The 123851-nt window shown below is 36.1% G+C and overlaps 1 protein-coding gene across 1 annotated transcript; it reads left to right on the top strand.

Moving 5' to 3' along the window:
* The first annotated feature begins 9668 nt into the window (after positions 1–9668).
* On the top strand, positions 9669–117518 carry fam135b (family with sequence similarity 135 member B). The gene is made up of 20 exons (XM_030147328.1): positions 9669–10003; positions 28037–28133; positions 41514–41593; positions 57028–57167; positions 64843–64913; positions 66794–66967; positions 67243–67369; positions 82903–83062; positions 85492–85541; positions 86474–86629; positions 91736–91809; positions 93572–93726; positions 94395–96342; positions 106086–106252; positions 106544–106635; positions 106770–106867; positions 113856–114007; positions 114133–114243; positions 114812–114925; positions 116804–117518. Exons 2-20 carry the CDS (start codon positions 28057–28059, stop codon positions 117007–117009), a joined length of 4152 nt encoding a protein of 1383 aa, XP_030003188.1. The 5' UTR covers positions 9669–10003; positions 28037–28056; the 3' UTR covers positions 117010–117518.
* Positions 117519–123851: the final 6333 nt, after the last annotated feature.

Here is a 123851-nt window from a genome sequence, read left to right as displayed (position 1 = left end):
ATGGAAATAATGAAAAGAAAAATGCATAAAAGAGAGATGCAAACACTGTGAACAGACAGAGGATTCACCTCTTATAATGCAAACGGGTTTAAACACCTGATTTTCTTCATTACTGTCATTCATAAATGTGCAAAATTTTACAAGATTCTGTATTATTCAGTTAACCCTTTCATGTATGATGTCTACATTTGGACACATAGTTGAAGCTCACTTTCCAAAGGTTTCTAAAGGCAATATTCTCCAAACCACATGGGGGCAGTCTCTATAGACTCTAAGCAATGCAATGAACAAGAGGATCGTCTTAGTATTAGAATTTGGACTGCTCTGTGATCTCATAAAGGTAACCTCCTCAGACCCAGCTATGGGTTTTCTGTTCATATTTGTAGACAAGAGTTTCACAGCTTTATTAACCCTTTCACACATAGTGGTCACTCCAGTGGACAGTTGTTCTCCAGCTGTTCTCTTGTATATTCATGAATTTTGTTCTTTTAGTTCCATATCAGCCAACACAGTGGATTGTTATGCATCATCCCATACACTGTAATTCAGACCATTACTGTAACTTTGCTGTTCTTGATAAACCTGATCTGCTCTAACATGTTTGAGTGGAAATCAATTTCTAATTGTTATGAGACTGTAATTAACCGTTTTCTAAAACAAAAAGTTTTTGGGTTTTTTTTGGGTTTTTTTTTTTGCATATCCTCCTGAGACTAAGCAATGCAATGTGTCCTCTATAGGGGACAAAAGTTTGACAGTTTAACTAAAATGCTGTCCATTGCAAACGACATTCCATTAAATAAATAAATAAATAAATAAACACAAATTATTTAAAAAATGTATCTGAAAAAACTTGCATTATGCAGTTTCCAATCAAGACAATTTTTTAGTGTAAAAAAGCTAAAATTTTCAATTTCCTGAGTCTCAGAGGATATTATCTCCATGAAATGAGTAATAACTAGTAATTGGAATAGGATAAAATGTGAGAAAACATCAGATTAGCGGCATTAAAAATGTTTTTATTTCATAGTTTTCACACAGTAGATCACTTTCTGATGATGAGTTTTAAATACATGTTTCTTTGCTTCAAAAATTAAACACATGGTGTCCAGCTGAGTGAACATTTTTGTAACTCCACGAAAAATAGGTTCATTAACCCTCTCATGCATAGTGGTCACTACAGTGGACAGCTATTCTACAGCTGTTCTCTTGAATATTCATGGATTTTATTGTTCTTTTCATTGTTTTTTTGTTTTTGTTTTGTTTTTTTACACATATCTTTATTAAAGTTTTAAGACATTACATATCTTTTCTGACTTGAATTGGTAACATTATGTAGATCTCTCCTGAGGATAAACCCCCAGAATCACAAGCCTTACCCACAGTTTTCACACAATTTATCAGTAAATACATGTTTCTGTTCGTCAAAAATTAAACATGTGGTGTCCAGCTGAGTGGATATTTTTGCAACTTCATGAAAAATAGGTTCATAAGAATTTTATTGTCATTATTACTTTTTTTTAAATGTATTTTTAATTTTTAATTTTTTTTTTTTTTTTTTTCAGAAGAAAATTTTCTATCGCATTGTTTTTTTCATGCCTAAAGAGGAATAAAAACACTCAGGAAAAAATTTTGATTAAGGTTCTCATAATTCGTGCATGAAAGGGTTAAAAACAAAAAAAATTCAATTGCATTGTTTTATTCATGCCTAAAGACAAACAAAAACACTCAAGAAAAAAATATTGACTAAGGTTCTCATAATTCATGCATGAAAGGGTTAAAAAAAAAAAAAAAAAATCCACCGCAAAGGACATTCCATTAAAAAAAATAAATAAATAATGCATCTGAAAAAACTGTTGCACCATGATGTTTCTGATATAGGCAATTGTTTAATAAAAAAAAAAAAAAAAAAAGCCAAAACTTGTACTTTCCTGGGTCTCAGGAGGTTAAATATCTTCTTAATAAAACCATATTAAAGAAAAAAAATTCAAAATCCATTTCAACTTCACCCTAATTTTGAGAAAAAAAATCAATCTTAAAAAAAAATGTTGATACTTTTTTTTTCATAATTCATTCATAAAAGGGTTAATAGAGGTTCGGAAAATGAAAATTCCGCTTAAGTTTCATAATAACTTGATAATGTATAAGAGACATCCTCACACAAATGGAGACAAAACGGATGAAAATACTCTGGAAAGAAAGAAAGAAAGAAAGAAAGAAAGAAAGAAAGAAAGAAAGAAAGAAAGAAAGAAAGAAAGAAAGAAAGAAAGAAAGAAAGAAAGAAAGAAAGAAAGAAAGAAAGAAAGAAAGAAAGAAAGAAAGAAAGAAAGAAAACTGTTTTTAGTTTAGTAAAACTAATCCTGCACTACTCAGAATTGGATATTATAGATATTTCCATGTACAAATGACTATATGTAATTAAATTGTTCAAAGTGATTAATCTTTAGAGGAACAGTCCCGTCTAAACTCGGCAGCTCCTCTCAGTTCTCTAAAGCCTTCATTTCATCTGCACTTTCAGTCACAAAATGAACTGGTGAAATTTCCCTCAAGAACAAAGTTGAAAAGGAAAGTGAATTTTCACTTTCTTGCTAATATTAATTGGATCCAAATTTAGCCATATGTTTCTGGTATGCTGCGTCTTTTAGAAACGAGTTCAGTCCTTTTACTCGTCTTCAAAGCTTCACATTTTATGTCCCATCAACAATCCTCAGATCTTTCAGTGCCTTTAAGATCCAGAACTGTCCCAGAAGAAGAGTCCTCAGAGGCTGCGCTCTGTTTCTGTGACCTTAAACTGTGGAACTTCATCCCTTTGGATCTCAGAAAAAAAAAAAAATCCCTTTGAAATTTCCAATAAGTAATTACTGCCCTGTCGTTTCACTGTGGCTCTTAATTTGGGTTATCTGTGGAGCATCATGTTATGTGTTACTGCTGATTGATTGTATTTTGTTTAACACTTTGGATTGCATTATAGCGTGGAATCTGCTTTGCATACCATTAATAGAATTATATTTGTTGCTGTTAACCCTTTAACTCCTCAGACATTATTCCAGGTAAACATGCTGCTGTGAATTTGAGTCTGTTTCAGGTTCGTAAAAGCTGCTGTGAGTATGTGTTTGTGTTCCTTTTCTTTAGTGGTTTTGTTTTACTGTGTGTTTTAGGGTCAAAACAGGTGGAATAACAGAAAAAGACAAAGAGAGGAATTGGAATTTAAAGGTGCTGGAGACTTTCGCTGACCAATTTTTCATCAAATCTGTAAAACCTCAGTCATATCCTAAGTCATATCTAAAACAAAAGATATGATTATTGATTTTAGGAAAAAACAGGACAGGCACAGAGTCACTTTAATTAAAGGTCAGACTATAGAGCAAGTGCAATCATACAAATACCTTGGGATGATAATTGATGAAAAACTGAGTTTTAATGAAAACTGCAGATCTGTGTGTAAAAAGGGCCATCAGCGCCTCCACTGCCTTAGAAAACTGGCACACTTCCACATTGACCGAACCATTTTAACTTTGTTTTATCGTTCCTTTATTGAGTCTGTTTTATCTTTTTGCATGGTGGCGTGGTTCGGTCAGACCTCACTTGCAGAGAAACTCACTGAATCAAATAGTGAGATGGTCCAGTCGCCTGATCGGTGAGTCCCAGTCTTGTCCCGCCTCCCTGTACACTAAACAGGTCCAGAGGATGGCTTTGTCAGTTCTTAACAATGACTCCCATCCTTTATGAGGTGAATTTCAACTCCTTTCCTGTGGACGGAGGTTCTTAGTCCCAAGGTGCAGGACACAGTGTTATAAAAACAGCTTTGATCATGTCGCCGTCACTGAGCTCAATAAGAAATAGTGACATTGCACTTTACTGACTTATTTAGTTATTTACTCCATTTCTTTGCTCTATTTATTATTATTGTGACTCCAAATTTTTAAATCTTTAATTTTTTTAATTTTATGTTCTTATCCTGGTTTTTATCCCAGATTGTTTTTATTTTAACTTTTCTGGCTTTTATTGTGTTTTATTGCATCCTGTTTTTATTTATTTGATCTTCTTTATTTTATTCTTTTACTTATCCATGCTGCTGTACCGATGAATGGTGGAACACTGAGCACTTTTTGTCCTGTCTGTAAGCATGATCAAGTGCCTGTCTTGCATGTTCAATGTAAGTGTTGTTGTAATGCCAAGGCAATCACCTAGACTGCAAAACAAATCTACCTACGGGTATAAATAAAGTAACCTTGACCTTGACCTTGACCTAAGTATCACAAATCTATAAGTCTTTCTGTGATTACTCACCTGAATCTCTTGCATTACGGTGAACAATTTCGAAGTTTCATCCACTATAAAGAAAACCCATGTGTTTACATTCAGACCATGAAGTCACTCGAGCATCTTCGGAATTTTTTGTCATGACGTGCATCGTGGGAAACGGAGGCTCGTGCTGCCGCTGCTGCTGTAGGCGGCTGAGAGGTTGGCGCAGGTCAATGAAAGTCTCCAGCACCTTTAACAGGTTTTTACTAAATAAGGCACCCAGGTAAATCAATTTGGGCCCACTAGTTTTTGTTTTGCTCAGTCAGTTCAGCTGCTTTTTGACACATGGTTGAACTCTGAAAAGCAGTTACATGGTCAAAATTTGGTAAAAACACAGTAAAAAATTAAGAAAAACCACCACAACACTGTAAACAATAGTAAAAACACAAAGAAAACGGTGTTTAAAAAAAAAAAAAAAGCACAAATCATCCATTTTTATGAGTTGGTTTCACTTACTGCTCTGTGATTAACCCCCCCTATTCCACAGGCGTGTACTGAGCATGCTCAGATGTCTATGGAAAGAACAAGGTCTACACTGTAAGCCCGGAATTTGTATTTACTAAAATGCTTTAATTACAATGCACTTAAATGATTTAAGTTTTATGATGTTACTATAAAATGTTAAGTATATTCTACTAATTTGTAGACATAGTTGAAAGTATGAAAAAGTTTAAGTTGAATGGAATTAAATCACTAAGTTTTAGTCATGACCACGCCTTTTTATCTTCGCATTGCATTGTGGGTATTGGGCATGTTGTTGAAAATGTGTTATTTTTCTGTGCAGGGGTTCAGCAGGGTTGTGGTGTTAGTGTTAATTTGGATTTAATGTGTGTATGGCAGTGTTTATTGGCCTTTTTGTGTTTGTCTTTGTATTTTTGTACAGCTGCACCATGAGTCAAAGCCAGAGGAAGAACAATGACTTTCCTGTTCATCCATGACTGTAATTGTACAATGGAAATCTTACTGTTTTATGAAATTAAAAGCACTTCCTCCACTGGCAAATGATATGTAGTTAACTTCCATTCACACTGCAATGTACCAAGTTGACTAATTTTGTAACTATTTTAATCAGGAAAAGGATTTTGAGTTTGAGTCACTTAAAAATAGTTGTTTAATCAATGACAAATTAATCTGGCTGCAAATGAGAAAATTAGTCAGTGTAGCCTAAAATGCTGAGTTGAATGGTTGGATAGTGGGGTTGATTTTACAACAGATTTAAAGTACAAATAACTTGTCTTTTAGTGTTTTCTACTTAATAGTTTAAGTTCAATACTTTTAGCATTAAAGTTGAACCTACTTAAACCAACTGATTAGTCGATCATTACTCAAATCATTTAAGTGCAATCACTTGCCTCAAATTTTTTGAGTAAACTCTACTTATCCGGGCTTACAGTGTATTCTATAGATATTTTATTATATATCTGGAAAAGTTTTAAAAACACACAAGTCCTGTGAATTCTTTATTAACTGACAGTTGTTTGTGATTTGGCTGTAGTCATGTTGGATTTTTGGAGCCAGAAATGACCATATTTGGACAAAGAGGGAGGAGTTATAAGAGGATAAGGGTCATGTGCGAGCTATCATACGGCCTTGTAAATTCTCTCTATTCTCTATTAAGCAAACAGTTGATTTTTTTATGAATATACAAAATGAATCATACATTCAGAATGTTCACCACAGACACATCAGGAGTCAAAGGGTTTAAGTGTACAAACATTAAACTGTACTCATACGCTAAACAAAGTAGTTCTATGACTGTTGAATCCCTTAATATACAATCCTCACCAGTGTAAAACATGAGCATATAACATGTATTTCTTTTTTCATTTTTAAGTTATATTGAAGCCTGTGTTTGGATTAGTCTGTGGTTTAGTTGCTTTTTTTATGGCAAGTATTTGCATAAGCCATTTTTGCCTTCTAACCCTTTTTTTTTTTTAAATCATCTTTTGTTTATGCAGTGTGCAAGTAAAGTAAATTAAGCTAAACTAAACCAAGTAACTACTCCCAGAGGCTACTATGTCAGTGTTTTGCTCATTGCGCTGCATCAGCTGATAGTAATGCACGTTACATATTGTCATTTAAAATTAGTACAAACTTGTTGACACACATAGGCCTGAAGCTTTCGGGGCCTCTGGCGGTGCCTCAGGGCAGCCTGTAGTACTCAGCTGATCAGCCCGCCTTCATACTGACTGGTGTTTTGTATCCTGCTTTAGCTCTAAACGTCATTGGTATGAATTATTATAGGAATATTTTGGAGCTGTATAGAGTCTCAACTTATATTTACAATATGAGTAATACTGCAGCCCAAACCAAAAAATACAATGTGCATTACAGATTTATTATTATGGAGTTGAAACAGAATAAGGGGAGGAATGAGATGTTATGAGAATAAAGTCACCATTTTATCTTAAATATATTTTAACAACATTTTCTAGTCATCAAGAAATAATATTAGACCAAATAATGTAATGAATAGTAAATCTGTTACAGTATAACAATAAAAGCATAGTATTAAAAAAAAAAAAAAAAGATAAAAAGACATCAGAAAACGGCAAGATTAATGTTGTAACAAAATCACTGTTTTGAGAATAAAATCAGAATAAAGTCACAGTTTTATATTGATGAAAATTTCTTAATAGCTGGTCAAAACGATAGCATTTGTAGAATATTGAAATACTGTATTAATCTTAGACCAAATAGTTTTCAGGATAAATAAGTAACTAAGTAAATAAGTAACTGCCCCTCCCTGTGCACACTGAAGGTAAGTGGAATTGTGCAAGAAAGTTTTTTGAAATGTCTTAATAGAAATGACAAAATCATGTAGCATATAATAAAGTGATGAAACAAAAAACCATTTGGCTCAAGAAGCAAAACTATTTATTAGATATAAACAGCAGCCACTGGGCTCAGACTGCTGCCTTTGGATCAGATGGGGATTTTAATTAATCTTGCAATATTACATCTACAGAAAAAATACTTTTACATAAGGCCTTTTTCTCAAAATATTGATTTTTTTTTTTTTTTTTTACATATTACATTTTTGCTCTGCCAACCTTAATACGTCATTCTATCTTTGTATCCAAGATTAGTAAAAACATGACTATTAAACAGTTCATATACTTTATTTAGCTGTTTCTGGTGCTGTTTTGCTTTATTCTGAACTAACAACAGACATTTGTCTTCCTTTCTGTATAAAAAATTCCCTAATGAGACTATTCACAACCCATATATTCTATATAAAAGAGAAATACAAATCTGTGTAAGTTAATTGTGCAGTATATTCAGATTATCTTCCATGTTTTATTCAGTAGAAATTCTGCTGTGTCCGTCTCTTAAATGTGTCCCTAAGGAACAGGTAAAACACTGACAATGAAATTACACTAATGATGATACTACTACTACTACTACTACTACTACAAATAATAATTATAAAAACAGAAGAAGAAATTGTAGTAAATGTGAACACACAGCCTCCACTGCTGTTGAAATGACTTTTACCACGTGTATGTCGGACTTAAATGGATAAATTCAGTGCATATTTATATTTCTGCAGTTCAAGAACTCTTGTATCACCACTTGAATAATACTTATAGCTAATTTTTAATGCAATAAGTACATATACCATTAATGTATATGCAAACATTTTCCAGATGAACTTCACCTAAGTCTGCAAGTCACCTGACATCCGCCTATTCATTATGGGCCAGTTTGTGTAGTTTCCATAATACTCCTTTATTTCTTTGCACGGTCATTTCCAACTTTTTAATTCATTTTTTTAATGTTTATTGAAAATATATATGCATGCAAAACATTGAAATTTTGAACAAACATTAAGATGTCAAAAAGAAAAACCATCCAAACAAATAAATTAACATAATGCAAGGGCTTACAGACATAAAAAAAAAAATAAATGAATTAACTTAAAATAAATAAAGAAAAGAAAATACAGCAGAGAGTAAATTCATTGTATTTTAAAGAGTTGTTTATAAATTGTCAGAGTGTATGACCTTTTTTTTTAATATGATTTTTTTTATTATTGTTAAAGACAAATTCTAGAAAGTGGATATATTTTTTGAATTCTATCATAAAAACTTGAAAATTTGGGAGTGTTTCGGCATATTTACTTTTGTATATTTGGAAATTACCAAATAAAATTATCAGATTAACAATAAACTCAAGATTACACATCATATTCAAAATATTGAAGTACATTATGAGATGTTATAACTATAACTATAACTATAACTATATATATATATACACACACACACACACACACACACACACACACATATATATATATATATATATATATATATATATATATATATATATATATATATATACATACATACATACATACATATATATTAGGGATGTAACGATTACCGGTATAACAATAAACCTCGGTAAAATTGCAGACGGTTAGTTCTAAGTAATTCTAAGTATCATGATAACTGTGTTTGATTACCGCACTTTTTAGGGAAAAAACCCAATGTAAAGATATGCTTTCATGTCATATTTGAGAATAGTTTTAATTTATTACAATTCGGATTGTATATACCTAAGATTTGGAACCAATATTCACTATTAAAGTCTTTGAAAAGGTTCGTTAAGTATCTTTGTGTTATTAATACATTTAAAATGAATTCTATCCATTTTTCAAATCGTATTTTATTTTTTTTGTGTGTTTTCTGGTCTTTCATGTTTTCATAGTAGGTTAAAGTGAAAGAAATAATAGTCAGATGATATAGATGAAGTTGTGCTGAAAAAAAAAAAAGATTCCAAACATGGGTATAGTAAACATTTGTTTATACAGTATATAAAGGTAAAATCAAAAGTACTGAAAAATGGATAAAATAGGCTTAGATCCCTAAGGGTTAATATTTGAATGTTTCTTGCCAACAGAAGGTACATTGTGCCATTTTTTTAATCAAAATACCACTTGGTTAAATTATTTCAGTGTGTGTATTAGTACTTTTTGAACGTTTTGAGCACAATTTCAACAATACCGTGATAATAATGATAACTGTGATAATTTTGGTCACAATAACCATGATATGAAATTTTCATATCGTTACATCCCTAATATAATAATAATAATAATAATTATTATTATTATTATTATTATTATTATTATTATTATTATTATTATTATTATTATTATTATTATTACATTTAGATACAAGAAGGTCATTTCCGACTTGGAGATATCAGGGGGGCAGGCTGTGACGTCACCTCGCTGGACGCACAGTATAATGCAGCAGGACACACTGTGACTGGGTGCTCACTATTAATATTCCCCTAATGAAACTGTTCACAGTCTAAATATAGAAGGCAAAAAAAAAAAAAAAAAAAAAAACACGGGGGCGTACCGGGAGGATAAACACACAGGCAGATTCCGGGACTGACAGACAGACAGACGGCTGCCGCACTTTCCCAAATTGAAATTCCCGTAAAGAAGAGAGAGACATAGAGAGAGAATACACACAGAGAGAGAGGAGAGAGAGAGAGCGAGAGAGAGAGGGGGGGGACTGCAGAACAGAACATACAGGGTCTGGATGAATAACCATGGCAACAGCAGCAGCAGCAGGACAAGCGGTGATATAAACATTACTAAACCGCGCATCCATCCGCAAACAGCGATTCACTGAGCAAAAGGCTGGATCGTCCGCGGATATTAGACTGCATTTCTTCTAAGGTGAGCCCCCCCTCTCTTTCTTTCTCTCTTTCTTTCTTTCTCTCTCTCTCCTCTGCATGTGACAGCCTCCTGCCTCAGTTGGATGCTTGTTGTCTGTGTGTGCATGTGTGGGAAAACATGAGCAGCCCGTTGTTTCAGCATTGCTCCAAATATACCATAGACTCACCTCAGCTTCAATGAGGATGGGTTTTATAGGTGATGAGTGCAGAAGGGAGTAGCACAAGGGTGTATGTCTGCTGTGGTGGAGCCTATGTGGGGGTAACTTTGTGTCCTTACCAGCAAGTCAGCAAAGCAGGTGGTGATGTGAAGTCCTATCGGTGTTAATCCCATGCAAAATAAAGCAATGTGGAATCAATTGGATAAATAAAATAAAAAGCGGCCAAACTGCAAGTGATGCTGCACATGTAACAGGAACAAAGCAAAGCGTCCACTTCAAAGTGAAACAATGCAGTCGCCTGTTTGTTGTCACAGCAGGCGACGGAATGATATAAATAGAAGTAAACTGATGCTGTTTTATGTAACATGTGGGATATACAGTACTGTCACATTTCCAAGCTGGGGTTAAATCAGGAGACTTGCAGGTCATCTGGTTTTTCACCTCCGGGGTCTTTTGCATTATTCTTTTTGGTGACTCCTGACAGACATTCAGAGTCCAAAAATGATCTGTAAATGTGTTCGGCGACACACTCCAGACTTCATAAGGTTTTTGTAGTTACTTTCGCAGCCTTTTGTGCAGAAAGGCCTTTTGATCCTCGGTGAATCTCATTTAGAGATAGCAGGGATTGGCAGTCACATCCTCTCAAAGTCATAGACCAACTTATTCTACTACCGTAAATTTTCTTTTTTTGGCCTTGACTCAGATTTATTTGTCCTTAATAGCAAATCACCAAATAGAGGCATGGTGGGGGATGGACTAGGGAGTGGTGGTGGTGGTGGTTAGTAAATGCTAGATTATACCATCACATGACTGCTTGCTCAGTGCTTTGCTGTAAAGAACTCTGTGTATAATCAGTTTGGTTCCACTCATTTCCTTGTTAAACAAATGTTCTGTAGCCCATGGGTCTCTTGTAGAGGTCGACTGCTGATGCACTGTACTGATATCTGGACTATTTATAGAGAAAAAAGAATGGTAAACAATACTTAGAACTGATACGGACCTGAGTGAAAATGGAAATGTTAGGATTAGAATTTAAAGAAACATCAACTCTAACAGAGTTTTGATGTAAAGTCTTAATAATAACAAAAAAGGAGGAAACAGCTGATTTCAGAATAAACAACCTGTTGTCATGGATTTGTCCTGTTTACAAGATCTTCTGGCATTTCAATAAGGCAATGCAATCTTTACCTGTATACAGTGTATATAAAAAAAAAACTATACTTTTGAAAAATTACCCCCAGTTCTGCATTTTCTTTTATGGACGTTGGTAGGTAGGGGATTGTTGGATATTTGTCCAAATTTACAGACCCAGGTTTTCATGCATGAGTGAGCAGGGGCAAATTACGTAATCCAAGTTAAAACTGGTTTGCACAAAGTAGTGGTGGGATTCAAATCCAATCAAAGGTCATGGGAGGGGACAATGGGCATCCATCTTGTTTTCCTCAAAATTGTTAACCCTAACCCTAACCCTAACTTGGCCTGTCCTCAGTGACATTTTCAGGCCTAAACAAGTTGAATTAACTTTGAAAGGCAGGAACAGCTGCCATGGGTAAAGAAGTGAAATGGACATGGCGGCCAAATGCCGCGTTTCCACTACGTGGAACCAGCTCAACTCGACTCAGCTCGGCTCGACTCGGTATTCCTGGAGACTGTTTCCATTACAGGATACTACTGATTTTATAGTACCTGGACGTCATAGCGATGTTATTTTCGTGTCATCTGCTCAGAGAGTTGCTGAAAACTCGCTCGTTGCATGTTGTCTTGTCTGAATTTTTACGTCGGCCACCAAAGACTGAATCTCCTCAACCGACCATGGTGTAGTTTTGGGCTGTTATCATGTGGATTAATGTACCGCTATATTTACTGTCCACTTCTGCATCTGTTTTTTGTAAAACGGCGGGTCACAGAGAAAACTGTCTGACCAATCAGTGGTCTGCAGTGTTATACGTCACGGTTTAGTATCGCTTGGAACCCAAAAAACTAGTACTGGGTACCAGATTCCAGGTCCTTTTTCGTAATGGAAACGCAAAAAGGCCAAGTTGAGTCAAGTCGAGTCGAGCCAATACCACGCAGTGGAAACACGGCAAAAGTGTTAATGCTGTAACCTGGCAATTTTGTGGAAAACAAGATGGATGCCCATTGTCCCCTCCCATGTCCTTTGATTGGATTTAAATCCCACTTCTACTTCACGCAAACCAGTTTTAACATGGATTGCGTAATTTGCCCCTGCTCACTCATGCATGAAAACCTGGGTCTGTAAATTTGGACAAATATCCACCAATCTCCTACCTACCGACGTCCATCAAAGAAAATTCCAAAAATTATCAAATGCGGAACTGGGGGTAATTTTTCAAAATGTATAGTTTTTTTTTATACACACTGTATAAGATTTTTGTATTTATTAACAGCTGCTAATGTCAGTTAATGAGGTAATCGCAGTTCAGTCAGTGATACCGAGGTGAGGTAATGCAGTCATAAACTTAAAGGATTTATCTCCTTACAAATGAAATTCGTGGCTGCAGCCCCTGAAGTGACTTCCTGCACATACCAATGAATCAGATAATTAGTTATTCCGTTTAAGTAATATAGAAAATGTTGCTAATCCTCTCTGTAATTAGTAACATACACAGCCTAGCAAAAAGGTTAAAGGTTAACTCGCTTTATTATCCCTGTAGGGAAATTCAGTCTTGGCATTTTACCCATGACACACACAGTACCTAACAAAATCCAATATGGACTTCACTTCTAATAACTCAGTGATTAATGTTTCAGCAGCTTTAACCTGTTTACTGATTCTGTCGCTTCTCATTTATTAAACAACGATCGGTTTAATACAAAGCATAAAGATTAGACTATAGCCACTTTTTCACAGAAATCCTGGAAAAAAGGTAAGATGGTGATCCCACCTTTTTTCCACCACTGACTGATTTCCACAGCCAAGACAAAGGAGTAACAGAGGTGAGACAGGCTGGACTTTTACACAGTGGACCTGCATTCCGGAATCAAAAGGGCGGTGACGCAGCACAGTGTATAGTGTGACGTACAACTTGCATTTCGGAAATCACCTGAGCAGAGTCGGCCTGTCTTTCACCATTCCACAAATGTTAGCGTGGATAGAGTCTTCCACTCGAAGTAACAACAACTCGCGGATCTCGGCGTTGCTCCAGTTCGACATCTTTCTGGTTGCGTTATGTTTGTTTACTGCACATGGCCCATGGGTCGCACATGCATATGTCATCAAAACTAATTAATGACATTCTTGTGGTTCAAACACATTCTGTACATGAATTCAACTCGTATTACAAAAATATCGTCATTAAAATTAGGTTACGTTAGTTTTACCCTACTGATGATGTGTTGTTGCAATAGAATTAATGACATTCTTGTGGTTCAAACACGTTCTATACATGAAATCACCTGGTATTACAAAAATGTCGTCTTTAAAATTAAGTTACAATTAAATTGTCACTTTGGCAATATTGTCATCTTGGTTGCGGAACGAGAGGTGTTCCTTTTTCATAGCGTTCCGGAATCATGCTTCCACCTTTATCATGATTCTGTTACTACCTCCAGAGGCATTACAGAGCTGCGATAAAGGTGGGACCAAATGATCCCATCATTTCGTTTACACAGACATCGTTCCGGAATAAAGGGGAAATATTCCCGGAACAGAAGTGTCGTGTAAAAGGAGCTTGTATTTCAATGGATAAAGTTCATGTGGTCTGATGAGTCCAGATTAACCCTGTTCCAGAGTGATTATCCGTAATGCCTAGTGCCTGTGGGGGCAGTGTTATGATGGGGTTGCTTCTGTTGGTCAGGTCTAGGTTCAGCAACATTATATGTCCAAGAATAATGACAGAAATAAATATATTGAAACGATGCCAAAATCCAAGCCGAAGATTAAAATGTTGGGTGCATGGGACTACTTTTTGGACAGACCGCATATTTTCCATCAGCCTCTCTACTGAGGAGATTAGTTTGCCTGCTAGCGTAATTTGTGTTTTGTATAGTTGGCAATACTGCTATTAGCTAGTAGCTCAGTACAGTCAAAGTACATGAAATTTCATAGTAAAGTAAGTGTTTAATCAAATCAGGTAGGCTAGTTAGAGTAATGGGTGCATCAGAATAAGAAGAGAGGTGGATAAGTGATTACCCATCATGCCTAGTGCCTACAGTAAAACCATGTGGGGGCAGTGTTATGATCTGGGGTTGCTACTGTTGGTCAGGTCTAGGTGCAACAACATTAAATGACAGAAATAAATGTATTGAAGTGATGCCGAAACCCAAGTTAAAGGTTAAAATGTTGGGTGTATGGGACTATTTTTTTGGCCAGACCATGTATTTTCCATCAGCCTCTCTACTAGCAAGATTAGTTTGCCTGCTAGCTTAATTCGCCCGCTAGCTTTTTTGTTTTAGAGTCTGGTTTCGACTGGCTCGATATGTAAAGTGTAATGGGATAACTTTTGTTATGATTTGGTGCTATATCAATAAAATTTGGTTTTAGTTGATTTATTTTTTGTGTAGTTGGCAATACTGCTATTAGCAAGTACAGTGGTCCTTTGTTTATCATGGGGGTTACGTTCTAAAAATAACCCGCAATAGGCGAAATCCACAAAGTAGTCAGCTTTATTTTTTACAATTATTATATATGTTTTAAGGCTGTAAAACCCCTCACCACACACTTTATTCCGTAAGGGCGCCCTACAGCCGCATAACTTCTACCTTCCTTTAGCATGTCCAGAAGTTCAACTTTTTGTGCGATGGTTAGCATCTTCCTCTGCCTTTTGGGTGCGACCGCAGGTGCCTTTGTCAGTGCAGAACATTTCGTCGACATTGTGGGGTTTGTCGGGGAGAAAACTTACAAACATACAGCACTTCAGAGTCACACTGCTAGCGAGCGAACACTTATGTAAATTTGGCAAGCCGAACGCATTCTGTACTGTACAGGAGACACAGCACGGAGGAGATTGATTGACAATGGTCTACAGTCCCTTAGCCAATCAGAACGCAGAACACAATGCATGTTCATATGCTGTAAAAAAAAAAAAAAAAAAAAAAAAAAAAAAAAAAAAAAAAAAAGCATACAAAATTGCACTAAAAAAAAATCTGCGAAACAGCGAAAGGTGAACTGCGTTATAGTGAGGGACAACTGTAGCTCATTACAGTTAATGTACATGAAATTTCAGAGTAAAGTAAGTATTTAACCAAATCAGGTGATCACAGTAATGGGCGCATCATATAAAGAAGAAAGGTGGATGAAGTGATTACCCATCATGCCTAGTGCCTACAGTACAAGCATGTGGGGGCAGTGTTTTCTGTTATCTGGGGTTGCTTCCACTGGTTAGGTCTAGATTAAAAAATTCTTAAATACATGTTGTGACATCGCAGAAGCTCACTGACATGAATCAAAGCTAAAGGCGGTCAAATAAAACATTACAGTGCACGAGTGTGTTTTTGGCCTGGCTGTGTATTTTAGACATTCTTCACAATTATGTATTCATTTAATAAGAATAATCAGATGACTAGATGTAGCCACATTTTCACAAATGTGTAGAACACATCAGGATTCACAGTGGGTTCAGTTCAGGTACTGACACTTGACAGGTACTTGACAGGATGTGGATAGGGAATTGCTTATTACTTAAATGTTTTGGAAAAAAAAACCTGCAGATAATAACAGAAAGTTATCAGATGTAATAGTTCCCACATAATATACAGTGTTACATCATCATATTTGGTGAAAGTTCTTTTGTCTGCGTCCTCCTGAGGCAGTCGCATGTTAATGAATGGAATAATGCCTCAGATTAATTTCCGTCTCTTTGAGCTCTTGTGGCAGCCTCCAGTCATGGCACACGCACAGCCCTCTCTGAGTTACAGTACAATGACACCTCCGTAGTCGGCAAAATCTGCTCATTCCGCATTTCAGTCACAATGAACATGTTCCCTCTTCATCCTGCCAAATTGAGATTGGACATGTCAGTCAACACTCCCGGCCGAGCTGACACCGACGGGAGCTGCTGGAAGGGAAGGACGGCAGCGTGAAGCCAGGCAGGACTTCTACCTGAAGGTGGAGGAATCACTGGAGCTGCAAAAAAACACTGAGAAGGCCGATGTGTGTGTGTGTGTGTGTTTGTGTGTGTGTGGTGTGTGCGTGTGTGTGTGTGTGTGGTCTGCATTAAATAGTAATCAGACAGCAGATGGCTCTTTTGTAATGATTAGTATTTAATGATTCACAGCAAGTAGAAATTCAGAAAGTGATAGCGTTTAAGTGCACAAACAGCAAATTGTAAGCATTAGGATACAAGATGTAGGATACAGATCTGTGTAGGAGCTGATATTACACATCTGCTCCATGTAAAACAGTCTGGCTCTAATGGGGGTGTGTGTACCCCCAGGGGTATGTGGAAGACGCTCAGGGGGTACTTGAAATTTTTAGAGAAAAATAGATTAAATAAGTCATCCTGTACTGAATACAAAAGAAATAATAAGAATTAATGCTGAAATATAAAACACAATAAATACATTCATATAATAATTTTGACACTCCTGGCCTTATTTCATTTAATATTTTTTAAAACTCAGAGCCCCCCCCCCCCCCGAGCTGTGGTAACATTTGAAGAACAATTCTGTCTCGTATTATTCAAGATGAGTTTATTTGAGTAATCAAGCAATTAGTTTCGTTGATGAAAGGTTTATTTATTCTTTAAGGACCAATTCATTTATATTTTAGTCCAATGGCCCGAACTTCTGATGGACTGTTGGTATCAGTTGTCGTCCGTCTGTCTGTAAACAATTTGAGTTGAAGATATTGATGCATTTGCTATTGGTAATACATAGGAAGTCACATACAGGCTTTCATTTGGTGCCATGACCTTTGACCTTGAGTGACCTTGAAAGATCAAACCCAAGGTCATCTGTGTCCAGATTTCTAGAAACGTCTTCTCCAAAACCATCATCCAGAATCAATTTAAATTCATAGCAGAGGTTCCTTGGAATAAGGTCTACCAAGTGTGTTACGAATTTTATGTTATGAATTTTGGAAATTTAAAAAATCCCTATTGTTTTATTACAGGACAAATTTCAAAGTTCTATAACTTCAAAACAGTTGACAATATTAATATAATTACTATTGGCAATACATAGGAAGTCACATATGGACTTTCATTTGGTGCCATGACCTTTGACCTTGAGTTACCTTGAAAGGTCAAATGAGTGTCAATTAATATCTTTAAATATGCTATTGGACTACAGGACCCTTGGTCCTATTTTCTTATCAATGAAAGAGGGCACCAATCAGTTAATATTTTGCACACAAAATTTACTTATTTAAAGATTTGTTGTTTGTTTACAAAGTCTTGAAAATATAAATAGACACCTTTGGTACAGGAACATATTTTGCCAATTTTTTTTCAATCAAAAATACTGAAGCGAGAGTTGGGGGTACTTGGCTGAAATATATATTTCAGGGGGTACTCCACTGTAAAAAGTTTGAGAACCACTGTTATAAAAGACAACATACTGAGGTTGAGTTGGAGAGTTGGTGAAATAAAATAAAGTATGGTTGTTGAAGCCTGTGCCAGGTTAGTGTGTCAACAGCCACATTTTCTGTATTTTTATCTGTTGCCGCCTGATTAGTTCTTCATGGTAAATGCAGCCTTTTAAAAGTAGATCAGAAGCTAATCTAATTATGGCTATTATTTTTTTTCAAAGATGGAAAAAGACACTAGCAGCCTCTGGTTGTACTCTATGTCCCACATGATTCACTCCCAAGTGCACGGCTTGAAATATTCCCAACCAGCCAATACAGTGACAGATTTGAGAATAATCTGCATCTTAAATGTAGTCTGGTTGTGTTAACTTTGTTCAACATTTGCTAAATATGACATGGCATAGCTGTTTTTTTTAGAAATCAAGTCAGAGTTACTCAAAAAAGTGCTTAAATTGCAGTGAGTTATACCAAAGCTCCACATAGTGTTGTCTTCTTAATGAGACATATTTCTGAACAGGGGTGTCAAATTCATTTTAACTCAGAGGCCACATTCATATCAATTAGATTTCAAGCAGACTGGACTGAAAAAGTAACTGCATAACAACCTATGAATAACAACTCCAGATTTACCTCTTTGTTTTGGTGCAAAAAAGTAAAAGTGCAATTTTAACAATTTTATGCCTCAGCTTCTCGTTTACACATTTACAACTCAGAGATCACAGTGGATCTACAAAGACACAAAATGTTTAGTAACAGGCATAATATTGTCAAAATTCCTTTTTTTCCCCCTTTGAAATTTCAGGATGGTAAACATTTTCATTATGTAATTTTACTTTTCCTGCACTAAAACAAAAAAAAAGAGATAAATGTGTCATCATTTATAGGTTACTATGCTATTATTTTACTTGTCTGACCCACTTGAGATAGAATTGGTCCCTTAACTGGAATGAGGTTGACCCCCTTGCCTTCACTGTAAGTTTACTGTATGTAGGATTGGACTCTTTGGTGGACCGGTTTTGACCTCATCTTTGACAGCCCTGTCTTAGAATGATGAGGTCCAGTTAAAGTGGTGTTAACGTTGGAGTCTTAGTTTCTTGGGCCAGTCCTTGTAATAAATCACTTATTCATAGGATGTTATGTTTATCTGTATATATTAACATCCAATTTAGTGCTGCTGGTTTTTAGGGCCAGTCCAGAAATTAGCATGTCTCCAGTTCCGACAGGATTTTTCCATGACCTCATCTAGGTATTGCATAAAATAATAAACACAACAAGGCCATATACGTAACAAGAGCATTAAGGTGTTTGTTGTGATAATAGTGCCCCTGATAATGTGTTGTCTATTCAGCCTCTTGATAGCAACAACTTCATTTTTAAAAGTCAAACTTTCAGAATAAGAGGGATACTTATATCACAAAAATAAGCCTCTGTTTTCTTTAAATATTATGAATAAGTTATACTTTTAATCTATCTTTTATTTGAACTGAAAATAAAGCTTGATTCAAGAATACACTTTCTTAAACTATATACAGTTTATGAATGGAGGAATATTTGCACAATTAATATATTTCATGAGGCAAATGGGTTGCATTTTCAATTTGTGTTGAATAAGAAAGCTCTAGACGACATGATTAAATAAATTAATTTGATATATTTCCCAGTCCTATTTGCATATGTATTTTATACTGTGGGAAAAACGTGGAGATCTTACAAGCTTTGTTTTCTTTCTTTTTTTTCTTTTTTTATGAATTGAACCAAAACCTAAAGGATGATTTAACTTCAAAATGGCAGAACCCTCAAAATACTAACTTGTATCTGGGTTTTAAGTCTTATTTCTGCAGCACGGTCATATCCAAACTGGGTATCAGTTGTTCCTTATTACCCCATGTGTCATATATACAGTATTTCTTTATTGTATCATTTGTCACATTTTTTACATCTCGCCCCTTCAGAGTGAAAAGGTGATGAATATGACAGTACAAGGTCAAAACATGTTTAAAAATACACAAAAAAATCAAAAATCAATAATAAGATAAGATAAGGTGAGATAAGATATGCCTTTATTAGTCCCACAAGGGCAAGTTCCAGGTTTACAGCAGCAAAGTCCACAAGCACACAAGAGCAAAAAGAAGTGCAAATCAAGATAAACACAAATCAAGAAATCTATATACACTATTTACAGCTGTGAACGTGCTGATTATGCCACAGGTTTATTGCACGGTTATTGCACAGAATTTTTGGAGCGATTTTTGTTGTGGAGCCTGACTGCTGCAGGAAGGAAAGACCTGCAATACCTAATGGTTTGATAATTAATGGTTTGTAGCCTTATGTAGCTAACTGGATAAAAAAAAAACAAAGACGTACAAATAGCCCCAAATTGCATATAGACATTCAGAAAATAAAATATATGCTTGTGTGACGTAGGCTGGCTGTTTAACGGTTGGAGGTAAGTGAAACGAGGAAGGAGATGGTGTGGTCCACAATTTAAAAAAAAAAAAATATTTTCAATATTACCTATTTCAAACAAAGTGCAAGTGCTGAAAAAGTGCAAGTGCATATGGCGGTCAGAGCAGCAGTGTCTTCTCCAGCAGCAGAACCACAACTGATTTAAAAAAAAAAAAAAAAATGGGCGCCTTTTATAGTGTTCAGCCAACTGGATAAAACCACTACAACTCCACATGGGATTTACAAATCTACATACATTATTAAAACTAACCTAAAACCTCCATAACTAAAACCCACAACCATAACCTATCTAAAACCCAAGCTATATACCTAAAAACTGTAAACCCAAACACCACAGATAAATAAAAACCTATAAACCAATAAAATACACCTCCTGGCTCCCCCACACATTTCCCTGCCTTGGTCCAGGCCGGAACCTTCTTAAGGACTATTGTTCATGCAGGGAATCTTTTCGCTGACGGACCTGGACACAAGGACAGGGTAAGTACAAACACACTCAACACCATTCACTAAACACTTTAAAATCCACTAACACAGGCACTAAACAAAGTTAAACTTAAATATTGCACATTTCCGTTGCACTCCATCTGTTTGCGATCTAATTTATGTCTCCCTTTTTCTCCAGGGCCAAGTAATCATCATTTAAAATACAAGTACCACTGGATATAAAAACTGAAAAGGAAAGACAATAAAATCAATAAACTACTTTTAAAACCAATCATGTGCAATTATTTTGTTTGTGCAAATATGTTTAAAGTGCTGTGCTGTCAAACTACATGTGCAAGTTAAAGTGCTTAAGTGAAAAAAAGGTGCCTGTATTCATACTTAACAGTGACAAACAGCCTTTTGTCACAGCTTGTTATATGAAAAAGCTTTAGCCTTTAGCCCTATCGGCCCGCTGGTGTGCCTAAAAAAATTATATTAATATTCATCTACTATAAAAATATAATAAATCAGGACAATGGATGTTTTTTTCAACTTGTGCTCAAAGTTTAGACCCTAATGTTAATAAAAGTACATCAAAAGTGTATTTTAGTGCCAACTTTAATGTTCAAACATGATTTTTAATCTTTGCGGGGTGAAATATACGCTATTAAAAAATCTCCGACACAAACAATTAATTTATGCATATCATCGTCAATCCAGCCGAAAAAAACACAGGCGAGGATAAAAAATTCGATTGTCTCTTTTAGTTTGTTACAGTTTACTCAGGCATAGTAATAGATACAATATTTTAGACAATGGGAATAGATTCTGTGAGGTCTGTAAATGTCCATAGACACCAAGAACATCCATATGAATCTTATTATTGTGAAGTAATTCTTCATTTACTTTGGGTATGTCTTTTTAGGCGTTTTTCCCCTGAAAATATGGTCAGGGTTAAACAGGTTAACATAATCATCATAAGTTATACAGGGTGGGGAAGCAAAACGTACAATAACTTGAGGCAGGGATTGAAAGACGGTGTATGACCAATTAGTTTATTGAAAGTCATGAGAATTTATTTGCCACAAGAAAATTGACATAATAGAAAATGTTTTTATTCTATGTGTCCTTCTTTCTCAATAACTGCCTTCACACGCTTCCTGAAACTTGCGCAAGTGTTCCTCAAATATTCGGGTGACAACTTCTCCCATTCTTCTTTAATAGTATCTTCCAGACTTTCTCGTAAACAGTCTTTATGGACACTCCAACTATTTTTCAAATCTCCTTTGGTGTGACGAGTGCATTCAGCAAATCACACACTCTTTAACGTTTGCTTTCTTGATTACTCATATGGGCAAAAGTTTCTGAAAAGGTATGGATAATAGTGTTAGGTATGATTATGACATCAATATATGTTTGGTTTCAAAACAATTGACGTAGTGCCTGCTGAGAAAAAACAACTAAATATTCATTGTAAATTTTGCTTCCCCACCCCGTATATTGAAAAAAAAAAAAGCATGTTCAGAAGCAGTTATTTCTTTTTCAGACCAAATCCTGACCTCTGAAACTAAAATGGCTTTAACATTTTATTCGGATATAGCTGGAGATTACACAAAACCTTGAATAATTGCTTTTGACCCTGTGGTAAAACCTCTGATTGACTGGACTTTTGGCCATTTTTGGGAGGGATTTTAAAGATTCACATAATCAGAATGAAGGATGGAAGAGATCAAATGCTGATCCATGCAACTGTTGTGTATGGATTTGTACAACGCCGGCGTCGTCCTTTATAGATACCATCTCGTGCTGCAAGTCTTCTTCTTCTTCTTCTGATCAGCTGATGCGTTTCATCATCATTGTCAGTATCATTAAAAGATCCACAGCGTATCCCACTTAAACGACATCTGTATGGCTTTGAAGTTCTCAGCGTGGGTGTGTTGGGTTGGTTTGTGCGTGGCTTATTTGATTAGGTTATTGATAAATTTCCAGAAGCAGATAAATCAGTGGATGTGGTGCTTCTGCTGCTGGGGAGTTCCACGTAGAGACTGCATTTAAAGTACACACTGTTCACTCGACTCCTCGCTGCCTATATCGAGCAGCGTCTGAATGTGTGAGACAGCAGTTAACAGATAACTAGGACGCTGCCTTGAAACTCACTACATTAGGAAAGCAATGAAGCGGCTTCAGCTGGCTTTATCAACGCCGGCAGAATCACACTGTACATATTTCTTTTTTTTTTTCCTCACACTCTCCAAACGGCAATAATTGACTCGTGACATTATGACGACTGCAGCTATGTGAGGTCAGCGCACAAATGCCTCACTGTTATTCTGGAACTGAAAGTGTGGCAACGACGAAAACAGGCGGAATCAGCAAGAACAGGCAGATTTGTTGTGTCATAGGGAAAGTGCAGCAGCGCGAGGCTGCTAATGCATTACAGGGAAAAAAGATTTCTCAGCTGAGTGTGTTTTAACATGGGCACAGTCACCTTTTGCCGTCATCTAGACTGTTCTTTTATTGAAGTTTTAGTTTGTTTGTTTGTTTCTCTGTGCCTGGCAACATTTTGACCCTATCTGCATATAACTAAATAATTCAGGTGCTTCACTTTAAAAAACCAACAAGAAGTAGATTTTTCTTGTAAAATTAAACAGTAAACATGTGACATTCGGGCATGCTCATGTACATATATGAAGGTTGTGTTGAAATATGTTTTTTGTTGGAAGCAGTTTACATATTTCTGTTTTAATTTTGTCTTAGATAGATACGTGTACACAGATAAACTGAGAGCAGCAATTCCATGCATGTATCATAGTGTGGGTAGTGAATGCTAATGTGCCATATTTGTCCCTAGAGGGGCTTTTACAGTCTCAAAAATGTAAAATATCAAGTATGACCTTGGTCTGGTTTGAAAGGAGTATTGCAAAATAATGTTATGCTCCTTAAAAGTGATTACAGCAGCAAAACAAGAATACATACTAACTTAATTTTTAAGCTAATGAGCAGAGAGCAACACTAGCTACTATTAGCTTAGCGGTGAAGCAGCTAATGCCGTATAGCTAGCAACATTTTGTAGCCTCTGAAAAGAAGAAAAGGCGTGTTAACAAAGCGAAGGAAGCAGATGTATTTTTATTAGTTTAAAAAAAAAAACGGGGGACGGGGGGGTGTTATATTTCTTCCCACTCCTTTTCGAGTGCAGAAAAATTTTGTTTGACCATGTTGTATGGTTCTTTGTTATCTGATGATTCTATGTGCTCAAAATAAAACTACACTACTACTACTACTACTACTTACCACAATATCAACAACGGAGATTATTCAAGACCTGTTATTGAGTTCTTTCAAATAACTGTTTCGGCTTGAGACTTAAAAACAGTGTTTTCAGTCCTGGAGCCCACATTAGCTTAAGAAGCTAGCTAATGAAAACTGACACAGCTAGCTAGCAGTTAGCATAAAGAAGAGGCATTGTGACAACATTTGTGGCCATATCAGCCTGATCTAACACCTTGTGAAATGTAATATAGAAGATATCCAGTGGGAGTTACATTTTTTTTAAAGAATTTTTCATTGTCCAAGCTGGCATACTGTAAACAATTATTACTACACATAGGGGTTATCAAAGGGAAAGTGGCACGAGGTCAGTGGTGGAGCCTTTGCACACAGATGAGGTAAGAGGTGTCCAAAATGTCTTTTTTTGAGATGTGAAATTCAAAAGATGTAGTCAAAGGGCAACAGATCTGTCTCCACAGTTAGCATCCAGTGCTGTAAATTGGCTTGACACCCTCCATTGTTGTTCCTGAATAGAGGTTATCTGTTTGGCTAGTTCTTGAATAATTGTATTTAGGTTGGAAGCGATGTTGTTTTGGTGGAACACACATGCATGGAGAAGCCTGTTCTGCTGTTAAAATTACTAAATCCATTTGAATGTTAATGTGTTTTTAGCACAAGTTGCCATTTTTACAGTATAGTTACGTGGAGATTGTTTATTCATCGGCTAAAATTTACTTAGGGGGTCAAATGAGTGGCCATTTTTGTCAAAAAAAAAAAAAAAAGCTGTAAGAAATGCCTAGAATTGTGTTGAAATAATGCTAATACATCTGTGCACAGACTACTGATATTATTTGACAGTGGAAGCTCTATTTTCAGAAATATTGGATTTTTGAATAGCACGTGTATGTGAAAACTTTTGCTGGTGGACAGACGTGACATTACCCATGATACTCTGGTCAGTACCAGTACTTTATTAGTAATAAACTTATAGACTTACTATTGCTAATTCTCCTCTTATTCATAAATGTTAGTATTGTGGATGTAAAACAATAACAGCTGACACAAAAACACAAAATGTGGCAGTGGACGGATGTGACATGGTTGTTACAGATCCCATCATACTGATGCTCGGCAGCCATGTCACCGTTTACACTAATGATCCCTGTGCAAAAACTAGGATCAGAATTATTTATTGTATAGTTTATCATCATACTAAAGAGTAAATAACAATATAGAATTGTTATTTCTTTATAAAAACGCTTATTATTAGAAAATTGTTGATTTAAAAAGTGACGTGTGACATTCTTCATGTATGTATTGGTGTAACATAAGCAGGATGGATCAGCACCATACTCCATATTACAACCTGTAAAAATAAAACATGTGATATGTAGTATATAATCTTGTAAGAAAAACTGGGGAATCTAAAAGAATTGAATATTTGTTTTTCAGGTAAAATCAGGTAAAATATAACTTGGCCATTTGTGACATAAAAATATAGCATTAATTGTGATGAAATTGGACATTTTTGAGCTGAAAACATAGTTCATATGACCATTAACATGTTGTAACAGAACTGAAATCCTGTAAATTTGCATAACTTGCATTTACCAACACAAAGTTCCTTTAGGGATTCACTTATATTGATTTCTTATGCACAAAGACATAAATAAGACCTCTAAGCAAGTTTTAGCCGTCATGTAAAGGGGAAATAAAACATAGATAGCGAAAGGACATAGAATAACAATCCTACCACTTCAAGGCAGAAGTATTCACTCTTACTCTGGCAGAGTTCTTCCACTGGAATTACAGTTACAGCCAGCAAATATTTGTGTACAGCTTTGTCTACAGCTGTGTGAAATCATTCACCAGTTGTAAGACAGAGCGATTCCTCCATTTTTATTATCATAATTAGCCGATATTATTGTGTGCTGTTTGTAATGTGTGAGAGTTTGATGGGTGGTGTTGGACGGGCTTAACAAAATATCAATAAATATAATTTTTGTAAGTAATAATTAAAATATAAGTTGACAAGATAGCCACAAACTGGAACAAACTGCAATTAGCTGTAACTTTTTGTGCTTTACTTGCAGCTAACAATACCCCAGTGTCTAAGAATGGCACAATAAAACCAAACTTTCGAAATAAATCTCCTTAATATGGAATGAAACAGTAATATGCTTTTAGGCCAGTTAAGCTGCGGCCTGATCACAATGCATAAGTGAAACTGCATATCTGAAAATGTATTTCATAGCAGTTTCTGTTAGTGTGATGATAGTTGTGTGCATTTTCCACTCTGGTCGTGTCTCGCCATATCAACTTCTACCACACTTACAGGAATATTATTACTGAAAACGGCACATGCAAGGATTGTGTTACAGAGCATTCAATGAGGGGTCATTTGATACACTTTACCGTAAACACTGTCTGTGTTTTAGCTCCTTTTGATCGGTAGCAGCTCAGTTTTACAGTGTTTCAGGTTTCAGAACCCTTTCTACACTTGATTTGATGCATTTTGCCATGACTTTATCAATGTCTCACTGAGTGTATGGAATAAAAGGAAGGCTGCATGTGTACATCAGCCTGTTATTGTTATCTGTAAGACCCTGAAGATAATACTCAAGGCCAGATGACATGGTAATTGTGCGCTGTCGAGATACAGGCGTTTCCTCAACATAGGGTAGAGGCATCTTTAACAAGTGACTCATACTTCTTTTTGTGGCATTAGAAAGAAAACAGTCACTTTTTCAGGGTCTGGATAAACTTTAATGTTATATTTTGAGTAAACAAGACAAGAGGACAATCATTTTGCCAGACATTTTTACTGCAACAAAAGAAAACCATAGGGCATAAACGTCTCCAGTGCAACATCGCTGAAGGTTCAATTGTGCATGCATATGTACCAATGGGCAGCTTGTGTCGAGTTGTACTTCTAAGCTCATGGTATTGTGTTTTATTACAGATATAAAGGAATAGAAGAGAGGTACTGAAGAACTTAGTGTAAAGATTATTGTGGAAAATATAACATAAGTCCTCTGCATTGAAAACTCTGCTTAGACTATTATCATTATCGTAGCAGTTAGCTAAAGGCAGCTAATGCCAAAAAACAAGTGGCTTTGAGTACAAGAGAGATTTCATCAGAAACTTAAACCAAGTAAACAAGCATGGATAAATCTTGCATTTAGAATTTTAAGAAATTAAATTGGAATTCATTATGAAATTTACAATGAATATAACTGTCAGTTTCAGGTTGTGCTTGCGCTTCTTACTGCAAAATTTGTTGATGTTTCTTTTCCTCCACAGGCTAAAAAAAAATCACATTATGTATTTAAATCAGTTGCATGTATTACAGACTGCATGTAAGCTTTTTCACTTCTCCCTGCATTTATGCTATGCTAATCACAAAATACACAAAGATTTGCTTCTGAAAATGTTCAACTATTCCGTAAAAGTGGAGAATTTACATATGCTTTTGCAAAATTTGTGTTGGATTCTGTTTCATTCTTGGAGTCAGTCATCCCTTTTTCTAAGCTAATAGTAGCAAACATTGCTCAGTTTCCACATCAAAGAAGCAGAAGAAGAGGCATTGAAGTAACATTAAATGAACAAAATGAGATTTGTAGAAAACAAAAACAACCTGAATCCTATGTATGGAAATCAAAGTAAAGGCTGTTATTATGGATGTAGGCAACTGAAACGAGGTGTTAGCTTAGTAATGGTGTTAGCAGATTTTAACAGTCTTGTCTTTGCACACAACATCACATATTTTCAGGATGTTTTCATGGAAAACAGTTGTTAATTTAGAAATTGAGCTAGCAACCATCAGCTAGCAACCAGCTTCCAGCACAAAACACTCTAAAATCTTACAAATTGAACCTTTAAGGTGGATAACTATAGTGATTACAGGTCCAACTCTTGTAATTATATGACAAAAAGATCCCTTAATAAGACTGAGAATCAAAGAGCCTCCTCTACACATGAGTGTTCTCAGTTTCAGATAATTATACCACAGGTTGGGGTTAAGTTTTCAAGTTTTGATGTGGACATGGATAAATTCATAGCTTCCTGGGTTTTACACTGAGTCATATGACCGTTGCAAACATGGGGAAATAATATGAGCTTGCTTCAGAAATGTGACCATTTCCCTTTTCTTTCACTATGTCATTTTTCTTTTGTTTTTCTTTTTCTCGGACATGTCACACTGATTAAATGTCTTCACTTTTGACAGGTGATGAGTGGGATTATATCATGTCTGAAGTACAGGGAACACTGGAGTTTTCTGTAGAGCTGCACAAGTTTCACAATGTGGATCTGTTTCAAAGGGGGTAAGTGAAGTCTGTCTGCACAAATCCCATTATAGGAGTACATTATTTGTTTTATTTTCTGACCTTAAAACTGGCAACTCAGCAAACGAGTACACATACAGACTATGCATATTGTGCTGACAAAGGCTCCAGCATATTTGAATATTAAGGCTTTGACAAGGCCACCTCAATGTAAATGTAGATGTTTTGAGCAGCTATAGGAAAACCTGGTGCAGTGACTCCGTGGTTTCAATCTGATTTATTGTCTTTAATTATATAAACCATTACGTCTCAGCAGGGTTACAAACTGTGACCAATCTATAGCTGTACATTTGAATGACAAAAGCAGGCAAAACCATTTGCAGTTATTTTACCAAAGTAATATCTATATTGCACAGATCATTTGTGTTTCTGCTTGCTAACATAGACCCCAAACACTGAATACATAAAAATAATTTTGAATATACTTTATATTTATACCCAACAGGTTAAAGAGAGAATTAATTCGCATAAAACAGTACACACCAATCAGCAGGCAAAGTGGTATTTATGTTGATTATCTCATTCCAGTGGGACCAGTCAGTGGGTGGGATACATTAGGCAGTAAGAGAACATTTAGCCCTTGAAGTTGATGTATTAGAAACAGCAAAATGGGCAAGAGTAGGGATCTGAGCAACTTTGATAAGGGAGAAATTGTGAAGGTCAAATCACTGGGTCAGAGCATCTCCAGATCTTGTTGTTGATCGTGTAGTTGTTCAGTCTTAAGTGGTTAGTACCGACCAAAAGTCTAAAGAACAACTGGATCTCAGCCAATCGAGCATCTATGGCAGTGTTTTTCAACCTTTGGGTCGGGACCCCACGTGGAGTTGCCTGGAATTCAAATGGGGTCGCCTGAAATATCTAGTAATTGGTAAAAAATAATTTAAAAAAAACCATACTAATAAAAAATATATGGTGAGTTGAGAGAGACAATCACAATACATAAAAGACATGATAAACTGAAGCTGAAACTGAAGCATTGTGGTACTTTTTATCTGTCAAATGTTCATTGTGGTCAGTTTCAGATGCTGCAGCTCTTTCATAATTCATAGTTTGAGTTCTTGTTTGTTCAGTATTAATTGTCAGCCTTGTGAATCCAAGCTGGACTGACTGTACATATCCTGACCAAGGAAAATAAAATTCTCACTTTATGCAGTAACCTACACCTGGCTTTTCTGCCTCCGTCCATAATAATATATATTATATAGTTTAAATGTTGTCTAAAATTAATGTTTATTTGCAACATAGTACAGCAAACTATTATATGATCAAAAACAAATTGATTTTAGCAAAAAAAAAAAAAAAAAGGGTCCGTTTTGAATGTCTGGGGTTGGCAGAAATTTGTGATGTTAAAATGGGGTCACGAGCCAAAAAAAGGTTGGAAACCACTGATCTATGGGATCAGAACATTATCACCACCTGTCTAATAATATTGTGTAGGTTCCCCTTTTTCCACAAAAAAAGCTCTGACTCGAGGCTTAGACTCCATCAGACCTCTGAAGTCATTCTGTGGTATCTGGACCAAGATGTTATCAGTAGATCCCTGAAGCCCTGGAGGTGCAGAGGTGGACCTACATGGATCACATTTATTTATCCAACACCTCCCACAGATGATCAGTTGTCCTTCGATTGCGATGTCCTTCCTTAGTCCATATTTGGTCAGTACTAACCACTGCAGACCAGGAACACCCAACAAGCCCTGCAGTTATGGAGAAGCTGTGACCCAGTCATCACTGTTACAATATGGACGTGGTCAAAGTGACTCAGGTCCTTATGTTGCTCATTTTGCTGCTTCCAACACATCATCTTCAAGGGCTAAATGTTCACTTGCTGTCTAATATATCCAACACAGTGAAAGGTCCCATTGTAATGAAATAATCTATATTATTACCACTTCTCCTGTCAATGGACAGAATGTTATGGAGGATTGGTGTAACTTTGTATTAGTCTGACTTCCTGTGCTTTATAAACTTAACAAAACATCTGTTATATTCTACATAAATATATCTGAAGAACAACTGAAATAGGATACATATAAATTAAGTGCATCATGTCCGCAGAAGAGTGAGTTCCTGCTTCTGTTGTGTGTAAATTAAGTGATCATGTTATTACTCTATTATTGTCAATGTATTATCATTTTTAATCCAAAAATGGCACATATATGTTATTGATTTACTGTTAGCAGGTCATCATGTTACCATCAAAATATGATCATACTGTTACTTTTTGCATTATCTTTAAATGTGTTCCATCTGCTATTGGCTCTGGTATTATTACCAGATTAGTAGAAACTATTACTGTGTTAATACAGACCCGTAATGTAAAGTACTAAACAAAAATACAGAATCAGACGAGATACTGGGTCCTTCATTACCAGACAGCGTTACCCACAGAAGAAATAATGATATATACAATGAAATTTGCAACGACCATGAATGTGTACATGCATTTTGAGCCCATAATGAACACGTAGCACAGCTGTTCAGATAGAATCTGTATAAATTTGATACTTGGTAGTATGGTCAGAGTGCTCTGACTTCAATGCCTAATAAAGATAAAGACTTGGCTCTTCTGCAAATGTACTGTGAAAGTGATGAAGAATGGGTGAATACTAATGAAGATATGAGTCATGCTGCACTGATGGAGGTGCAATGTAATGTACTCTGTAAATCAAAGTCACATACTCTTCCACCTGTTTCGGTTTTTTCACTGTTAGACAGACTCGCTGCACTGAAAAAAAAAAAAAAAATCTAATTTGTTAAGCAATTTTTAGATGAGCAGGATTTTGTCAGGCGTGCTTGGGAAAGTACCCATAATCCCCAGGAATGGCATCCTAGAACATTGTGTAGTCCAGTCAAATGATGGTTTACAACTACAGCATGACTTCAATCCAACTGCAATCAACAGTGAACACATGCTTTTCTTTATTTAAACTCCTTCAGCAGCTAACATAATCTTTTTGGATTCACTTTTTTTAAATATATACAGGATATATAAATTCCGTGACATAAAAAATGAGCCACGTTTATCCTGCCATGATGCGTCTGCAGGAAGATTATCTGCTCCTCATCTGCTTGGCCTCTGGCTCGCTGAAATGCCGGCTTTGTTAAAATGATTTTCTCTTTCCAAATGGGACGGACTAAAGCTTTATCATGGTAATCCCTTCAGTCGAGTGCACTAATATGTTTGTTTTGACAGGTTGCTATGTTGCTTCAGAAGGACAGGACAGTAATGCATACATGAAACTCTTTAAGGATAGTTTAACCACCAGGACCTACACATCTAACCACACTGAAATGTAACTGCTGAAATCAGTGCTAATCCTCATACTGGACTAAAGAACCATGCAGCTGGACACTTTGAGCTGCACTCTGATTGCATTTAAATCACTGATTATGTCTGTATTTAATTTGTAATGAAGGCAGATGCAGTATAAAAGCACTTTAAGGCTAATCTAGAAAATTGGACAGATTTTTTTTCCAAATACACAAATTACAAATCCAGCTGCATTTTCTACAGTCGTTTCTTAATTTGGTGAACATCAAAATGCAAAACACTGCCAGAGTTGACAAAAGTACATACTTTTACTGCAGTAAAAGTGAACAAACGCAGGCTCTGACATGTACTCTAACTATAAAAACTGCCTTTTGAACCATATTTCTTTCAGGGATAATTATGTGCAAAGCTGGCTGAACCTCCTGTTATATTAGTTTAGTTAGATTAGTGGTTTGGCTTGTGACCCCATTTTAACATCACAAATTTCTGCCAACCCCAGACATTCAAAACAGACTTTTTTTTTTCTTGCTAAAATCAATTTGGTTTTGATAATGTAATAGTTTGCTATACTATGTTGCAAATAAACATTAATTTTAGATGACATTTAGTCTATATAATGTATATTATTATGGACAGAGACAGAAAGTCAGGTGTAGATTACTGCACAAAATGAGACTTTTATTTTCCTTGGTCAGGATATGTACAGTCAGGCCAGCTTGGATTTGCAAGGCTGACAATTAATACTGAACAAACAATAACTCAAACTATGAGCACGCGGTCACATGATCGGGTCAGTCAAGATATGTCCTCTCAGATATTATTTCCTGCATTTTATTTGAATTTGATTTTTATTAGGAAGAGTGTGTGGTGTTTTAATTATAATAAAATACAGTATATATAGAATCATTAAAAAATATTTGTATTAGTAATTTTATTTTTTTTTATCAATTACTAGAAATTTCAAGTGACTCCATTTGGATTCCAGGTGACCCCAGGGTTGAAAAACACCGTTTTAACCCCTTAATGTCGACTACTGCAAATTTGCATCAAACCATTTCCATTACAGAATCAGTTGAGATAGTGTATGTATTTCCCAATACCAGTTGAGGCATATTCGATATGTGCATAGTCATGACAACGAAAATAATTTTGTGACATCAATAATACCAGCTCCTGAGGACGGAAAATCTGCTTTACTTTTCATTACTGTTGACCATTATGCCTGTTGTCACAAATTTGCACCATACCCAGTGATGCAAATATCCATTTTTTTTTATCTGTTTTATGTGCTATAGTCAAGTTAAAACTTAACTTAGCATCTGCTTGAAAGCAAAAAAGCAAAAACACAAATAATTTATTTTTAACCCATAAAGACCCAGTGCTAGTTTTGTCACAGTTCCCAAATGATATTTTTCTCCACATTTAACCTTTCTTAAGTAATGTATCACCATTTATCATAATATCATCCTCTCTATTTTGCAGTTTTTCAGTAAAAATCTGGTATTTTCTGACATTTAATTCACCGATCATGTACTTTAATCATCATGCTGAGATGACATTTGAGGGTTATTATACCAAAAACAGAGAAAACTGAAGAAAAAAAAAAGATATTTTCAACAAATATATCAATAACTGAGCAAAAAACAAGTGTCTCCATCCGCTGTCATTGATCCAACTAAATGGGTTTTACTGGTGAATCAATGTTGTAGAAGATGACGATGTTTCTACGTTCACTACGGAGCCTCTGAACGTCCAAATGGGTCATATCTGATGACCATAAAAAGATGACAAACTGCATTTTACGTCAGTTATTTACATGGATTGATAAAATTAGTGGATCAACAGGTATTGAACAGTTTAGATCAGTAGATGTTTTTGGATGCTGGTGGTTAGTTGGGTCTTTATGGGTTAAAATACTTATATATAAATTCAGGCGTTAAGGGGATAATACAAAAAAAAACAACAAAAAAAACAAACAAACCTGAAAGTAAAACCTCATGACACCATTTCTCCAGTGCCCAGTCTCCACATCTTGTCTGTTTTTATGTATTTTTTGAGTCTTGTTCTGATCCGTCACAGTGCTTTGTCTTGTGTCTTTCATGTCATGTTCATTTTGCTCCATCATTTACGTCGTCGTGTAGTATATACACCAGTGGATGCATCAAAGGATCACCTGTTTTTGTGTGTCACCATCTCATCTTTTCAAGTTAAACTCAGTCTCAGTGTTGGTACTCGACGATGCAAAAGGAAGATAATTGAAGTAGAAAGCTGGTTTTCAAAATGTAAGGAGTCGAAAATACAGATATTTGCAGTAATATTTGGATAAGTGAAAGGAACGAATACCTGAAAATGTCTATGTGCACTGCACCAAGAATGGATTAACATATTTGCTCCCCACTGAAGATGAGTGCAGTGCAGAGACTCAAACACGTTCAGTTCACAAGTCTGTAACTCTATTTTAAGAGATTGTTTTCACCATTTATTTATTAACTGACCATCAAAATCTTTCAGGGCTCTTGTCTGTCAAGCCTCTCTCTTTCGAAGCGCTGATGTGATGAGTGTGTTCTCAGTCTTCGGTTTCTCAGACTGCCATCGCCCTCCCCTCGAGAGCCGAAAAATGCTTTTATTCAGAGCTTGAACTGTCAAAGTGACCTTTTCAAAGACATCTTTTCCATTGCTGTCCATGACTATAGTCTGCAATGTCATGTAAATCAATGTTCAGTCTTTTGTCATTGTTTTTTTATTTCATGTAAAATCTCATATTGCTGATATTACACTGCCTTTGAATCCAATTACTTATGAAGCTGCATTAACCCCCTTTTCCCCCCCATCAGCGACTGGTTCATTTAAGTCTTTAGTTTCAGTGAATTTTACTCCAGTGGTTTAATTTGTGCAGTAGAACTCAAGTGAAACATTGGCATTATTACGTCGTCTTCATTATTAATAAGAGTTTTACCATTTATTCTTTAATAATTCAGTCACATTTGTACAATCCATGGCTGATTCTGTTTCACATGACGTTGTTAACTTCTCGTGCATGTGAGGAAGGACATGTTTTCATATTCCTCAACTAGGGATGTAACGATATGAAAATTTCATATCACGGTTATTGTGACCAAAATTATCACGATTATCATTATTATCGCGGTGTTGTTGAAATTGTGCTCAAAATGTTCAAAAAGTACTTATACACGCATTGAAATAATTTAACCAAGTTGTATTTTGGAAAAAAAAAAATGGCATAATGTACTTTCTGTTGGCAAAAACATTCAAATATTAACCCTTAGTGGTCTGAGCCTATTTTGTCTGTTTTTCAGTACTTTTGATTTTGCCTTTATATACTATATAAACAAATGTTTACTATAACCATGTTTGGTATCTGTTTTTTCAGCACAACTTCATCAATATCATCTGTCTATTATTTTTTCACTTTAACCTACTATAAAAATATAAAAGGATTGAAAACGAACAAAAAAATATAAAATCCAATTTGAAAAATGAATATACTTTTTTGCATAAATAACATAAAGATGCTTAACAAACCTTTTCAAAGACTTTAAAAGTGAATATTGTTTCCAAATATTAGGTATATACAATGAAATTGTAATAAATTAAAACTATACTCAAATATTTGACATAAAAACAGATCTTTACATAGGCGTTTTCTCTGGAAAAGTGCAGTAATCAAACACGGTTATTATGATAATTAGAATTTAAACGGTAATACTAACAGTCTGCAATTTTACCGTGGTTTATCGTTATACCGGAAATCGTTACATCCCTATCCTCAACATTCCATGTAGACAGGCTTTACATCAGCGTTTGCAAAAGGGTGTCATTGTCAATATATGCCTTGTCACATGGTTCCTACACAAGTATGGAAAGTATGGAAAAGTATGGAATTTGATTTTTTAAATTTCCAGGTCTGGAAAAGTATGGAAATTGGAAACAAATGTCCAGAAAAATATTCATGTTTCCAAGACTGTTACCACTGTTCTATTTTCTAAAACATAAAATTGTGATTATCTAAAAAAAAGAAATGGATCAATCTGTTTTTTTAGGGCTCTTGCTAGTGCAGCAAAAATGTTTGTGTCAGAGCACATGCAGTAGGCTACGCGTCCCAGAAAAAATTTGGCCAGATTGACAAGTTGAATGCCCATTCTTCTGCTCTTATCCTCCTCCAACCCATTTTAAAGCCCACCCAGGTGTCGTCAAGTTTCACTGCTGCTTTGACGGACAGGTGATGTCCACACACTGTTCATGAGCGAGCTGTTCAGTGTGCCTTGTATGATCGTTGGCAGAACTCACAATGGGTAGATGTAAATTCTCTGACGACTGGCTCATAAATCCCAAATATTAAGACATCTGGAAATTAGGGTCTGGAAAAAGTATGGAATTTTGACATTTCAAATGTGTAGGAATCCTGTTGTCAATAATGTGAAAAACCAAAATACTGTATTTCCCTTTCATCCAGTGTTGCATCTTTAGGTAGGAGTACATAATTTAGCCAGAGGGTGATGAAATGTTTTTTTTATTCACATAACCTTGTTTCTGACACTGAGGAAACACATTAGTAAGCTGAAACTCAGACTCAGCTTCATTGTCATTCGATCAATGCTACATAACAGAACGAAATACAGTTACCCAGGTTTTGCTTTTGTAGCACAGATGATAAAAAGGATAAAATATGAAATAAAATATATAAAAGGTAAATAGGGTAGAATAAAAGCTACCATCAAATGTGCAAACAAAATAAAGATAATAAAATAACTTCTTAATACGTACAAACTTTCACAGTATGCAGCATGAGCGACAATGAAATGATGTGGTTTTGTGACTTAGCGGCATCGTGACGCTGTTAAGGTGTGTAGTGGACAGGCTATTGGGGGGGCATCCTTTTGGTGGTGTAAATAAACCATACAAATGAACTGGATACTTAGCATTTTATAGGCCACTAAAAACAGCAGCAGTTTACTTTTAACTCAGATGTACATCTTCATTGGTAATTGGGTACTAGCTAACTACCTGCTAACTAGGGATGCGTATTGGCAAGAATCTGGCAATACGAAACAAATCACAATACTAAGATCACGATACGATATATCATGATACTGTTAAAAAGGCAATTTTTTGTTTGTTTCTTTTCTTAAATGGTTATTTCCTTGAAGAATTGAATTACACCAGAATTATACACAAATACTAAACACATTTTCATTTGATCACAACAGGATCTGATGCTATATCCCAAAATTTTCCTGTGTTAAAACTTAAATTATGTTTTACAGACATTACAGTTTAAGATCCTGTTCAAATGTTCATGTTTTATTACTTCATAACTATCATCATAACATTATTTTTGTGCAGTCCCAACAAAGGAACTAACATCATTTAATACAAGAGTGTTAAATAATAATAAATAAAATATAAACAAAAGAGAAAAACAAAAAATAAAAATGAACCTCCACAATATCTGCATTTGAATAAATGCCTAAAAATATCAATACAATACTTTTTAATATCGATACAGTATTGTGAAATTAAATATTGCGATATATTGCAGAACCAATATTTTCTTACACCCGTACTGCTAACTAAACTGGACACACCTACAACTGCTGAAGGGTTGGGTATTCCTCTGTTTGCTACCAGTTTTGGCATGTTTTCTAGCATCCAAAAAAGAGATTTATAGCAGAATAGCAGGATGATATGATAGCAGTGTATAGACCCACTGATCTGAGTGAGAAGGCGTGAGTGTGATATGCTAATTTGCATGTACAGTGGTGCTAATTTGCATGTGCAATGTGCCACATGTCATGGATGCAACACAGACGCCAATTTTTACCCCTCAGCCAACTTCGGGCCAAAGGGGTATTGTAATCATTTTGTCGTCTGTCGGTCCGTCTATCTGTCTATTTAACAACCAAATCACATTATCTGAAGAATGCATTGTGATATCTGCACCAAATTTATACTGTGGATGTATCTTGGCATGGAGCCAGGGCTTGTGACTGCGACTGAATTACGGTCGCATGCGCCTGAGAATTTCGGTAGTGCGACTGTTTTTGAGATTACGATCGCACGGTGCGCCAATAAAAAAATGAGCGAAAATTAATACGTGCGCCTAGAATAATGGCTGCAGAAGTAACTCGTCAGCTGAAAATAAACAAGCTCCACGCCCCGCTGACTGAAGCGGAAAATCTAGTCCCCGCCCCCTCGCGTGCGCAGGCGGCATAAACAAAGGGATCAAATAACTCCACCGACGTTTGAAACAATCTCCTGACTTCAGGCGTGGTGTAGACCACAGTGACTAGGGTACGTTTACACGGCAACACTCCGCAAAGATTTCTCCTTTGCGTTATAAAATCATTCCGTGTTAAGACGAAGCCGCTATGATAACGATCTGCGTTAACATGAGTCCGCGAGGACGGCTGAATACGCTGTAGTGACCATGCCAGACCAGTAGCTGGCGATGTAGAGCTGTAGTGAAACAGTGGTGGTAAAACAGGCGCCTGCGCACAAACAATTTCCGGTTTAGACAGCCTTTAAATGAGGAGAAGAAGAAGAAGAAGAGGAGGAGGCGGACAACACTATTTACAAACAACAATGGCGAGTGGTCGTACAAAGACGCAGGACTTCTTTGTCTGGACAGACGAGCTGAGCACAGTTAGCAGCACGTATGTTGTTCTGAAACCGGCCATTGTCGTTGTGGTTGTTCCTTCTTTTTCTGCAGCTTTATTGTGTCATAGAGGCTGGCAAACCAGCTTGGAGGCGCATTACCGCCACCAACTGGCCCGGAGTGGGTTAACTGGCGGTTCTTGGCTGCGCGCGCATGCGGTGACGTCATATTTTACCCCGGAACGCTCCGACTCGCGTTAACACGGAGCTGGAATGCGGAGCGTATCGATAACGTTCCACCCTGGACCCTGGTATCAAAAGTTTCCGGATTCAGGCACTCTAGGCACCGTTTCCATGTTAACAGAAGGCTAATCCGCGATGAAATCTTCCCGGAGTCGACTGAAGCCGACGCCGTTTAAACGGCCCCTAAGGGCCTTTAGGCCATGAAATAAAAAAGTTGGTTGTTGCAAATAATGGTGTGATTCGTCTTTCTTCTCCAAGAACCAACTAAAGTATATACCACACATTGACAATTGTTTTGCACCTGTGTCAATGTAAGCTTTTTCTTTCATACTCTATTCAAATACTTTACTCTAGGTTGTTAACATTGCTTAAATACATATAGGAATATTACTTGGTATGGCCAAGAGTTTTGCTTGTTCTCCAAATTTTTTATGTAATAGTGGTGCGCCTAGATTTTAGCCTGTGCTCCTAACTTTTTAGGGTTAGGAGCACAGTGCTCCTAGGTCAGAAAGTTAATTTTGAGCCCTGGGAGCAGAAGCTTCTTTTTCAAGGTTAAATGGCAACATGTCCTTTCAACAAAGTAATCGCACTATCTGAAGAATGCATTGAGATATCTGCACCATATTTACACAAAGACAATGTAATCTAAATTATAGAGCAGCAACTTTCAACAAGAATCTTACACTATATTTGGCCGAGGGGTAATAAAAGTGCGCAAAATGTTATGTTAGTAAAAAGCTACATCTTTACTCTAGTATTTAAGTTAATGCTAATATTGTTACCCCTCGGCCAACTTCAGGTAACTGTTTTGTTTCTTCTTTGTCCTTACATGCCAGTGAGGAACTTTACATTGCAAATCGTGGCCAGTTGAGTTTTAACAATATATATTTATATAATTAACCAAGCTGCGTGTATGCAAAGAGTAAATACTGGTTTTAAAGCTGCAGGGGATAAAAAGCAGAAGTTGAAAATGCATACTTGTCGCCTGCATTTTGTTGTTTGTTCTTTTTCCAAATCCAAAAACTAAAGTGAAGTAAAGTAGGGTAAACTTTGTTATCCCTGGGGGGAAAATAGTCTTGAGCACAGTGCTAGAGTCTGTTTCATTATACAAAACAAACTGGACACCGATATTTGACAGCATAGGTATCAGAATAGCAGTCAACACAAGAACAGTCTTAAAAAACAGGTGTTATATAGAGCAAGTGTCTCAGTGGTTGTGTATAAATCACAAAGTGCTTCTACAAACCAAAGTTGCTGAGTTACACAGTTACGTGGAATAGAGGCTGGAACAAAATAAACATAAATAAGGTTGAATTGATGTTATTTTCTTGCCATTATGTAGAAGCAAAGTTACTTTTCCAAGCTATAGTAGTCACGTCTGATTGAATCTGACCAGCGATAGGTAATCACAGCTGTTAATCTTCCTACCTGTCTGAAAACACCTGTGATTAGACAAAAACCTGCATCATAAAGTAGATTTTCTACAACCTGAAGTGAGTCTAGAGAAGGGGGTTGACATCTTGTTTTCTCTCAGACCGCACACTACAATACACTGAAACGTAAGGGATATTGATGTTATTTTTTTTTTTTGCCTGGTGATGCTTAAAAACTGTAGTTTTCAGCAGAATCAGAAAATCTAAATGAGGATTCTGGGGGAAAAAAAATAATACTCTCCCACATTTGTATTTAATTTGATAATCAATGTACCTTGCTGGGCCTGATTAAAATTATGGTGGTGAGTCTGTCATGGTGGAAAGTGTCCTCCCACTTCTTGTTACTCCAATGCATCAAAATGAAAAGGGAAATGTCATCGAAACAGCAGGAAGAATGGAAAATATTTATCTTAGTTCTATTACATTAGAGAAGACTGGGTGGTTGACACTAGGGCAGGGCTATTCAACAGGCGGCCCGTGACCAAGACAAATCCAGTTGTCAAATTTTCCATTTTCAACATTTTTATTTAACTGTTAACCTGTTGTGTTAAATTTTGACATAACATACCATCACAGTCACAGTAAATGCTGGCTTTTAGTGCAAGTAAAAACATAAACATAACATTTATAACCATTTATGACCATCAATATTACTTTGTTCTCTGACCACAACAAATCAAATTACCAAATTTTTCATTTTCACTCTCAACTTTGCATCTCTTCTCAAATCGAAGACCCCATATTTCATATCAAAGGCGGTCTCTCAGGACTTATATAAACAGTTAGTTTTGATTTATGGCAGCCCATAAATCAACAATTAATACACACAAATAATAAATAAATAGTTTAACAGCCGCTAAACTGTACATACGGCTGTTTGAGAGACTTTACACCATTTTGCATCACTTCGCATCATTTTGCTGCACTTCCACTGTTTACGTAAGTCCAGAGAGACCACCTTCAATATGAAATATGGCGTCTTTGATGGAGAAGAGATGCAAAGTTGACAGTGAAAATGGAAAATTTGACAATTTGATTTGTCTTGGTCAATGAACAACACAATATTGATCGTCGTAAATGTGGTTATAAATGTTATGTTTATGTTTTTATTCGCACTAAAAGCAAAAAAAGGTACTGTGACTGTGATGGTGTTTTATGTTAAAATTCAACACAACAGGTTAATAGTTAAATAAAAATGTTGAAAATGTGATGGCGATATGTATCACTTGTACATCCAATATTAGAGTGATACTACAGGGGTTCGGCCCATGGTCCATAGCGTTACGACAATTTGGCTCATGGGAAAATATAGTTGAACTAGAAAAGCACTCAGAGAGCGCAGATCTCCGCTAAGGCAGATCAGTCCCCCCCAATCACCACCAAAATCTAATCACTTTTTGTTCCTTGTTCCAGCATCAACATTTCCTGAAACTTTCATCAAAATCCTTCCATAACTTTTTAATTTATCTTGCTAACACACAGACAAACAAACAAACCCCCGTTCCCGTCCCCAATCACCACCAAAATTTAATAATTTGTTCCTTGTGCCAGTATCAACATTTCCTGAAAATTTCATCCAAATCTGTCCATAACTTTTTGAGTTATCTTGCTAACACACAAACAAACAAACAGACAAACCCCGATGAAAACATAACCTCCGTTCCTTGGTGGAGGTAATAACCCTGCACTAGGCTAATTGTCATCACTCACTATGTTTCTAAAAACTGCTAATCCATTTGGAGATATTGTGGTACAGTATGTACATATACATTTGTATTCGTGTTGTCTCTTTCAGGTTCTACCAGGTACGAGCAGGGTTGAAGGTCTCACCTCGAGTGCCACACAGGTTAATAGCGACAACACAAGACAATGCAGGTAAGGCCGACCGATGCTTCCTTCTCACACCCATGCACACACATAATATTTTTAGAAATGGCATACTAGACAGACTTTATGATGACTCACTTGTCTGGGGATAAGCTCCCAATTTGTTATATTGGTTCTCTGTAATTGTTATCAGCTCTTGCACTTTGGACAAATGAACCTCAGTCGTACAGCAAACATCTAGTGGGTGGGTGAAAATCTGTCTGGGGGGCGGGGGGAAGACTTTTTACAGGCCATAATGCATATTCAGTCAGTTGAATACTAACTGAGAGTGAGCCGAGCAGGAATAATCCACACATCTGTTTGGCTATAAAATGTTACAATACCCTGCTGCCGTTTCAGGTTCAACACCCCCATATATTGAACCACAAATACAAAACATAAATGCAGTACAAGCTTTAAAAGATTACATTTTATAATAGTACAAATGGACTTAGAAATTGGCATGTTAAAAGATCAGTTTGACTCTGTTGTCTCTAGTTTAGATCATGTTTGAACAAGATGAGTCAGTGTGCTCCATGTCCGAGGGGAACGAGTGTGAGAAAACCTCACCAGACACAGGAAATCATTTCATGACTACATGACTACTTCTGGGTCTGAATTACACACATTGTTTTGGACATGGTTGTCTTTGAAGTGTGTGTGAAAATAGTAATCTTACGCAGTGTCCTGTGTTAAAGTGTGTGGCGGTGCTAAGAGTAGCCCATTCTGTACCTTTTCAAGAACAAATGAGTGTAGTTCACACGTGGATGTGGAATTTGTTGTACAGCGGTGTGTTGTGATTTCACGTATTCCCACCTTTATGTCTTTGTGTTTGTCATACCATGGGAAAAGCCTTAATTAGAGCCACAAACTGTACTCCCATCATAAAACAGAAGAATTCCTATTCTTAATTACAGAAAAAGGTGGCTGGTATGACTTGAGTTTTCTGCTTTTTCCTGTGTTTGCATAAATGTTTACTTTCTAAAGGATCTAAATCTGAATGTGACATGATAGGTGTACTGTTGGATGGGTTTTTCAGGACAACAGTGTATCAGTTCATCTGAAAATGTTTCAATAATAAGCACAAATAATGGATTTTGGTTAAGAGTTTGTGTAAGATTTGCAGGCACATGTGCATACATGAAGTTTGTGTTGGAATCTGTTTTGTGCTGGTAACCAGTCATTTGCTGATGTTAGTTAACAATAAATAGGCAGCTGTAATGGCTTTATTTTACTTAGATAATTTAGTTTTAAATGGTCATATTGAATGTTACTTACACATATTTTAAAGTGCTACATGTAATAATGTTAAGAACAGAGAATCACTTTTTTGTATCCAATGTATGCATGTTCATTACATACCTTTTCCATGAAAATCCAAACAGTGACATTAATGATTGAACCACGGACTGTATTTGATTAGTGGATGGAAAGGTGACAACACTGCGCCGTGGTACAGTTAGCACTTCCACCTAAGAGCAAGAAGATTCCTGATTCAATTCTGAAGATGTGGAATTGTTCCCAAATGAGGGCTCAGTGCTCCTCATGTGTGCCACGTGCTAATGCTAATCGCTAATGCTGGGTAATGTGTGTGTAATAGGATGGGTAAAATGGGGCAACCAAATTTCCCTAGGGGTATAATAACCTTAACCCTGTAACACCGAACGTATCACATTGGATACATGAGTTTTGAAGCCCTCTACATGATCAGTGTGATATTTTTCTTCTTGAAAAACCTGATGTATACAATTAGATACATGCAATACATGGATAATCCACCAGGGGGGAGGAATTCATTCACCAGAGGCCTTTCCAGTGACAATGAGGAAGGAGGAAGAACTTTGACAATTTTGAAAAGGAATTACCAATTTGTTAGTCATGTTTGTGTTATATTATGTTTTTGTTTGTTCAAAAATAGCTAATAATATTTGAGCATTGAGACCCGATGTAGCAAATATGATACAAAAATGAAACTCATACATGGAAATTGATATTTGAAAAAATTTTTTTTTTTTTGGTTGTTCAGAAGGACCAATAAAGGCTCCAATTTCAAAGAACTGGAATTTTCTGTCAATGCTTTAATGGTTCAGGCTTTACAGGGTTAACCTTAGCACCAGTTAGTGTTTGAACGGAATATTTTGAAGCCACGTGTTTAATTTGACTGTTATCATGTTGGCTGAAGAGACCAAGGAGTCACACAAGGGGCCGTGGGTGAGCTAATGCTAGCGGGACTTATTAACCGTAAGTATAGGTAATATAGTTAGGTGTCTCTAAGGAGTCAAAAAAGGTTTTAATCAATAGTGTGTAGTGTCAGATCAGTGTAGGTCTGTGGGAGCCTGGATGTTCTGGTGTGGACATCTACTAGATATTTATACACTGCCTTTATTTTGGAACACAAGTCCCTTCTCCGTGAAAAAGTCATCACCTAACTTTGTTAAATAGTTTATTGGATTATTTTGTATTGTTAGACCTTCAGACAAGCATTACAGGGCCACTGAAAAATATGGGAGAAGTTAAAAAAAAACCAAAACTATTCTTTACATTTTTTACATCAGGGCACAGGCTGTTACAGATTTAGGTAACTGAGAGAGTTAACAGAACTAGCTAATTTAAATGAAAAGTGTGAACAAATCTTACACAGGGCACCTTACATATAATGAAACAAAAACAGTTCATAAAAGTAGCCTTTTACTTTCATTTTCCCCCAGTTTTATACCCATTATGTTACGTACAATCACACGCAGGAGGTTCTTCCCATGTTGCGTCCTTCATTATATTGTGTTCATATGTTGAGATACACTTTGTGAACCCAGGCATTAAAATCTGTTTCTCTAGCAATTCAGGAAGCTGGTTCACGGGTAATACAGATTTGCAGTAATAACAGCTATTTTTAGCCTGTCATGACTGCCGCACCATGTGCATGTGTGTGCCACTCTAATTTAGATGTACTTGTGGGGACCGCTTACCAACACTGCCCCACTGTTCGTGTGAGGATGAGGTGATCGGCTGGTTGTGATTTCAGGACTATATTAGGAATAAAGTCTTGGGTGTTAGGCATGTAGCTGCAAGGTTTGGTCATAATGTGTCAGTGTCTATGTTCTCACAGCTATAGCACCACCACTGTGTGTGTGTGTGTGTGTGTGTGTGTGTGAGTGTGTGTGAGTGTGTGTGGACATGGCTGCCAGCGAACCGTTGTCACTCTGAGATGTGACAGTGATTCATATCATTTTGTATGTTTTTTTTTTTTCCTCCAGAAGCAGAAATAGGGAAGTCTGTTTGTTCATATGCAGTAATTAGTTCATGGACAGAGAGAAATCCTAAGTAGCAAAGCAATGGGAGTGATAAAAATAGTAATTTGGGAGTCTTATGTTCTACAGTCTAATTTTAGGATTCTTAATCTTGGTAGAGCAGTTTTACATGATGTCAGGTGAGGAAAAGGAAGTGGAGCAATGGCCATCTGCAGGAGGAGACAGGGACATGGTTTTAATTCTTACTGTACATGGTCTCAGCCCAGGCCTGCACTGTAAAAAATAACTGTAGAATTAACACCAAAAAGTAGTAAAATTGCAACACAAAAAAAAAACTGTAAGGGACAATACAATGCAAAGTTGTTTATTTGAAAAGATTTTTGTGTTAACGATTGAATCAAATATAGCTGTAGTTTTTACAGGAAGAGTATGTGAACAAAACCAGATTTGTATGTAGAAATGATGTATTTCTATTGTTTTATTGGTGAAATAATGGCATATTTGCTTTTTTTTTTTTTTTTTTTTAATAAAAAAGTTAGAAAAAAGTAAACATTTAACAATGTAACATTTTAAATTTGTAAATTAATGGGTTGGGAGAGTTGGTAGAGCGGCTCATCCAATAACCAAAGGGTTGGTGGTTCCAATCCTGGCTCTGACTGTCCATATGTCCAAGTGTCCATAGAAGATACTGAACTTTAAATTGTTCCCAGTTGGACCTGGTAGTTTTGGAAAGTGCTTTGGACACCATGAAAGTGGAGGAAAAAGTGCTAAATAAGTGCAGTCCATTTACCATTTAAATCCAGTGTTAAATCTACATGTTTAAACTGTTAAATATACATGTTTAAAATATTAAATCTACATGTTTAAACTGTTAAATATACATGTTTAAAATATTAAATCTACATGTTTAAACTGTTAAATATACATGTTTAAAATGTTAAATCTACATGTTACTCTGTAAGTATGGTTACAGTTGGATGTGTTTTTTACAGTATTGTTCTGGTAACCACAGCTGCCAGTTTTTTTTCCGTAAAAATAACAGGATTTTTTTTTACAGTGTGTTTGACTGTTACTGCTGCATTAGCCTCAGTGGACTTACAGTCTGTGGTGTTTCACACATTCATATCTGCTGTCGACTGTCCTCTGCACTTTATTACACATTGCATTGTTTGTCATATCTGCTGCTGTTTTGTTCTCTTAAGCACCACCTCACCAAGGTTATAATAATTTTGGATTTTTCATTATAGTTTAGTTGTCTTTAGTTTTGACTTTTTTTCTCTAATTCAGTTAGTTTTAATTAGTTTTTAGAGCAGGTTTGCTAGTTTTTATTATTTTTTGTTTTTTCTAAATGCTTAGTTTTAGGTTTTTCATATCTTTTATCTTTCTCACTGTTATATTCAAATAAAGCCCATACAGGACCGTGCTGCTTTCTCCCAACTTTAGTTTCCATGTTTCCAGGTAGAGTTAGGACGAGAAGACGACACTAAATGACAAGTGACGAGAAGTGTCGGACTGTGAAGTGTCGTATGGTGCCACCAGCTTAAATTGCTCGAGCAAAATAAATAGATTTCATATCAATCCGACATTGACAAAGACGAAAACGAAGGGAATTTTATCCATAATTTTATACGTTTTAGTTAGTTTTGTAAGCACACAATACAGTTTCAGTTAGTTACCATTTTTCTTTTAATTATAGTTTTTATTCATTTCAGTTAATGAAAATGTTTTTTCAATTCTAGTTTTCATCATTTTGTTAGTTTTAGTTAACGATGATAACCTTGCACCTCACCTCATAACCGTTACTGTATTGCACTATTATTTGATTTATATCTTTTATATTCTATTATACTTCACATTTCATTCCACTTATTTTGTTGTTACCTCATTTTTTAAGTGCATTCCATTCAAGTAGCAAGGTGAGAGAGAAACAGTATCTCAATTTTCTGTTTAACCTGTGGATCTAGTGAATTGACAATAAAATATCTTTGAGTCTTAGAATCTAATCTGCCTCAGTTCACCTCTCAGAAAAAAAAGACCTAATATGAAGAGGCATTCTATATTATAAAAGGGAAGTGGACTCTGTTTGTGTGTCTCGGGCATCACACAAAATCCGGAAAGAGCAGTTTGGCATACTTATGTATTTTTTGGTTAAGGAAGAGACTGGTGGTAGGACCAATATTTTGGGAGATATTAGTAATTTTGGAATACAACGGCCTTCCAATGGCCAATCATGTCGCTATGCCCAGAATCATAGAATGTTGTATATAGAGCTATTTTTTAATGGAACGCTCTTCCTTTAAATATTAGAAACATTACAAGTAAGAAAGCATTTAAAAACATGTAAAGGCTTGAGAGTTACTAGTCTTTTTATATTAGTTTTTTTTTTTTTTTCCCTTTCTCTTTTCTTTTCTTCTTCTCCTTTCTTTTTACTGTATCTAGATCGCTGTATGTATTGTAACTGGATCTGTGTAATGTGATTTTGCACCCTGAACCTTTTTTTTTTGTTTTTTAATTATTATAATAGGAAGACTAGCCTGGCGTTTGTGCGTCAGCTAATGGAGATCCTCAATAAAGAATAAACAAGAATAAAGAGTAGAATCATGATTGAAGTGGGTTACCTAGCAACAGATAAACAATAGGGCCACGATGCCATGGCGTCAAATTTCATGTGCAGAAACAGACATGCCAGCTGAGAGGTTATTCAACTGAAAATGCCAGTGGAATTTACCAAGAAAGTAAAGGAATGAACTGGATCAGAGGATCTAGAACCTGTTGTTCCACACAGGTCAATGCTCTAGTGTTTGTTATATTTCTTCAAACACATAAATATTGAAAAAATAAATCAACACTAATCTTGTGACCAGATGCTACAAGTGACTATGCCTTACAGATCTGGAATCACAGGAAAAAAAAAAAGTGAGGTCACACATTTCTGAGTGTAAAGTTGCTGTTTGAACCAGAATGTGCCGTCAGGTGTTGATATTGTTTCTATTGTAGGAGTTAAACTGCAAGGATAATGCATTTAGTGATCCACAAATATTTAAAGTATAGAGAAACAGCTGTAATATAAAACATAAGGGTGGTGTGGTTGTTGGTCTGACTCCAGTGTTTTGACCTTAGTTTCTTGCTAGATCTGGTGACTTTTAAGGCTGTTTTAGCTACTATGCACCTTGTGACAAATGCAGCTCCTCTCCCCTAAAAAGTGCTGTGCTTGGTAGTTTTTTAGCATCACTGGGAAAAAGTTTCATAATGACCTGTCAGCAAATTGTAATTTAAATGATCTGAGACAACATGGTACGTGTAGATGTACTCTTTATCTGTGTTTTCAGGATATGGAAAGTCTTCCCTCATATATCTTTATATTTGGTCTTTTCATTTGGACAGAGAGGAGAGAGCTGCTAAATGAAGGGGTGTGTTTTCATGTTCTGTTGCAGCATCACAGAGAATAACAAAATCTTTCTGAGTCCACAGAGTGCTGCAGGGGTACATTTTTGTAGGCCAACCTGAACGCTAGCATCACAAGACATGGCCATAGGCTTTTTCTGCAGAAAACAAACTGTGACAAACAAAGTGGATGATATTTACAGTTTTTCTTCAGCAAATGAAACCCACTTGAATCATTTTTGATGCGTAAATGTAAGTCCTTGGTTTTAACCCTTAACTCTTTCGGTGCCAGACAGTTAAGGGGCTAATAAGCCTTAAAAGCCTTAAAAGTGCCACAGAATTTTTCAGTATTTCACGTCGTTTTTATAATATTTGAAGAATCCTGCAGGAAACCGCTCGTTAACATCCGGCGTGTTCTCCAAAGCCGATCTGATCGGCCCGCTGCACTTCAAAGGTCGTATTCGTAAAGCCGATTTAATCGGCCCATGGCACTGAAAGAGTTAAAGACCCAAACAGCCACCGGCGACACAAACCATCTATAAACTGTTAAATACCCGCTGATCCACTAATCCTATCAATCCGTGTAAATAATTGTAAAATGCAGTTTATCATCTTCTCATGGTCATCAGATATGACCATTTGGATATTGAGAGGCTCTGTAGTTACCGTGGAAACACCGTCATCTTCTACAACGCTGATTCACTAGTAAAACCCATGGAGTTGGATCAATGACAGTGGACAGTGGAGACACTTGTTTTTACATTGAGTTACCAATATCTTTACTGAAAAAGTCACTTTTAAAATATTTTTTTCTATTTTGATAGAATTAACTTTGAATTTACTCTGAGTTTTCATGAACATCGACATGATCTGCGAATTAAATATAAGAAAATACATGATTTACACCCAAAAAAGCAAAATACAGGGGATAATATTATTTTAAAACTTGGTGATAAATTAGTTATGAAAGGTTAAAAATAAAGAAAAAAATATTTGGGAACTGCCACAGAAGTACCAGTGGGTCTTTATGGGTTAAAGGGGTCAAAATGATTCACGTGTACTTGTGTATTTATGTGTTGTTTCCAGTTAGCTTACCTAGTTACTAAGTTAATGACTTTCTGTTGTAATAACAGCTACAATATTGTGGTTTCTGTAGATGACTCAGCTGCAACAATGTGCAACAATAGCTACCATTAGCTTAAATATACAGTCGTGGAAAAAATTATTAGACCATCAAAAGTCATCAAAAACAATGATTATGTAATCAAGTACTACCTCCTGTGTGTATCATGTGACTAAAACAGACAGAAAAGAAAACATGGAATGCCTAAAAAGCACTGTTTTTGTCAGTACAATGCCATAGATATTGATGTAACAACTGAAGTGATTTTGGTTATTATCAAGAAAACATGGGAAATGGATAGATATCAGCTCTGAAATTAAACTACTATGAGCTATTTTTGTTGTTATCATTATATTCGTCCAAACAAATAGACCTTCAGTTGTACCAGGCATTAAAATGAACAAGAAACTGAAGAAAACAGGGGTGGTCTAATAATTTTTTCTGCGACTGTAGAGTGACTTAGCATTAGTAATAACTAGCTTCCATCGCAAGTACATCATGGACGTAGGCTACGCCAGCATCTACAGTTTTTCCATATTACACCTTTAACACATAAAATGCTGTTTTTGCATTTGCTGAATTCTGTCCTTCTAGTCTGCAGTCTTGGTGATGTTGTATTAGATTTCAGTAGATGTAACTACTGCAAGGAAAGTATGAAATACATAATGAAAGGCATTTTTTTAATCAAATGTTGAGCTACTTTTGCAATTAGTCAAAAATGTGATCTAAATTTTTATACTTATTATTTACCTTAGTATCTTACATAGTGTTTTACAGTCACAAAATGACAGGTATTTTCATTATGTTGCCTTTTATAGCTTATGGCTTTTATAGACATTAGACAAAATAACTACCAGTTCATATTTGACCCCATGTGTCTGATGCATTCTAACAGTAAAATAATATTTGCAACACTTAATATCATTTCCGCCGTCGTCTTGTTCTTGCTGGACATAAATGATTTAATGCTCTCGCTGAGTAATTTCCTCCCTGTTCTTACTCTTCCGTATACCGCGGCTCTCACAGGTGTTGGGGAGTTATCACATCCTGCACATTAAAACCTGCTGAAATGCCCCTAAGCTTCAGCCACAGTGATTCTGTGCTGGAAATAATCTGCTTACAGCCTGTGCTACTCCACATCTGCTGCATGACTGTGTGCCAGTCACTCCCTATCAGTAAAACACACAAAACTCTGAACGCAGAACTGCTCAGTGATACTAATACATATAGATATACACTTAGTGTCATTAAAAACACACAGGTCAGAAAAATATGTATATTTGGAGATATATTAAATGAATTAGTGTGGGGTTACCGTCATATTAAAGAGGAAAGCATTGGCCATTAGAGAATGAATTCTGGACAAATTGTGATCAACTTAACATGTTTATTCAGTCACTGAATACAGGTACTCAGAAATTTAAAGTGGTCGCTTTCCCATTGGACATCTGCGCAAAACTTTACCGATATTTACTTAATGTTGAAAAAACAGAAGTGCGTAATGTCGGTTTTTCCATTAAATCACAATTTCAGTGATTTTTTTTTTTTTTTTCATTATCCAGAGATGACAGGAGAAGTCATTCCGTAAACATGATGACGAACGTTAATATGGTGTTGATTTACAGATATATTCATTATTATTATATGTTACTCCTCTATCTTGTACTAAATTTAAAAAATGATTGGGTTTCCTGGTGTGTCCATACATACTGCGACATGTTTCTTTTCTTCTTCGCTTGTTGTAACGTCCATCAACATCCGTTTTTTTTAATTCACCTGACTCTAGTTGCAAAAAAGGTCTTTCCATTACAGTTTTGTGTGATATACCATTTGCACTACGCCCGAAAAACCCCCTCTTGCCAGCGCAAAAACTTTTAATCAAAAAATGAGACTTTTGGCGAAATTGTCATTTTTCCATTAGGTAAATTTTTATGTGCAAGTTATATTTGCGTAATTTGAGGGTCAATGGAAAAGTGACTAGTGTCATCATTCAGTATCAGGTGTGTCCACCTCTGGCTTCCAAACAAGCAGTGCAGCGACGACGCATGGAACTAAGTGTCATGATTCTGTCCTGAGGGATCCAGTCACTCAGACCAAGGTTATAATAGTTTTGGATTTTTCATTATAGTTTAGTTTATTTTAGTTTTGACTTTTTTTTCTCTAATTCAGTTAGTTTTAATTAGTTTTTAGAGCAGGTTTGCTGGTTTTTATTAGTTTTCATTTTTTTTCTAAATGCTTAGTTTTAGTTTCAGTTTTAGTTTTTCTTTTCTTTTATCTTCTTCACCGTCGAATTCAAATAAATCCCAGACAGGACTCTGCTGCTTTCTCCCAAGTTTAGTCTCCATGTTTCCAGGTAGAGTGTGGATGAGAAGACGCCTAAACAAGTGACAAGAAGTGTTAAATATCATATGGTGCCAGCTGCTAAAATTGCTTGAGGGAAATAAATCAATTTTATGCCAATCTGACATTGACAAAGACAAAAACGAAGGGAATTTTATCCAGAATTTTTATACGTTTTAGTTAGTTTTGTAAACACACAATACAGTTTCAGTTATCGTTTTTTTCTTTTAATTATAGTTTTTATTTATTTCAGTGAACGAAAATGTTTTTACAATTCTAGTTTTCGTCATTTCGTTAGTTTTCGTTAACGATAATAACCTTGACGCAGACGATTGATTGTATTGCGATAACAGCGCAGACAGCAAGCGATTTTACCACAGCTCAGACCTTCTCATAAGATTCCAATGGCACGTTCTCTCTGTTGTATCATAAGTCGTGGCATTTTGAGCTGGCAAAAACATTTGGGTGTTTTCTTTGCTGCCTTTATATCAGCTGTGGACCACACCTAAAGCTACCAGTCAAGACTCTGTACAAGAGATTCGACTCAATGTCCAACATTAAAAGATTAATCCAAATGCCAACGTCGCGCACAGCTGTTGACTGTGTTACTCATCTCGTGAGCAACGTATACATAATAGACACCTGAGCAAATCATTATCTGGAAATTACACCACATGTTTAGACCATGCGTTTTTAATGGCGTTAAGTATATATACAAGAGTACCTTGGTTGAAGACACAGTTAACAGAAATGTAATTCTCCCTTTTCATATTCTACCTTCAAAATCACCATGTTATTGTGAGTGAATCACAGTCATTAAATGCTCGAGTTGAGTGTGTGTCATGATCCTTCACTTGCAATTCATTTGTCTGAAGGACACCGACAATTGAGATGTCAAGCATACACTTTCACAGCGACCACAGTTATATATATTATATCCAGGGTCTGTGCAGCGAATGTGTTTCCTCTCGTTGGCCAGAGCGCCGGTCGCTGCTGCATTTACGCTCAGGATTCAGCCTGCATGCGTGGTGTACAGGCTTAATACATGACCTTGTGAAGGGAGCTGCAAAGGGGAGGCGAAGGGCGGGCCGCAGCCTTCCAATTACGATATGGATATGATCCGTACAGTAATGCACCCCGCTGCAATTGTCCGCGTTTGCCACATATGCTCTCACTCCGGTAAAATATAGTCCTGCAGTCAGTGGATTACACATACAGTAAGATGCAGCGATTTGAACCAGCAGTGAAATACCGTTTATAGGATCGACGCACAGGAATATGCGCGGTAAACAGAAAAATACAAATCAATGCTGAACTAAGAGAGGAAGATAAATCAAACAAAGCTTCTTCCAGGTTGACACACAATTAGACACACAAAATAGTCCTCTCTGAAAACAGCAGAAGGAGAAACGTAAATTCTATCGGTTGCATTGCTGCCTTGTTTCTGTCTTCAAAACAAATTACAATAAGAATTGAACTTCCGTGCTCCAAGAACTGCTTTCACTTCTTCATAAATGATGGGTTTAGGACTGAATATAATATAACCGGCTTAAAGTTGGATGTGTTTGTGCAGAGCTCAGTGGAACTGTTAATCTCATTTCAAAGGAAGCTCTATTAATTTGTGGCATTTGAAGTTTATACATTTATACATCAGCTAACAGTGGTGTTGTGCACTGATTTCCAGGTAGAGAACTAACCCAACATATTTTCAGTACCTCACTTCTGCTTCTCTACAGTAGTAACCGTGTATAGTACTGCTGTACTGTGTCGTATTTTTGTGCTTTTGCATTTTTTGTGATGAGCATCGAGAGCAGAAGAGGCTGTAGGCTAGACTACAACTATGCCTCTCATTAATGTCAATAAACACATCATTTATCTACAGTTGATTTAGTCACATAATGTTGTTTTTAATGCTGTAATGGCATTTCATACAGATTTGACCAATTTCCTGTGAACAGTTTGTGCAGTGTTGATAAATGCAACCTCTGCCACTTTTGGACACATTTAAGTTTTACTGTTGGTGTTTATATTAAAATAATGCTACAAAACCAACCTGGCATGACTTTCCCTGCGGTGTCAACATAATAGCCTCACTCTACACTCTAGCTGTTGTTTACGCTCCTAATGCTAAATGCTACGCTATTTGTCAGTTTTGTTGCTAAGCTAGGTTGTGTTTCAACTGTAAAAAGACTCCAACACAATCTTAGTGTGAGCACACAAGCACGCACCAGTCATATACGTTAAAATTTAACTGTACAACACTTTTGATCCTGTTTGTTTGCATTTACTATACATGTAAGTGTGTTTCCCCAGTTGTTATCCAAGCTCTTATCTGAATCTTATCTCCTCTGGTCCTTGTAGCTTTCAAAAGAAAGTGCAGTGTGTGTATTAGTGTATGGTAGGAGCACGGGCAGCTTCAACAGATGCAGTTCATTGATTTGGTGACTTTGGCCACATTAAACAGCCATTAAACAGCCACAGGGCGGCTATGGCTCAGGAGAGAACGGGTCATCTGCTCTGTCCTAGTCATGTGCCGCTGTGTCCTTGGCCAAGACCCATCTTACCTCCAGTGTCAGTCCTACTGGTGTGTGAAGGCGTGTGAACGTTCGGTGGTGGTCAGAGGGGTCACACTTCTGTCACCCTGCCTCAGGGCAGCTGTTGCATCCCAGCAGGAAGGTCCTGCGTTTGATTCCAACACCAGGAAACTTTCTGTGAGGAGTTTGCATGCTCTCCTTTGTGTGGGTTATCTCCGGCTTCTTCTCACCATCCAAAGACATCCACTAGTTTGTCTCTTTATGTCTAGGTCGTTATTACCTCCACCAAGGAGGTTAGATTTTTGCCGGCGTTGGTTTGTCTGTCTATTTGTCTGTCTGTGTGCAAGATAACTCAAAAAGCTATGGATGGATTTGGATGAAAATTTCAGGAAATGTTGATACTGGCACAAGGAACAAATGATGAAATTTTGGGGGTGAACGGGGTGGGGCTGATGTACCTTGGAGGAGGTCTGCGCTCTCAGTGCTTTTCTAGTTTTAGTTTAATTTATAAGTTTATTGTATCGTGGACAATCCCAATAAATTAACTGTATCAATAACAGTAAAAAGGGGCAGTTTTAGCTAACATGGCTAATATCCTGCTGTGTTCCCCGGCCTGATGACAATAGGGACCCTAAAAAAACAGTATATTACTGATATATACTGATATATTACTGATTACTCATTGAAAATGAAAATCAGTTCTCAACTAACTTACCTGGTTGAAGAAAAAGAATAAAAAATAAAATGTAGCTTACCACCCCCAGAGTGAGAATGTGTGAGTGAATGAATAATAGATCACTAATGTAAAGTGCTTTGGGTGCCTTGAAAAGCACTATAGAAATCCATTATTATTATTATTATAACTTGTGTAAGACAGAGGCCATGGAAGCACCTGGGGAGGTTGGAAGGTCTCCTCAGGTTAAACACACATAGCAATTCCTTATGCTAATTCGTCTACACCCAATGGTCGTCTCCTTAATCCACCTGTGTATTTAAATTTCTGTTCAACCCAACAAAAAAAACAAACAAACAAAAATCCAAGTCCTATTCTCCCGACTGCAAGGCGACAGTGAGCTGCATCTTCTTCTGCAGTACAGTACATCCCCCAGAGGGATTACGCCGTCTCTGTCACACATCCACTGAGTCTTTGACAACAGTCATGCTCCCACACATCTCTCATATTGGCCGGGGCTCGGCTTGATGCTGAAAGTAGTGACAGCATTATCAGGAGAAAGCCTGCAGAGAGAGGGAGAGTCGGAACGAGACGGAAAAGAGCACAACCTCAGCGGGGGATTTCAAAGACCTCTTGCGGTTCGCAGCTGGACGAGCAGCTCTGCCCCGGCAACTGCAGGCCTGTCAGGAAATCTACCAGGAAAAACAGAGTAAACAGCCATCATATCGTAAACAAAAGCACCGAACCAGGGGAGGCATTGAAATTCAACAACACCACATGTTTGGATAGCTGGCTAAATGGCCTCCGAGCTACTGTAAAACCTAAGTTATGTAGCTCGAGCATAATTGAAACATGGATAAAAGATGTTCAATTGTCTTTTTAGTTTGACAAATATCAGGTGATGGACTGATTTTATTTCTGGTATAACTGCTCTGCATTTTATCTTAATTTAACCCTTTATCGGACAAGTTACTAGTTGTGGTAATTTCCGCGCACATTACAAAACAGTGACAGCAATAGTTTCAGTAAGGACAGTGGGTCAACAATCTCAGGTCCAATGTGGTCTACAGGGTCTGTAAGGTCCACCTCTGCATGAACAGTGAGTGTACCTGCTTTGTTAGGTACCATGAAGTAATGGTACTAATGTAAGGAATGATGTTCAAAGGGAGAATGTGGATGTGGACAGGGGTCTGGATCAGCACTTTTTTTTAAAAATTATTTTTATTCTATTGGTTTATTTAGTAGGGATCATGCATATTTATGAACATTGCATAAAAAATACACTCATGTAAATACGCCAGAATTAGTAAAAATTACTACTTTTTATCTGTGCTCCTTAGGCAGGAGACAGAACAAGACATGAAATAGCCAACACTGATACAGCATCCGTTCTCTATAAATTAAAAAATTAAAAAAAAAATACACATAATGATGACATAGACATCATCAAAACAAACAAATAAACAAAAAACAAATAGACATAGGATGATCACAGGGGCATCAGCCTGTTCATTCACCTCTATACTTACATCCAATTTAACAGAGAAAGTGTAAGGGTGATGAAATGTACGTCAATTAAAAGTGAGTACGTCTCTGGTTTTCTAGGAGCTACTGTTTTAAGGGAGTTAAAAAAAAAAAAAAGAAGGGAGTTTTAAAAGTGTCGTATGTTGGACACTCTCTTATTGGGAGGGGCAAGCTATTCCAGAGTTAACTCCTACTACTGACAGTATGTTTTGTCCAAAAGTGGTGCATCTGAATGGTATCACACAGTCCCCATTTACTTATGTTGTTGTAATCTTCTAAAAGTGATGTTCTGATGTTCTGAAATACATTTTCTTTTCACCTTACATGTGTTTTTTTTTTTTCGTTTGCATTTTTTATATATGGTTCTTGGATTATTTAATTTTTTGCCACTTATGGGTAAGGAACCAAATATGATAACTAAATTAACCTTGATTTTCTACATGACTGTCATTTTGTTTTCATTTCATAAAAGTAATAAAGTCTTCTTATGACCTCCAATAACACACTAAGATTTCAATTTTCAATTCTGAGTCCCCTATGAAGGGTTAAGACTTGTGATTCATAGTCTTTCATTGTATTTCCTTTCTGTAACAAAATCTATCTTTTTGCCACAACAGGGGAGTGCAGCTTCTCCACTGCAGGGGTTTACGACGGCGCTGTGTACAGCCGCATCTTTCAGATCCTTTACCGAAATGAGGAGATAGCTGTGAATGACTGCATGATCTTCAAGGTCCACCTTCTATTGGACGGAGAAAGAGTGAGTCATTCTGGTGACATTTTCTGCACACTCTCTGCCAAAACAAAACAATGAACAGGAGAGGATAAGCAGTGGTATTTGGCTGCCTGCGTTGAGTCGACACCTGTTACACTGCTGTAATGCACATAGTAGGTAATCACAGGAAAAACCGCTGTATATTATTTTTGTTCCATAGCTGCAGCTTGGGGCTGCGCCTTTATAGATTCATCGTAATAAAATTCCCTTGATTTATGTGTCATTGTCATGCTCTGTTTCCTCCTACACATGTCTCCACCAACATTCACAACGAAGCTTCCTTTTCATAACAGAGGCATTTAAGCTATTTAATTATAGCAGAAATCTAGCGCAACTATCTATAGAAGAAGAAAAATCATTATACTGAATAATAGAATAGTATCACGGCATCATGGATCATATGTTGTGCCCTGAAATTCTGGTGCTGTACCATTTTTCTGGTAGACTTTGTCAGTATCACTCATTACATGCAGCATTTTTTCAGTTTTACCAGAGAGCAAAGTTCCACTTGATATAAAAAAGAATCCTCAGGGCAGTGGCTCCCAACCTTTTTTTTAAAAAAAATTTTAAAAACATTTTAATGTCACAAATTTCTAGTGACCTTAGACATTCAGAACGGAGACAGTTTTCTCTCAGAGGTGTCTTTGTGGGGCGAAGAAATCTTTCCATTCTCTGTTCGGTCCAGTTTTCTGTCTGCAACCGTGTCTGGACAGGTTGAAGCGTAGTAACACATGTGGTCACATGATCGGGTCAATCAACATATACCCTCTCTGATATAATATCCTGCATTTTATTTGAACTTGGTTTCTATAGGAAAAGTGTGTGATGTTTTAACTATAATGAAATATAAATTGAATCATTAAAAATAATTTATGATTTATTTATCTGCACATAATAAAAACAGCAAAAGAAAAGCAACATTCAAACAAGTAACAAGATTGTGCAGGAGAGGTTAGAAGCCAAAAAAAAAAAGGCATATATGAATACCTCCCCCGAAATGAACAATACACAAAAAAATAATTAAAAATGCAATATAACTGAAATAAGAAACTAAAGTAAAAATAATAAAAATGTAATCCACTTTACAAATCATCAAATACAAATCAGATGATATATATAGCCTTACATTTTTTTATGAATTAAAGTCCTTTTCAGATGCTTTTTAAACAATGATAAAGTAGATGCTGATTGAAGTTCAGGTCTTAGATTATTCCACAGATTTGGTCCACAATATTTCAGAGAATACTGATAGACAGAAGTTCGGCAGTATGGAAGATAAAATTTTCTTGGATATCGTTTTTATTAGTAATTTTAAAAAAAAAAAAAAAAAGTATCAATTACAACAAATTTCAGGCAACCCCATTTGAATTCCAACCCCAAGGTTGAAAAACCCTGCCTTAGGGTATCTTCAAAGCAGAATAGTTAGCAAACCATATTATGTTGACATGTCCAATGTTTATTTAGCCTACTCTAATGGTCCCTGAGTCTTTTGGTGTTTTACCCACCTATAAAAATCAATCAGTTCTTTGCTACATTTGGAATATTTTCACCACTTTACTGTTCCTGGAGACAGCGCTGTCCAGTGTGGGATTGAATCCACGATCCTCTTTAAAGCCGCAAGATTCCTTCGATAAAAAATGTAATTTTACCTCACATAACACAGCTTGTTATAGAGCGGATAAATAAAATGACAAAAAAATGTCTTTATCTAAGACTCTTGAGACCCAGCAGTGCATATTTGTAAGAATGCTGTCCACTGCAAAGGACGTTACATAAAAAAGGTAAAAAATGTATCTGAAAGTTTCCAATCAAGACAATTATTTAATATGAAAAAGCCAAAACTTTTATTTTTCTGGGTCTCAGGAGGATATAACAGTTTCAGTTCCCTACTAGAAAGGTCTGAATATAATTTAGTCTTACTTTTTTCTGTGTTTCTTTCTTTATTATCTATCGAAAATGATGAATTTTCTACAATATCTATCTATCTATCTATCTATCTATCTATCTATCTATCTATCTATCTATCTATCTATCTATCTATCTATCTATCTATCTATCTATCTATCTATCTATCTATCTATCTATCTATCTATCTATCTATCTATCTAAGAACGTCGTACAACTGCACTCATGGACTAACCCTTTAAACTATAATGTGGAGACAATTGGACTTCTCTTTTTCAGGAAATACTTAGTCCACACTCAACAGATACGTGAATACTGAAATTTAATTCTAAGAAGAACAAGATGAGATAAAAGGATGTTAGCATGAGTATTATGCTGTTTGGAACCCAGACATTTTGGCAGGTAGTTTCTTCCTTTTAAATCCACAGCAGACCTTCCAACAGAATCACCGCTAAAGCAAATCTGTGCTACTGATTGAACCCGTACTGACAGGCCAGAGGCAAAGGCACCTTGATAGTGTCTCGGTCTTCCTACGTGCCTCTTGTTTTACAGGATAACTTCATTTTTTAACTTTTAAAGCTTTAAGCCAGTGGTTTTGGACCGCCAAAGCATACCTCTACAGTTCCCACAAGAGCTACCGCTGGCATGATGAGCAGAGATGATAAAACCTATAATCTTTCCTCTTAATTAAACTTGTATTGAACCAAGTAGACTTCAAAAGAATTCTGTCCATAGATATAAAAGTAGCCAGAGACTTATTTAGTTCGACCTCTGCTGCCTCTTGGAATGAATGTGCTTTTATTGGCAGGTGAATGTAAATTGCCTGTGCCCCGGTCGGCCCGTGCTCAGTTCAAATGATCAGGCGTGTAAACCTGCTGGACAGTTATTGATGTACTGTCCTTTATGGTTTCACAGTGGGCGTGACCCAGAAAAATCCACTCTGTTCTGTTTTTGTTGTTGGGAGTTACCAGAGCTCAAATGGATCAGTGATGACAGCATGAAGACGGACCCAGGACCCGGGGGCTAGAGATGTGGGAGAGTTAAGATGGTCCTGCCTGGAGCTAATCATCCACATGATAGCCATAGCCCAGACGATACCCTGCACCATCACTCAGCCACTCTGACATGTACTCTTAGAAGTAAGGGTTTCAAAAGGGTTCTTATAGAATGTGCTTCAGAGGATCTTTCAAGGGTTCTTTGTAAGACTACCAGTTCAGTTAAGATCCACTTTCATCCAAAGAACCTGTCATGGAAGATTTTTGTTTGAAAGGTTCTTGAAAAAATTGGTGTTGAAAGATTCACAACTCAAATTTTAACTATTTATTCTATTTTTAGATGCAGCGTCAGTCAGTTACGGTGGCCCAGAGGTGCAACAGCCCAAAAACTTATCCACTATAAGAAAAAAAAGGGAACAGGCCAAAAAATGATCCACTATAAGAAAAAAAAGAGAACAGCCTAAAAAAATTAATGTGAATAATCTGAACAACCATGTGCAACCAGAAATTTCTCAAGAAAAATAAGTGTAATTTCAACAATGTTATGTCTCCGCTTATCATTAACAGAACTCACAGGGAATCTACTAATGCACAAAACATTTAGTAACAGGCGTAATATTGTTAAAATTGTACTTATTTTACTTAAAACATTTTAAGGTTCATATTCATGTAGATTTTTTGCTTTTTATACATTATTGTGAAAGGATAGTTTGTAAATATAAACATTTTCATCATACAATTTCCCTTTTTAGTTTACCGGTCGATAGGCTGTAAGCTATTGTCGTCATGCAGCCTCCAGCATCGGCTTCAGTGTCTGTTGTCGTCATCTGTCATCATTGTCTGTTGTCGTCTGTTGTCTGTCATCTGTCATCCGTTACAAAACTTTCAATCGTCTTCTTCTCCGAAACTACAATTCTGATTGACTTCAAACTTGGTATACAGGTTCTTCATGATGATGTCAACAAAAGTTAGTGAAATTATTTTGATCCGGCTCTGATTCTGGATTTGGTGCGACTTTGAAAAATTCCCCATTATAAGAGATAGGAAGTGCCAGTAAGGTACAGGGCCATTGGTCCAATTTTTTTTTTTTTTTGTTACATTAAACCAAGAAGAAAATTTGGACTTGGATTTTTAGAATTTGCAAATTCATCCCGCAGGCAGAACTGGACCCTTTGGTGGGCCAGTTTTGGCCCAAGGGCCATATATTTGACACGAGGAACCAACATGGACTCTCCTAACCCCGACCGTGGTTCTCATCAGCACCTTTATATCTCAGAGTATAGCCCACAGCTCAGAGATCCCTGGCGTACAAAGAACATGGATATTCTGTGTCACGTGACTGTGGTGGAGTCCTAATTTTAGAAGATTCATTAAATGACATTCATGGTGAGGTGTGGCGACAGAGGAGCTTAAAGACAGATCAGATTTCAGCCGTTCGCTCTCCCGAAGGCCTCCCACTCATTAACCTTCCAGAGATTATCTGCTGCTCACAGCTACAGATAGTACCGGCCAAAAATAGCCCTTCATTTCCCATGTGTACACCTGAATGTTCGCTTAATCAATCACAGTATCAACACTGGACAGAACTGCTAAGGTCTGTGTTTACTGTATCTGTGTGTGCATGTTTTAGACCAATGTGACGAAACAAATCCTGTGTCCAACCTTTTCATTCTAATTAGAAACATTGCACTTCCATCTTCAAAGCACTCTGTTATATCCTGTTTCTGCACTTGCCTTCATAATGCGCTCCTTGTTTATTGTGTTTTCAATTGAACTGGCCTCTTTATTTCCGTGGATGGTATATTTAATGGTACTTTGAACATGAGACGCGTTCATTTGTGTTAAACCTACGTCATGGATCACAGAGAACATAAACACTCAGTTAAAGAGAACTTTGAAGTGACTAAATCAGCATTGCAAACAACCTGGGTTACAGGTTCAGTGGTTGACAGTATTAGTCATCTGCATACATAATGTAAATGGAATATACCTGCAGGTTGGTTAGTCTTGGATTAGGTTTAACCCATAAAGACCCGGTGCTTCTTTTGTTGCAGTTCCAAAGTATTTTTTTTTCTCTACATTTGACTTTTCTTAAGTGTTTTATCATCATCCATATTATAGAAGGGAAGTGGACTCTGTTTGTTTGTGTGTTTGTGTGTGTGTCTAAGGCATCACACAAAATCCAGAAAGAGCTGACTGCTGCAGTTTGGCATATTTATGTATTTTTGATTAAGGAACAGACTTGCAAAAATGGCAAGCTGATAGGACCAATATTTTGGGATATATTATTAATTTTGGAATACAGTAGCCTTATAATCACGTTGCTATGCCCTTGACGGTTGACGGGAAGCATAATTCCATGCTGCATGATGGGAAATGGAGTTAAAAACAGGAACGATCCATTTACTAACTTCAGTCCCTAGATATCGGTATTAATATATTAATTGTCGTTGAAATTTTAAGGAATGATTTGTATAGCACAATTCATACACAGCGCAATTCACTGGGCTTTACAAAAATGGAAAAGAGACAGGTTAAAAACACACAATTACAATTAAAACATAATCAATAAAACATAACTAGAAGCACTCGGAGAGCGCAGACCTCCGCCAAGGCAGATCAGTGCCCCGGATTTGGATGAAAATTTCAGGAAATGTTGATACTGGCACAAGGAACAAATGATTACGTTTTGGTGGTGATCGGGGGTGGGGGGGCACGTGGGCTCACTGATCGGCCTTGGCGGAGGTCTGTGCTCTACAAGTACTTTTCTAGAAAAGACACCGCAGACCTGAAATTTTCATCCAAATCCGTCCATATCTTTTTGAGTTATCTTGCACACTTTTAGACAAACCAACGCCGACAAAAACATAACCTCCTTGGCGGAGGTAATAATCAGTTAAAATACAGTAAAAGTGAAGAGTGCAGATAGAATCCTTTCAGTTGTTCTTTGCACACCTGAACCAAACACCAAACAATTGTCAGTACTTATAAAATATAAACCCAAAAGTCAGCTCTCCCCAGCATAAAAACTACCATATTTAGAAGCTGTTAGGAGCCACATGCTAGTTTGTTATAATATTATCCTCTGTATTTGGTGTTTTTTCAGTGTAAATCAGGTATTTTCCTATATTTAATTCACTAATCATGTAGATCAGGAGTTACCAACGCTGGTCCTCAAGAGCTACTATCCTGCATGTTTTAGATGTATCCCTCTTCCAAAACACCTGATTCAAATGATAAGCCTATCATCAAGCTCTGCAGAAGCCTGGTAATGACTGTCAGGCTTGCTGGAAGAGGGAAACATCTAAAACATGCAGGATAGTAGCTCTTGAGAACCAGGGTTGGTGACCTCTGATGTAGATGTTTATAAAAGCTCAAATTAAAGTAAGAGCTATTAAATTAAAAACAGTAGAAGTTCAAGAAATAGTGACTTTTTTAGTAAAATATATCATTAACTGAACATAAACCAAGTGTGTCCATCCACTGTCATTGTTCCAACGCCATGGGTTTTACTGGTGAATCAATATTATAGAGCACAGGTGTCAAACATGCGGCCCGGGGGCCAAAACTGGCCCACCAAAGGTTCAAATCTGGCCCACGGGATGAATTTGTAAAGTGCAAGTTAGGTCATCAAACTCAAAAATAATATCATACTAACCTATAAATAATGACAACACCAATTTTTCCCTTTGATTTAGTGCAAAAAACATTAAATTATGAAAACGTTTACATTTACAAACTATCCTTTAACAATAAAATGTGAATAACCTGAACAAATATGAACAACCTGAAATGTCTAAAGAGAATCAAGTGGAATTTTAACAATATTTTGCCTGTTAATAAATGTTTTGTGCCTTTGTAGATCTGATCTATAATGCATATGTATAATTGATAAATCAAGGCAGAATATTGATAAAATTGTACTTATATTTCTTAACAAATTGCATTTGTTTCAGGTTATTCACATCCTTTTTGTTTGGATAGTTTGTAAATGTAAATATTGGCGTAACTGAATGTTATTTTTGGCACTAAAACAATTTGGAGTTGTCATTATTTATTGGGTATCATTATTATTTGACTGGTCCAGCCCACTTCAGATTAAATTGGGCTGAATGTGGCCCCTGAAAGAAAATGAGTTTGACACCACTGTTATAGAGGATGACAGTGTTTCCATGTTCACTATGGAGCCTCTGAACGTCCAAATGGGTCATATCTGATCACCATGAAAAGATGAATAACTGCATTTTACAATTATTTACACACATTGGTAGGATTAGTGGATCAACAGGTATTAAACAGTTTACATCAGTAGATGTTTTTGGTTGTTTGGGTCTTTATGGGTTAATATACAGGCAGGTGGTAAGATATTATAAAAAAATTTAAAGAAAGAAAAATCAGCTGATAATTTATGTTTAACACCAAAATACACAGGGCATGAGTGTAATTAAGTAACACAACAAAACGCTGGAATATTTTGTGTTTTTGCAGAAAGAAAAAAAAAAATCAGCACCAGAACTGCCTCATACCTCTTAAAGAAAGGAAAAAAAAAAACAAAAAAACACAGCTGACCTTTAAATGACAAATTACACTGTGATGACATATATCTGCGGTTCACAGAAATGTAAAACACCTATATTTTATCTGGCCAACTGGTTTTAATTTTACACATGCACCTTTGTAAGACCGGTGTCCTGATTTCAACCCCTTGAGATATGCTGTTTCCCCTCACTGTGTCACCGTGTTCCTGTTCTGTTCTGCAGGTGGAGGAGGCCCTGAGCGAGGTGGACTTTCATCTGAAGCTGGATCTTCATTTCACTGACAATGAGCAGCAGTAGGTTTCCAAACACTGCGCTGATGTGTGTGTGTTTGTGTGTGTTTAAGAGAAAAGAAAGAATACTGACCTTTTTTTTTCCCCTTGTGCAGCTTTTATGCAAGAATGAGAATGCAAAGTAGGCATGAAAAAGCCCTATTATGTCTTTTGGCTCATGGCCATCTCTTTAAGCACCTGGTCACAACTTTTGTTCCAGCCATACTCGATTACTGTGATTTGCCTGTGACAAATACAAGTACAAATGGGTAGTCTGCATTCAAACATACAGCTAAAGCACTTTATTGGGCCACTTCTGCTAGGGTGTTAGTATGTTTAAGGTGGACTGTCACTGTTTTTGACATACCTGGGTGATTATAGTACTTGTCACTGCTACACAGGACTGTCTTTGGAGTTCCCTCAACATATTATTGCATGAACATGGCTCGCTTTTACTTGGAATCTGCACAGAGAGGAATGTTAACTGTCATATACTCATCATACCAACAGTGATGAAGACAACAATCATCAAATGTAGTCGCTTTTCCACTGACCCTCAAATTGCACGACTATAACTTGCGCATAAAAAGGTACCTAACGACAATTTCAGGTATAATGCAATTGGTATATCATGCAAAACTGCAATGGAAAGACCTTTTTCTGCAACTAGAGTCACGTGAATTTAAAAAAAAAAACAAACAAACAAAAAAAAAACAGAAGTTGATGGATGTTACAACAACCAAAGAAGAGTTTTAAAAGAAACATGGCATGGTATGTGTGGACACACCAGGAAACCGAATCATTTTTGAATTTAGTAAAGGATAGAGGGGTAATATATAATAATAATGAATATATCTGTAAATCAACACCATATTAACGTTTGTCGCCATGTTTATGGAGTGACTTCCCCTGTCGCGATAATAAATAAATAAATCATTGCATTTGTGATTTAATGGAAAAACCAACATTACGCACTTCTGTTTTTTCGACATTTAGTAAATATCAGTAAAGTTTTGCGCAGATGTCCAATGGAAAAGCGACTAGTGATGAAGACAACAATCATCAAAAGTGACATGATACACTAAAAATAATCTCTCACCACAGAATGTTATATGCTATCTAAGTATTGCCGTCTAAAAATGTTTCTTTTGCCTCAAATATTATTAAATTTGAGCCTTTTATAACACACTCATCCCACTCTTCTTGCATGTCTATAACAGGTCTGATATTATTCTAGTAGCTTATCCTGTACAGATGAACAGAAACAATTTATTATGATATTATGTTTGGTATTTGTGACCCTGGGATCTCTCCAGGTTAACCCTATAACGCCAAACGTATCATATTGGATACATGAGTTTTGAAGTCCTCTACATGATCAGTGTGATTTTTTTTTTCTTGAAAAACCTGATATATACAATTAGATACATGCAATACACGGATAATGCACTAGGGGGGAGGAATTCATTCACCAGAGGTCTTTCCAGTGACACTACAAGACTGTTATTAATGAGGAAGGAGGCAGAACTTTGCCAGTTTTGAAAAGGAATTACCAGTTTGTTACAGAGGTCTGTGTTATATTATGGTTTTATTTGTTCAAAAATAATAATATTTGAGCACTGAGACCTGATGTATCAAATATGATACAAAATTGAAACTCCGACATGGAAATTGATATTTGAAAAAAAAATTGGGGGGTTGTTCAGAAGGACCAATAAAGGCTCCAGTTTCAAAGAACTGGAATTTTCTGTCAATGATTTAATGGTTCAGGCTTTACAGGGTCAAGAACCACTGCTTTATATGACTGGGATCTATAATCTGTAGGATTAGGATGAAAAGGCGACACCACAGTGCATCGTTTTGCATATTTTTGTAACATTTTCTCTTTTTATTTCATTTCTCAGGCTGGCGGAGATCGCAACCGTCCCGTTGATCAGCAGTCGGACCCTCAGCCTCCACTTCCACCCACGGAGAGGCCTCCACCACCACGTCCCCGTCATGTTCGACTACTTCCACCTGTCCGTCATATCCGTGTCCGTCCACGCCTCACTGGTTGCCTTACATCAGCCGCTAATCAGGTAGACTTCAAACATTTACACTTACCGGCTCCAGTTTGTTTTGGCCTTCGCGGTTAAAAGTGTATCTGTCGCTGCTGTTTGAACGGATCCATTACCAAACACTTATCTTATGAATTCAGCTCTGTAGTCATTGTTTAGCATTGCATTACATAGATTACTGCAGCACTCTATTGATTAGAGCCGGAGCAGGTTCAGTCTCGCAGCTCATCTGTCTTCCTTCACACACACACTTATGCTCTGTCCGTCCACGTGTCCTCCCCCCGTTCTGTCTCCAGCTTTGCACGTACAGGGAAGGGCTCGTGGCTGGGGAAGGGTTCGCCGGAGAGCACGGGCGACGCGTCCACCATGTCAGTGGAGAACCTGGTGTTCGGGGCCGGCTACTGCAAGCCTGTCGCCTCTGAGGTATGTTAACCTTCAGGAGTTCAGCAGCGGTCAAAGTGAGACAGAGTCAGGGCTCCAAATCAGACACACACTGTCCTCTATGAGCTGTGTGTTGTTGTTTGAGGCATTACATTTTCAGGCTGATTCTACTGAACAATACATCAATTATTTAGCACGACAGACTCAAGGGTGAACAGTGACCCCCGCAAAACACATTTTTGGCTAAAGGTCAAGAATACATATGACAGTTATGAAACTATTCCCCTCGTGTTTTCGATACAAAAGGATCACCTTGAGGGATTTTTTTTTTCTGATTGGATTGGACTGATTCAATTTTGTAACGTCATAATCTTCAATCGTCATGGTCATTATTCAGTGTCATTCTCCTTTATAAAGCGTGTTTCTCCATAGGATCATACATGTTACTATGATCAGTACATTGGACCAAAGAATACACAGGGATCGTACGGGTGCTTGAAATCCTTGAAAATTCTTGAATTTCAATGTTGTGTTTTCAAGGTCTGAAAAGTGCTTACATTTTAGTTTAAGTGCTTGAAAGTGATTGCAATTATTACTCTGATTTATTTGTTTTTAATATTAAATCTGCCAGGTTAGCGGTCAAGCCAAAGCTACTTACAGAGAGGTGATACGTTGTGAAAAAAATAATTTTAAGTCAAAAAATAAAATTAGTGGGTCAACTCCAGGTACGTTTTTAACTTAATCTTTGTCTTGGTGTGAGTGTGTCTGAAGAATGCCGAGCGGCTTCCCTTTTTTAGGATAAAAATTTGTGTTCTTCTTTAATTTCTAAACTTTTTGCTATTATGAAGCATAATTTTAGATGTTTATAGCATAATACAATGTACGTTAGGTTATTAAAAAAATCATGAGTATATGTATTCCTGTATATATGTATTTTACTCCAGCGAGTGCTTGAAAGTGCTTGTAATTCTAAATCTGTGATGTGATTTATGTATTTATTTTTAATATCAACTCTAACAGGTTAGATGGCAAACCAAGGCTACTTATAGAAAGGTGATACAGTTTGAAAAATAAAATTTTATGTTAAAATAGAAAATTACCAGGTGTTCTCAGGTCGACTTCAGGTACATTTTTATCTTAATCTTTGTCTCGGTGTGAGTGTGTCCGAAGAACACCAAGTGGCTTCCCTTTTTTTGGATAAATCTGTGTGTTCTTCTTTAATTTCTAGATTTTTTGCTACTATGAAACATAATTTCAGATGTTTTTTTGGCTGTTTATTTTATCTTGTTTGTTTTTTTCCTGAGTTTTGTATTATGTTTGTGTCTGAACTAAACTAAACTAAACTAAACTAAATAATTCAACATACCATCGTTCGTACTTTTAAGACTCTTAAAAAGTCTTAAAAGTCTTGAAGTTACAATTCTGTATTTAATACCTTTAAATTTGACACGGTAGGACTTAAGCTATGTTGCCATAAACTTGTTCTGTATTGTGTTTAAATGTGTCCAAGCTCCACAGAAAGTAACGTTATTCTACTCAGTTCCACCTGGTCCAACCCGATAATTTATATGGAAATTAGGAACCAATTATCGTGAACTTTGCAGCCCTCGGTGAGAAATGACTCCGAATGGTGGGAATCAAGGCGCTGGAGTAAATAAATGCCTTTTCTTAAATTTTAGGAGTCACAAATTTTTGTCAGTATGATCTTGAAATGGACACTAAATTCTCTTCTAAGTGTTTTAAAAAGTCTTAAATTTAACCTTATAAACCCTGACATACATCATTGTGATAAAAAGTGAAAAAAAAAAAATAATCATGAGTATATGTATTCCTGTAGAGATTTGTAGGTATTTGACCCCAGTGATAAGGGACCCTTAAAAGTGCTTGAATTTGACCTTGAAAAAAATGCGCAAACCCTGAATGTACTAAACACCTCTTACCATTCTATTTCTTCAGTGTCTTGTCATGGATGTTTATTATAAGTTGACTGGTTTATGGACACCTACCCCCAGTGACAACTGAAACCTGTTATGTTCTCGGTTAAGGGACAGGATTTAACTGTGATTTGTTCGGACATGTCAATAGGATTCAGCAGTGCTACAGTTGGTCTGATCTGGATTACACATCCAGGACCAGGCCATGCCCTCATCGTCCTCTGAACCATTTGTCATATGTCAAAGCTCTAGGGAGTCTTGGAGGTCTAAGAGCCAGAGAAATACCAGATATTATTACTTTGCTGCTCTGTGGCTTTTCATAATATCTGGTTAACCCACCTGCCCAGACATGCAGACTCAGAGCTTAGCATCCACAAAGAAGTCAGAGGAAACCTCCTCTTATCCTGTTGTGATGACAGGCAAAAACACTCCAATTAATATGATTATAATGTTTTGTCATGAATATATGCATTTGCAATATAGAACCATTTTTTTTAATTGCACTTTTATTATATAAACATATTGTTATAACTTTACTTAAGTTACTAATGTTAAAAACGTGCTGGAAAAAGTATGAAAGTTGATACTGAGTTAAAGGAATTTGTAACATTTTGAGAAATATACCAGAGACTTATGTTTACAGCATACAACTCATAGGAGAGGGGAGAAAAGATATGCATAAAAACTGAATTTTATTCCATTTGTGGTTTAAACTTAGAGACACAGACAGGAAGTTGGTGCAGAATAATCACAAATGTGTGTTATATCATGTACAACTGAAAAAAATCAAATTTACAAATATGTAAAAAGATATCTGAATAATTTTGGGGACTCACAATTGGCTCAAAATTACCAAATAATGTCAGCACATGAAGAACAGTTTGTTAAAAGCCCAAATAAACATAGATGTTCATATTTTATTAAAGATTTTTGACTTCACAGATTCATAAATTTGATCATTTTCACTTTGGACTTTACATGTTGTCTGTAAAGGTCTAGAAGTATTTGTTGTTGTTGTTTTTTTTTGCATTTATTTATCAATGTAAATGCGACTTTTGCAAATGCAATATTTCTGTTTTTACAAATGGTACAGTTGTAAGATGATGAATCAAATAGGGAGTAATAGTTGCTCAGTGTATTAAAGCCAGGACAGCTACAGTATGTGTTCCTTTAGTTAACATCAGCTCCTGTTCTCCAGACATGAGGCTGCATTGCATTATGGGCAGTGTTGTGCAAGTTACTTCAAATTGTAATCCATTATAGATCACTTGTTACTGTTATTTAAAAGTAATTCCTTACCTTACAGTATTACTGTCTCAGAGTTGTAATGCATTACATGACTCCTGTATTACTTTTGAGTTACATACACAAGGTCTTAATTCAAGATTTTTGCGCTTAATTCAAACAAAAAATCTGCCAATGGAACAAGTGAAAATTATCTTGGTAAGATTTACATAAAGTAAAATGCTGTGGTTGAATATTCCATGGACTCAAACATCATTACATCTAAGCTTCCACTTTATTCTGGGTGTTGAAACAACAACCTACTGATGACAGAAGATGAAAATGCTCAAATCAGAGTAAACATTCACCAGGTCATAGAGCTTCAGCTGAGTCATGTTTAGACTGATTTTTAGCCACATGCTAATGTAGTTTAATTTAGACGCTCCCTTCTGAATAAAATCTGACCCATATTTTTGGCTTAATTCATCTTTTTTTTTTTTTCTTTTTTTTTTATCTTAAATTTTTATTGGTTAGCAAACAAACAAAAAAGGGGAATGCTTTGACTTACATATCAATATAGATACCTGCACAAAATGCGTAGATTAAAAACAACAACAACAACAACAAATTAAACAAAAAAAAATTACAATGAGAGACGGATTCGTGTTGCTCCATGAGATGCAGGTGCAGAGGATAAAATCAACAAAATCAAGGCCCCTGGAACCATCTATCTACATTGCAAAAAAATTTGCAGATTTTTTTTTTTTTTTTTTGCGTAATTCAAGATTTTTTTTGCCTAATTCAAGCAAAAAAAATCTGCCAATGGAACGAGTGAAAATTATCTTGGTAAGAAGTTCTTATATCTCACTGAAAAGTTACTGTTAAGGTGATTATGTCTTATTTTAAGTGTGATGAGATATTCTGAGTAGAAATGAGAAAAATACACCTGGTAAAATTTTGATTTTTACATTGTAACACATTACTCCCAACACTGATTATGGGTTACAGGTTTAGGTGGTTTTCCTGCTTTATGATTGTGATGTCCTTTGCACTGACTCTTGATATAGCTGCTATATAACTGCTATATACTATATAATAATGTAAAAGCGCTTTGGGTGTCTAGAAAAGCACTATATAAAATCCAATCCATTTTTATTATTATTATTATTATTATTATTATTATTATTATTATTATTATTATTATATTTTATTCAAATCCGTGGACTTCAGTTTTGTTTCGTTGTTTTCACAGTTTTAAAAATGCTTCTTTCATTTTTTTTCTGTCATTTTTCCGACACACAGCCCCTGCAGACGTCACAGTCTACACAGTAAATGTTAATGAGTGCCCCGCTTGCCCCCCTTTCCTCCTCCTGGTTTTTACTCCCACCCCTAACTGGGCGCTTTAATAAGCTCTGCATTTAGCCAAGCAGGGGGGTTTCGTTTGATCACAGTAATGAGTTCTGTTCACAACTGCCACGTACTACATAGCTGCAGGTGAAATCTGCACAACACCACCTCTTCTTTCACTTTTATTTATTTAAAGCTTCATTTTTTTTTCATTTTTACCTGCAGCTACACAGTGTTTCAGCGCTTTCCCACTACCACCATATCACCTCATTTTGGTGTTATGTTGTTATTTTAACACATGTTGCAGATTCCTGTCGGTATCAACTGAAATATGCTGTTAAATGAAGTCATTGTTCACTCAGTGCTCTGAATCAATGTTTGCTATGAAAGTTGAATAAGCGCGTCTACCTAGATTAATATACAGTTCAGAAAAAGCATTCCAAAGGCATGTTGCAGAATGATGAAAGTTAGCATCACATCATTTTTCTTAAAGAAAAAGTTATGGGAATTTTTTTTTTTGGGGGGGGGGGGGGCTTTTGCATTATTGCAGAAATGTAGCTGATATCTACATCAGCATCCCAACTTTACTAATTGTAATTAGATTGTACACACTTAAAGGGGCTCTATGTAGTATTTACACTTTCAAGTATTAAATGACTTAAAATGATCACTTGAGAATAAAGTGCTCTAAAGTTATGCTAAAGATACCATTTTATATTGGGCTGTAGAGATACTTAGACTAATGTGACCACTAGAGGGAGTAGTGAGTCACTCTGTTTTCACTACTAGACACAGCTCTAAATGAAAGAATGGAAATTAATGTTGAAATCACAGCGCTTGTTCTACACAAGAGAGTTTGTTTATGAAGCTTATGAGGGTATAAAGTTATTAGTGCTGTCAAACGATCACAGTTTTAAATCAGATTAATCCCAGGGTTGCTGTGGATTAATTTTGATTAATCACGATTAAATATCATTCATTTCTAGTCTATATTAATCGTGTTTCATTTTACATGAGCAAACAGACTCAAGAAAGATGCACTTAGCGTGTTTATTAAACACCTTCAACAGTTTCAACAAAACAAATTGAAAAAACTGTTCCGATTTTTTTTTTCTTTTTTTGTCTTTATATTATATTAGAGGTCCAATGTGCTGTTTAGCGTCTTCTATTTTTATGCTGCCTGTCACTGCCGGATCAACTGCCCATTTGCGCATGCGTGATGCTAACTCTACTTGGACAAACTGCCCGAAATGCGTTGGCAGAGACGTTCAGAGTCATTCTACGCTGCAGATGGGTTAATTGCGTTAAAATTTTAAACCAGATTAATCATGATGATGGATTAATCTGCATTAACGTGTTAATTTTGACAGCCCTAGTTATTATGTGATATTATTATCTTTGTTAAATTGGCTGTTTGTTGATCCATGGCTCAGACTACATTTTGTCAGTTCTGACCTTGTTTGGGCAATTCCAAACAGATCTTTAACACAGCTACTGACAACACAAACTGTACAGAAAATGGAGGCAATTTGTGATTTTACTGTGGCTGTTTTCTGTCTAAAAACAGAGCTAAGCTAACAGAGCTATAATGTCAACTGTCAGCTGATGCAGCACATGAAGATTATACAACACTGTTATTTTGGCTGACTGTTAAAATAATCAGCTGTGCGTTTTAGGTTGAAGATGAAAACTTGATGATACAATTAATTCACTTAACAGCCTTGCCATGTTGGAATTTTGCAAGTTAGTGTCTGATCATGCTACGAGGAAAGGTCTAAGCAATAGACATTAAAAGGGTTACACTTAGTATTGATATTCCAAACTGTCAGTATCAATGAAGAAGTCTCATAGCAGAACACACGACCAAAACCACCGACGAAACTATGCTACGTATCAACAGACTATATCACTCACTGAATAAAGTATAAAGGTCATTATTTACACACACTGTAAACACAGACTAGTGAGTAGATGTAACAAACAACTGTCAAAAATACACACCGTTCTGAAGATAAGAAAAAAAAATAAAAAATACAATTCAAAAACCTTTCCTAACAGAGAACAGGAGGAATTGTAGCTATGTAACTTATTTGTCAGTGGAATTTTTTTAATCAGCTTTTAGATTATTACAGAAAATAAACCAAGAACATGTGTAGTAGTTACATGTTTTGTTCATTAAGATTGATTTTCACAAATGAAAATAACTTTTAGGATTTATGATGCATAAAGTAAAATGTTGTCATTGCATATTCCATCGACTCAAACATCATTACAGCTAAGCTTCCACCTTATTCTTGGTGTTTAAACAAAAACCTACTGATGACATCAATATAGATACCTGCACAAAATGCGTAGATTAAAAAAACCAAAAACAAAACAACAACAAATTAAACAAAAAAAAAAAAAAATTACAATGAGAGACGGATTTGTGTTGCTCCATGAGGTGCGGGTGCAGAGGATAAAATCAACAAAATCAAGGCCACTGGGACCATCTATCTACACTGCAAACATCTAAATCTTACCAAGATAATATTCACATGTTCCATTGGCAGATTCTTTTGCTGGAATTAAGCAAAAAAATCGTGAATTAATCAAAAAAATCTGCCCATGGAACAAGTGAAAATTATCTTGGTAAGATTTCTTGAAATAAGATTTTCAATATCTACTGTGTGAAATTAAGTTCTTATATCTCACTGAAAAGTTACTCTTTAGGTGATTATGTCTTATTTAAGTGTGATGAGATATTTTGACTAGAAATGAGAAAAATACACTTGGTAAGATTTAGATTTTTGCAGTGTACAAAAGTAACGCATTACAGTACCAGATTACTTTTCTGTAATGCAGTAGTGTAAGGCATTACTAATCAATTTTCAGTAATATTTTACTCAGTACATGTTCAAAAGCACTTCTGTTACAACACACTTTTCACCCATAATTTAATTGTTCAAATGAAGAAAAAAAATTCCCAAAAAATAGCAAGACTGTGAGACCTTAAGGCGGGGGTGTCAAACTCATTTTAGTTCAAGGGCCACATTCAGCTAAATTTGATCTGCAGTGGGCCGAACCAGTAAAATAATAACATAATAATGTATAAATAATGTCAACTCCAAGCTTTCCTCTGTGTTTTAGTGTAAAAAAAAAAAAAAGTAAAATTAAATTATAAAAATGTTTACATCTACAAACTATCCTTTCAAAAGATGTGAATAACATGAACAAACTGAAAAATTAAATGTAATTTTAACAATATTCTGCCTCAGTTTATCGTTTACACATGTACATTAGAACTCACAGATCACAGTGGATCTACAAATACACAAAACATTTAGTAACAGGCAGAATTTTATTAAAATTGTATTTCTCTTAATACATTTCAGGTTGTTCATATTTGTTCAGGTTATTCACATTTTTTGCAAAATTATACTTTGTTTTAGTGTAAATACATGAAAATATTTACATTTACAAAAGAGAAAAATTTGGAGTTTATGACAGTATTTTACTGGTCCTGCCCACTTGAGATTGAATTGGTCTGAATGTGGAACTTGAACTAAAAGGATTGTTAATTTCTTAGTGTAATTTTTCCATTTCACAAATTCATCCCAAGGGCCGGACTTGACCCTTTGGCGGGCCGGATTTGGCCCCCAGGCCGCATGTTTGACACCTGTGCCTTAAGGTAACAAAAATCTGGCAGGAAAGTTCTATTTCCCGTTGATGAACAAGCGAAAATTATCTTTGTAAGATTTCTTGAAATAAGATTTTCAAGATCTGTTGTCTAAAAATAAGTTCTTATATCTCACTGAAAAGTTACTCTTTAGGTGATTATGTCTTATTTTAAGTGTGATGAAATATTTTGACTAAAATGAGAAAAATACACTTGGTAAGATTTAGATTTTTGCAGTGTAACATGGGCCAAAGGAAACGTAGACCATTCATGTTGCTCCAGTTTGTCCCAAATCTCTGGGGAACGTAGGTATTCCACTAATAATGTCCATTATGTCCTTCCACAGTTGTTCTTCCTTATTACGCTTTTCTGAAAGACTCGATGCAGCTCCCTCCCTCACATGTTTGAAGCCGAAGTCCCTCTGTCAGCTGATCGGCATCCTTCCAGTTCGTTGCTATCAGTCTTTTAGCTGTTATGTATCCAGTTGTTAAAATTAGTTTGGCTTAATTCATCTTATGTTGTGACCTTAACTGTAAAGCCTGAACTTTTGCTTTGGGTTCCACTAAAAGAGTTACAACAATCCCAAGCATTGTCAGGACAGAGAGAAACTCTAGATGTAGGATAATGACTAGTTCATACTGAAAAATAACTATTTTTCCTTGGCCTGCGCTCGCAGACTGATCCTGGCAGGCTTCTATAAAGGTAAAAAGAATTATGAAAGTAAACATACAGATGTTCCTTCCTGGTTTAGGTATACCGCACCACTGCAATTACAGAGCACACACAGGTATGATGATAGGGCCCGAGACTTTACTCGCCCCGAGCAAATTACAGTACATCCCCAGATACTCGGGCGTTACATGCCTTTCAAAGCACTGAGTCCCACTGGCGCTACCAAAACATCCCAACCCAGAAAAGACCTGTTTAAGGTCAAGGACCAGCAGAGAGGACCACCTCATCAGAAAAAAAAGCCTCTGTATTGTCTCTAAACTCTGATGGTTGACAATAGACATGTAAGTAGACAGATGTTAGCTCTTGAAAACAAATGGGATACGTGATGGGCTGCAGTGATTTACAGCAGAGTCGGATGAGTACAGTTAATATTTTTACTACATTGTTAGAGAGCCATCTACTGTAAAATAAGCCAAACTGCACATTACATATTTAGCTAATGCACTAAAAAAAGTATGGGAAGTCAAGAATCACATTCAGTCAGGTTCTTGTTATGCATTTTGCCTAAAGATAAGTTTGTCCTTTAACTTATAAAACATCCTTTATTTCTTAAGTTATCATTTTTGCTCTATAAATGTGAATTTTGTGTCTCTGAGTGACAGGAGCTCTCACTAAATATCATGTTAAAGCCCTGTCACCTCCCTCTCATTTCTCTGTGTTTATTTACACTCGACCTCTACACTGCAAAAATCCAAATCTTACCAAGTGTATTTTTCTCATTTCTAGTCAGAATATCTCATCCACACTTAAAATAAGACAGAATCACCTAAAAAGTAACTTTTCGGTGAGATATGAGAACTGATTTTTAGACAATAGATCTTGAAAATCTTATTTCAAGAAACCAAAATACCAAAATAATTTTCACTTGTTCCATTGGCAGATTTTTTTTGCTTAATTCAAGATTTTTTTTGCTTAATTCAAGCAAAAAATGATGTAATTGTTGCACTTTTATTATATAAACATGTTTTTGTAACCTTACTTATGTTACTCACTCTAATTCAAGATTTTTTTGCTTAACTCAAACAAAAAAAATCTGCCAATGTAACAAGTGAAAAAATATTTTTTGTCAGATTTCTTGAAAGAAGATTTTCAAGATCTGTTTACTAAAAATAAGTTCCTATATCTCACTGAAAAGTTCCTCTTTAGGTGATTATGTCTTATTTTAAGTGTGATGAGATATTTTGACTAGAAATGAGAAAAATACACTTGGTAAGATTTGGATTTTTGCAGTGTATGTACCTACTGACTTTAATCTGAAATGACAATAGTAAAAAGCTGTGGAAAATTCAAGATCATTAATCTATACTTAAAGGAATTATTCAACATTTTGGGAAATTCTTTCTGCATATTAACTATTTTTTCCCCAGAACTCATCAATACAACACTGGAACTCTTTTCTCCTTCTTTTGGGGTAGTTCCCAAATTATTTTTTTCTCCTTTTTAAACCTTTCTCAAGTGGTTTATCACCATTTATTCTAATATTAAACTCTGTATTTTGCATTTTTAAGTGAAAGTCATGTATTTTCTTATATTTAATTCACTGATCATATAGATGTGCATAAAAGCTCAGATAAAAGTTAAGGGTTATTATTTCAAAAACAGAGAAAACTGAAGAAAAAGTGAGTTTTTTTAGTAAAATCTATCATTAACTGAACATAAACCAAGTGTCTCCATCCACTGTCATTGATCCAACTCCATGGGTTTTTCTGGTGAATCAATGTTATAGATGACGGTGTTTTCATGTTCACTACGGAGCCTCTGAACATCCAAATGGGTCATATCTGATGACCATGAAAAGATGACAAACTGCATTTTACACCAATTATTTACATGCATTGATAGAATTGGGGCATCAACAAGTATTAAACAGTTTAAATCAGTGGATGTTTGGGTCTTTATGGGTTAAAGTCCATCAACATGTTTTAAGTGTGTGAAGATCAATCACCTCTATAGAGTCAATGCAAAGAGATGAAGTCCTCAAAGATAATGATATTGATATTTGAGTTTTATTGAGTGTCTCACAGCATCATATTATGAACTATAACAGGCCAGAAGTCATTCCACCGGACCTTTAGAGATACAAACTGAATGAAACCAGCCTGTAAAACAAAAGCTGTACTGAACCCACAGCACTGCATGAATGAATAACCTATTGGTGTTTATTTGTATATACAGTTGCGGAAAAAAATATTAGACCATCAAAAGTCGTCAAAAACAATGCTTATGCAATCAAGTACTAACTCCTGTGTGTATCATGTGACTAAAACAGACAGAAAAGAAAACATGGAATGCCTAAAAGCGTTGTTTTTGTCAGTACAATGCCATAGATATTGATGTAAGAACTGAAGTGATTTTAGTTATTATCAAGGAAACATGGAAAATGGGTAGATATCAGCTCTGAAATTAAATTCTCATGAGCTATTTTTGTTGTTATCATGATATTTGTCCAAACAAATGTACCTTTAGTTGTACCAGGCATTAAAATGAACAAGAAATTGAAGAAAACAAGGGGTGATCTAATATATATTTTTTTTTTTACGCAACTATAGATCAGGGAGGTAAGATCTGATCATAAGATGAATGTGACGACCCACGGTGATACTAAGAGTGTGAATGTACTTATGTAAAATCCAGTGGCGGCTGCTCGTCTTTCAGACAGGGGAAGCTCATTGTCGGCTTACATAAAAAAAAAAAAAGTCAAGTTATTTAAACATAAATTCGGCCCTCTGTTCCTTTTCAAGAAAATGGTCAGTGATCTTATCGTACCAAGTAAACAAGAAAACGTTGAAATTATGTTAAATTGAAACAAGGAAGTACAATGAGTGTGTTTTATTTACAGTGCAAGAAATGAACAAGTAATTTCGTAGTGGTTTCTCTCTCAATTTCGCAGCAGAATGTGCGACAGTATTAAACTGAACTGTGTCAGTGAAGGAGTAGATCTCAAAATAGCTGTCAATCAAATGGGATTCAGCCTTTCGACTGATCCTCCAATCAGCACGTGGAAGCCCGGTGTCCAGCCCAGCCGAGCTCCACCCACAGCTCCATTCACCCCCAGAGATGCTGGGCATCCGGGGGCGGGACAACATCCTGGCATTTATCCAATTACCATCCAGTTTTAAGGCAATAAAAAAAACTGTTCCACTCAGTCCCATTGAAGTGCATGGACGCTGAGCATCTACGGGCAAATGCACTGAGCAGAGATCGAATGAGAAAACAGCGCAACGGGAATGTATGAGAAGTGAACAACATGGAGTCTGTTGATTTGTGATAAAGCTGATTCTGAACGAACTCATCTGTGAGATGAACGTGTTCTAACACATTTGTAGTCAATGAAATGTCAACACAACCGTACATATTTAACCATTTAATTTTCGTAATTTTAGGGGAAGCCGAGCTTCCCTTGCAGTCTATGAGAAATCGCCTCTGGTAAGATCACTGAAAACGTAGGGTCAGAATCTCAGAGTTGTCACAAATATGGAGATTTCCTTACAGATGGTGTTCTTAAGATGTTACTCTGTCATTTGGAATGTGAGAGTGAATGGATGTTGATGATGATGTTGACCCTCCTGAGGATTAATCTGAAGTAAAATGGATGAATGAATGAAAATAATGATCCGGCCACTGGTTCCAGTCGTAGGTCTAGTCCTAGTCCTGGTGTCTGCATAAATGGGCAGGGTTGCGTCTACTGTACTGTACTACCACCGATATTATAAATAGGTTTGATTTATATATTTTATGTTCTATTATAGTTTGTCTTTTTAACCACTTATTTATTCCTATTCCATTTTTACCTCTTTTTTAATTGCATGGCATTTAAGTAGCAAGGTGACACAGAAACAGTATCTCAATTCTCTGTCTTCATCTAGTATACAGGTGTCAAACATGCAGCTTTTTTAGTCTGTTTTAGTCTGTAGTTGTAAATATTTTCATAATGCAATTTGACAATAATCATAATATTTTCTGTGTAATTTGCAAATTTATGCTGCGGGCTTGATTTGAACCTTTGGCGGGCCGGTAATTGGCCCCTAGGCCGCATGTTTGACATCCCTGATCTAGTAAATCAGCAATAAACAATACTTAAATCTTTGAAGTTTAAGGGTATCTGACGTAAAAGTTCTGCACAAACATGAGTTCCATGCTGGACTGGTTGGGGCCCGGGTTAAACATGACGACCACTAGTGTTGTTGGCCGTGAAAATATGGGTTAAAGGTAGTGGAAGAAAGAGAGGAGGTAGACGTGTCTGATGTAGTTAAAGATGAAGACCAAAGAGGAGATTTATGGATGTGGTGAAGAAGCAGGAGACAGGGTCAGATGGAAGCAGAATGACCCCTAAAGGAAGCAGCTGAAAGTAGCAGCAGAATGAATGAACAGGACTGATGGTGGTTTAACCCATACAGACCCAAACATCGACCATCGACCAAAACCATCTACCGGTCTGAACTGTTTAATACCTGTTAATCCACTAATCCTATCAATACATGTAAATAATTGGTGTAAAATACAGTTTGTCGTCTTTTCATGGTCATCAGATATGACCCATTTGGATGTTTAGAGGCTCTGTAGTTACCATGGAAACACCATCATCTTCTACAACATTGATTCACCAGTAAAACCCATGGAGTTGGATCAGTGACAGTGGATAGAGACACTTGGTTTATACTCAAATACTCAAAAAACACAAAATATAGAGGAGAATGTTTTAACCCTTTCATGCATGATGTCCATATTTGTGGACACATAGTTTAAGCTCATTTTTCAAAGGGTTATAAGGCAATATTCTCCAAACCACATGGGGGCAGTCTCTATAGACTCTATGCAATACAATGAAAAAAGTGTCATCTTAGTTTTAGAATTTTGACTGCTCTGTGATCTCATAAAGTTAACCTCCTAAGACCCAGCTATGGATTTTCTGTCCCATGTTTGTGGACAAGAGTTTCACAGCTTTATTAAAAAAAAAAAAAAAAAAAAAAAAACCTGTCTACCGCAAAGGACATTCCATAAAAAAAAAAAAAGGCATCTAAAAAAATGTTGCATCATGATGTTTCCAAAATGGGCAATTATTTAAAGAAAAAAAGCCAGAACCTGTACTTTCCTGGGTCTCAGGAAGCTAAATATCTTCTGAATAAAACCGTATTTTTCAAAGAAAATTCAAAATGCATTTCAACTGTAGCCTAATTTTGAGTAATAAAATCAATCTAAAAAAAATCTAGATACCTTTTTTCATAATTCATGCATGAAAGGGTTAATAAATGGTGATAAAACATGTAAGAAAGGTAAAATAGAGAGAAAAAATCATTTGGGAACTGCCACTAAAGTAGCACTGGGTCTTTATAGGTTAAATGACAGTAGAAGCAGGTTATTCTGTGCTGTTGGTTCCTTTACCTGTGCTGCCTTTGGAACCTGAATCCAGTTCCAGTACTTGTGAACTTTTTTTTTTTTTTTTTTACTTTTTTTTTTTTTTAACAACTTTATTTATCATTTTTCCATTACAATTACATCTTTAAGGCATATCTTATGCAATTCTTAAACTTGCCCCCCCCCATCCAGATGGCATTCCCACAAATACATCCCTATAAACACACAAACAAAACACCAAAAAAAAAAAAAAAGACTCAAATCAATTTATGTTGATCATTTCGATCATATCACCAACATTCTGGACCTCTTGCATAAGGAAAAAAAAAAAAAAAGTCCAAGCAGTCAGACTGTGGGCACTGAGAAGACTAGGATGGCAGTAGAAGAGTGAGGAAGAAAGAAAAATGCATTAAATAAAAACAAGGAATCAGGAAAAAGGCAGGTTCTTGATATGAATTATAAACTGTGACCAGGTTCTATCATATTTCTCCTCCAACCCACAGACTGTATACCTAATTTTTTCCAGGTCCAATCCCAACATCACTTCTCTAATCCAATGAACATAGGCAGGAGGGTTCTTTCCCTTCCAGTTCAGTAATATCAGACGGCGGGCATGCAACAATGCGAAGGCAATTGCATTTATTATATATTATTATTATATGGGCAATTATTTAAAGAAAAAAAGCCAAAACCTGTACTTTCCTGGGTCTCAGGAAGCTAAATATCTTCTGAATAAAACCGTATTTTTCAAAGAAAATTCAAAATGCATTTCAACTGTAGCCTAATTTTGAGTAATGAAATCAATCTAAAAACAATCTAGATACCTTTTTTTCATAATTCATTCATGAAAGGGTTAATAAATGGTGATAAGTCATGTAAGAAAAGTAAAATAGAGAGAAAAAAATCGCTTGGGAACTGCCACTAAAGTAGCACTGGTTCTTTATGGGTTTAATGACAGTAGAAGCAGGTTATTCCATGCTGTTGGTTCCTTTACCTGTGCTGCATTTGGAACCTGAATCCAGTTCCAGTACTTGTGAACTTTTAACAGGGATGCGTTACATCCTCCTGCACCGCACATACTTACTGATCTGCTTTTACAGCTCCTCAACAAGCTGTGTTTAGAGGCCATTTGTGTCTAACGTTGTATTTGATCTTCTGACTAATTATCATGACTTTGCCGATGCAGAAACAAGCCCCTGTTAGGGTCAGCGACAAGCCTCTACAACTGTGTCTGCTCTGGCCGTAAAGTTCAAGTATGTGTTCGTACCTGAGGTGGCTGCCGACCTACATACTCTGACATTTCCTCTGTGTCTCCGTCTCGGCAGGGAAGCTTTTATGTGCCCAGTGAAAACTGCCTGCAGAGAGCTCATACGTGGCACCGAAGGCTCTGTCGCCTCCTGTTGGTGGCTCACAGAGGTCTGCACATGTACTACTCTGCACTGATGAAGGAAATCCCACAGCTGCAGCAGACGCCTCTAGACACAGGTGAGCGTCTGTGTTGGAAATGTAATGTCCACTGAGACCCAGCAGGATGTAACATGTTTTACAGGCCTCAGTGTCATACAGTCGCAGAAAAAAATATTAGACCACCCTTGTTTTCTTCAATTTCTTGTTCATTTTAATGCCTGGTACAACTGAAGGTACATTTGTTTGGATGAATATAATGATAACAACAAAAATAGCTCATAAGAGTTTAATTTCAGAGCTGATATCGATCTATTTTCCATGTTTTCTTGATAATAACCAAAATCCCTTCAATTCTTACATCAATATCTATGGCATTGTACTGACAAAAACAGTGCTTTTAGGCATTCCATGTTTTCTTTTCTGTCTGTGTTAGACACATGATACACACAGGAGTTAGTATATTGCATAAGCATTGTTTTTGATGACTTTTGATGGTCTAATAATTTTTTCCGCGACTGTACATGTATTTTTCTAATGTAGGAATTGAAGTCACGTAAGACCTTTATTTATCCCTACAGGAGTAGTTGGTTGTGAAGCAGTGTTAACACAAAAACATCAGAATCAATTTATCAATCCCAGGGGGGAAATTATTGGGTGTTCAAGTAAAAAGTAGCAGAAAAGAAATTATCAGTACAACTGAAAAAGAAAACTATATACATATATTCATATAAAGCTCTAAATCCACAAACTAGGGTTCCCACATGTACTGGAAAACCTGGAAAATGACTGACCAATTTTCCAGTCATGGAAAAAATATGGAAAATTAGAAAAAAGGTCAAATGTCCTTGAAAATTATGTGTCCTCCCCCTGCCTTGGGACCTTGTGTGGCTAAAGTGAGATGAAACAAAGGAAATTGTTTTTAAGTGATTTATTGAAAATATACAAATATCTTTAGAGGAAGTGCAGAAGAGAAAGTAAGAGAGAAGAGAAAGTTAGGAGTTGTCCAGTTTATCAGGCTAATGAAGTGCTACGCTGTAATCTGTGGGTGTGTTTGTATTATTCTATGATACCTTTGTCATAATTATTTTTCACAGATAAATTATAGCCATAGACTGCACATCAAATGTCTGAGTAATAAACATAGAAACAGTCGGGTTAAATGCGAATTACAACTAGAAAAGAACACTTCCAAAGAATGAGGGGGAATGGATTAATGTATGACGTGATAACTTGTCTCTGTAGCGGCTGAAAAAGTCCTGGAAAATAATTTCAGGGAAAGATTGAGAACCCTGACAAACATATGTATAGCACATATTAAAACACTCTAGTAAGACAGAAATTTGCACAATATGTACTAGATAAGTGTATGTGTAAGTATGTGGTTAGAATGTGGAGTTAAACAGTTTGATGGCCATAGACAGTGGTGGAATAAACTAAGCAATTCCATATGCTTATAATGTCATTCAGTACTTTCAGAGCATGTTACTCTATTTAACTTGAGAAAACTGACAAAAAAAAAAACAGCCACTGTTTTAGGTGAAAACAGTTTGTATTTGATGTGTAAATAACATTTTAGATATGATATTTTCTTTTACGATATTACAAATTTGGGTTTCTGTCTCTTTTAATGATAATTTTATTAAATTTATTTAACAAACAGTAACTGAAAAAAGTTTTCGGACACCCCGTGCATTTGAAATGTATTACATTAAGAATCGCTCTTGTCATTAAACAAGTGTTGTTCCAGTCTTCAAACCCACATGTTCCCTTCTGCACATGCTCTGTCATCAAGGTCAAAAGTGGTTGTTTCAGTAACATAATCCAGGGCATCCAGGGCATGACATGCTGAAACTGTCAAGGATTTAGTTTTGTAGTTGTTTTTGTTAACCACAAACAAACAAAGAAGTCATTTTGTTTGTGTCTATCCAATGCAGCCACACCTTTTGAAACAAAAAGATTTTTCGGCAATTTTTTAGTGATATTTATCATAGATATTTATAGTACACAATTTTAAGGGGATCTGAAAACTTTTTTTTCCACTAACACAATGTATCAAACAACAATAAAAAACATGTTCAGCTCATAAAATGATTAATAACAAACATACACGTGAATATACTGTCCTAACTTCATGTTACCATTTTCTTTTGGATTCTGCAGTTAAGTATTAGAGGATGTGCAGGAGTGTTTGTATCTGTTGTCGGTTTTTTTGTTGCTGTCAGACACGACGGATTATGTTTTCTGTAGCTGTTTGTCGTACAGTTTGGATAGACTCTTTTACTGCAGAACTGTTAAAGAATGACTGATATATACCAATAGATGGAGGTAAAAAGCTGATATAAAAAACTGAGAGTTTAATCTAGGACAATTTCAGACCTGATTTGTATGTAAATCATACCCATACAACCCCACATTCTACTTCCAGTTGACACACTGTAATCTTATTTAATGGAATGTACTGTGTATTAAACATTTGCTCTAATGTCTCCAATAACTTTCCTTCTCAGAGGCGCTGCCTGTCGAGGAAACATTAAATCAGCTCACAATAGAATTACAGGTATGTTTTAAAGCAGATTATTTCTCTATATTTTACTGCATGTCGACTGTCATGAGATCAGTTTGTTATAGTTTTGCAGCGGAGTTTTTATTACCCCACCCCCCGAAGGAGAAGCAAAGGGGTATTGTTTTTGGTTCAGTTTGTTTGTTTGTTTGTTAACACTCCAGCAGCAAAACTATTGGTTGAATTCATACCAAATTGGGGTTTTTTTTAAATTTTTTAAATCCCGCCCCCCACATTTTCTTATAGTGGATGAAATTTCACATGTCTGTAGCAGCAAAACTGTTGGTTGAATTCATACCAAATTGGGGTTATAGATTGCCAGTGACCCAGAATAGATGTCATTACATTTTGGGAAAAGTCGGTCAAAGTGCAAATTTCATATGAATTTTTTAAAATCTTTTTTTCTCCCATTTACTTATAATGGGCGACATTTCAATAGTCTATAAAAACATCAATTTTGTTTGACTTTACTTCAAACTTGGCACATATATAGAGGCTATTGATATGCTGACATCATCACCTTTATTTCATGTGGGCCTTTAGAAGGTGCATGCTGACACGCGTTTTTGTGTTTTTAACTCCATCCCCTATGACTTAATCTACAGGACCACATGAAATAAAGGCTTTTTAAACTTTCTAACCAAATGAGTGCCTGGATTTTTGTCTTTTTCCAGTGGTTCCTGTCCTCTCCATGAGCACCTTTGGTTTGCTGAATACCAGTAACTTCCTGTGAAATAGTTTTTTTGTCTTATAGCACCTTTGTTTACTTACTTGTCTGTAAAAGACATGTCAGAAATAAACCAAACTTCTGACTGTAGACTCGTCTGTGGGTGTAAATTGATGATCTAAATATAGTGAGCTGTTGTCATGGAGGCTTTTGTGGAGTTCTATATGTGCAGATGTTCTATATGTGTCTGTGTCGCCGTCAGCTTCAGGAAGGCCATGAGAAGGTGGCGGAGCAGATCAGCAGAGACGTGGGCCAGCTCTGCTCCCAGCTGGCTGCTCTGTGGAGTCGCTTCCTGGAGGCGGCGGTGCTCAACCCCCACATCCTCTCCTATCTGGCCCAGGAGCATCACACGCTCAGGGTGAGACAAAAACACACTCACACATCCCAGTTCACACACCATCTGTATTCACCATTTGAGCAGGTGTGTCTGTATGTATCCATCCTCGGCACACACACATTAACCCACAGGTGTCAAACACACGGCCCGGGGGCCAAAACCGGCCCGCCAAAGGGTCCAATCTGGCCCCTGGGACGAATTTGTGAAATGTAAAAATTACACTGAAGATATTATCAGTCAAGGATGTTCAATCTAAAGTGGGTCAGACCAGTAAAATACTATCATAATAACCTATAAATAATGAAAAAAAGCTAATTTTTTCTTTTTGTGTTAGTGTCAAAAAAGTAAAATTACGCAAAAATGTTTACATTTACAGACTAGCTTTTCACAAAAAAATATGAACAACCCGAAATGTCTTAAGAGAAGTATGTAGTATTTTAACAATATTCTGCCTATTATCAAATGTTTTGTGTATTTGTAGATCCACTGTGATCTGTAAGTTGTGATGCATATATATACATGATAAACTGAAGTGTAATATTGTTAAAATAACACTTATTTTTCTTAAGAATTTTCAGGTTGCTCATATTTGTTCATGTTACGTTCAAGTACGGTTCGTAGATGTAAACATTTTATTTACGGAATTTTACTTTTTTCACTGAAAAACAGAGAAAACTTTGGAGTTGATATTATTTCTAAGTTCTTATCCTATTATTTACATTATTTTACTGGTCCGGCCCACTTTATTTCATATAAGGCTGTATGTGGCCCCTGAACTAAAATGAGTTTGACACCCCTGCATTAACCCTTTATCGGGCAAGTGACTATTTTTGGTCATTTCTACATACATTACAAGAAAGTGACAGCAACAGTTACAGGTCCAATGTGGTCTACGCGGTCTGTAAGGTCCACCTCTGCATGAACAGTGAGTGTACCTGTTTTGTTAGGTACCATGAAGTAATGGTACTAATGTAAGGAATGAGGTTCAAAGGGAGAATGCGTACACTCATGGAAAAAATTATTAGACCATCAAAAGTCGTCGGAAACAATGGTTATGCAATCCAGTACTAACTCCTGTGTGTATCATGTGACTAAAACAGACAGAAAAGAAAACATGGAATGCCTAAAAGCACTGTTTTTCTCAGTACAATGCCATAGATATTGATGTAAGAACTGAAGTGATTTTGGTTATTATCAAGAAAACATGGAAAATGGATAGATATCAGCTCTGAAATTAAACTACTATGAGCTGTTTTTGTTATTATCATTATATTTGTCCAAACAAATGTACCTTTAGTTGTACGAGGCATTAAAATGAACAAGAAACTGAAGAAAACAAGGGTGGTCTAATCATTTTTTCCATGACTGTATGTTGACAAGTGTCTGGATCAGCACTTACGTTGGTATAATGTTCTAAAATGCATGTTCCTTTCAACTTACGTGTGTTTTTGTTGTATTTTTTACATTTACTCCTTAGATTTTTTTTTTTTTTTTTTTGCCACTTACGGGTGAGGCACCAAATATGGTAACGTCATTGACCTTGATTTTCTATATAACAATAAAATTTTTTTGAAAATTTTACAAAAGTGATAAAGTCTTGTTATGTCCTCCAATAACACACTCAGGTTGAAACACAGACACACTACACACAAACCACAACAGTTTAGTAACTATTGACGTTAGATTATTTCAGCTTTATTTAACAGCTTCTTAATGCACAAAGTGCTTTCTCCACTGGTGGGTCTCATCGGAACTCAAGTGTGTTGTGAAAATAAACAACAGTAATGCTGTAAATGCTGTTATTTTAACATGAGCTTTGACTGAAAGATAACAGGCTAAGTTTATATTGTGGTGTTTGTGCGATTTAGTGCAAATATTATTTTTATGTTAAGTATGGGTTTACAAAAATCGACTAAAACCCAAGACTGTAATACATTAGTAAAGAAATCAAACCTGACATGTCATGTAGAAGTGAAACACATACTGTATTCCCATTAAACAAAGTGAGTTAAAGGTGGGGTGCAAGATGTTTTCCTGGTGCATTTTTTACTAGATTGTTTAAAATCCCGTTCATACACAATTACAGCCAATTAATTAAATGCTGTAACACAAAAATAATAATATAATTTTAAGCGCCCAATTGAAATGATTGCAGTGATATGTCTATCAAACTCAACTGCCATTTGCCCCCCCCCCCCCCCCCCCCCCCCCCTGCGTACTCCTCTTTGTGCATGAATCATGCCTTCATTCATTTCATTTCATTCATTTGTTTATTTCGAGTATTTACAGAATACATGCAAATTCAAAATTCCAAAAAAAAATCATTCATCTACACTCGAAAAGGAGTGGGAAGAAGAAAAACTTATTTAATCCCACCCCTATTCTCATCATCAAATAACTTAACATAATAACATTTTAAATACTCACTCCTGTCCTTTGACTTCAAGCCAGAACAATGAAAAAATAGGCCTGTAGCAAATAGAATGAACTCATTTGATAGTATTTACATTATAGAACCAAAATGTGTGTAAAAAATAGAAACAAAGAAGCCATTACATTTTATACTGGGCATAATACCTGAGAATCTTCAGGAAAACAGCCAAACAAAACTGCTTAGAATACTTTTACTAATTGCAAACAAAGTAATAACAAACTCCTGGTTAAAGCCACAACCCCCCACAATAGTCCAATGGCGGGATAGAATTCAGGATGTGTACAACATGGAATATACCACTGCAGTGTTACAAATAAAAAGAGAAATATTTATAAGCAATTGGACCCACATTAAGTCACATTTTAATTTGATGTAAGTGTTGTTGCTTTTTATTGTTGTTGCTGTTGTGGATTTCTATTTTGTTCGATCTCAGATTCTGAAAGAATGTCAAGGTTCTACCATGCTGTATTTTAATGGCTGATGTTGATCTCTCCTGAATATTCTGGTCCCTGCGGCCTAGGACTTGAAACAACCATGGACTACTACCCCCATTAAGACTGAAATATATCTATATCTATATCTATATCTATATCTATATCTATATCTATATATTTTTTTCTGTTATATAATGATTTGTTACAATGCACTGTATGGCTACACATGTGAAATCTAAATAAAAAGAAGTTCAAAAAAAAAAAAAGAAACAAAGTACATTCCTGGTTGTGTTACCACGGGTAACAGTTAACAGTCAATTTACAGGATAATAATTAGATACCAACAATGGTAAAAACAAAAAACTACAATACCACAAGTGGTAAAGAACAGCAATAATTACATACCAACAATGGTAAGGAAAAAAACCCAAAAAAACTACAATAGCACTAAGGGTGAAGGGCAGCACATACCAGCAATGGTAAGAACAATACCAGAAGGTAAGGGACAACACATACCAACTAGATGAGGAACAACAAGCGCACATCAACATATAAGACAGAATCTCAGAGGCTTGGAGGAACTGTACAGGAAATGCAGCCAGAGCCAGAGCTTGGTTAGCTGTATTAGCTATATTAGGATGGAAAGTTCACCGGCAAACTGCCCCGGCTACGGCCCCGATCCATGCATACCTCATTCATTCTCCTCCAACACCTCCGCTCTTACAGAACAGCCCCAATTCATACCTATCTGGCTAATGTTACATGTTCTAGTGATTTACGTTAGTGGCAAAATAGTATGCCGGTCGACAGATGACCAACTGATGACAATACCCAGCGGCCAGTGTGGCTGAGGGTAAAAACTGTAAAAGTGTCATATTTAACCCTTTCATGCATACTGGTCACTACAGTTGACAGCTATTCTACAGCTGTTCTCTTGTATATTCATGGATTTTTTTTATTTTTTTTTTTACACATATCTTTATTAAAGTTTTAAGACACTACATATCTTTTCTGACTTGAATTGGCAACATTATGTAGATCTCTCCTGAGCATAAACCCCCAGAATCACAACCCCTCCCCATAGTTTTCACACAATTTATCAGTAAATACCTGTTTCTGTGCATCAAAAATTAAACGTGTGGTGTCCAGCTGAGTGGACATTTTTGCAACTTCATGAAAAATAGGTTCATAAGAATTTTTTTTTTCACTATTGTTTTTTTTATGTATTTTTTTATTTTTATTTTTAAAATTATTTTTATTTGATTTATTTTTCAGAAGAAAATTTTCAATCGCATTGTTTTTTTCATGCCTAAAGAGGAATAAAAACACTCAGGAAAAAAATTTTGATTAAGGTTCTCATAATTCATTCATGAAAGGGTTAATATAATATTAGACTTTCATGCTGTTTTCATTTGTTTCACTGAATTGCCACTTATCGTTTTTATCATTTTCCAAGTTGTTATTTCTTGCTCAGATTATAGATGAGGCCTCTACTTCCATACAATCTGACGTAAAATAAAGGTTGAATGGATGATTATTGTTAAAAAAACAAAACAAAAAAAACACTTAATTCATTTAGTTTGATTCATTTAGTTCTGTGTGATTTGACTTATGTGGGTCAGTGAATGTTGATCGAGTTAAGGGGGTTCAACAGAAAGGCTCCGGAACCACTGGACTGGACTAAAGGTATCACCTGAAGATTGTGTTGCAGGTCAGATTTATGACTTAGACTTTGAGTCAGAGCGATTTGTGAAATGTGAGTGCCACAAAGGGAATTACTGAAATGATAAGAGGCCATTCTAAACCTCAGTGGCTTAAACACAGCCCAGCAGACTAATATAATTTCCAATGCAATTTCTATCTAATCACTGGGCTGTTTAATAGAAATATGAAACCATTCTCCATGTGCTTCACAGTAGAGTGGCTCTCAAGGCTCTCTTATTTGACACAGTTTCATCTCAGTTGTCTGAAAATAATGAACATGTTTGCTTTGGTTTTAGATTACCCTGAGGGCTTATTGTCACGCCTCCACCCACCAGTGGAGTTAGGATTTCAATTAACGCTTATTCTGTAATTACTGTGGGGTGAACATAGACCAGAAATATTGTTTTCTGGTGATTTGCTTTTCACAGTGTCTGACTTTTGAGAATGATACATTTCTAATTTGCTTTTTGCACACATAGAAACATCTAATAATAATCATAATAACACTCTGTTGTATACTTTTGTTTTGTCTTTTGTTTGGTCTGACAACACCAGGTGAGGAGGTTTTCAGAAGCGTACTTCTTTACTGAACACCCCAAAGAGATTTCTCTGACGTTTCAAGAGGAACTGTAAGTATCACTTTCCATCTATAACATTTTTCTGTTACTTTTATTAGACGCACAGGAAAAATTGTATGCAGAGAAATGCATTATCCATAAAGACCCAGTACTACTTTTGTGTCAGCTCCCAAATGAATTTTTCTCTTTATTTAACCTTTCTTAAGTGATTTATTATTATTTATTATAATATTATCCTCTGAATTTTATGATTTTTCAGAAAAAATCCAGTATTTTCCCATATTTAATTCACTGATCATGTAGATTTTCATAACAGCTCAGATTAAAGTTGAGGGTTATTATATCAGAACCGGAGAAAACTGAAGAAAAAGTGTGTTTTATTGTTTTAACATGCTGTTCATGTTAATCTTGCACTGCATTATATATTCATTATTTATTTATTAGGTTTCACTGTTATTATTTTAATATAGGACTAATTTCAAGGAATTTTTACAATGTACATTGCTGATCCTGACTACTGATTTTGTTTTATGTATATACATTAGGGTTGGGAATCTTAGTTGTAAGGCCGATACGATACGCATCTCGATACAACATCTCCGATCCGATATATTAAAGATGCGTGTATGGCATGTCACGATGCGATGTGATACTATTCACACCCAAATCACGATACAGAGCAATTACGCACATTCTGATTGAACACATTCATCCTGGTAAAAAAAATAAAATATGCAGTGCAATTCAATGAGCTTGATTATTTATTTATCAAATAAGGCCATGACTGTTTACAAAGTGGCTTTAGTTCAATTTCAGAAAACGTGCCTCACATTCAGTGAGGTGAAAAAGTTTGGACTTTGTTTCCAAAGTTGTTTCTCTGTTTCTAACTCAACTTCTTGCTCCCTCGCCGAATCCATTTGTAATGAAATGTATTTATAATGTAGATAAAACAGAAAAAGGTTCTGTCACTTTAAGAGACACCTGTGCAAGGTATTCTGGGATGCGCTGGTAAATATGTGTGACACTGTTTAAGGAAGTATCTGTGGTATGTACTGCAGTATTCAGTACAGTTGATATAGTAAAAGTACATGTTCATGAACCACATGTGGTCTCCTCCTTCTACGTCTGTCAGATTCACATACACACATTACAGTATTCATCTGTGCTTGTGTCACAGTCCATCCATGGAGCTCAGACTGTCATGTACAGTGTACACATCCACGAATCCACAGCGCACATTAACGTGGGTCTAAAGGAAAGAAAAACTTTACCCAAATAAAGAGTAACACTTCTAAATGCTAGAAAAAATCGAAATTTATTGATACAAACATTCAATAACCAATGCATCGCCATATCATTCCAAACTTTTCATTCACTCCCAGCTTCTCTACCGGTGCACTTGGATCGTGCATGCGCGTGTCGGTGTATCGATGCGTATCGGATAATCTTCCCATCCCTAGTATGCATGTGATGACAAATAAACTGAACCTTGAACTTTTTAAGCAAAGACATCATTAACTGAACATAAAACAACAGTCTCCATTCACTATCATTTATCAAACTCCATGGGTTTTACTGGTGAATTAATGTTGAAGATGAGGCTGTGTCTATGTTCACTACAGAACCTCTGAACGTCCAAATGGGTCATATGTGATGACCATGAAAAGACAACAGACTGCATTTTGCACCCATTATTCACATGTATTGATAGGATTAGTGAATCAGCAGATATTAAATATTTTACATCAGTAGATGCTTTTGGGCGCCGGTGGATGTTTGGGTCTTTATGGGTTAAATGTGATTTTTTATTCAGAATCAACAGACATGGCCAGATAGCTGCAGAAGTGCGGAGCTCAGACTACCTGACCAAGATGCCTCCTTTACCCGTTGAGTGCCTGGACATCGATGGAGACTGGAACAGTTTGCCCATCATCTTTGAGGACAGATACGTGGAGTCTCCTCTAACAGGTAATACAACACACTGCTCCTTAAATCTACAACGTACAACATTACTGCAATAAAATATCTGAAAACATCCAAATCCATGCTATGTTTTGTTTAGTTAGGTGCTTACTTGAGATAAAATATTTCCAACAAAGGTCAGAAAAATCTATTTTTAATAATAATAATAATAATACATCAGTTTTATATAGCGTTTTTCTAAGTACTCAAAGACGCTTTTTATTTTTATTCCAAGTGATATGGCTGGTAAAGACACTAATGGGCTGTAGGGTAAGAAAGCATTTCACTTATACTGGAAATAGGTGGCATTAGGAGACATGGGACAAACTCCATTATATATTGTGTTATTTGGTGCAAACCTTTTCATTCATTTTTTCAAGGCGCACCAAGTTTCCAAAATAGGTTATTATTTATTAACAAGCAAGTGAAGTGAAACATGATCTTTGAACCCCTACTTTCAGCTATTTCATTAAATTAAATGACATAAGGTTAACATATGTCACTAAATATAACGTGAATAACATTTTAATACATTAACTCTGATGTAAACAGGACTCACATTAATAGATTTCCAGAGATGATGAAAATAATTTCCGTGTTCTATTGCAACTTATTTACGTTTATCCATGTATGTGCTTTTAATAGAAAGGCATTTATGTGTTGTGTCTTTTCAGAGTGGATCTCAGATGTGCCAACGCAAACTGATGAGCGGAGAAACCCACATCCTGCCATCACGTCTGCCAACAGAATCTTCGAAGACGAGGGAGCCAGATCACCAGCAATACCCCAGGATCCCTCGGACAGCGACGACTGCATCGACCTGCCCACATATGTTTCACTGATGGCAGAGCAGAGTAAAACCAGCAGCAGCATCAGAAATAACCTCAATCCTGTGGGAGAAAGTGCAGAGCTTCCTCAGACAGAAGCAGAAAATCTAGACAAAGACGAGGAAAAACAAGGTCCGGCTGAAGAGCGACTGAGATACATCACAGGAAAGACTTGTGATGAAGCAGAAGGAGTCCCTCTTCTGTCTTCAAACCACGGTCCCATTAGTCACTTCAACAACAGCAGCGATGAGTCTCCTGCTCATCAAGTCACAAAAGAAACAAACGCGATTCAAAGTTGTGATGCGTCGCAAGTTCTTGAACAAAGCAACACATCAGAAAACAACAACGAAGAGGAGTCCGATATAGCCATGCCTTTAAATCACTCCATGGACGATGAGACTGAGGACGTCCCACTCAGCAGCCTCCCCGTCTCCCAGGTCCACCCATTCACATCCCCCTTCCCTGGCGATCTCAGAAAAGAGATGCCTCACCGCGCAGGCCTGGTTGGCTCAAAGATCATGAAGCGCTCATCCTCGGTTATTTCCGACTCAGGTATCGAGAGCGAACCCAGCTCCGTAGCGTGGCCCGCGGAGGCGCTGAGAGTACGACAACCTCTGGACTTCTCAAGCGAACGGGAGATCCCTCAACAAATAGTGAGTCGCCACCCGGTCCATCGAAGCTCCCTGGAAGGTCTGCAAATGGAGAGCAACGGCAGTCTTCCGAGCGGCGGCATACAAGCTTCATTGACCTCCATTAGCTCCCTGCCCTACGAAGAAGACCAGCAGCAGAGGCAGCTCAGCAAACTCACCAAGTCGGTTTCGGCACCGCAGATAAGCAGCCCGGAAGACACTGAGGAAGACTATGCGCCACTCAGCCAGGAAATAGATACCAAGAGCTTTGCGCTACTCCAGGATTCGTGCAACTGCTCGTCTTTGAAAAGCAATGTGGCTTCAGAGCAAACAGAAGAATCACTATTGGAGACAAGATCAACAAATCATATGAATGAGGGCCATGTTCTCAGGGAGGATATTAGCTCTGAACAGTCAGACTCTTTACACTACCTGTCAGAGACGTATAAGTCAGGGTTAAGTGGTGTGTCTGAAGTGTTGCTGTTACAAGAGGCAGTAGAAAACCCTCATGTGAAGGAAAGTGCTAGTTCCGTCAGCGAAGGGCCAACTCATCAAGCACGCATCAGTGAAGTAAGCGCCTCTCTGGAGGATGTGCATCTCATTGAACTGCAAGGAAACAAACCACGTGCGGATAACAATGATGTCACTAACAGTGGAGATGAGTGCCAAAGTTCCCATCAGAGTCTTGGTGTTGAAAGCCAGGATTGTCTTGAACCCTCCAGAACCCCTCTAGAACCTGACGCTCCACTGATTCAGCATTACGATGACCCCCCCAACAGCACCCCCACCCCCACCCCCACCCAGAGGCCCAGTGAACTCACAGGGCTGGCCATCAGCGATGTCACTTTGTCCGCTGATCTCAATGGGATGGCGACCAGCGACAAGGAGCCTTTGGACTGTCAGAACAAACCCCCCAAGATCCCCAACTCAGGCCTGGCCTTTGTCAATAAGAAGATGGTGGAGGTGGTGAACATGTCGGTGTCCTGCGCCCCGACCTGTCTCCCGTTCTCTTCGGTTCTGAGAGACTCTCCGTCCATTAGCGGAATGTCTGCTCGACAAGCTACCTCACCTATTACCCATCAGCCCCTGGGGTCTTTTGGAATCATCTCATCATCTTCACTAAATCCCTTGAACATGGATGATGAGACCAATGAACGGATGCTAAAGTAAGTACATGCTATGGCTGTGGTCTATACATGCATTAAAGAACTAATTGTGCTTTAAGTCAATGACGAATTTCTGGTAAAGAGTAAAAATAGATACTAAAGCATCGTAAAAATGTGCAGAGTAATAGCAGTTAGTTTAACAATTTTAGCATCTCATGTTTAATAAGAATTTAAAAAATTAGGAATACTTGGTTAACCCATAAAGACCCAGTACTACTTTTATGTCAGTTCCCAAATGAATTTTTCTCTGTATTTAACCTTTTATAAGAGATTAATCACCATTCATTCTAATATTATCCTCCGTATTTAGTGTTTTTTCCAGTGAATATCAGGTATTTTCTTATATTTAATTCACTAATCATGTAGATGTTTATAAAAGCTAAGATTAAAGTTGAGGGTTATTATATCAAAAACAGAGGAAACTGAAGAAAAAGTTACTTTTTCAGTAAAGTATATCATAAACTGAACATAAACCTAGTGTGTCCATTCACTGTCATTGATCCAACTCCATGGGTTTTACTGGTTAATCAATGCTGTAGAAGATGACGGTGTTTCCACTTTCACTACGGAGCCTCTGAACGTCCAAATGGGTCACATCTGATGACCATGAACAGATGACAAACTGTATTTTACACCAATCACTCACATGTATTGATAGGATTAGTGGATCAACAGGTATTAAACTGTTTAGATCAGTAGATGGTTTTGGTCAATGTGCTGTTTGGGTGTTTTTTATTTTTAAACCTTTATTTAAGCAACGCCAAGTGACAAGGAAACTTATGTGCAATAATATCTAATATTTACATTAAGTCATCATAATGTGGAGGTAGAGAGGGGATTGGGGTTAAGATATAGGCTACAGCAGTGGTTCCCAACCTTTTTGGCTCGTGACCCCATTTTAACATTACAAATTTCTAGCGACCCCAGACATACAAAACGGAGACTTTTTTTTTAACAAAAATTAATTTGTTTTTGATCATATCATGTGATAGTTTGCTATACTATGTTGCAAATAAATGTTAATTTTAGATGACCTTTAGTCTATATAATGTATATTATTATGGACGGAAACAGAAAAGCCAGGTGTAGATTACTGCACAAAGTGAGAATTTTATTTTCCTTGGTCAGGATATGTACAGTCAGTCCAGCTTGGATTTACAAGGCTGACAATTAATACTGAACAAACAAGAACTCAAACTATGAATTATGAAAGAGCTGCAGCATCTGAAACTGACCACAATGAACATTTGAAAGACAGTGCTTCAGTTTCAGCTTCATACTTTGTCATGTATTTTATGGATTGGGATTGTCTCTGTCAACTCACCATATGTTTTTTATTAATAAGTTTTTTTTTGTATTTTTTTTTAAATCAATTACTAGAAATTTCAGGCGAGCCCATTTGAATTCCAGGTGACCCCACATGTGGTCCCGACCCCAAGGTTGAAAAACACTGGGCTATAGCATTTAATGTACTAAAAAAACAAGATGTATGACGGATCAGATATTATAAATCAATGTCCTATCTTGGTTGCGTAAATGTTTTGTGTATGGGATGTGTATGTGGTGTGAATGTTGTAATGTGGACTTCTCAAAAAGTCAGGGGTATGACAAAAGATAATCATGAATTAACTGAAAAGTGAGATGAAGAGAAAGGAAAAATAGAGAGAGAGAAAGGAGGAAAATGGGGTAATGAAAATAAATAAATGATAATAACCAAATGAGATTTAAAGTACAATTTATCTAAATATAATGTCTGTTGCCTTGGTTTTTTTTTTTGTCTTGTTGTTTTTTTTTTATTTTGTTTTGGGTCTATTTGGGTCTTTATGAGTTAATTTGATAGAGGTGAACCCAGGGACACAAAATCATACCAAACTGAACTCAGAGTTTCATCTCTTGTCTTTACAGAGCTATTCACAGTGACATTTATTCATCTCATTCTATCTCATAATCATATTTATATATTTATTTTGTTGGCATATTTATTCAGATCCATTTGAATATAACAGCATTCCGTCGTTTAACGAATGCAGAGACCGCAGACATCAAAACAAACTGAACCCCAGATGAACTTTTACAGCCGTAGTTCAAACAAAGGACGAATAAACTATGAAAGACAGAAGGTGGAGGAGCTCCTATGAATTAGTTATTATTTCGACTACACCCTGGTAAATCCTGATGAATATCTGAGCTTACATATCAATCCTTTAACCCTCAAACACGTAAACAGCCGCCGGCAACTAAAAACATCTACTGATCTAAAATACTTAACTTTTGAGCCACTAATCCTATCAATACATGTAAATAATTCAAGTAAAATGAAGTTTCTCAGCTTTTCAGTAGCATCACATATGACCCACGTGGATGTTCAGAGGCTCTGTAGTGAACATGGAAACACTGTCATCTTCTACAACATTGATTCAATAGTAAAACAGAGTTTGATTAGTAATGGTGGTTGCAGATGCTTGATTTTACATTTAGTGAATGATATATTTTGCTGAAAAGGTCACTTTTTCTTCAGTTTTCTCTATTCTGATGTGATTTTACTCTGAGGCTTTATGAACAGCTACATGATCAGTAAATAAAATGCAGAAAAAATACTTGATTTTCACTGAAAAACACATAACAGGATACAATAATAAGTGATGATAAATCACCAAGAAGAGGATAAATGTAGAGAAAAATCCATAATGTTAGAATCTACCTTTTGTCTTTACCTTTAACCCATAAAGACCCAAACAACCACTGGCAACCAAAGTCACTGACCAATATAAAGTGTATAACTGCTATCCTTAAACTGGTTTTCAGCTTTTTATGTTTTTAGCTATTTTATGCTTTCTTAATTGTATGTACATTTTATATTCTGTTAGTTCATTTGTATTGTACTGATGTGCCTGTTGGCCTCATTTTATCTCAAGGGACTTCCTGATTGAATGAAGGTTGAATAAATAAATGTAAATGTTTAATAACTTCTGATCCATTAATCCTATCAATCCATGTAAAAATGGGGTTTAACTGATGTTTAACTAAAGAACTGATTCACCAGTAAAACCCTTAGAGTTTGATCAATTACACTGGATGGAAACACTGGGTTTATATTCAATTAATGCAGTGTTTCTCAAAGTGTGGGGCGGGCCCCCCGGGGGGTTGCGAAGGCGTGCCGGGGGGGCATGGGATCTCTCCTGGGTGGTTGGGTTTTTTTCTCCTTCAGGTTAGAACATGTAGCAGGTGGAACTAATATTTTAGTGTTGGAGCACCCTGGAATCATTTTAGGGACGTCCACCAAACCGGTCTACTGCCATGGTGATGTGTCACTAGACTAGACAAAGAGTTTAGGTTTGGACAATGGACAAGGACTGAACTGGAAAAGAAAAATGTGGAATGTTTCTGTTTTTGCACAGTTTGTACAGTTTGCACTTTAATGTTATGAGATAGGCAATGGAAACGGGTTCATTGCAGCCACTAATATTGTTAAAATGTTCATCTTTATTACCAAAATTTGTTTGTTGTTCTAAAAAAAGTAACTTTATTGTCATAGTTGTAAGATAATTGCGCATTTCCAATTTTTATTTGGAAAAATATTGTCTCAGAGCAGTCTGGTTGAGTTTATTTGTATTGTTCAAGTAAAAATCTAAGTTATTTTTAATTTGAACAACAAATTATTCAAGGAAAAGCAAAAAGTATTGCTACAATATTTACGTTTCTTTCAATAAAAGTTATAATTGCACCATTGTTACAATGTTGCTGGGGTTGGGGGGGGGGGGGCTGGACATTTTTCATCCTCCAAAGGGGGGCCCGACAGAAAAAGACTGAGAACCGCTGAATTAATGATATATTTTGTTGAAAAAGTCACATTTTTTTTCTTTTCTCTGTTTCTGATATTATGATGACCAACTTTAATCTGAGCTTTTATGAACATCTACATGATCAGTGAATTAAATACAGGAAAATACCTGATTTACATTGAACAAATGCAAAATGCAGAGGATAATATTATAATAAATGGTGATAAATCACTTATGAAAGGTTAAATAGAGAGAGCAATTTATCTGGGAACTATCATAAAAGTAGCACTGGGTCTATATGGGGTAAGTAGTCAATAAAAGGAATAAAAATTGCTTTAGAAAAAGACTGTATTGCTTTTCAGTTTAAACATATTGAGCTTTGTGTATTTTTGTTCAGGACGCTGAAAATGCCTGTCTGGCACCACCGTCAGTAAGGTTTGTTTCTGAAAAAGCAGGTCTTCTTCAGAACTTTTTAATCTTGGCTTGTGATCCACATCAGCTCTAGTAAAACAACGCCAGTACACAAAGTTGTCGACGTGTGGGGAGATGGCTGTCGACATGCCGCTGTTTCTGGCACTCATACTCATGCTTGGAAAACAGAGCGTACCAAAAAATGAAGTGAGGGCAAATTTAAAGTGAGGAAGTCAAGATGAGGTGAAGTGGCTCCTGTGTGTTAAATCACATCAAAGGGTGAAGACAAATCCATCATGATTAGCTGCTCAAAGTGTGAGAGCTGGAATCGGATTTGTTTGTGCTTCTCCGTGGCTCAAATCTGTAACCTGGCAGGATGACAGAGGAATAAAACTTACAGACTATGACTCACAAGTAGAGTCAGACTTTTGTTTATAAGCTTTAGAATGAACAGAATTAATCAAACACATCGTGCGCCGGGGTTTGGAACTATACGGAAACATCTTGAACAACAATATGTTTCATCAGCATTTCATGTACTTATGTTTATCTAAGATTATACAAACCTGCTTATCTGTGCATATTATTGGGAATCTCATTTCAGTGTATTGCTAACATACATAATATAATCTGTCTTGTTCTTTTTCTCCAGTTTCTGCTTAAGGCACAGGAGCTATCCAAAATAAAAATGATAGGAAAAGTGGAAATTAGAATAAAATACATTAATAAGTTTGTTTCAGGTCCATGTTCTACCCTGTCATCAAGTTTTAGCTTCACTCTTTTATTTTATGCAACCTCAACCCCAAGCAAAGATATACCAGAAATTTGACATGTAACATTTAACATTTTACTTAACCTTCTATAGGAAATACTCTAAAATCCAAAACTCATTGAAATACTCTGAAATCCAAAATATAAACCCTAGTGTATTATTGATGATTTTAAAAAACATCTTAAGACACTATTGTTCAAGAAGGCATTTTAAATCCATCTGACCCAGGGCTGCTACAAACTGACTGCACTTAATGTATTTATCGCATTTTAATTGTATTTTAACTAGATTGTAAAACTGTATTTTATTTTGCTTTTAATTGTATCTTGCACTGTTAAGCACTTTGTGACTCCCTGTATGTGAAAAGTGCTCTATAAATAAAACTTACTTACTTACTAACATAGAATAGAATAGAATAGAATAGAATAGAATAGAATAGAATAGAATAGAATAGAATAGAATAGAATAGAAGAGGTACACTGGAATTCTTGTGCGTTTCCCCGAGTCACGGAATCCAAAGAAAAAAGACATGAACAAAAACAGAAACAAAACATAAACACAGCTAAAACATAAAAAACACTTACTGCACAGATAAACACAAATACACACTTGTAAAATAGAGTACTGAGCAGGAAAAAAGTAATAATAATAAAAGTACTGGAAGGTAAAAACAAGTTATTGCACATTTGAATTAAAGTACTGAGAGGTAGAACAGGTTATTGCATTATTATACTTATTGGAGGACTGAACAAAACTTTATGACTTTTGCAAAATATTTCAAAATATTTAATTTTGTAGAAAATCAAAGTCAGTGAAGTTACCATATTTGGTTCCTTGCCCATATGTGATACAAAAATACAATAAAATAAAAATCCAATAAGCATATATAAAACATACTAGATAAACACATGTAAGGTGAAAGGAGCATGTATTTTAGAACATTAGACCAACATAAGACCCCTGTCCACATCCACATGATCCCTTTGAACATCATTCCTTACATTAGTACCATTACTTCATGGTACCTAACAAAGCAGGTACACTCACTGTTCATGCAGAGGTGGACCTTACAGACCCTGTAGACCACATTGGACCTGAGATTGGTGATTCACAGGAACTGTTGCTGTCACTGTCTTGTAATGTGTGCGGAAATGACCAAAAATAGTCACTTGCCCGATAAATGGTTAAAGTAAGCTTCATATGGTTATAACTGAAGAAGTGTGTGTGCTAATCCACAACTGAAAACACACATTGACCCTCTGTGTTTAACACGTACGTCAACACAGTCTCTGAAGAAGACAGTTAAGTGTTGAAATGTCAGTGGGTGTTTTAAGCATCAAACAGCTCTGCATTTATCAGTGGACCAGATTCATTCTTTCCCACTAATAATAATAATAATAATAATAATGATAATAATAATAATAATAATAATAATAATAAAAATAATAATAATAATAATAATAATAATAATAATTCATTCATTTGTTTTGAGCAGAAGAAAATAAAAGCATTTTTGTGTACAAGGAACTAATATCAGAGCAAATACATTAATAAATAAAGGTGATCAAGACAAAATAGCAATTGCCATGTACACTATTAATAACAAATACATTAAATATGTACTGCTCAAATAGGAGTGGGAAGAAGAAAACTTATTATATCCCACCCCCATCTCACATTTACATGACATAACACATTACTTTTGCTTCCTTAATGATAAAGTTACATCAGTTTAGAGTCCTAATGTCAATAATTGATAGAAAACAGATTAGGAAAACTGATGTATATTACAATTAGTAACTATCTAAATGATAGTCTGCATAACTTATAATACAATATATTTCAACAATAATCACATACCAACAATATAATAATAATAATAATAATAATAATAATAATAATACATTTTATTTGTAACACACTTCACATTTGACACCAAATCTCAAAGTGCACAATACAAAAACAGAAACAGCAACAATGTACAATAAAAAACAACAGATAAAATCAATGCCCTAAAACTAATACCCCGTCCACACAAACACAGACATGTGATCCGTCCTCCCTGGGCATATCCACACTGACCTCGATCTACTGCAGGTCATACACTGATTTATACATCTGGATGTGGTGTTTCAGGTGCTTGTTCAGTTTACTAAGCGATGACAGACATGCACAAAATAGGTTGTGACAGTTGTTTTCTCTGTGTTTTCCCCGTCCACATGAATACACAAAAATCTATCTTTTTTCACTCTTATCTTCACAATGAAAAATCCCAGTGTTTACAACTTAACCCTTAGAGAACTAGAACTATTTATGCTGTTTATGTAGTTATGATTGTTATTTTATCCCCTGCATTTGTTAGTGAATAGGAGTTTTTTTTTTCACTGATCATGTAGATGTTCATTAAAGCTCAAAGTAAATTCAAAGGTTATTTATCAAAAAAGAGAAAATGGAAGCTAAAGTGATGTTTTAACATAAAAGCAAGCATCTGCTTGTCAAACAGCATGTGTTTTACTGGTAAATCAATGTTGTAGAAGATGACAGTGTTTCCATGTTCACTACGAGTCTGTGTGTGTTTTCATGTGGACGAAAGCCCCATATGTTGAGAAAAATATCAGTTTTCCTAAATATCTGCGTTGGTTTGGATGGGGGGTTAGTCTGGTTGTAGTTGACTTGCACTTTAATACAGTCAGATAAGATAAGGTAAGATAAGATAAAGATAAGATTTTTTTAAAATTATTTTTATTGATCCCACAAGGAAATTTTCTTATTAAGGCAGCAATAGGATAAAGTGCAACACAGTTTGTATAATAGTGCAACAACCAAACAAACAATAGAAAGAATAATAATAGTAATAAAAAACTCTATAGGCTAAATTGTATATTGTCTCCAGGCCCAGTGATGCATTTTTGTCCTCTTTAGTGGACAAGAGTTTCACAGTTTTTGCAGCTTTACACTGTCCACTGCAAAAGACATTTCATAAAAAAAATCGAATAAAACAAGTGGTTCCAGGCACAACAAACCCCGCCCCTCGCACGTATTGTAGCTTATTTTGGCATCAATCCAACTGATGTCATCATATCAACTGTCTCTATATATGTGCCAAGTTTGAGGTAAATTCAAACAAAATTGATGTTTTTATAGACATTTGAAATTTTGCTCATCATAAGTAAATGGGGGAAAAAAATACGATTTTAAAAATTAATCACAAATTGGAACTGTGACCTACTTTTCCCAAAATGTAATCAACATCTGTTCTAGGTCACTGGCAATTTATTAACTCAGTTTGGCTTGAATTCAACCAATAGTTCTGCTACTACAGACATATGAAATTTCGTCCATTATAATTAAAGGAGGAAAAATTTATTAAAAAAAAAAAAATTGGAACTCTGACCTACTTTTCCCAAAATGTAATCAGTTCTGTTCTGGGTCTCTGGCTATCTTTAAACCAAATTTGGTATGACTTCAACCAATAGTTTTGCTACTGGAGTGTTAACAAACAAACAACCGAACCAAAAACAATACCTTCGGGGGGCAGGGTATTAAAAAAATGTCTCTGAAAAAAAACCTTGCATCATGCTAATTCCAATGATGGCAATCATGTTATGTAAAAAAGCAAAAAATGTTGACTTCCTGGATCTCAGGAGGATATGCATAAGAAGTCAGATGAAGACGTCAAGGTTATTATTGTTAACGAAAACTAATGAAATGACGGAAACTAGAACTGAAAAAACATTTTCGTTATCTGAAATAAATAAAAACTATAATTAAAAGGAAAAAAAAACTATAACTAACTGAAACTGTATTGTGTGTTTACAAAACTAACTAAAACGGATAACACTGGTCTACAAGGAAAATGCTTCCAGAATAAAAGTAATGAAATTTTACCACATGAGAGTCACTGATAAAGAAAAATCAAGTCAAAAATGCTGGTTGGCTGAACTTTCCAAGATACAGCCTTGGGTCAAAATGTGAAATTCAAGAATTAACGAGAGAATGGGTTTGACTCAAAAGGAATATTTGTCTCAGAGCTACAAGATCTACTTCAAAACACTGTCTGCACATTAGAATACATTCACTTTACAGGTTCTATTTAGTGGAAGATTTATAAAACTATTATATAAATGTACATAAACCAGTATATATGTGTAATAACACTTAATCATATACCTTGAAAACATTAGCAAACCGGCACTTTTGTCATTTATTTTCCAATTAATCTTATTAAAATACGTAACATTTACCACATTTAATGTCTGAAGCAAATCATTTCTAAAAAATTGTAGACCAGTGTAATAATTCTGGATAAAATTCCCTTCATTTTCATCTTTGTCAATGTCGGATTGATATGAAATGGGTTTATTTCCCTCAAGTAATTTTATCTGCTGGCACCATATGACACTTGACGGTCCATCACTTGTGCTTTCCAGTCGTCTTCTGGTCCCCACTCTACCTGGAAACATGGAGACTAAAGTTGGGAGAAAGCACCAGAGTCCTGTCTGGGATTTATTTGAATACGACAGAGAAGAAGAGAAAAGATATAAAAAAACTAAACCTAAACTAAAACTAAGCATTTAGAAAATAACGAAAACTAATAAAAAGTAACAAACCTGCTCTAAAAACGAATTAAAACGAACTGAATTAGAGAAAAACAAGACAAAACTAAATAAAACTAAAGTATTATGAAAAATCCAAAACTATTATAACCTTTTTATACAGCACAGTCTACTCTTTTTACATTAAAATCCATCATGTAATCTCTCCTTGTTTCCCTCCAGTTTCTACAAAGCCAAAGAGGAGCTGTTTAAGGAGCTGAGCTTCCAGGCCAGTCTGTACAGCGACCTCCCTCTGCTGGCCTCAGATCTGCCCTACTTCCCGCCCGAGGAGGACGACGAGGAGTTCGACGACGGCATACACCTCGTAGTGTGTGTTCACGGCCTGGACGGTGAGTCAGTTCTGGATCAGTGCCGTCCAATTCCTGCGAACGTAACAGCTATTAGACTGACACATCCGCACTGTACGTCCTTTTTTTAGATTTCTGTGTCTTATTAGCATTGTAAATGTACCGCCTCAGAGAACATGTCCTACAAAACTTAAATATCACACAGCTCTACATTGTGCGCGCGAATACTAATTTCTTTAAACATATTCGAGGTGTCTGTTAAATGATTAATGGGCGCTTCTTATAAGAGCTGAGGCAGGAATCGTGTGTGTATAATTTTCCGTCTTCTTCCAGGAAACAGCGCAGATCTACGACTGGTGAAGACTTTTATTGAGTTAGGACTTCCAGGATCCAGGCTGGACTTCCTCATGTCTGAGAGAAACCAGGTGCTGTGCTATACACGACAGCGATCGGAGCAAATTGATAATACGTGCAGTCACATTTTAGCAGACGCGCTTTAGGCGGTGGGGATTATGGGTAACGCTGACGGATGTGCTTTTTCTCCTCCGTTTCTCCGCAGACCGACACGTTTGCAGATTTCGACACCATGACAGACAGGCTCCTGGATGAGATCGTTCAGCATATCCAGCTGTACAATCTCACCATAGGAAGGATAAGGTCAGTGGCGTTACTTTAATACCGCACATCAACGCCGAATATCCGTCTGATTGATTATGTGAGGCAAGGCCGGAGGCAACGGTCGACTTCAGCAGGCGTTTGCTTTGGTCAGCAGATGGCAGCAGAGACTGGAGTTTGAAACATGGGCTCAGCGTGAGGGTTTTAACCTGCGTGAACCACTGTTTCATTATAGCACAAGTGTCAAACATACAGGTCAAAACCGGGATGATACAGGATCCAATCCAGGGAAGAATGTGTGAAATGCAAAAATGACACTGAAGATAGTAACACTCAGCTTTGAAGTTTTGGTAACACTTTATAATAAGTACACATTATGAATCATTAGTTAAGCATTAACAAATACTGAATTCATCATTAATAAAGCATATTTCTGACATGAATACTAATTAATATATGGTTTATCAGCACAGTTATAATGGTTTTACTCATCATTAACCCTTTCATGCATAGTGGTCACTACAGTGGACAGTTATTCTCCAGCTGTTCTCTTGTATATTCATGGATTTTGTTGTTTTAGTTCCATATCAGCCAACACAGTGGACGCTTATGCACCACCCCAAACAGTGCAATTCAGACCATTACTGAAACTTTGCTGGTTTTGATAAACCTGATCTGCAGTAACGTGTTTTTGTGTAAATCAATTGTTATTTGTTAGACAAAAAGTTTTTTTTTTTTTGCATATTATCTCCATGAAGTGAGTAATAACTAGCATTAGAATATGTTAAAATGTGAGAAAACATCAGATTAGCAGCATTAAAATGTTTTCATTTCATTGTTTTCATCTCACTTTCTGATATTGGGTTGTAAACACTTTTCTTTACTTCCAAAATTAAATGCATGGACATTATGTAACTCCATGAAAAAAAAAAAAAAAAAAAAAAAAAAAAAAAAAACTCGATCACATTGTTTTTTTTCATGCCTAAGGACGAATAAAAACACTCAAGAAAAAAATTTTGACAAAGGTTTTCATAATTCATGCATGAAAGGGTTAATAAGCTCATCTACAATGTGCTTAATGATTGTATTTTCATACTTTATAAATTATGGATTCAGCATTTAAACATTTAGTATTCAGACATGTACTAATGGTGAGTGAATATGTAAGTGTGTATTTTATACTAACCCACACATTTCTTTTCCAGTAGATGTCCTATAAACAATGATTAATACAAGAATTCATGATTTCAGGTAGTTATAAAGCACTTCCTACTCATTAATTAAGTATATGGTGTGAGCTCATCTAAAGTGTGGACTATCTGTGACATATAATGCATTTACAAATGAGATTTAATGGATGGCAATGCCTAAAGACTCACAAAAGTCTGAGTTATTCTAACAAAGGAAAGACACAGCACATGAGATTATCAAACAAACTGCATGAGTGAATGATGAATGATTACGAATGATTAGTAAAACCATTATAACTGTGCTGATAAACCGTATATTAATGAGTATTCATGTCAGAAATATGTTTTATAAATGATGAATTCAATATTTGTTCATGCTTAACTAATGCTTCATAGTATGTACTTATTACAAAGTGTTACCGAAATTTTTTTTGTTTTGTTTTGTTTTTGTCAAAGGGACAGTGCATATTATATATTATTTTGTTATATATATGTTATAGAGCTCAGGATGACTACAGAAAATACTTGTTTAAAAGACTAGAATCAGTATTGGTCGTTGAGACAAGGACATGATTTACCTGAATTAAATTAAATATGTATTCTCTTCTGTTGTATATTTAGCAAAAATTACATTGATTTTTTTTGTTTGTTTGTTTGTTTGTTTGTTTTCATATGGAAACATTGTGTTAATTGTAAATAGGGTTAGGCAAAATAAGTCTTAACTTCAGCCTAAACCCTTTCGGTCGCATTGCATATGGAACAATGGATATATTGTTTTTGTTTGTAGTTTAAAGTAATTAACGACCAAATAAACTACTACTACTATTAACCCATAAAGACTCAAATACACTGGTGATCAAAAGCATCTACTGATCTAAAATGTTTAATAACTTTAGAGCCACTAATCCTATTAATCCATGTAAATAATTGGTGTAAAATACAGTTTGTCGTCTTTTCATGGTCATCCGATATGACCCATTTGGACGTTCAGAGGCTCCGTAGTGAATATGGAAACATCATCTTCTACAACATTGATTCCCCAGTAAAACCCACGGAGTTGGATCAATGACAGTGGACGGACACACTTGGTTTATATTTAGTTGATGATTTATTTTACTGAAAAAGTCACTTTTTTCAAGTTTTCTCCTGTTTTGTGTTATGCTAACCCTCAAATGTAATCTCAGCATGATGATTAAAATACATGATCAGTTAAATAAATATAGGAAAATACCTAATTTTCACAGAAGAAAATGCAAAATGGAGAGGATAAAATTATGATAAATGGTGATAAATTACTTAAGGAAGGTTAAATAGAGAAAAATATTCATTCAAATGGATTTAATACAAAAGTAGCAACGGGTCTTTATGGGTTAACAAACTCAATATGTGCCAATACGCAAGATTACAGCCAAGGCTAATTAAGAAGAAAAAAAAAATTAATTAAGTTAAACATATTATACATTTATGCTTCGTTATACACACCACACATATACACACACATAATTTCAGAGTGCCAAATGACTTTATATGAAATTGTGGAGGCAGGTTTGATCCATTAACCACGATTTTAGATGTTTAGTGAATGAGCTGAGGGTGGGCAGGACACAGGTAATGGTTGGTAATGTGTTCCAAGTTTGAGAGGTACGGTATAAAAGCACAGGCTGTCCAAAGGCAGGGCTATCAAACGCATTTTAGTTCAGGTTCTAAAGTGGATCAGACCAGTAAAATACTATCGAAATAACCAATAAATGACAATTCCAATTTTTTCTTATTGTTTTGATATGAAAAAGTAAAATTCCATGAAAATATTTACATTTAGAATCTATCGTTTCACAAAAAAATGTGAATAATCTGAACAAATATGATCAACCTGAAATGTCATAAGAGAAGTCAGAGCAATTTTATCAATATTCTGTCTGTTACCAACAGGGTTCTGACACATTTTCAAGGTCAAATTCAAGCACTTTTCATGCACTTTTAAGGGTCATTTTCACTTTATCACTGAGTAAAATACATATATACAGGAATGCACATGCTCATGATTTTTTTTTTCCATTTCTATCACAATAATGAGTTGTATTATGCTATAAACATTTAAACTATGTTTCATAATAGCAACAAGTTTAGAAATTAAAGAACACAAAGGTTTATCCAAAAAAAAGGGAAGCCACTTGGCGCTCTTCAGACACACTCACACTGAAATAAAGATTAAGAGAAAAATGTACCTGGAGTCGACCCGCTAATTTTAGTTTTTGACATCAAATTTTATTCTTAAAAAAACCTCTCTGTAAGTAGCTTTGGCTCAACCTCTAACCTGGCAGATTTAATATAAAAAATAAATAAATCCCGTTAGACATGCCTTGATGATGTAATTGTTATGGAAAATTAATAAAGTTGTTAAGAAAAAAAAAAGTACTGAAACATGTAATGCAGAAAAGTGAATAGTGTAAATGTAAAAGTTGTGGGTTTTATTATGCGTCAATATTATTGCATGTGAAGAAATAAATAACTATGAATATGAATTTTAAATAAATAAATAAATAAATCCCAGAGTTATAATTACAAGCACTTAAACTAAAATTCAAGCACTTTTCAGACCTTGAAAACACAACATTGAAATTCAAGCATTTTCAACCACCCGTGTAAACCCTGTACTAAATGTTTTGTGTATTTGTAGATCCACTGTGATCTGTCATGTAATACACATGTGTAAACGATAAACCTAGGCATAATATCGTTAAAATTGTACTTAAATTTCTTAAGATATTTTGGGTTCATGTTATTCACATTTCTAATGAAACTTTATAGACGTAAGCATTATCATAATGTCACTGTACTTTTTTTCTGCTGTTATTATTTTACTAGTCCGGCTGTCTTCAGATCATATTTGGCTGAATGTGGCCCCTGAAGTAAAATGAAGTTGACACCCCTGCATTATAGCATTAAAATGGAGAAGTGACACAAAATGGATGAAAAGCTCTTATCATACTGTGCCAATAAGTGCTGTTGAAGTTTCTGACTTTGACGTGATAGACTGCAGTCCTTTATTAAACACTGTTTCTTAGTTCCAATCAAATTAAGCCATTCATCTTCCTGCCTAATTGCCCTCCACGCGCCAATTTCTTATTTTTTTTTAAGAGTTTCTTCTCAAGTTTGTTAACTTTCCTTATTGTGCTGTGTTCCCCAGAGAGCGCGTATCAAAGAGAAAAAGCAATGGCCTGCTACAGCAGCATCTGCTTCTTTCCACATTACCTCTATATTTAGTTTTGTGGGCGACAGATGAGAAGGAGGGCGATGAGGGATTTTGGGCAGAGTGGTAAGAGTACAGTAATTAAACTAAGCGACAGACACAGCTTCATGAATCGAGTTTTTCCCACGGCTGAAAAAAAAAAAAGAAGCTATTAATTTCTGTGGTACGTCCTCTCAGTTAGCAGAGGTGTCATCGCCTTTGAGAATATCCGAACATTTAACAAGTTAACGGAGGATGTTCTGAGATTGCGTCAAAGCAAAACTCAAGTAGCTTCAACTCAGACCAGAAATATCTCAAATATGAGGCTGCACAGTGTCGTAGTTCAGCGGTGTCTTTTCTTTACTGAGTCATTGTCTGTCTGCACACTGCAAATACCATCCAACTAGAAAGAAAACAGCTATTCTGAACCCAGAATGACCCACTGCTACTTTTTTTTTTCAGATTTTTATTTAGAAATACTAAAAAAAATTCAACATACATTTAAATTACATTGTGGTCACGTAACAACTATGTGACCAATGACCAATCTTTCCATTCTCAACATTTCAGTTTTTCTTTTTTTTTTTTTTTTTTTTTGTTAATAAACAAAACAATTGAACAGTGAACAATGGATGCATTGCTACATAAAGAAAACACATACGAAAGACCAAGAGACTTTGACCTCCTCTCTCTAAAGAAAAAAAGAAAAAATAAATAAATAAAATATAAAAAGTGGAATTAATTAAATACACAAAAAAAACAAGACAATTCCACATACATTGTCATTATATTGTCATTTCTTGTACATTTAGGGTTCCAACAGATTGTGTTTGGTAAGTGTAAACAAAAAATATCCACTTTGACTATAGATTTGAAAATTTGTCCATTTGTACTTGAAGGGACCCACTGCTACTTTTGTGGTAGTTCCCAAATGATTTGTTTCTCTATATGTGAGTGATTTGTCACCATTTATTATAAAATAATCCTCTATATTTTGCATTTTTTTCAGTGAAAATCAGGTATTTTCTAATATTTTATTCACTGATCATGTAAAAGCTCAGATTAAAGTTGAGGGTTATTATATCAGAAACAAAGAAAATTTCAGAAAAAGTGACTTTTTTTTAGCAAATCTGACAGTAACTGAACATAAACCCAGTGTCTCCATCCACTGTTATTGATCCAACTCCATTGGTTTTTCTGGTGAATCAATGTTGTAGAAGATGACGGTGTTTCTACAATAACTACAGAGCCTCTGAAAGTCCAAATGGGTCATATCCGATGACCATGAAAAGATGACAAACTGTATTTTACACCAATTATTTACATGTATTGATAGAATTAGTGGATCAACAGCTGTTAAACAGTTTAGACCAGTAGAAGCGTTTGGTGGATGGTGGATGTTTGGGTCTGTATGGGTTAAATACAACCTTAAATCCTAAATCATAGCGCCACAGGGTGAGCACATTTTACATAGTTCAGTTTTCTAAAACTATGACAAAAGCCAAAGAAAAATTAAAAACAGGAGATAATCTTAATAATCTTCAACAGAAACTTATGTAAATTGTCTCATTCCAACAATAAAATCACGCTCCTCTGTTTGAATATTATGCAAACTATTGTTTTAATTTGTTACTGGTTGTGCAGTATTATCCATTTGTAAATCTCCATTTTTATGTAATTATAGAATTTCATAAAAATGGAGATTGCTTTACTAATGAAATATGCTTGACACGATTGTTTTTCTTTTTCAACAGAAAGTTAAGACTCAGAAACAAATCTTCTGCTTCCCATGATTAATAATAATTATAATATTAAAAAAAGCTTCACTACTTTCAAAAACATTTAAGGAAATATATCTAACTTTGTCTTAGTTTAGAAACATTAAATGCAGTAACAGACATTTATGATGAGATTACAGGTCGACTGATGGTGGGTTTTAAAGACTGATACAAGAAAAAAGTTGGGACGCTGTATAAAAAGAAATATTACAAATTAAATTCTAAATATGATACTACATTTGCAGTGTAGTACTGTTCTTTTCACTGTGCAATTCAACACTTACAGCACAAAACACAATTTGTTATAGGTTTATGAGATTTGCAAATCATTCCATTCTGCTTTTATTCACATTTTAAAGTGTCCAAACCTGTTTGGATTTGTTCTGTGTAATAACAACAACAGTATGAAGACCATAAAAGCTAATACCCAAATAATCAGCTGATATCATCACCATCATCATCCTCCTCGATACAAAAAAAATATAGTCAGAAGACTCTTGGGCTTAATTAGGAACTCTGCAACAATCAAACTAAACTGTTGAAATAATAAAATAAGTCATAAAAAAATAGATCTGTATCACTGATCATCAAACTCAGAATATTTCACATCAGAATCTTTAGATGAGGTTATTTTTACACATTAAACCGTCGAATTCGTTGCCTCCGCTGATGTTAAACCCTGCGTGCGCTGGTTATTTTAGTCCAGAAATACCTAAATTGAGATGTTGCGCGGTGTCGTAGGTCATCAGCGTTGGAGTCGCTGTTTTTTTTTCCAACCGCCCACTTATGCTGCAAGTTTATCTCTCTCAAAGTTGTTTGTCTTGGGCCAACAGCTTCATCGGCCATTCTCTGGGGAACATCATCATCCGCTCGGTGCTGACGAGGCCTCGCTTCCGCTGCTATCTGCCCAAACTGCACACGTTCCTCTCCCTGTCGGGCCCACACTTGGGAACGCTGTACAACAACAGCGCGTTGGTCAGCACAGGTGAAAAACTACCCTGCAGCCTCAGTGTATTTCCTGTTACCACACATTCTCAGCTGCTCAGCATATTGTTTTTATCTGCAAATATCATCCATACTGTTTTTTTTTTTTTTTCTGATTTCGCTTAGGTCTGTGGTTAATGCAGAAGCTCAAAAAGTCCGGATCGCTGCTGCAGCTCACCTTCAGAGATCACGTCGATCCGCGGAAAACATTCCTGTATCTCCTGAGTCAGAAGCCAGGTAACTGCGTAAGATGGTGTATTGACTGCTTCACTTTACAGCCTATTGCATGAAAAGGCAATCCGTTCAAATATTCATGAAAATGTTGTCATCTTGTCTTTTTATTTAATTTTTCTCAACCCCCCCCCCAAAATTTCTGTACGTGTCAGCTCGCTAACGCTCAAACCCCTGCCAGCGAGCTGTGAGGGGCCTCCCCACTGTGTGAGTGGAACAAAGCAGTCGTTTGTCACACAGGCTTGAAGAAGATAAGACTGAAAAACGCTTTTTTTCCCCCTCCATAGCAGTGGCAGGCTGACAAAATGATCCAAACCCTGTCATTGGAAACCCACCAGTGCACTCTCTTAAAAGCACACTGACAGGAGACTAGACAAAAAACATTCTTTTATCGTATCAAGCCTGTCATTGTACTTTGTGATTGTACTTTGCGTTTTACAACCAATCCACTCTTTTTCCTCCGTCTTCCTCTTAGTCTACCTCAAACACACACACACACACACACACACACACATATTGCGTCTGATGTCGCATTTACTCACTGTTCCGTTCTGTTGTGTTTGTGTCCTTTCAGGGCTCCAGTACTTTAAAAACGTGGTGTTGGTGGCATCTCCACAGGACCGTTATGTTCCCTTCCACTCCGCCAGGATAGAGATGTGCAAAACGGCTCTCAAAGACAGGACCACAGGTACTGTATCTATGAAGGGATGGCTTTCAATTTGGATCTGTTTTTGTACCTGAAAAGCAAAACTTCTGTTAGTATCAGTGTTTGGAAAATGAATTCAACACTTTCCATCGAGAAGTAATAAAACCCACCATTGGTTTGTTTTAATAAACTCCTTTATGTTGCTGCTATTTCTGCGACTACACGTAATAATAATAACCAAAAGTGCATTTAATAGAGAACATAACTTTGTGAAGTCCTGTTTAGTTCAGTTCTGTTGAACACACATATCTGTATTAAGAAGTCTGATATATGTGAAGTATGTACAGCAGTAAAAACTACAACTTCTATAAAATAAAGTGGTAATATTTAGTGTTAACATGTCTTTAATCCTTTTATTCAGACAATGTGAGATTTATTGCATTTATATTCTGATATTTTATACCAGGTGTAATTTGGTGCTAGCGAATGTTAGCATCTTAGCTAATTAGTGCCCACTGCGTCTGCTTAACAGTATCTTCATGTATTTACTTGATACAGATTAAGATTTCATGAGGTGTTTCCACATGGTCATGCTTCATATTTTGTTTATCAGTCCTTTATCTGTTCTGTCCAGTTCAGTGGAAGGTAAATGCAGTTATAATTGAAGTCCATTCACAGTGGTCTTCATGAACTAAAGACAAAACATGATTGAAAAACAGACCACAGCTGTTAACGACTACACAACTAATACAGTTCAACTCAACAGAGTTCAAACCGATTTTTCATCCACACATCAGAAACATCAGAAAAGCAGATTGTGATGGAAAAAGTAACTCACCGGCTCATCCATTTGGATAGCATTGTATTGGTTGCACGTCTCAGATTTATTTGGACCCGGAACCAGGAAAACTACAGCTCCATAGGTTTAATAGCAGAAGTAACATGTTTTGCTGTGATTCTTTTCAGAATTCATATTGGTTAATGGTACTCGATCGTTTCACCACACTGCCATCTACAGGCTTGGCATGCTCTGGCGGTGTAGATATGCGGGGGCATTTAAAGGGGTCATATTTTGCTAAACCCACCTTTATTAGTCTTTGGTATGTTTATTTGTGTATTTGGACCCTAATAGTTCATAAAGTTTGAATTTGAACCCTCCAGGTGCTGCAAAGCTATCTTTATATTCATTTTGGCAAAACTGAGTGGATTTCTACAACCTGTTTTAATTCCAGTTTAATTTGTTACATTTTATAAGTAGTTACGTCACGTCTAGCCTTCCGATGAAAATTTCTCTGAGTACAAAAGTTGTCAGCAGCAGCAGTTGTAGTCCATACTGAAAATATATCCAAACTTCAAGCCGATTACCTAAAATCTTCATTTGTTGGTTGTATTAATGAACACAAGTGGCTGAATGGGACAGAGCAGCACAGCCAACAACCTGGAGGGGGTGAGGCATAAAGTGGCTCATTTGCATTTAAAGGGCCAGCGCTCAAAACGACCTTTCTGGTGTCATTACTCAAAAATAGAGTTGAAGATGGACCTGTGGAGTTGAATTAATGAAGAATTCAGACCCAAGGATAGCATTTACAGTTTATGTAGACCACAGGGAAATGTTTTAAAATGCATAATTCCATTTAAAAAAGCAAAATATCACGCCTTTAGTCCAAAGATTTTTCTGAAAATGGTCACATGTGCATGAGGTTTTTTTTTTTTTTTTTGAACAGAGAGGGGGAAATATCCATTTTCCAAAATACCCAGCTACTTGTAAACGTAACCTCAGAGCCAGATATGTTGAGGTGTGGGTTACCTGAGGTGATTAATGTATTTTGATAAGACAGACGCACTGATTTGACTGGTTTTAACATTCACTTGTGTACCGAAAACTGTAGAAATCACCATGACTGTATTTGTGCATTGAAGGCCCCGTGTACACCGAGATGATCAACAACCTCCTGCAGCCGCTCGTGGAGGCTAAAGAGTGCCGACTGATCCGCCAGAATGTGTTCCACGCTCTGCCCAACACAGCCAACACCCTGATCGGACGCGCCGCCCACATCGCGGTCTTGGACTCTGAGCTTTTCCTGGAGAAGTTCTTCTTGGTGGCAGGACTCAACTACTTCAAATAAAGGTGCTAGTCCGGAACTGCAGGCTGACGGCGGCAGATGCAGCTCACGGAAAGATAGCGTCCTGACCTTCACTTGTATATTACATGTAAAGTATATATAAACCCTCATATCCAAGAGGCAAGGCCTGTATATCCCACTTTGTTAAGACCATCAGCAGCCGGTAAAAGACGAGTGTATTGTGTCTGTTCAAAGTGCTGGGTTTGATGTGTAGCCATGCAAAACGAAACATCTGACATCCAAATTGGGGACTGATTCTAGATGTTTTATCGGCCTTATGAATAACCTTTCAGCCAGAATGCTAACAGATGCTAATCGCGGACTACAGCATTTAGCTACTTTCCCTTTATAGCTGGTGTAGAGGCTTCATGAGGGTTCCACCCGTCATAGACTACCCTTAGAACCGACGCAATAGATAAACAGCGCAGCATTTATCCCCTTGATTGTATATTATTTTGTTGTACAAAACATATACGTTCCTTTATACAAAAATAAATATATTGTTTAAATTATTTATTTTTTATCTTCCTACGTATCTACATTGTACCTAATCCATCTAAATGTGATTTTTGTGTGTTTATCATCAAACGTTTGTAAAGTATACAGGCAGATGTGTTACCCCATGTAGCCTATATCATCTAAAACTCATACGTTTCATTCGTCTTTAACTAACTCATCAGCCCAGATTAGTTACGTACAAGGATACAGCTTAAGCGGTCATGACTATTTTTTGATACCGAACTGCTCTACCTGTTGTGAATGTCCTCATTTTTATGACGATAGTTTGCACTTTATTCCAGCCCCGTCCCCCTGTTGGAAATGTGTTCATAGGTCGTCTGATCGTCCTGCTTATCACGACCTATAGTTGCGTGTAGTTGTGTAGCGTCATCTAGTGGTCGTCGTAATGTGTAAAGAATGTGTAAAGAATGTGAAAACCATCTGGTGACTTTGTTATATAAGGACATACTCCATGTGCTCAGTGTTTGTGTTTTAACCACGATGCAGCATTCTCATTTTAGCCCCTACCTGCGACATTTTCCGAACCTGAACTGAGTTGTTTTTGTGCCTGAATCTAACCGAACCTTAACTGTGGCATCGTCACAGTCGGAATGCAACAGTTATTGTCATTGTCGATGCTTCCAGTATTCATCATTTTTGCACACTTTCTCAGCAGTTTTCATAGACAAACCCAGACGTTAGCATCGTGCTAACACTCATTTCTGCAGCGCTCTATGGAAGCTCTACACCAGACTCATGTATTTCGTTATTATTGTTATCAAAACAGTATTCCATCTGCTTCCCAGTTTCAACATCTTTCCTGTATTTTCATTTTAATACTTGAATCATTTGACCAGCAAGCAGAAAACAGATTTACTCAATAGGGATTCTTTCATCTGTCGGTGAATATCAGTGTCAGTCGACGTTGACTTTGAATCATTCGCCAACGGCAACGTCCGATGTTTATCTGTTGTACAAAACGCTCTCTGACTGTTGCTGCACTCCACTGAGTTGTGTCAATAGTGCTACCAAGTGGTTGTTAAAATGTCTTCAGTGGCCATGTAATGTGCTAAAATGTGTGTATCTCCGACGATAAATGTGGACACGAAACAATTTAATTTAAGTTCATTGATGTAAACTGTGCGTTTAGAATGCTAGCAGTTAGCATTAGCAACAAAACAACAGAAAAAAAGACACTATACTGACAAAATAAACACAGAGTATGGGCTAAATTGTTAGCTTAACCCATAAAGACCCAAACATCCACCGTAAACCAAAACCATCTACTAATTCTATCAATACATGTAAATAATTGGTGTAAAAGGCAGTTATTCATCTTTTCATGGTCATCAGATATGACCCATTTGGACGTTCAGAGGCTCCGTAGTTACCATGGGAACACCATCATCTTCTACAACATTAGTCACTTTTCCATTGACCCTCAAACTGCGCGAATATAACTCGCGCATACAAATTTGTGTGATGGAAAAACGACATTTTTGCCAATTCTTGTTTTTCGATTCAAAGTTTTTATGCTGGAAAGAGGTGGTTTTTCGGGCATAGCACAATTGCTATATCGTGCAAAACTGCAATGGAAAGACCTTTTTCTGCAACTAGAGTCACGTGAATTAAAAAAATGTTGACGGATGTTACAACAAGTGAAAAAGAAGAGTTTTAAAAGAAATATGGTGCGGTATATTTGGACACACCAGGAACCCGAATAATTTTTTAATTTAGTACGGGATAGAGGGATAATATATAATATTAATGAATATATCTGTAAATCAACACCATATTTACGTTCGTCGCCATGTTTATGACTGACTTCTTGTGTCATCTCACAATAATAAATAAACAAATCATATTTGTGATTTAATGGAAAAACCGACATTATGCACTTCTGTTTTTTCAACATTTAGTAAATATCGGTAAAATTTTGCACAGATATCCAATGGAAAAGCGACTAGTGATTCCCCAGTAAAACCCATGGAATTTGACAAATGGCAGTGGATGGAGACACTTGGTTTATGTTCAGTTGATGATAGATTTTGCTGAAGAAGTCACTTTTTCTTCAGTTTCCTCTGTTTCTGATATAATAACCCTCGATTATAATCTGAGTTTTTATCAACATCTACATGATTAGGGAATTAAATATGAGAAAATACCTGATTTACACTGAAAAATGCAGAATACAGAGGATAATCTTGTAATAAATGGTGATAAATCACTTAAGAATGGTTAGATAGAGAGAAAAATTAATTTAGGAACTGCCACAAAAGTAGTACTTGGTCTTTATGGGTTAAACAGTGGTATTGACTAAAAACTCCAGAAACAGTCCAAACACACAGAAAACACACTGAAAAACAAAGACTTCATTCATGACCGTATAGTGCGATCTGTTGGTGTAAAGACCAGCACTTTCATAATGACTCAAATGAAAAGTCAGATCCTCTACAGCAGGGGTGTCAAACTCATTTTGGTTCAGGGGCCATATTTAGCCCAATTTGATCTCAAGCGGGACAGACCAGTAAAACAATGACTTAATAACCTATAAATAATGACAAAACCAAGTTTTTCTTTTGTTTTAGTACAAAAAAACCCCCAATTAAAATATGAAAATATTTACATTTTACAAAAAAGATGTGAATAACCTGAAAAAAACAGAAATTTCATTTGAAAATTAGTGCAATTTTAACAATATTATGCCTCGACTTATTACACTGGTCAACAACAAATTTATTGTTTAAGTTTTTTGAGCTGATTTAGGATAATTTTGGTGTGCTGAATCCAAAAATCACATTCATTTTGCTCAATCAAGTCAACTTTCTGAACTATGCTACATATTGGCTTTTTAACATTTTTGCTTACATTTATGGGCATTTTCACATCATATGATACAAAATTCTTTCATATTTCTTGCAATAAACAAGTTCTGAAGATTTTACTTTTGCCAATTTATGATTAATGTTTTTTTTAATATTACACGTGAATGAAATGGCTTCGACTAGAAGATCTTGCAAAAATAAGCCTGACGTATTCTGCTACATCTGCGGTGAATATACCGTTGTACCTAACAGGAATCAAGTCAGAAGTTTCATGAAGTGTGCTTACCAATCTTATTTTGGTATTAAATATTATATTTTGTGAGAAGATCAAATTTTTCAAAATCAAATTAGCAAAAAAAACCTGACCTGATTGAGAAAAACAGATGTCATTTTTGGATTTAGCGGTGCAAAATGGTCCTAATTCAGTTGAAAAAACCTAGACAACTTGCAAAAAACATTTTTTTGTAACCCAGTGTTATTTATACATGTACATTACACACAATGTTACATAAACATTTGGTAACAGGCAGAATATTGTTAAAATTTTGGAGTTTGGAACTAAAATTTGAACAACTTCTACAATATTCCATCTCTTATTATTAACACAACTACAGATCACAGTGGATCCATAAATGCACAAAACATTTAGTAACAGGCAGAATATTGTTAAAATTGCACATTTCAGGTTGTTCATCTTTGTTTTTATTTATGCATTTATTTGCATTTTATTGTGAAAGAATAGTTTTGTAAATGTTAATATTTTCACAGTGTAATCTTGTTTTTTTACACTTAATTTTCCACAAAGAAAATTTGTCGTTGTCATTATTTATGGGTTATTGTGTTGTTATTTTGACTGTAGATCACATTGGTCTGTATGTGGAACCTGAACCAAAACGATTTTTGACAACCTGGACTGTTCAGGTTCAGTTTTGCACTTTCGTCCCACGGGCCGGAATGGACCCTTTGGCGGGCCACATTTGGCCCCCGGGCCGCATGTTTGACTCCAGTGCTCTACAGAGATACATAGCTTAAGCTTTTTCTCTTGTTTTCAATGGTGTAAACACTGTCTTGGTGAATCAGGGTGTCATTGCATTTGTTTCCTGGAAAAGAAACCGATGTTTTCTTGTTAAAAAAACGACCCACTGCCAAGACTGGCCCTCACATACTGTCACTTTGTAGAAGTTCAGTACGATGCATGATGACAGCAGGGAAGCACCATGACACATTCTCAACATCTTGTCACTCTATGTAAAGCTAAATGGTATATATGTTGGTTTTTTTTTCTTTTTTTTTTTTTAACGCGCGACCTTTACCGTCACATTTCAATGTGACACGAGGGTCGTCATTTCCCAGTATACCTTCAACCCTATGCTGTCCATCAAACAATGTTTACATGCAGACATCACTGAACTGTTATCATAGGGTTGTCACAGATGCCTCACGTCCGGCGGCGTCTGTGCATCTGCTGCATATGTAGTTATGTAGATAGTACAGAGAGCTATATTTAACCTTTGCACTGGTTCAATGACAAGTGTACTTTATTGAAAATCTTGAATCAACCTCCATTAGCTTTACAAAATCCAAAACGACTGTCTTTTTTCGTCCTCTTTTCTCTTAATACGTGCACTGCTTGTTGAGATGTGAAGGTTGTGTCCTGCACTTTTTTGGAAAACGGGAGAGAATAAAAACTCGTCCATTCAAGCACTTGTCTTCAAAGTGTGCGACCGTCCAAAAAAAGTGCTCTTTCTTTCCCGTTTTTTTTTTTTTTGTATCCGAGCTGCCGGCGTCACCGAGGCACGGCGCGCAAAGCAGAGTGTCACTGTAATCCACTTTAATCAAACAGGCTCCTTTAGGACGTGTTCTCAAAAAGCAACTAAGAACAGCTGCATAAGCAGTCTGAAAGGAGCTGCCATGCATCATGCATCATTCCACAACCTCCCACAACACACACACACACACACACACATGCACATGCACACGCGCACACACACACACACACACACACACACACTGTATATGGATGAGGCTTCGGCTTGTTTGCTTTCTCTCATCATGTTTGTCATGTGTTTACATAAAGGGGTCAGTGGGAATCAATGGACTGAAAAAGTGTTCAGATGGGTCGCTTCAAGGACAAACAAATGGCTTCATAATGGCTGTTCAATAAAGGAATTATAATATAGGCTTAATTTATTATTATTATTATTTAGTATTAGAGCCACACTGAGGATGGAAAAGAGTGATGTTTTAAGAACACACTGGAAAAAATCTAAATCTTACCAAGTGTATTTTTCTCCTTTCTAGTCAAAATATCTCATCACACTTAAAATAAGACATAATCACCTAAAGAGGAACTTTTCAGTCAGATGGAAGAACTTGTTTTTAGACAAAAGATCTTACCAAGATAATTTTCACTTGTTCCACTGGCAGATTATTGTGCTCAGTTCAAGATTTTTTTTGCTCAATTCAAGATTTTTTTTGCTTAATCCAAGATTTTTTTGCTCAATTCAAGATTATTTTTGCTTAATTCAAGATTTTTTTTGCACAATTCAACACTGATTTTTTTTTTTTTCTTAATTCAAGATTTTTTTTGGGCTCTTTTCAAGATTTTTTTTTGCTTAATTCAAGATTTTTTTGGCTCAGTTCAAGATTTTTTTGGCTTGATTCAAGGTTGTTGTTTTTTTCAGTTCAAGATTTTTTTTCTCAATTCAAGATGTTTTTGCTTAATTCAAGATTTTTTTTGCTCAATTCAACATTTTTTTTTGCTTAATTCAAGATATTTTTTTTTTGCTCAATTCAAGATGTTTTTGCTTAATTCAAGATTTTTTTGCTCAATTCAACATTGTTTTTTTTTTTTTTTGCTTAATTCAAGATTATTTTGGCTCAATTCAAGATTTTTTTTTGCTTAATTCAAGATTTTTTTGGCTCAGTTCAAGATTTTTTTGGCTTGATTCAAGGTTGTTTTTTTTTCAGTTCAAGATTTTTTTTCTCAATTCAAGATGTTTTTGCTTAATTCAAGATTTTTTTTGCTCAATTCAACATTTTTTTTTGCTTAATTCAAGATATTTTTTTTTTGCTCAATTCAAGATGTTTTGCTTAATTCAAGATTTTTTTGCTCAATTCAACATTGTTTTTTTTTTTTTTTTTGCTTAATTCAAGATTATTTTGGCTCAATTCAAGATTTTTTTTTTGCTTAATTCAAGATTTTTTTGCTCAGTTCAAGATTTTTTTTGCTCAATTCAAGATTTTTTTTGGCTCAATTCAAGATTATTCTTGCTTAATTCAAGATTTTTTTGCTCAATTCAACATTGTTTTGGTTTTTTTTTTGCTTAATTCAAGATTTTTTTGAGGGGCTCAATTCAAGATTTTATTTGCTTTTTTTTTTTTTTTTTTGCTTAATTCAAGATTATTTTGGCTCAATTCAAGATTTTTTTTTTGCTTAATTCAAGATTTTTTTGCTCAGTTCAAGATTTTTTTTGCTCAATTCAAGATTTTTTTTGGCTCAATTCAAGATTATTCTTGCTT

This window comes from Sphaeramia orbicularis, chromosome 11 (genome assembly GCF_902148855.1).
Source record: "Sphaeramia orbicularis chromosome 11, fSphaOr1.1, whole genome shotgun sequence".
NCBI classification, from domain to species: Eukaryota; Metazoa; Chordata; class Actinopteri; order Kurtiformes; family Apogonidae; genus Sphaeramia; species Sphaeramia orbicularis.
This window is presented reverse-complemented; position numbering and strand designations above follow the sequence as displayed.

What these genes read in the sequence shown, in the direction of transcription:
- fam135b (XM_030147328.1), top strand. Translation starts at nt 28,057, where the DNA reads ATGTCTGAAGTACAGGGAACACTGGAGTTTTCTGTAGAGCTGCACAAG. An exon ending in GCAGACGCCTCTAGACACAG is followed by an intron (nt 83,063 to 85,491) that starts GTGAGCGTCTGT and finishes TTTCCTTCTCAG; the next exon opens with AGGCGCTGCCTGTCGAGGAA. An exon ending in AGCTCACAATAGAATTACAG is followed by an intron (nt 85,542 to 86,473) that starts GTATGTTTTAAA and finishes TGTCGCCGTCAG; the next exon opens with CTTCAGGAAGGCCATGAGAA.